Raw genomic sequence first — 121,966 nt, forward strand, 5'->3', positions numbered from 1 at the left:
AGCACCAGCAGCTGCTGTGCCCCCGGGCTGCCCTGGTGCTGTCCCAGGATCAGCCAGGGGAGTGACTTCGCGGCACAATAACTTCCTTTGCTTCCCTGCCATCAGAGCGGGGCTTTTCTTTGCCTCTTGTGCCCATTGAGCTGTCACTGGACACTGTTTAAATGCTATTTATTTTTTATTTAAACTGGGAGCAATGGGAGCAGAGATGGACACCCTCCAGAGGTGGAAAAACACCCACGGCCCCTCAGGGGGATCACTGACACCCTCTGCCTTTGCTCCACAGGAACGCAGACCGTGCCGAGCCCCAGCTCAGGAGTGACAGACTCCAGCCAGCAGACAGAGTAAGCAGCTCCTGCCCTCCCTGGCCGTGCCCAGCAGCTCCCCAAGCCCAAAGGGCTCCCCCCAGAAGGTTTGCTGCACAGACACAGCCCAGCTGGGGAGGGGTGTCCAGCTGCAGACCCCCCGACACCTCAGTAACACGCTTTGTTTTTCATTTCAGCTGGGGAATAGCAGTTTTAAATAAGGTAAGCAAAGCACAGGTAATGACCCGCCTGGACCTCCTAAAGTTAAACTGCTGTGGAAATATTTCCACTTCCCTGGAAAAACCAACCCAATGGACCCCAGCAGGCTCTCCTTCTCCATCCAAATACAGGCTGCTAATTTGCTTTTATTTTAAAATATTTACTTTTTTTCGTAGCAAGTTCATGCCATGCTTATAAACGGAAACAATCCTATTTTTAACCATCTGCCCTTTCCCTTTCAGGAAATGGTGCAGCTCTCCAACTACCTGAAGGTAGGTGCCAAGCAGGGCCCAGCACCCACGGGCACGGCTGGTTTTCATCAAGAATAATATTTTTTAATTAATATTGCTAAATGAAGGGGTGTTAAAACCCCAATTTCAGCATGGCCAAGAAAGGCAAAGAGCCTCAAAGACCTGGAGCCCCCAGGCAGGGCCAGCCCTGGGCTGGGGGGCTCTGGGCTGTGCCCCCAGCTCTGGCCCCACTGAGGGTGTCCCTGTCCCACAGGAGGCCCTGCACCGCGAGCTGCTGCTCAAGCAGAAGATGGTGATTTTACAGGAGCTTCTGTCCACTCTGCTCCAGGCTTCAGAGAAATCCTGGCAGGTACCTGAGAGCTGCAGGACCCCCCGTCACCTCCCCTGGCTCCCCTGCCTCTCTGCTCAGGGAGGGTGGGCCCCACTCAGCAGAAAAGGCCCTTTTTTCCTTCTGTGAGGATGTACAATTAAGATGATCCATTTTATGTAACATAGGGGGGCTTTCTCATAGGATCCTTAAATCAAACAATTCATGCTGTTGTGGCATTAAAAAAACGTGGTTTGAAACTTCTGTTGGGGCAGAGAAGCAAGTGATTGGGTGAGGGGGGACAAAAACTTGTGTTAGACATCCTGTGGTGAGAAACTTCCGCCTTCACTCGCTCCTCCAATATAACGTGAGCAGGAAAAAACACTCAGCCACAGGGGCAGGAAGTGGCCACGAAACCTCAGGTTACAGACAGGTGGGTGCTCCTCGCTGCTCGCTGCCCCTGCTGCAGGAGAGACTCTGCTGCTGCCTCTTGCATGCTGCTGCTCCTCAGCCTAACAATCAGCTTTTCCTCAGCCTAAAAACCGGCTCTTCCTCAGCCTAAAACCCAGCTCTTCCTCAGCCAAAAAAAACAGCTTTTCATCAGCTTAAAAACCTGCTGTTCCTCAGCCTAAAAACCAGCTTTTCATCAGCCTAAAACCCAGCTCTTCCTCAGCCTAAAAACCAGCTTTTCATCAGCCTGACAATCCCCTCGGTGCTGGAGCCAACAGGCAGATGCTGCTGCTGGGAGGGGATTCCGTGAGGCAGGTGGGGCTGGGGGCTTCTCCAGGGGGTGCTGGCAAAGGGAGGGATGGAGGGGTGAAGGGAAGGATGGATGGATGGATGGATGGATGGATGGATGGATGGATGGATGGATGGATGGACGGATGGATGATGGATGGATGATGGATGGATGATGGATGATGGAGGGATGATGGAGGGATGATGGAGGGATGATGGATGGATGGATGGATGGATGGATGGATGGATGGATGGATGGATGGATGATGGATGGATGATGGATGATGGAGGGATGGATGGATGGATGGATGGATGGATGGATGGATGGATGGATGGATGATGGATGGATGATGGATGATGGAGGGATGGATGGATGGATGGATGGATGGATGGATGGATGGATGATGGATGGATGATGGATGGATGGATGGACGGACGGATGGATGATGGATGGATGATGGATGGATGGATGGATGGATGGATGGATGGATGGATGGATGGATGGATGATGGATGGATGGATGATGGATGATGGAGGGATGGATGGATGGACAGATGGATGGAGCCTTCTCCATAAGACTCCATGGAAGGTGAGGGCTGGCTGCCCCTTTCCAGCCTCGGGTGAGTTGCCAGGTGTTTATTGTAGCAGCTTTTTAACCCTTTCTAACAGTCCTGGTTTCAAAGATGAGCTGTTGAATTCCTGTGAATGATGGGGCAGTAACTCTTGTTGTAAAACCCCGCTGGCCTGATTCAGAAATGCTGCCGCATGAAGGATGATGCTCAGCGAGTCTCTCCATCCCAAACCCTTCCATGGTTTCTGCTCCAGAGCACAGGAAGGGCCTGACTGCCTTGTCCATGGCACAGCCACATCTGTGCACAGCTGGAACCTGTGCAGACAGCAGAGGAGGAGAGCTGAGGAAACCCAGGCAGAATATTGCTCATCTAAAATTGCTTTTCAAAATCCCACCTACGTTCTAAGAGCCTCTAGTTCTTTGCACCAACAACAGAACTGGGAAGATTGAGTCTTTGGGACTGTAAATGTGCTTCTGTGCAAATTTAACCAGTGCTGAGACACCGGGGAGTCTGGTTTTGCTTGGCTCTGTCAGCTACTCCTGTAACACCCAGCAGTTTCTTTTCAGAGTCGTGACTTCAGGCAGCAGTGGGCAGAGAGGATATTGGTGTTCTCAGTACTGGTGGTGGGAAACAGCCCACGTGAACTCTTTGCTAGAAATGTTAGGTGAATTTGCATGCAGACTGCTTCCACCAAGCCTGAGCAGCCTGACTAACACCGAGAGGAGCTGATGGCAGTGCGGAGAATGAATCATCACTGTGCCCTCCATCCCCCTGCCCAACTGCAGGTGTTGCAACACAGACCCAACCCATTTTCTGAGGAAAACAGCCACACAGGACCGTTCCAGCAGCTGGAGCTGGAGGCAGGGAGGGAGCACAAGCAGAGAACAGGGGGGACAGGCAGCAGCTGCATTTCTGCCAAAGCCAGCCACAACAACCCCAAATCCCCTCGCTCCTAATTCATCATGTCACTGCCAGCACCTGCACTCAGCAACCAGAGAAACTGCCTCAGGACAGGTTTCCAATCCATAAAAGTCTCACTTCCCCCATATCCCATTTATTCTGAGGCTGGGAAGGTTCACTTGAGCTCTCAGCCCTGAAGAGACTTTGATCTGATTACAGATGAAGGGAGAAAATGAATCAGAACACAACCCAACAAAACATTGGGGGCGCATTGTGCAGTCCATGATTTCACATCTCACTTCAACTGCTTTTCCCCAGGGTCAGCTGAACGAGGACAAACTGAGGTGTAAACTACGGGTGCTGGAAAATCAGCTGCAGGCCTGCAGCCAGGTAATGTCTGATTCACCGACAAACACGGGTGAGGAAAACAAAAACCAAGCCTTGTCACTGGGCCGGGCCTCAGTTTCTACATCGATCTGATGAGATACCGATCCAAAAAGGACTTTAACTCTTTGCTGAAGCAACGCTTCACAGCACATTAGCAGCAGCATTTACACACTCTGGGGTTGCTAAGACTCAGGTTTAGCGAGGTGGGAATCTGACAGATAAGCACTTCAAGGTCTTTCTTTCTTTAAAGAATTACTCAAAGGAGTGTGTGAAGAAGATCCTGATAGAGATGGAGGACCACAAGCAGACCTACGAGCAGAAGGCAAAAGAGGCTCTTCAGAAGATGCTGGAGGAAAAACTCCAAGCAGAGCAGCAGCTGCAGAACTCTCAGGTGAGCAGCATGTCTTACACCTGGCTTGGATTTAATTTAGTCCAACTGTGACAAAGAAAACCCACATGTCAGGGAAAGGTGATGACAGGCTTGCCATTAGCAGCAAAGATAAAAAAATATGATGTTTCAGCTACTCAGCAAAGCCCAAAGCAGCTTTAATGCAACCTGCGCCGACTGCACGAGCTGCACATCACGTTACAGACAGCTCACAGCTGGGGAAATGTACTCGGGTTTGTCAGCTTGAATTGCAGTCCCTTCCCTCTGGGCCACTCCCTGCCCTGCTCACACCAACAGACACCAGGGCACGAGGTCTCCAGGGCTGGTTTTTTTTCTGGAGTCGCTCATTTATATGAAAATAGGTAAAATTTTCCCCGAGAGGCAGCATTGACCCTCAGGATAACTGGTATTTGCAAGAAAGACGAGTGAGCTTTATCCCAAGCACCACCAGGCTCCTCCAGCCTGCTGGCAGCACAGGAGCGGGTTCCAGAGGGAACGCTGCCCTGCTTGGCTCTGTCCATCAGATGGCATCAGCCCCACACGGGTCTCTGTGTGCTGCTGCTCGGGGAGCCAGCGCCGCCCAGCACAGCCCAGCTGGTGTCACCAGGGCAGGCTGGCAGCATCCCCGGGGCCTGGGTCACAGCCAGCCCTGGGCCACACCGACCCCTGGGTCACACCGACCCCTGGGTCACACCCAGCCCCGGGTCCCCGCTCTGCTCTCCAGAGAAGCCTGGCGGAGATGCGAGAGAACCTCTCCCTCTGGAAGGAGCACAACGCCACCCTGAAAGCCGAGCTGAGCAAGGAGACCACAGCACACACCGAGCTCAGGAACAGCTTCCAGGCTTTACAGAGTGAGCTCCAGGTACGTCAGCTCCCGGCAGGAGCAGCTTGCTCTGGGGTTGTGCTGCTGCCAGCCGGGGCCGCCCCTGGATCCCCGGCAGCGCCCAGGGCCGGGCTGGAGCAGCCCGGGCCGATGGAGGGCCGTGCTGGGGCAGGTCGAGGCGAGCTGTGATGCCCTGCCAAGCCGGCCCGCTGTGTGTCTGTCTGTCTGTCTGTCCTGGCGCAGCGAGCGGCCGCGCAGAGCGAGCGGCTGAGCCGGGAGCTGCGGGCGCTGCGGGACGAGCGCGCCGAGCTGCTGCAGACAGCCAGCGCCCTGCGCAGCGACAACGACCGCCAGGCCGGCCACATCCGCCACCTCCAAGGTACCCGGGGCCGGAACGGCGGGCCGTGCCCTCCGCCAACGCGGCGGGGACGAGGAAAGCGCTCCGGGAGCCGCGGGGCTGCAGCAGCGGCACGCCGGGCTCATGCCAGCCTGCCACAAAAGCTGCTGCCCGCCAAAGCCCTCCAAAAGCTGCTCCCGAGTAGATGAAAGAGTTCAGAGAAGTGATTTTGCTAGAGGATAGGATGTAATGGGAGACCTGAAAAGAAATAAAAACCTAAGATAAATAAAAAGTATTAAAATAATAAATAAAAACCTCAGCTTGGCACCCTTGGCAGAGCATCAGGGGCTGCGGGCGAGGGCAGTGCAGAGGAGCTGATGGTGCCCTGAAGCACCGCTTCAGACAAGGCAAGGAAACTCACACACGTCATTTTAAACTCACACACGTCATTTTAAACTCACACACGTCATTTTAAACTCACACATGGCTATTTTAAAACATAATTAGGGAAGAGAAAGCGGGTTGCAGTTCTAATCTCATAACGGGTCTTGCATGAGCAGCTTTAAAATAAACCATAAATGACTTGAGCACGAGGCCTAAGAGAAAAAGCTGCCAAAAAAGAAAGGGCAATAAACAGCTAAAAATCACATCCCTTCAGAGAAGAAAGTCCAGGGCAGCCAACAACATCTGCTCCACTCTGCACACGTGGAGAACGGAAAATACCACCCTTGCATAAAGATACACAGAGATTTACACAAACCTTGGTCTTCTGTCCGTATTTCAGATAAACTGCAAAAAGAACAAGAGCACAAAGTAACACTGGAGGCAACAATCAGCCATTTGCAGAGTAAGTAACACAGAAATGCACAAAGTTAGAGACCTCCTCTAGTGCTGTAGGCAATAATGCTGCTTTTTCTGTTCCCAGACTTGATCCACAACCAGAACAACCAACAGAAGAGCCAGGAGGTGACGGTGCAAAGGACAGGTCAGCAAACTTTGTAACCCCCACGTAGCACTCCCCGGACACAGGAACACTAGCCCTGACTCTAGGAAAAGCCTGCAGTGGTTTACAATGAAAGGTTATTTTAGAGCTACACAGAATGAGTTGTTTTGCTAGCTAACATTAAGACATAAACGTATTTATGATGGCAAACACTTTAAAAAATAAATGGATTTCACTGCAAATTCTACTTCAGTGGCTCCGCCATATTTTTTCCAAACAAAACACATTCCAGTTTATAATTGCACTTACAGCTGTACTTGACAAAAAGAAAGCAATAAAAAAAGGCCCTTTAACTCTCCCTCCCCTCCATTTCTGGCAACCGCTCAGAAATATTGCTCTTGAGATGATGAACTTGTAGCTACAGCAAAGACAGCGATAACAAACTCAGCTCCCGTGTCTTCTGCTTTGTGCATAGCACACAAATATCATCCCTAAAGCCTGCTGAGTAAACAAGAGCTAAAGCCAGCCCAGAGCCTGGAGCTGATTCTCATCAGAAGCCTGACTCTTTTCTAGACCAGGTTTTCACCACACAGACCCCACCTCTCACTCCTGCCAAGGAGAAACAAAACGCTCTGTCAGAGCACCCCGAGGAGGAGGAGGAGGAGGAGGAGGAGGGAGCAGAAAGTCTGAAGGATGAGATGCAGAAAAGGACATCCCAGCTCACAGCAAAGGAGAATGAGGTGAGGAGGTCACTCAGCAGAAACACTACACACCAAAGATCCGGCAGGTAGCCCAGGCTTGGTGGCTCCTGCAAGGATTATCTGCCCCAAGTTTTATCCTGATCCCACTCCTGCCTAAACCCCTGATGAAGCACAAGGGCAGGGCTGCAGGAGCAGAGCTCCCCCCACACAAACCCCCCTGCTCTCACAGACACGACAGCCTCGGCAGCCCCACAGGGAAAAGCCAAAGCCACGCCTTAAGAACCAAGCCCCTGGGCATAAAGGAAGGAGAGGAGGAAAAGAAAATGCTTGCAATAATAACAACAATAAAAATAACAGGAGGGGTCTGCTGGCAGAAGCAATGCCTGTACAACTGGGCTGCAAAAAAAAACCAAAAAACCAAAGCCTTTTGCACACACTTTGCCATCAAACCCGCCTTCTGTCAAACAGCCCCTCAATTCTTACAGCACTGTTCAGCCAGCAAGGATCTATTAAAATGGAATTATAAAAAAGTAATTTATAACTTAGTGTAGGAGAGCCACGCAGGAAGAGAGCTTGTGCTGTGATTGCTGGCAGCAAAGCAGGCAGGTGTGGGAAGGTGGCAGGCCAGGCAGTGCCCCAGCAGCACGCTGGGTACCCATGCAGGTACCCGAGGTACCCAGCAGCACGCTGCAGTCACGCTGAGCTCTGCCCTGTCCCTGCAGGTACCCGAGGTGCCCAGCAGCACGCTGCAGTCACGCTGAGCTCTGCCCTGTCCCTGCAGGTACCCCAGGAGGCCCGGGCAGCGCTGGGCCGTGCCTGGCTGCGGGCGAAGCGCTGCAGCCACTGCAGCAGCCCGGCTGCTCTGGGGGCACGCAGAGCCCAGGGGACCCCTCCTGCTGAGAGCCCCTCGCTGTGCTTGCAGTGCTCGGAGCTGCGCTCGGAGCTGGAGGCGCTGAGCCAGGAGTACCAGTCCTGCCTGACCCGGCTGCGCCAGTGCCGCGACGAGCTCAACCGCTCTCACGGCTGCCAGGCTCAGGTGGGAGCTCCCGCCCCGACCCCAGCGCCGCACACCGGCCTGGGACACGTGCCCTCCTCTGTGCGGGCAGAGGGCACCTTTCGAGGGCTGGCATGGGCAGTGGCATCCCCCAGCACGCTCCTAGTAACACCAGCTTCTCCTGGCAGAGACAGCGCGGTCCCTGGATCCCTCTCCTGGTGGCAGTGGCAGCTGTGGCCATCGCCGCCTTCCTGGCGACTTACAGGCTGTGAAGGAGCCCCTTGATGACTGACTTCACTGCAGGAACTGACCTCTGCTTCACCAAAAGCAACCTGACCTCACCTCGCCTCACCTTCTGCTGTTTTGTATGTGCACACTGGGTTCGTATCCTGAGCTGGTCTCACTCCAGCCAGCTCCATGATCACGGGCACATCACCCCTTCCCTCGGCTGCCGGGGTTACTCTGTTCCTGTTGAAGGCTGCCCTGCCCAGCCCCGAGGGGCAAAGCCCCCATGCCCGCGCTGCTGTGGCTCGCACAGGGCGAGGGGGACAGGGCATCCTGTGCCCTTGGCATCCAGCCTGCCCGGGGTTTATACCCCCGAGGTCTCCTCCTGTATTTATTGCCTCCCTAAATGGGAGGTAGGCAATCCCGGGCCGTCTCTACTCTCCCCTGACAAAGGCACCCAGCTCAGGGGGGCTCCTCAGCACAGTCCCCTCGGGAGTCCTGAGCAATTCTCCCCTCACACCCACTGCTCTGTCCCACTCCTCCAGCCTCTCTTGTGGCCGAGCATCCCCACAGCCACATCTGCTTCCCCTTCGCTGCCAGCACCACAAGAATTCACCAGACACAGGGGTTTAGAGTCCCTTTTGCAGCTGCACCGGGCAGGTTTTACAGCAGCACTTGCCCATCACTCATGTGTAGGCTCAGACACAATGCAGGCCATGACACCAGCTCACATGGAAGTAAATATACCTGAAATATACACATAACATACACGTAGTAAATGCACATGGAGTCTACAATAAACTTCAATTCAAAACACCGTGGTATTCAAATCGTTTATTCATCTTCAGCTGCCCACTGCAAATACACACTGACTTTGCATGGTGCAATGTGCAGGTAGGCAGGACCAAGGCAGCAGAGCCTCTGGGAGCAAACTCGGTTTTTTTTAAAGAAAATGTATTTGGTTTTGCCACCGGCCTGCGGTGACGGTCACAATTCAGCCTTCAGTGCTCAAGGACCACGAGAGATGCAGGGGACAACACACACAGGGAACTGGATCTTCTGCCTTGCTCCCCGATGCAGGGAGGAAGGCTAAACAGTCTGAGTACGCTCGTGTTTTACAAGGCAACCGCTGGAAGAGACACGACCTCGCTGGAAATGCGGAGATCTACAAAATCGCTCTGAGCACTGAAAGCCTCCTTGAGCTCCTGGCGCCAGGCATCCAGCACGTCCCCGAGCTCGGCGCAGAGGCTCTCCGGGACGCTGAAGGAGTAGATCTGGACCACGAGCCCATCCTTGATGCGGGGGCAGGAGGCCCGGGCCGTGAACACCCTCAGCGGGGTGAGCGCCAGGCAGTTCTCGGCGCCCTCGGCGAAGGTGTACACGGCGGGGTAGCCCAGCAGCACCCCGGCCACGGTGCACAGGTTCCAGCCGCTGGGGACGACCTCGCTGGCGGTCACCGGCTCGGCGCCGGCGGCCTCGGCGTCCCGCAGGTGGCCCAGCAGGGCGGCGAGGTGGCGGCGCACGGCCTGGGCCTCGGCCGGGCCGCAGAGCGCCGGGCCCCGCCGCGCCGCCGACACCTCCACGAGCGGCGCGGGGCGGGCGCGGAGCGCGGCCCGGAGGCGGCGGCGGGCCGGGCCCGGCCGCAGCAGCAGCGCCGAGCCGCCCACGGCCAGCACGTGCAGGCGGCCCGCGGCCAGCCCGGCCTCCCGCAGCCGGCCCAGGTAGCGCCGCAGCTCGGCCGGGCCCGCGGGCCCGCAGTCCCACAACAGCGCCGGCTTCAGCCCGGCCGCCACGGCCAGCACCTCCCCGGCCGCCTGCAGCGCTCGGGCCGCGGGCAGCCGCCGCCTCCGGCCGGGCCCCTGCGCCTCCCGGGCCGCCGCCACCAGCAGCGGCACCGGCAGCGCCCCGGGGCCCGGCGCCATCGGCGGAACCCGCCGCGGTTCCGGGGCGGGCCCGAGAGCGGCCCGGCCCCGGCGGAGCCACCTCCTGCTAGGCGGGGCCGCCTCGCCATGGCCGGGGGAAGGGCCGGGAGAAGGGCCGGGGCAGCGCCATGGCCGGGGGAAGGGCCGGGAGAAGGGCCGGGGCAGCGCCATGGCCGGGGGAAGGGCCGGGAGAAGGGCTGGGGCACGCCTGGGCACAAAGCAGGGCACAGGGACAGGGCCCACGGCCTGGGCACAAAGCAGGGCACAGGGACAGGGCCTGCAGGCCTGGGTACAAAGCAGGGCACAGGGACAGGGCCCACGGCCTGGGCACAAACCAGGCCATGCAGGGACAGTGCTGAGCTGTGCTGGGAGCTGCTGGCAGCTCTGTACCATCTCTGAATTGTTGTACAGATCTGAATCAGCCCCAGGAAACTTAGGGAGCTCCAGAGGTCCCTTCCAACCCTATTCTGTTATATATGCATTTACCATGCCGGCGTATAGGCATTCCTATTAAAAAAAAAAACCCACTGAAAGGAGTATCAGCCTTTGAGGTTGCTTCTACAGCCCCGTTAAAGAGAAAAAAAAGAAGACAAGGTGATATTGTCCAGGCAGATTTAATAGAGCACAGATTATTTTGTTTCTCCCCTTCTAATGATCAAGTGTTTATATACATTGTATTATAGCAGAATAAAAAATATTACAGAATTGAAATCTGATGTATACAGAGGGGTTGTTTAAGCAAACAGCTGAAGAGGGTGAAGGAGTTAGAAGCATTCCTGTAATCCCCTCTGTTTTGAGCCATTTCCAAAACAAAAGCACCACAAATTGCTGAAATCCTAGAAGATGACAGGATTTACAGATTTTATTTATGGAGGCTGAGGCAAGGCACAGGTTAAGAAACGCCCCTGTATATGTACAACGCAAGGAGGCCCGGTGGAAGCCGCGGGCCGGTCACTGTGCCGGGAGCGGCTGTGCCATGTGCATGGCCGGGGCCTGCATGGGCCAGCCCTCCTGGTGGTTCTGCAGCAGCCGGTAGAGCTGCTTCAGGTGTGCCACGATGTTGTCCTTGATGTCCGGCGTGGAGATCTGCAGCCGCACGCTGCCGCTGTCGAAGGAGCGCGTGAAGTCCCCAGAGAACATCTCGTAGATCATCCGCGCCACCACGGGGATGACCTGGTGAAAAAGTCCCTTTTTTAGCCTAAAGGCATGTGGAATATCCCTGCTTCTCCGCAGGAGCCCCTGCCCTGGATGCAGAGATGGTTTCCGCAATACCCTGAAACCCACTCACAAACCAATTCTATTCAGCACATGTCACATTTGTGTTTGCTCTCACAAACCACCAGCCTTACTGGCGTTTTCCTGGTGTCAGAAGCCACAGCACGTAAGAACAGGTCTCAGTATCCATGGGAATGGATCCCAAACCAGACAAGGCTGGCACATGTCACCCCAGAGCCCTACCTGCACCACGATCAGCTTCCTCTCCCTGGGTTTTCCATCGGGCCACTCTTCTCCAAAGCAGAAGTAGATCTCGTATGGTGGCTGTTTCTCAATTTGTCCCTTCTGATGGGCAATCAGCTCTAGGAAGAAAAGCAGAGTGCTGCAGGGTTGTCCTCTTTAGGGGAAACACCCATGATATTCCACCTCATTGCATCACCCCCGGTCTCACCAACACAGTCCTGTGCCACCTCTCACACAGTTACAGCTCACCCCTTGCACGTGAAGTGCTTTCTTTAAAAGCAAGGCCCTCTGATGTCTCTCAGAGCATTAAATGAGTGTACAGAGCCCTTCTCGTGCCACACACCCGCTCCAAGCTCTCCTGACATCAGGGGAGCAGTGGCCCTGACCCGCTGTCCAAACCTGATGCATCCAGGCAGAGCCCAGTGCAGATCACCCTTTCCACCAGCGCCATGTGTCCCAAGCTGTTCTCCAGAAGCAGAAGCTACCTACCGCTTAGGAACGTTTCCAGACAGAAGAGCTTGACCTTCTTTTGCCTCTCGATGAGGTTTGGGGTGGTGGAGGAGGGGGCACAGGGCCCAGACCAGTACACCTTGCACTGGCAGAGCCGCACGGCGTAGATGGCGTGGCCGCTGACCTCCAGGATCAGTCCCCTGTCCATAACATCCAGCAGCCGGCTCGTGAAGATCTTCTGCCTTTCGTTGGTGATCTGCTCCGTGCCTGGAAACTTGACTTGCTCCAAACTGATGGGCCCGAAGAGCTCCTCCTGGTCTGGCATAGGACCCAGCTCTCCGTAGAAAAGTCTGCAGCCCTGCGGGTTGCTCACGGTCGTTGTGGGTCCGGTCTCCTTCCCTCGATACTCAAACTTGATTTCTAGGTCTGTCACTGAGAGAGAAACCATCAGCGTGGCTTTTCCTGGAGCACCGGCAGCAGGGACACCACGCGAGCCCTGCTGCCCGCACGGGGATGTTTACACCACACACAGTTCTCCTTAAACTACGCAAGTGCTCCTCACTCGCTCACAAACAGCCACAGGAAAAAGGCAAAACACTATTTTCTGTGGGGTTTAAAGTACAAAAGCAGAAGCAGTGTTACAAGCCCACGCACGTACTTGGCAGGGAGCTGATCCAGAGCTCGGGGCTGCTGAAGAAGTCGTGCTGCAGCGCTGTTGGGGGCATTTCCATATCCAGAGGTTCATTCTTTGGCCACACAGTTTCAGGACTGCAGTTTTCTGCACTGGCTGGAGCCATTGGAGACTCTACAAAAAGGCAACAACTCTTCAATAAATCAAGATTTTATTTCAAGCATGCGGCAATTTACAAAGAAATACCTTCAGTAATACACCAGTCTGTGCCACCAACCATTGATATTGAGAAATGGAAATGTCTCTTGAATTGGGACGTGCTGAGATTGATTCAGTTCTTCCTCCTCTTCATCATCAAGATCATTATCCTTCTCATCCCACGGAGCTGAGCCAGTGGAACCTGCAAACAAGCACATTCTTGTGGGTGGATGATCAGCATGAAACGCTGGAAAAAGATCATGTTAGGTATTAATTTGCGTATTTTTCAAATTTCAGTAAGAAATTATAAATCTGATCCATACAACATGCTAATTTCAGTTTAATATATAATTCTAGAAAGCAAAGGTTAAAGTGTTGATGAAGTAAGACACAGTATTGCCAATATTAGACTGTTTAGCAGGAAAACATACAACTGTGTGCAGCTTTTTTAATTTTAGGACTAAAGGATGGTTCAAAGGCCTTGTAGTTGAAGTGCAGGCTTCACCTGGCAGCTGCTCCTGCTGCACAAGGGCATCTGCAGAGTTAATGCAGAGAGGGAAGGAGCTCCCTTGGACCCACGCCTGCCCAGGAGCCAGCCCAGGAGCCAGCCAGGCCCTCACCTGGATTAATGATTGATCCCTGCGACTGCGGGATGTCGCACACTTCATAAATTTTAATGGGGTTCATGGGCACCTCCTTGGTGCCATCGTACATCAAATTAAACTCCCGGCTCTTGTTAAGTGCACATCGGAGCTGGGCTTTCCACTTTGCGGGGTCTGGCTCATCCACTCCTTCCTGGTACTTTCCCGTTTCCACGGCCCATGCCTGGGGACAAAGTACAGCCAGCTCAGTCCAGCCCTCCCCACAGAGCAGCTTTTATCAGAAAGCAAACCTCCAGACAAATCCACCGTAAAATCCCTCTCTTGCCGAAGTTTTAGTTAGAGCTCTCGTGACAACAAAAAAGGAAGTTCCCACTTTAATAGTTTTTCTATTAAAAGAAAGCAGAGAAAAAAGGTGTAAATCCAAATTCCGAAAGAGTGTTCACAGTTCCGGGTCACAGATTTTGTGGGTCTCAGATTCAACACCAGAAGTCATTTTTGACAGGGAGCCTGAGCAGGAGGAATGGACTCGGTTAAAATGGAGTGGAAGGACAGCCACAGACATCTGGCTGGCCTCTCCCTCTCTCACCCCAAAATCTGATTATTGGTCCAAGATGCCTCCAAGACAAAGGTCAGAAATTCCTCAAAGGAGTGCAGGGAGTTACAGTGAATCCCTTGGGATAAGAATATTAGGGACAGCAGCGATGAGTGCTTATGATGAGCTTGTGGTGGACCTCTTAAGACTTATGTAACAGCATTTCATGGTTTGCTGCCAAGAACAAGCCAGTGACCACATCCCAGCCTGAGCAGATGGAGCCAGCAGCAGTCATCTTCCAGAGACCAAAGATCACACAGCACCCGGCCTTTGGTGGTGGGAAAGGGTTAAAGAACTCAACACCATCCCAGGCAGTGCCAAGCTTGGCATCCAGGTGCACAAAGTGGCTTTTCTGAGGTCAGATAATAAAATGTGCCTGCAGACAGCTCCCGAGATGCCCGTCCAGCTCCCGGGCCAACAATCCAGCCCTTTGTCTCTGCTGCAGAGCTGTGGGGTGCCCGAGCTCCCCCTGCCTCACCTTGAAGATGGTGTTCTCCTCCTCGTGCTGGGGGCTGTGCCGAGTCGCGTGTTTCCAGGGGATCTGGAAGCGCTTGGCCTCGCGGTTCAGCCAGATCAGCCCGGGGTACATGCCACTGTCCACCTGGGCCACCAGCCACGGCTTCAGGCGCACCCTGCGCGGGTGGAGGGCCATGCTCTGCAAGGGGTGACAGCGGAGCCACTGCTAGAGGTTACTTGGGCCTCATTTGCTTCAAAGAAAACGAATTCATTCAACGAGAAAGGGCCCTGTGCTGTATCACTGCTGTTGTTTTTATGGTACTGCACCCTGAGAGCACCAAGTCAGATTCAGCTGGGTGACTCCTCTGCCAGGGACAGTCACACACACCTCCCTGAGGGGCACAGAGCTGTTACAGGGACAGCAGCTCACATTCAGAGTTCCAGGGGACGTTATTTGTGCTCAAGGAGCACACGGAGCGCGAGCCCTGAGCAGAGCTGGGCTGTAAACCCCGAGCAGGAGACAGAGGCACGAACAAGCCACAGCAAGAACAGGCAGCAGAGTTTCCAAAGCCTCCACGTACACCTTGGAGAAGGGGCTGATCTGATCTCTGCTCCTGCAGTCCTGTCAGACTCTCAGCGAGGAGGAGAAAGGCTCACCCCGACTGGGAGGCTTTAGCCCAGCGAGGTGCAGGGGCCCGGCTGAGGCTCAGGGGCTGTTCTGCCACAGCCACAGCCTCTGAAAGTCATTTTATGACTTTTCCATGAATGCCCTGAATGCAGCATAATCACTGGCAAACAGCAGTGACCTGTAATAACCAGGATGTTTATCCAGAAGGACATGAACTGCAGGTCTGCCTGCACTGCTGCTAAAAATCGACTGCTGTTTACTTAATGTTTTTGTTAAGTAGCCCTGCGCTGCTCATACAATTGCAGCCAGCCAACAATATTTTCCTTGTGTAGAACAAAGCCAAACAAACAAAATTAACGTGTGTCCCTCTCTAAGAAGAGGCAACATTCGGTATCTTTAGATTTTGGGAGGGCATTTCTGCACTACACGTGTGCTCAGAAGGTGCATTTCCCATATTCCTTTGTAAATCCTGAAACAGAGGTGAGAAATTACAAATTCCCATTAATGAAGTAGTTACAGGACAAGTAAAACCTTTGCCATAAGCCCTCAATATTGCTGGAGGAGTTGCAAAATGTGTCTGGTAGCAGAGATGGAGAAGATTAAAAAAATCCTATCCAAGAACTAGTCTAGGAACAGGTTTTATTTGTTCAAATACCTGCAGAGCCCATTCAGAGGCGAGCGCTCACACAAAATTAATCCAAACACAACTCAGTTTATCTGTTTATCTTTTCTGCAAAGAAAATGTTCAGCTTCAACTGCAAACCATTTTTAAATAATAGTTTGAAAATGTGTGGGCACATTACCAGACTGTTTCCCAGGAGCTGCAAAGGATCAGGAAGCAATCATCAAAATTATTTTAGTGTTCCTGAAACTCTGCTGTGTTGGTTCTCTATGCTGAAAACACTGTCAGAATTAAATCTTAATCAAACCTTCTTCTTAAAAAGAAGCGTTCTTGCAAAGACACAATGTCCAGGTTAATCCTGGACTTGGAACTGAGACCAAAATCAGGTATTGATTCCTCTTGAAAAGGACAAAAAAATTGACATTTTGAAGAATCCTTAGTGCGGCTGCTTTCCACCATCTCTTTTACACTAAACGTCACGAGCAGTGCATGCTAATAACCTGTGCTGTGCACACACGTTGCAAGACACGGAGGAAATTCCAACCCAGAACAGGAGATGTGTGCCCCTGTCACAGCAGAGCAGTCTGGTGACAAGGTGGGTGCTGGCAGGGATTGTCCCTGGGCCGCAGACAGCGTCTGTCAGCGCTCCCCACCACAATGCTTTATGACCTTTTATCACCAATGACTTGTTGACACAATAGCTGAGAGCAAATCAACTTGAATCCCATTGCTGGGCTCAGACGGTGAGTCAGCCTCTCACAACCTTCAACTTCGATCCGGTGGGTTCCACTAATGCCAGCCTCCTGGGGAATGCCTGTGCCCACCTGGGGAATGCCTGTGCCCACTCGGGGCTCTGCCAGTGGGTTCCACTAATGCCAGCCTCCTGGGGAATGTCTGTGCCCACCTGGGGAATGTCTGTGCCCACTCAGGGCTCTGCCAGTGGGTCCCACTAATGCCAGCCTCCTGGGGAATGTCTGTGCCCACCTGGGGAATGCCTGTGCCCACTCAGGGCTCTGCCAGTGGGTCCCACTAATGCCAGCCAGCAGGGGAATGCCTGTGTCCATCTGGGGAATGCCTGTGCCCACCTGGGGAATGCCTGTGCCCACCCGGGGAATGTCTGTGCCCACTCAGGGCTCTGCCAGGGCAGAGGCTCCTCGGAGCACAAACCCAGGCACTGTCCAGCTCCCTTTATTCCCACTCAATCTGGGTGCTAGGTAGGGATAATTAGCACATCCCTGTGCTGCTAATGCATCCCTGGTTAGTGATGTAATTACTGCCTGTACCCTAATTATTCGTGTTTCTCCTTGGAGACATTCAGCCCAACAAGAGCCACTCAAAGCCAGGAAGGAGCGGACAGCCTACAGCCACTCCCCGGAGGGCTGCAGAGGAGTGACCAAGGTCAGGGACAGCCCCGGTCAGCAGTGGTGACACTCAGGGCCCTGGTGAGGTCCCAGACAGTCCAACAGCACTTGGAGCACCGGGAAAACCATCCTGCAGCCCAATGCAGCTTTGCTGCACAGATGCTTTCACTCCTCACCTGCAGATCCAAATATACTCAGTGTTCCTGCTCCACCTCGTCCATTAAAGCCTCTGAAGATGGAAGGGTCTTCTCGGGGTTCACTGCTGCGAACCCACAGACCTCTCTCCTTGCTCGTTACCTTTGTGTGACTACATTATCCCGGATTTCATGGACCTGTATTCATTTTTTCAGGGAAACCTTCCCACAGAGAAACAGGCTGAATTGCCATCCGGCGCTGAATCACCCCCCTACACCGGGAACCTGGGGCTCCACATTTCAGAGCTCTGTACACCTCCTGCCTCCCACCACCCCTGCTGTCCCCAACACACCTGAACGCGACCAACTCTTCGAATTCCCAGTTTGCACTCCCCAGTCTGCTCACCTCAGCCCCCGCCACGGCCGGGCAGCCCCCGACACTGGAAGGGGCACGAGTTGTTACACAGCGTGTGGGGATTTGGGGTGTACCAGCTGCGATCCGAACACCGCAGCCTTGCCCTAACTTCGGGCCTCGCTTTACACCGACCTGGAAGGCGTAGCCCGGGGCTAGCCCGGCGCTGCCCGCGGCAAGGAGCGGGAAATTGGCATTTTCAGCGGGCTCTGCCCTCCCGGCTGCGCCCCGACCCGCACGGCGCCCCCGCACCGCCGCCCTCGCCCCGGGGCCGGGCGCTGCAGCCTCCAGACCCCGCACGGAGCCCCGCAGAGCCCCGCAGAGCTCCGCAGAGCCCCGCAGAGCCCCGCAGAGCCCCGAGCCCCGCACCGCGCCGCGCCCGCTCCGCCCGGAGCCCCACGCGGGACGGGGCCGCGCCCAGCGGCTCCCGGGCCGGGCGGCTCCCGGGCCGGTACCGTCCGATCCCCGCGCCCCGCACGGCTCACCCCGTCCTTCTGTCCGTCCGTCCGTCTGTCCGTGGGGCTGGGGCGGGTCCGTCCCGCGGGGGCTCGGGGCCGCCCCGCGGGGCCCGCTCGTGGGGCAGCGGCGCTCGGGCAGCGGCGGCCGCGCTCGCCCAGAGCCCGCCCCTCACCTGCCCCGCCTCACCTGGCCCGGCCTACCCCTCACCTGCCCCGCCTCACCTGGCCCGGCCTACCCCTCACCTGCCCCGCCTCACCTGGCCCGGGCCGCCCCTCACCTGCCCCGCCTCACCTGGCCCGGGCCGCCCCTCACCTGCCCCGCCTCACCTGGCCCGGGCCGCCCCTCACCTGCCCCGCCTCACCTGCCCAGGTGCGCTCGGCGCAGCCGCCCCGCTCCGCTCCCGCGGATCCCCCCGAACCCCGCACGGGGACCCGGGGCGAGCGGAGCTTCCCGCACCTCTGCCCTTCCGCCGCGGCCCTTTTCCTGTCAAACGGAGTATTCAGGAACCTTCCGAAGGGGATGTTTTTCCCCCTCCTGGGTAAATGGAGTGTTTAGGAAAAGAAGTTTACTTTTAAGCGGGATATCTTTGCCTTTTAAATGGAATATTTTGGGAAGAAAGCGTTAAGTTCCTGGGCTTTTTCGCAGTTCAAAGTATACTCGGCTGAGTCACAGAATCACGGCTTGATTAAGGCTGGAAAAGACCTCGAAGATCATCGAGTCCAAACATTAACCCAGCACTGCCGGCTCCTCCAGCAAACCGTGTCCCTCGGCACCACATCCGCAGGGTTTTGAACACTTCCAGGGACACTGGCTCCCTGCTTCCCCGGGCAGCCTGTTCCAATGCTTGTCCATCCTTTCAGTGCAGAAATTCTCCCAAATATCCAATCTAAACCTCCCCGAGCACAACAATTTGCTCTTGTCCCACATCCATCCATCCATCCATAAAAATCCATATCCAGGCAAAGATAACAGAGGATGAAGCCAAACCCTAAAGTCAGCTCTGATTAAAGCCACAGGTGCAGTTTTTTTCTCTGAAAAGCATAAAAACGTCCCTCTTCCCTGGCTCCATCCCCGCTCTGGGGTCACCTACCCCTGGGAAGGGGCTCAGCAGCTTCTCCCTGGTCCCTCTGCAGGCTCCTGCCCTCCAGCCTCCCGTCTTATTTAATTTCCTCGTAGGTGGAGAACCGTGACTCAGTGGTGAATCTTGGTTTCAAGGATCATACAATGCTTCGCCTTTCAGTTTCAATGAACCAGAAAAAAAAAATGGGAATTTCCCTTCTCCTTCTCACCATGAACACTGTGGAAAATGCTGAACGCTGGCTTTGGGAAGGCTGACTTACACACACAGCTCAGTCCCCAGCCAAGAGGTTGGAACTGGACCAAATCTGTGAGATATTCACACAGAGACAAAACAATTCACTGGTTTCCTGGGCAAGTTTGCCTTGCTGGCTACCAAGTGCAAGGTAAATATTTCAGGCTGCATTCAGCATGGAATTCCACTCAGAGGAAACATGCAGGAGTTTGTCAGCACATAAGACAATCTTCCTGGCAATAAGCAGATGTGACGTTGCGAGGTCAGCGCTCTCTGTGCTGGGGGAGATGGGTTCTGTTAGTGGTACCTGGCCATTCCTGACATGTAAATCAAGGCACGGCCGCTCCCGGGGTGAAACACCCCTGTTGTTGCTGCTGTGTAAAGCACGCAGTGGTAGGACAATTTTGGGAGCAGCCAGGAAGAGACACAGGCAGATATTGGGCTGAACTCCAGGGCAAGCTCCGAAGGATCTTTGATCTCTCCTCAGACAGGCCAGCACAAAAGCTCCCTGCATTCCTGCTGTCCACGCCTCTGTCCCGCAGGGAAAGGGCAGGATGCTCTGGGCTGGCTGTGCTGGGGGTGGGCTGCTGGCAGCTGTGCAGGGGACAGCAGCAGTGTCCCCTGGGGACAGCAGCACTGCTGGCAGCTGTGCAGGGGACAGCAGCAGTGTCCCCTGGGGACAGCAGCACTGCTGGCAGCTGTGCAGGGGACACCAGTGCTGCTGCCACACTCCTGCTGCCCGGGCTGGCTGGGCAGGGCTGGCAGTGCCTGGGCAGGGTGTTTCCCTTCCCGGGCCCACTGAAGGACACTCAGATGCCCAGGCTGCAGGAGGGGTCCTGGGGCAGGTCAGGCCTGGGGGATTTTAAAAAAGGGAGCAATGTGGCAAAGCAGCTGGGTGAGGACTGCCGAGCCTGGGAGCTCCAGCCTGGGAGAAGGGCCCAGTCCTGCCTGCAGTGTCCCTGCAGCTGGTCCCCTGTGCCTGCCAGCACCCTGCTGCCTCTGCCACAGCCTCTGCTGCCCTGCCAGCACTGACACGGATGCCAAACAAATGAGTCTGCCCAGCCCTCTGCAGGCTTTGGTGGTTTTTTTTTTTCCTCTTGAGTTTCTACCAGCCGTGCTGAGGCGTGTGGCAGCACGCTGGGGGAGGCAGCTGACGGGAAAGAAGCTGCACATCTTTTTCCATGCTCTTGGCTGGGAAACTCCACAGCGCTGGAGCTGCAGAGGTGACAATGCAGGGATAGCTCATGAGGCAGGATGTGCAGTCAGGTGCTACCTGTCTGTAACTGATCATCCAAAGTGTTCACTCTGGCAAACACAGCGTTGATCCTGCTCCTTCAGGCACACAAACAGCACCAGCCTCTGCACTGTGGTGTTTTCTAGAAAATATTATTTTTATTTTTACTTCTCTCTGCCTAGATTTACCTCTGTCTGCATCATTTTTTTAATCAAATGAAGAGATCTTTTGGTTGATAAACTGCACCTTATGGAGTGACATCCTGCTGGCTGAGAGGCAGTGCAGCCTACAGAGCACACAGGGGATGTGCAGGGGAATTTTCATACCAGGAGCTATGGGATTTACTTTATTTCAGTGCCAAATTAAGATCACTATTTTATCAACACGATTGTGTGCCATGATACCTGCAACAGCAGCAGCTGGGCTTTGTACTCCAGGTCTCTTGCAGCCCTTTGTTCCCAGCTGGAGAAGATTGCAGTCATCAAAACAAAAAGGAACCATTTTCTCTCCTGAGAACAGATCACCAAGTTCCCATAAGGCAAAACAAAATTATGCAATGAGTCAAGACAATGTCCTGGGCATGTGGAGTCTTGCTGTGTGCTCTCAGCACTCACATTCCAGCAGGCAGCTCCGTGCAGGAGAGCAGCACAAAATGGTGGAGAGCCTTCACCCCAGCACATCCCAAACTGCCCAGCTGTGCTGCAGGGAGAAGCAGTGAATCCCCCCCGCCCTGTCCTGGCAGCCCCTCTGTGGCCTGGGGCTCTTTGTGAACTCCTGGCCTCACCAGCCAAGATAACCCCAAAAATTATATAAAATCATTTCTAAACACGGCTGTGGCTACCAAACTCTTCTTTCCAGTAGCTCCAGTGAAGAGGAAAACGGGGGATGGATTTACTGTGGCTTTTCTGGTGGGCAGCCCCACAGCTGCTGTGCTGTGGATGAGGCAGCTCCGAGCCGGGGGCTGAAGCTCTCCCAAAGGAAGGGCTGAGTTCATCATTGTGTTGCATTCTTCTAGGCACGTGGATAGACAAGAATATCGTCAGATATAAATGCTTTAACTGAAACAGAGCAGTCTTAAGTTTTCTGGCAACTTCTCTGGCCCTTCCCATCCCTCTCCAGGCTTCTGCTGTGCTGTCTGTCCTCTCTTTGCTCCTCTTCCAAGTGAAAGCAGACTTGCCTGGGTATCCTCGCGTGCAAAGGTGTCAGGTACTCTGCAAACCTCTGACTGTATAAATATATCTATATAAATATATGTAATATATCTATATAAATATATGTACACACACACAGCACCGCTGCCGGGTCGCTTGCAGGAGGAGATTCAGACCAAACCCACTCTGACAGCGCAGCAGGACTCGCTCTGCTCTTCTGCAATATCACGTTCAAACTCCAGCCAGGTTCTTAACCGGTACTTTTCCATGAGAGAGGCTCTTCTTACCTAACCAACACCAAAAGAAGTTCCAAAAAATGAGCAGCTTAAATCCTTCTGGGCCTTGGCATTTAGGATAAGAGAATCTATGGTTTCCTATTAATGCTGCTCCAATCCTCTTAATGAAGATATTGGGCTGGCTTGGGCACATTTATAGCTCAGGTCATTCTTTCCTCTGACACAGATAACGGCTGGGTTCAGAACAATGGCTCTGGTGAGCACAAGAGCTGGTGGCTGCTGAGGAAGAGGAGAGGGCTCTGTGTGTGCTGGGAGGAGGGCTTGAGCCGTGGCTGAGTGGTGCTGGGCAGGAGCGAGCCCAGGGAAGAGCTGCTCTTGGTGTCTGCCACCAAAGCCAGAAATGAGCTGCAGGGAAGGGGCAAGCAGGAGAATTTCCATGGACACCAAGAGGGGAAGGGAATAAGGAGAACATGCTCTAAAAATACAGAAATGAACAATTCCTGCTCTTTTTAGCTTAAAGCTTTAAGATGGAGATGTGCCAATAAGAGGAATGTGTGTATCTGGGTGCCTTCACTAACTGTCTCACAGCAGGCATTCAATTCATGTAATCCATCTGCAGGTTTTCCTGTGGAAGTGTTTGTTTTCTCAGGATTCCCTCTCTGTAGCTGTTGCTTTTCCTGTGGCCCATCTCACTGAAGCACTGGGCAGCCCCCACAGGCAGGGGATACAGGCCAGCCTTGCAAAGATTAATGTTCCTCCCCCTATAATCCCTTTTTTCCCCCTAGAAAACTCCACAGCACAGAGAATGGGGCTGTGTGTTGTGTGCACAGGGAACCTCTGCTCCCAAATTTCTTTGACTGGGAGGTATTAATGTGTAGAAAGACCCTGAGCCCCTGGAGTTTGCTTCTAAATAGGGCACAGCTCAGAACATCTGAAGGTCTCTGGGGCTCATGGGTGGGAATCTCCTAATGATCTTTAGTTATTTTTATCCCTGCCCAGTGCTCAGTGCTGCGGGGCACAGGAGCCACTCCGAGATCTCCTGGGGAGTGCACGGAGCTGCCAGGAGCTGGGCAGGGGAGGAGGAACAGAAGATAAAGCACAAAAAAGGGAAGGTGACATAGCGAGACCCAGCATTAACGTCAGAGGAAGGCACGGGACAGCGAGAAGACAAAGAACAAAGGAGTTTGCCAGCGTTTTTCTTCTTTTCCTTCTGCTTTGAATCCTGCTTTCCAGAGGAAAATGGGGCAGCAGTTCACCAATGCTGAAGGGGAGCAAGGAGAGATTGATGTTGCAGAGCTGCAGGAATGGTATAAGAAATTTGTGGTGGAATGTCCCAGTGGGACCCTCTTCATGCACGAGTTCAAGCGGTTCTTCGGGGTCCAGGACAACCAGGAAGCAGCAGAGTATGTGGAGAACATGTTCAGGGCTTTTGACAAGAACGGGGTAAGTGCTGTCATTATTTCTATATATTTTGTATATAACGGGGGCCCAGCGGGGGCAGGAGAAGGAGCACAGGCTGGCCTGGATTTATCTCCTCAAATCTCCACCTAAATTAAGGTCAGAATGTCCCCTTAAGGGACTAAGGCTGGATTAAAAAGTCGGAACTTAGGCAGTCACACTTTGAGGCCCTCAAATAGCCAAGGCTCCCACATGGCCAAAATATTTCTCCGTTGTGATAGAGGGGAAATTCCAGTGCAGGGAAATCCTCCCCAGGCTTGTTGTGCGTTGGAGGAAGTGTCTGCATCAGGTACGAGCAGGTGGTTTGTAATAAAATACCGATTTCAGCTCTGCTTTCCAAAAGCAGGGGAGTGCTGAGCAGTCCAGACATTCTGGTTTTGATTCCCTTTGCCACATTTGTCACGGGACCCCTGGGGAAAGTGGGCTTTGTGCTGTAGGCACAGCTCCTGCACCCCTGCACTGCTGCACGGGCAGCTCTGGGCTGCCTTGGCTGAGCAGCTCCTGCCAAATGTTCAGTTGTTCTTTTCCTGGAGCTCTGGTCATGTCCAGCTGTGGGGATGTTTGTTCCTGGTATCAGTGCAGGAGAAGGGGACTCGGGCTGTTCGTCTCCGATCAACGCATCTCCCTTCTGCTCCCTTTGAAAACAGGGTCAAAATCTCATTGAATGGCAGCAAAAGTCACTTTGTGGGAAAGGATCTCAAAAGGCCGTGGAAGATGTTGGCAGGTCAGGCTTGTCTCAGAATTCCAAGGTGTGAAAAACCAAATTCCTGCAAAAAATGAAAGGTCCAGGTCCCAAATTCCATTATGAAAGCTGTGGAGGAGCAAGTAGCAGAGCAAACTGGGCATAAATGGTGAAGTCCCATTCCTGACTTACAGGAGTTTTCCTAACAGGACAGAAACTCTGTTTTTAAGGTGCCTGGCTGCACAGGGGTGTGGCTGTGCCTGCTGCGGGTCCTGAGCTGCTGCAAACCTTCCCTGGAGTGCCAAGCAAACCCCTGTCCCCTGCCCTGTCCTCCTGGCAGTTGTAACCCAGCTTTCCTGGGAGCTGGAAAGCACTTTTCCATCCCTTTCTGCCCAGGCAAGTGTCACCCAGCTGCTGCTTCTGTGTTGGCACAGGACAACACCATTGATTTCCTGGAGTATGTCGCTGCCTTGAACCTCGTCTTGCGGGGCAAGCTGGAGCACAAGCTGAGGTGGACGTTCAAGGTGTATGACAAGGATGGCAACGGCTGCATAGACAAACCTGAGCTGCTGGAAATCGTTGAGGTAAGCGGGCATTGCCCAATCCGTCTTTCAGCAATCCCTGCTCTGTGGCAACGCTCTGAGCTGTGTGGGGTTTGTGGTAATCAGGTCCCGAGGATGCTGTGGGGCTGAGCCAGGCACAGCTAGCTGTGCTCCCACCCGAGGTGGGGCTGAGGAGCACTGCTTACCCCCGTGTGGGCAGCTCAGGGAGGGCAGTGCCCCTCGCTGTGGGCAGCAGGGCCCTCTCAGGAGGGTGAGCAGCTGGTCACCTGCAGCAGCAGCTGTGGAAGCAGGGCAGCCTGTCTGCGCCGCCTTCCATCACAGTTTTGAGGTCAGCCAAGAAGTGCCCAGAACTGTGAGGCCACTGCTAATCCTCTCTCTGGGAAGACTTGACACAAAACCCTCCGACCTGAGCGGCGCAGGTAGCCACGGGCAGGTGGTGCCACGGGAGGAGTGGACGAAGCCTGACCCTCTCCCGTGGCTAAGGGGAGCAGAAGCTGGGGTCCAAATAGGAGCTGGGACAGGCTTGTGTGCAGCCTGGGCAGCTTCCCAGGGACAGGGCCGGGTTAGTCCAGCTGTGCCTGCCTTGGCTGTCAGCAGAGGCTCCCACCCGAGGCCTGTGATTCTTCCCATCTGGGAGATCCCCCTGTGCTCTCTGCAGAGGAGCCCTGAGCCTGAGCAGTGCGTGTGAGCGGAGCAGGAGGCCAGCAGCTTCCAGAGCAAATGAGGGGATTCATGTGCAGCCAGTGCAGGCACGAGCTCAGGGGTTCCATTCCAGATCTGAGGCTGCTGAGGGGCAGATCTTCCCAGAAAGGTTAAACCCCCAGACCGACACAGCCACGGGGCCGCAGCAGAGCTCGGTGCTCTCCGTTTCCCAGCCCTTTCCCTCATTTGGGAGCTCCTCTCAGTCCATCTACAGGCTGAAGAAGGTGTGCTGGTCGGACGTGGAGGACAGGACCCCGCTGCTGACCCCGGAGGAGGTGGTGGACAGGATATTTCAGCTGGTGGATGAGAACGGGGACGGTGAGTGATGCACAGGCTGCACTCCTGCCTGGGAGAGCTCCCCGGGCTGGGCTGGCTGCCTTTGCTGGGGCTGGCCAGAGGTCACTCGGTCTGTTGTGTTTCTCACCGTGGACAGCTGGGCTTGGTTCTGCTCTGTTCCACGGAGCCAGAAGTGTCTTGGTGGAGCAGGTGAAATATTTTTTGTTGTTATTTTAGTGTAAAACACGGAGGAGTCACTGCTGGGGCAGCTTTGGTGTCACTCAGATCCCATCCCAGCCCCAGCAGGCAGAGCCAGGTCCCAGTCCCAGCACCAGAGCTGGCTGAAGACACTGCTTCCAGCCAGACTGGGACCTGCAGGACCTGCCTGGGTCCTGGCAGGGCCTGGGGAGCCGCTGCAGCGTGCGGAGCGTCAGGGATGGGCAGGGGGGACCTGCCCCTCTCTGCTGGCTCAGTGCCCCTGGCTCGCCCTTGGGCTGCCTGGCCCGCAGGGGTGGGGATCCCCCAAGATCGTGTCTGATCAGCGTTTATCGGGCACTGGGTGCAGCCCTGCCTGCTCCTGCTCTCTTATCTGCCCGTGCCCTGCTCTCCCCCACAGGGCAGCTGTCCCTGGACGAGTTCATTGACGGCGCCAGGAAGGACAAGTGGGTGATGAAGATGTTGCAAATGGATGTGAACCCCGGGGGATGGATCACTGAGCAGAGGAGAAAGAGTGCTTTGTTCTGACAGGATCCGGGTCTGAGACAGCTCAAACGGCGATGCTGAGTCCCGAGTGTGACCCTCCCTCTAGGCTGGTAACGACTTTCCTTGTTAATTCAATCTCAGCATCCCGATGAGAGCCTGAGTGGTTCAAGGAGTCATCTCTGATGTACACCCCGCGTGCTGAGCACTGCGGGTCCCCAGGCACTATTTCTGGCCCATGAATAAGTCTCGCTGTGTACACAATTCCGCGTTTGCCAGCTCTGCTTTTTGGTTACACCCCAGGAGCAAACTCTGGTGGCTTCCCGAGCAGATCCTGATTAGGGCTTGGGGCTGGGCCGTGGGGACGGAGCCTGGGCGCTGTCCCAGAGCAGGCTGCTGCTGGCATGGCTCTCTCCTGCACTCGCAGCCCCTCGGAGCAGCGCAGGCAGCTGGGGCGTGCTCAGGGGGGCTCCGTGTGTGTCTTGCAGCCTTTCCCGCTGCTCGTGTCAGATTCCTGCAGACCAAATAAAACCACCAGAAATGAGAACTGGCTCTGAGCAGCGGCCAGGACGGCACAGAGCTGAGGGAAGCCACGTCAGGGCTGGGCAGGAGCAGCAGCAGCTCCTTCCTCCCCCTCCTGGGGACCAGAGGCTGCTCCTGCTGCCTGCCCAGAGGCGATGCTGGCTCCCAAGGCTGACATCTCCCAGCCCCGCTCAGAGCACAGAATGGCCCAGGTGTGACTCTGCTCCTTGGAGCCCCTGGTTCTCTGGAATCTGCGCTCTGGAGCAGCTTCTGCTGCCCTGGGAAAGGTGGAAGGGCCCGGGGAGCTCCAGGGTTTTCCCTGCAGGGTTTTCCTCGGCAGTGTCTCTGCAGTGCTGCAGTGTCTGTTTGTGCTGCTCCGTTGGCAGGACCTCAGAATCAGGAATCGTGGATGGTTCGGGTTGGGAGGAACCCTAAAACTCCTCGATTTCCAAGCCCCCTGCCCTGGGCAGGGATGCCACATCAGATTGCTCCGAGCCCTGTCCAAACTGGCCTTGAAAAGTGGAAAAAGTGAGAAAAATTCCAGTGCAGTGGTTTTACACTGCACTTAATTCAGCCCCAGACTACAGATAGAGAATTTACACAAGTTGCAGGCTGGGCTCTGCTCTTCTAACCCGTGTTTCTGCATAGATGGATGTGGGAAAAGAATTTGGGTGAATCAATATTTTGGTTCACCTTCATTGGATTTACTGGTTCATTCGAAAGAAGAAAACCCCCCAGGAAAATAACACGAGCTTGTCTCTGTTCCATTTTAATTTTCCAATGGGATCAGTGGGCCAGGTCATACCAATGAAAAGATTTACAACCCCTTTTTTGTGGCCTTTAATTAGGACTGTAGTAGCTGTCATTAGCTGATTAGTGTGCTGGTTTGTGGTCTTGTCAGTTTACCCGGCGTTTAAATTCCATGGGGAAGTGCTCAGGATTAGGCACAATCAGTGCTAGAGCTCAGAGCCTGCACATTTCCACTTTGAAATAGCCTTGCTGTGAGTTCTCTGTAAATACCGAGCAGTTTGTGGTGTGCTGACTTATCAGAGCTGATTAGACTCGTGCTTGCTGCTGCGCTGGGGCAGCTGGTCAAAGCTCTCTCTGGTCAACAGTTTATCAGCTCAAGATCTGAGAGAAAAATCTCACTTCTGACTTGAGAGCCTGGATGAAAACATTCGCGTTTATTGATTTTCCAGCTTGTGAAAAAATGCTTTCATCGGGGGATACAAATCTCTAAGAATTCCTTACATTTCAGCATCTCCACCAAGGCGGCACACCCTGCTCCTTGCAGGGATCCAGAGAGGCTGTTTAGCTCATAGAATTGCATTTTGCTGCTTCACTGAAATGCTTCTAATTCTCCCGTTCTGCTCACCTGGTCAGCCCGGGCTCTGGGGGGCTGTTGGGGACCCCCAGGCCAGCAGCCCTCCCCTGGTGAGCGCTTGTACAGCTGTTGGTAGCAGTTTTGTAAAACACGACTCGAAGAAAGAAATAAAGAAATATTTATTAAAACCTTTGTTTCGTAATATCTGTTTGTTAATTAGGTGAAGAGCTGTGTAAGCACCTGACTGAAACTGTAGCCTGTGAGTGTGATATATTGAATTTAGGGGAGGAGCAGCAGCTGGGGAAGACAGAGATAAGGCAGAGATGACGATGCTGCTGCAGAGGCAGAGTTGGGAAGGAGCCTCTGGTGCTTGAATTCCCTGTGATGACAGCAAAACCCGCGAGAGTTTAATTTAAAAACCAGCGTTTCTCACTGGAACTGGGAACGGGGGTTTAAAATCAAGCGAGCTGGCTGCTGCAATCCGCTGCCCCCTGTAACCCTGGCAGGGCTGGGGCAGCACAGGCTGCTCCGAGTGCCGGGCCCGGGCAGCTGTGGGGTGGAGGGGCAGGGGCCGTGTTTGTGTCACAGCTGGCAGAGCCCGTGGAAAATTGCTCCTCTTATCAATTGTGTAATCTTTGGTCAAGAAATGGCAAGGTGCTTTGGCCTGTGCTATTTTAAACCCCGGTGATCTCTGCCGGCTCCACCATCGCTCCCAGGGGCTGCCGATGTCAGTGTTTGCATAATCCCCCTGCCAGACTTAGGGCCCCGCTCCAATTGGATTGGCCTGATCGGATTTCTTCTGCTCTAAACGGGGAAGCGGGAGAGCTTGGAAAAGGCCAGTGCCGCCTGATTTTGCGGGCTGCCATCTGCTCCGTGCTGCTGCGCTCGGCCGGGAGCGAAGGCGGAGAGCCGGGCTGGACAGCTGGAGCTGAGGCCGTGCTGGAAGGGAAGAGGGAGCAGGAGCCAAGGAGGCAGCACATCCCGAAACGCCCCGGGAGATGCGTCCCTGGGGAAGGGCTGGGCGGCAGGGATGCGGCTGAGAGGATCCCTGAGCTCCGTGCCCAGCCCTGCCCTGTGCGCGGCTCAGCTTCGGGCAGGGGCGGCTCCCCCGGGGCTGCCCGGGTGTGTGTCCAGCTCATTCCCGAAGCATCTGTGGGCAGGTGCCTTCGAAAATGTCCTGTGCAAAGCCAGAGTGACCTCCTCAGCCCCGCGCCGGTCACTGCAGGCACTGCCTGTGGTTTCTTACAGCGGTTTTCTGGCAGCAACTGTGTTCAGCTGTGCCATGGCAAAATTCCTCTCCTTTCTTTCTTCCCTCTCCTTCTTTTCCTCCCTTTCCTCTTTTATTTTCCTTCCTTTCTTCCCTTCCTGCCTTTGTGCCTGCTATTTCTTCCTTTCCTTGCTGTCCTTCCTTTCCCTTTTTTTTTTTCTTTTTTTTTTCTTTTTTTTTTTTTTTTTTTTAATTTTCTTCCAAGTTAAGCTTAGAAAGTGGCTCAAGTGCATCACCCTTGAGGACCCTGCACCCGAGGATGTTCTGGGGTCCGAGCAGCGCCGGGGCAGGGACAGGGGCCGGGGAGAGTCTGGCCGAGGATGGCTGCGGTGGCCCTTTAGTGGCCTTTCCTCACCTCCGGGATCGTGCACACGGGGCTGGCTTGGGGGGTTCGCTGGGGTTTGGATCCCGGGGCTGTTTTGGGGGGGTTCTCTCGGGTTGGGGTCCCGGGGCTGTTTTGGGGGGGTTCTCTCGGGTTTGGATCCCGGGGCTGTTTTGGGGGGGTTCTCTGGGGTTTGGATCCCGGGGCTGTTTTGGGGGGGTTCTCTCGGGTTTGGATCCCGGGGCTGTTTTGGGGGGGTTCTCTCGGGTTTGGATCCCGGGGCTGTTTTGGGGGGGTTCTCTGGGGTTTGGATCCCGGGGCTGTTTTGGGGGGGTTCTCTCGGGTTTGGATCCCGGGGCTGTTTTGGGGGGGTTCTCTCGGGTTTGGATCCCGGGGCTGTTTTGGGGGGGTTCTCTCGGGTTTGGATCCCGGGGCTGTTTTGGGGGGGTTCTCTCGGGTTGGGGTCCCGGGGCTGTTTTGGGGGGGTTCTCTCGGGTTGGGGTCCCGGGGCTGTTTTGGGGGGGTTCTCTCGGGTTTGGATCCCGGGGCTGTTTTGGGGGGTTCTCTCGGGTTTGGGGTCCCGGCGCGTTCCCGCTGCTCCCGGCGGTGCCGGCAGAGGGCGCTGCGGGACGGGCGGACACGGCGGGAGCGGGGGGGGGGGGGGGGGGGTCCCGAAAACCGGGAACGGGAACGGGAACGGGATGGGAACGGGATCCATGGGATGGGAACGGGAACGGGAACGGGAACGGGAACGGGAACGGGATGGGATGGGATGGGATGGGATGGGATGGGATGGGATGGGATGGGATGGGATGGGATGGGATGGGATGGGATGGGACGGGATGGGATGGGATGGGATGGGATGAGATGGGATGGGATGGGATGGGATGGGATGGGGACAGGGGTGGGACAGGGACAGCCCTTTTAGAACAACTTTGTCTTTATAAAAAGAAATCTGGCCGGTCAAAGCTGCTTCCTGCCGCCCCTCGGGTGCAGAGGGCAGGCCGAGGGGAGCCTGGGCAGGGCTGATGGCATCGGTGCCCAGGGAGGGGCTCACAAAGCCCACGCTGGGCTCAGCTCCCTCCCCGTGCTGGTGCAAGGCCAAAGGGCGCTGAGTTTGTGCGGGTCATCTGTGGGGGAGTTGGTTTTGCTGCAGGAAGGAGAGCTACACTGTGAGTAAACAGCTCAGCCCGCCTCTAAGGAGGGGTTGCAGCTGCTCCCTCTTGCAGGGCTGCGGGTGGACACGCTGGCCATCGAGGGCTCCTGTCCAGGGCGCTGTGGTTTGTGAGCCCGAGAACAACCCCAGAGCAGCTGTTTCTGCACGTGTGTGAGCCACCAAATCCCTCCTGCTGGAAACAGGAGGATTGACTGCAAGAGAGAAGAAGCACGACCTGAAATAATATTGTAAAACATCTTTATTAGCTCACCATAGGCCTGGAAGTACAAAAGCTTCCAGGTAAAACTGGAAAAGACGCACAGGGCAAATGGTCAGGAAGCTGCTGATGAATTGCAGACACCCAGTGCTAAACAACAAAGCTCTCAGCTGGGCAAGAAGTCCTTCCTGGCGTCCTGTGTTGCCTCACCACGCCTGGGAGTGCTCCCCGGGCTGAGGAGCTCCCTGCAGGAGCCGGGGCTGTTGTGGGGCTGGCAGCCCTGCCCGGGCTGTGCTCTCTGCCCGAGGACTGCACAGAGGGGGCCTGGGGCTGATCAGGCACTGCCCCGATCCCACCCAGCTGCTGGGCCTGGCAGGAATCCTCGGGTGCCCCTCTGGGCTGGTCTCACCCTCTGTAGAGAGGGGTGGAAGCCTCCTGGTGCTGGTTTGCAGGTGTCACACCGGCAGGAATGGTCCTGCAGCTCCCTGCCAGCTCACTGCAGTGCTGATTCGGCTTATCTGGGAGCACTTCCCTCCTCCCAGAGGCTTCAGGGAGAAACACTTCCTTACAGTCCAGGGGGTGGTTGAAAAAAGGCACCATTCGATGTTTTAAATGCTTTCAAACAAAGCAAAGCCACTGCATTCACCCCTCCCCTCCTGCTAGCTCCCAAATGTTTTGACTCACATTATCACTACTCACTGCTGGCCAAACGATGAGTGAAGGAAGGAGTGACCAGAGCTGGAATTGCTCGCTCTGGAAATTCAAATGGAAGGAGAAGGTTTAGATCTGCGTTTCCAGGACCCCTCTCCCCGGGGCCAAGTCCTGGGCAGCCCCTGGTTGGACCCCGCTGGGGGGGCGTTGGCCACGGCCTCGGTGGCAGTTTTGGGGTGTTCTCGGTGTGTTCTTGGCCCGCACAGCCTCGCGCTGCCCCTCTGCCCGGGGAGCACTGGCTGTCCCCTCTCTGAGCTCAGTCCAGAGGCCGTGCCAGCTCCGTGCGGGACGAGCCCAGCTCTGCACCCCTCCCTGCAGGGGCCTCTCCTCCCGCTGCCCGGGGCGTCACAGCCCGGTCCCTGCGAGGGGACAGCTCTGCCAGTGGGGAGCGCAGCCCCACAGCCCCTCCGAGTGCCGGTGCCAGTGCCGGGGGAGGCCGAGGGAGGGCCGAGGGAGCTACTGGGCAGCCTGGGCGTCCTGCCCGGCCTCGTGGGGGTTCTTGCCGTCGTTCTGGATCAGCCGCACGATGTGGGTCAGGTCCAGGCTGCGGGTGAGGATGTCCAGCAGCATCTCGTCCTTCTGCACGCCCTCCATGAACTCCTCCAGGGACAGCTCGCCTGCAGGGCACGAAGCTCTGTTAAACCCTGCTGCTCCTGCGCCCCCGGGAATGGCTCAGCCCGTGCATCGTGCCCCAAAGCCCAGCACAGACCCACCCTGGGGCAGAGCCCCCTCGGGCAGCCCGGGGATGGGGGCTCTGCCCCCACGGGGAGCCAGCTCTCCCACCCTGGTGTTCTGGGACTGCTCTGGCAGCCGGGAGCGCAGGCAGGGAAGGCAGAGCAGTGGCAGTGCCCCCGGGAGGGCCTCACCGTCTCCGTTGATGTCGATTTTGTTGAACACCATGTCCGTGAACTCCTCCGCCGTCATCGTCTCGTTGCAGCGGTTGATGGAGCGAATGGCCTGGGGGAGCGAGGGGCACAGGGTTGCTGAGTGCTCTGCAGGTGTGTGTCCATCACAGCAAGTGGCCAACGACCAGACACGAAAGGCCAGGTGCTTTTTCAGGGCTAAAACTTGGTTTGGGGCCGTTGGGCTTTGAAAGGAATAAGTCCTGTCTAAAAGGCTGGAGATTAAAATCACCTGAAAAGGCCATCAATGCTTTACAGGATTTACTGGGCACGCTGGGATAAGCCAGAAGCCATTCACCTCTGAAAACCCTTAGATTAAATTCAAGTGCTTATCTCAGCCCCAGTTTCAGTGCGCAGGGTTAAGCAGCTGCCAGGAGAGGACGAGGGGTGCTGGGTGTCCGGGGTGTGAGGCAGAGGACGGCAGCAGCTTTGGGCAGTGTCTGCTCGCCGACCATGGAATTCACGGGCTGGCAGTCCCTGCTCCAGCCTCGCTGCACCCCGTGCCCATCTGGGGCAGGAGGAAGAGCCGGGCCCACTCACCTTGATGATGTTCAGCAGCTCAGCCCGGTCGATGCAGCCGTTGCCATCCACGTCGTAGAGCTTGAAATACCACCTCAGCTTCTGATCCACCTTCCCCTTCAGCACCAGGCTCAGGGCTGCCACGTACTCCATAAAATCTATGTAGCCATCCTAAAAGCAGAAGGTTGGGAGCTAGGGTGAGATTGAAGGCAGAGTCAGGCAGTAAGGGATTCTCTTGGTCCCGCCGCCCTGGGACCAGGGGCTGGTGGAGCACAGTGGTGAGAGCCAAGGCTCCACCTGAACCTGGGCAGAAACGCTGTAGAAGGATGGAATTATAACATCAGAGAGGCTGGGAAAGGCCTCCAAGATCATCAAGTCCAGCCTTGGACCGTTGGATGGTGGAAGGCAGGGACTGGCTGGGCGGGTCTGCCTTGGGGACTGAGCTGGCCTGGCTCAGAGAATTAACACGCCAGGCATTAATTACCAGCTCAAAGGGAATTCAGAGGTCAGAGAGGTTTATGCAGATGAGCCCTGATAAATTCCCCAGCCTCATCCTGCCTGCACACACCTGCAGCTCCTTTCTCCTGCCAGGGGTCTCATTTCCAGGAGAGGAGCAAATTCAGGAGTGACCCCAGCAGGCTGCTGACGTCTCGGGCTGGGAGGGTGTCTCTGTGTCCCTGTGCCATTTCTGAACCTGCTCCACGTTTGGAGCACAAACACTTTTATCTTTGACTTTCCTGCCAGGTGTTTGCCCACCCCAGCTCGTGCCACGGTTCGAGGTGCCCAGCTGGACCCAGGATGGTGGCAACACTGCAGAGCTGCTGGCCTGAGCTCACAGGCCACCAGACTGCCCCAGACCCTGCCCGTGATGCTCACAGCTTCCAGGAGGTTGGTGAAACGCCTCCTGCCCGCCACAGAGCGTTCCCATGGCCTCTGAAGGGATTCCCCTCGCTGTGGTTTGGGGCACGTCCCTGGAAGTGCTGCTGTGGATGTGGCACTGGGGACACAGTGGGCTGGCAGCGGGGCTCGGGGATCTCAGGGGCCCTTTCCAACCTCAGTGATTCCACGGTTCCCCCTACAGACCTGGGGCAGAGCATAAACCAGGGTTCTGTGGGTGAACAAAGGCACTGCCCCAAGGGCCAGGACCTTCCAGAGATCATCTGCTTTATCCCCCTGCTGCAGGAGCCAGATTAGGGACAAATAACTGCTAAGCCCCTTCCCAGCAGGATTTCCTGTGCATCAATTCCCTTTCCAGGCACGCATTCAAACACGGCAGCGAGCAAGGGAAAGGCCGAGGCACGACCAAACACCTGAAGGATTTAGGGCCTGATTTGCATTTTTGTCAATGGGATTAATGCCACTAAGCCCTTTGGGTTGCCATAAAACAGATTCCTCATCTCACAGGAGGTGCAATTTCAGGCCATTTGCAAGCAGAGGAAGATGCAGTTTCCTGTTGGAAGCACAGCATCCATCTGCTTCCCAAATCCCTGCTCTGGGACTGCATTCCCAAAAATCTGCTCTGGGACTGCATTCCCAAATCTCTGCTCTGGGACTGCATTCCCAAATCCCTGCTCTGGGACTGCATTCCCAAACCCCAGAGCCTCTCCTCAGGGAGCCCAGGCTCCCTATCCCGTGGGATAAAATCCAGCCCAGTGCAATCCGTGCACAGTTTCCCTCAACACAAGCAGCCCCAGCCCGTGCTGGGTCTCTGGCCCTGCATGAATGCAGCCCTTGTCCTCACAGCCACTGTCACAACATCCAGCGTTCAAGGATTGAAGGGCACTCCATTTTAAAGGGATCAGAGAGTGCCAGATAAAACCCCACTGTTTTAGAAGGAAAATATCAGTTCTGGGAGAAGCCTCTGAGTCCTTGCAGAGCCGGCAGTGGGGGAAGAGTTTTTGCTGGCATTTTTCACGTTCCGGAGCCGATTCCACAGTTTGTGAGGCTGTGGTGAGTCGGGCTGCACACAGCCAGAGCAGCTTCTGCCTCCCACCCACCCAGCCCAGCCCAGCAGAGCAGGGCCCAGCCCTGCACGGCCGAGTGGGAAGGACAATATTTACCTTATTAAAGTCAAACGTCTCAAACATTTGCTCAACGTATTTGTTCGCTGCCGGACTCAGGTTTTTCAAGCCAAAAAACTGTTTGAACTCGTAGAGGGTGAGCTGGCCAGAGGGACACTCCGTCATGAACTTCTTGTACCACTGGTGGCACTCGGTGGTGCTCAGCTCCTCCACGGCTTTCCCGTCCATGTTCCCCATCTCCACACCAGCTGCTGCTCCCTTCGCAGCCAAAAACGGAGGGTTTGTGAAATTTAGGGGGAAAAAGAAAAATCTCACAATTCTGCTTGTTGCCTTCAAAGCGCAGAGGTGCCCAGCAGTGCAGGGTCAGGGCATCAGGAAATCCCTGGGGCTGTACAGATTCCAGCAGGGATGGACGCAGCAGACTCCTCTTCCTGGGAAAACCCAAAAGCACAGAACCCCCTTGGGAAGGGAAGGGGACATTTAAGTACCCAGCAAATCCCTCCCCAGCCAATGAGGCTCGGAGGGGTGGTGTGCTCCTGCCAGGCATTAAGAGTTCAGGTTAAAATAGGAAGAGGTAAAATGGGGAAGTCTTGCCGATTACAGGCCCAGCGGGAGATTAGGAGGGTGGAATTTTCTCTGTGATGAGCTAATCTCTTAATCCACTTCATTTATCATTGACAGGGGGGGCTGGTGTCACATGAGCAACAACTTTTGGACCAGAACCAGAGTAAGAAAAATGAGAGAAAACCACTCTGGAAACCTCTGTGCTGTTTCTGCTTCACCTCACTCTGCCAGAGGATTCCAGAGGGGCTCCAGAGCCTGGAATTCAGGGAGGGGGAAGTGCCACTTCAGCTCCTGGAAGAGACGCGCCAGGAGGGTGAATTTGGTGTGAGGAGACAAATATAGAAACATAATGGCTTTGAATGGTAAAGGTTTGAGTCTGCTTTAACTGCAGGCAGCAGGAAGGGGAAGGGCCCTCTCCCCAGCTCCAGGGGTCGCGTGTCCAGTCCTGGTCCTGCTAATTGAGAGTTCTTTCCTCAAAATTGTCCCACACTCTGCTCACCCCAGCAGTGTGTCCTGGCTGCTGCACGACAAACTCAGCTCACCCCGGTGGAGTTAAATGCAGCTTCAGTTTTCACTTATGATGGATTACCATGCAAAATTCTGCACGTAAATACAACCAAAGCCAACGTTGCTTTCACTTTGACACACAGCACTCTGAGAGTCCTCGGGAATAAAATCTCCTCAGAAAGCACCGTGGGCCAGATGCTGGGCTGGAGGTGAAAGGAGCGAGTGCAGGCTGTCCCACAGGGTTCATCCACCACACACAGCTCACATCTGACAACTGCAGTTATCTAACAGGCAACAGAGACCAGCGTTGCTTCTGCACCCTAGTACATGAGGAATAGCTCTGCTAAAAAAAGCAGCGTTACACAATCATAAAACACTCATGGAAAAGGAATTAAGCCGAGGAACACTAATTGGATGTGCTAATTCTGCGCTCGCCACCGGGGCCCTGTTGAGCAAGGTGAGCCCGCGGCGATGCCCGGAGCCCAGCCCGGCCAGGTGAGCTGGGCTGGGTGGGCACTCTGCAGTGCCCTGTGCTGTGACACCCGTGTGGCAGCACAGGACAGGACAGGACCAGCCGGGCAGGCTTTCAGAGCAAAATCCACTCTGCATATTTCCCTGGGGAGCAGCGGCAGAGCCTCCCCACCCTCCCGGCGGTGGCACCGGCGGATGGCACACGGGTCACAGCGTGCTGTCTCAGGGCTTTATTGCCGGGCCTGGGCCGCTCCCAGCTACGGCTTGGGGCCGTGGAAGGATCTCCACTTGCGGGTGTCCGAGCTGGGCAGGTCCAGGCGCCGCCGGCCGTGCGCGGTGCCCGGCTGGAAGCGGAACCCGCAGAAGGGTTTCTGCGCCGTGCAGAACGGCGCCAGCGAGTTGGGCCACCCGGGCCGGTAGAACACGAACTGGAAGGAGCTGAGGGCACGGCCCCCGGTGTGGACAACAACCGGCACGAAGCCAGAGCCCAGGGGAGCAGCGGGAGGCGGCCGGCTCCTCGCCCTGGGGGCTGGCTGGGTGATCTCCGGCTCTGCTTTGGCCTCCTCCATTCCCTTGGCTCTCCTGGGCTTTGCCAGGGGCTTCTGGTGGTTTAGCCACCTGTGGAGCAGAAAAATCCAGAAAAGATTTTTGAGAAGAAAAAGAAAGAAAAGAGCAGAAAAAGATCCAGAGAAAGGCGTGGCAATTGCCCCCAGCCCTCACCATCCCCAGCGGGAGAGCCTGGGCAGCTCCTGCAGGGGCAGCTGGGGCAGTGTGAGTGCTGGGGAGCCCGGGGCTTGCACATCCTTAGCCAAAAATCTGAGCTGGTGCTGCTTAAAGAGAAAGGGACTTTAAACTCAAATGGTGCCCTGGAAATAAGGAAGTGACTTTAAACCAGTGCTGAGGGAATAGGAATGATGGGACACAAAGGACTTGCTTCTCTCTGGACTCTCAGTCACAACAGCGATAAATCCAGCAGCACTCGCTCCTGGGGAAGCTGTCACCAGCCACAGCGTGGCAAACCTGCCTGGAAAAGGGTTCAGCACAACCTGACCCAGGAGGACGCAGCAGTGATGGCAGAAGCTGACCCTGTCCCTCGGGGCAGCAGCTCAGCAGCTCCGGGTGCCTCTGCAGGGGCCCCCGGGCTCCCTGAGCCTCCTCGTGCTCTGGGCACTGCTCTCAGCCCCTCTCCAGGTGGGTTCAAGCCCAGAGGTGTGAGGGGCGCCTGCCCAGGCGGGGCACAGGGAGCAGGGAAGAGCCCCGAGCAGCCCTTTGCAGAGGAGGGTGGGCGTGAGCCCCGGGACACAGGGCGGGGGCGGTGACCCAGGGCTGCTGAGAGCTGGGCCCGGCTGCAGGGGTGTTCCTGCTGCTGTTACCTAAGCATGACTCAGTTATCTTGTTTTCAGTGACGACACCTCTGTGCCAATGGAAACTGGCTCTTCCCCCGGAATTAGCCACCCTGCTCCTGCCTGTCCTAAATGAATGCGTTGCTGTTTGCTTATTTTTAACCTCTTAAAGAGGTTTCCTGCTTTCCGTGACGCGCGTGGTGCTATTTCTGTCCCCGGCTCCTAAATCTATTAAGAAGGGGAATGCCTGCAAATTGTTTAGAAATCTCCTTAGAGCCTCTGAGGGGAATCTCCAGGTCCCTGCAGGTTCACCACCTCTTTTGTCACTCATCTCTCCAGGGCAGATGCCAGGTGCCTGGGAGGCTGGACCTCAGCTCACAGCAGTTATTCCAGGAGCTGCTGCTGGAAACCTCCGTCCATTTTCCCCAGGGGATAAAACAATGAAAGGCAGATTTTATACCACCGCAGCCATTTCGGTGTGGGTTGTGCGCCCCTGTTCAGGGCTTGGATTGTTCAGGGGCCGCTGTTTTCACACGGGTGCTGCCAGCGCCTGCCCGTTTGCTCTTTGGAAGGGACAGGCACGCACACGGCTGTGCTGATGCCCGTGCACCCACCAGCAGGAGCCCTGCAGTCGCGTGTTTGGGGCGTGGAGGGGAGGCTGCAGCTGCCTTGGCAGCCCGGTTGCTGGCTCATGCAGCTGCCTGCAGGCTGAGCACGGCTGGCTGGGCGCTGCAGCCCCGCAGCCCCTCCAGTGCTGAGCCCAGGCTCTGCTCCTGCCCCGGGCCCGGCTGCCCCCCGGCTCCTGCCCCTCCTCGGGGCCCCTGGAGCTCTGCAGGACGCTCCTCCCGGGAGGAGGATGGATGCACCTGCTCGTGTGACCCCTGTCCGGCAGGGGAAGCACCGGCTTAAGGTGCTGGTGCTATTGATGGCTCCGTGCCTGGGTGAAGAGTGCCACTAATCCTATCGCACCCGTTCCTACGTAGAGAGATCCCAAATCCCTCCCAAACTGCCTGGTGTCCAGCAGAGCAATCCCCCAGGTGGGTCCCAGGGGGAGGTTGGCTCAGTAATTGGGGGAGCAGGAAGGGTTCAGAGGTGCTCCCTGGGCAGGAGCTCCCTGGGCAGCTGGCAGAGCCTGGCTGGCAGTCTTGCCCATCCCAGAGCCATCCCAGAGCCATCCCTGAGCCATCCCGAGCCATCCAGAACCATCCAGAGCCATTCCAGAGCCATCCCGAGCCATCCAGAACCATCCAGAGCCATTCCAGAGCCATCCCGAGCCATCCAGAACCATCCAGAGCCATCCAGAGCCATCCAGAGCCATCCCAGAGCCATCCCAGAGCCATCCCTAAGCCATCCCGAGCCATCCCAGAGCACCAGGGTGCTTTGCTCTGAGCTCTCAGCACCTCTGATGGCAGCAGCAGGATTTGCACGGCAGGGATGGGATGAAGCCTGCACTGACATCACCGAGACCTTGCCAGCCTGGTCACCCTCAGACAAGGACCTGCAGCCCACAGGGAGGGGACATGGTGGGACAGTGTCCCTGCTGCCCAGCTGTGAGCCTGGGGCGCCCACCTGGGAGGTTTTCTCAGGAGGGAGGCCCTGGAGGGTGGCACTGCCTGGGGCGCAGGCAGGAGCCAGCACTGCAGCGTGGCCAGGGCCGGCTGGCAGGGCTCTGGGGCCATTGTGACCACGGGGCCATTGTGACACGGGGTGTCACCGGGCTGCTGGGTGTCACAGGGCTGCAGAGGAGTGCAGGGGCTCGGCCATGCGACAGGATTTACAGGCCTGGGAGCTGCCAGTGCAGCTGGGGCAGGGCCGGGCTCTGCGGGACGCTGCTGGCACTGCCAGCCCAGCTGCAGCCTGGCACCAGCTGCCCCTCTGTGCCCAGGAGCTGTGTGCCGTTCTGCAGGCACACCTGGGGGTTTCTCCTCCCATCCCTTCCTCCTCCAGGTCCAGCCCTGGCCGCACAAACCCCCCTGAGAGCTGCGAGTGCGGCAGGAGCCATCCCCATCCGCGGGGGCAGCTCCTCTCCCTGATGGGGAAGCAGATTGTTCTGGGGTGTTTACCCGAGCTGGGATCAAAGGCAGCCCCACACTGCGGCGTGTTACATCACAGCAGCGCTCACACGGCTCCTTCTATGCCATAAAATCTGCTGGAGATCTTCCAAGTGCTTTCCTGAGCTTCGTGCCCGGCCCAGCCCACCAGTCCCTTTTGCTGCGTGGCCTCAGCCATGCAGGGGTGACAGCTGTCCCTCCTTTAACGCAGCCCAGGCACCCAGCCCGGCCGCTGTGCCGTGCCTCTGGAGTTTGCGCTTCACAGGAGCCCCGTTGGAGTCTCCCTGCTGCGAGGGGATTTTGTGGGACACCTTTGTGTACAGCCCGGGCTCTCTCATTCCTCCATCTCCCCCAGCCCGCTGCAGCCCGTCCCTGCCGGGTGCCGGGGCGGCCGTCTGTCCGTCAGTCTGTCCGTGTGTCAGCCTGCAGCGGCGTTTCCGTTTAAGATAACTGTCGGGGCAGTGGCGCTGATTGCAGGGCACGGAGCCGCCCCAGCCGGGGAGAGGCACCCGAGCCACGGAGCCGCAGCCCCGCTGAAATCCCCCGAAAACCCCTAAAGTGTCAGAGCTCCCCCACCACAGCCGAGGAATCGAATTTTAACATTTTAATTCTCCTTTTCCTTCCCCATTTCCCATTCGTAATTCATTTTAAGTGCTGCCTCATACCCATGCCACGATTAGACTCCCCTTCTGCAGCATCCTAACAGCGCTCATTTCTCATTCTTCACAGGGGACTTAATGTGTTGCTTTGATTTGCTCTTTAAAGCAAAAAAGAAGATGCTTTTCACAAGAAAAGCATCATTTTAAAGCGATTGAGTGAGATTTATCACTGAAAAAAAGAAATCTGTATTGTTTTGACTCTCAAAACTTGGTAGAGATAGAAAGAGGTGTAAGATCTTAACCTGAAGTTGGAAGCTGTGTTTCAGAGTTAATGTTTTGACAACTATTTTGGGTTTAAAGTTCTCCAGAATTCCCTGTGTTTATTGGCAGCCGATGTTACTCATTAACTCTCAGTTTTTACTTGCAGAGCACCAAAAATCGCTCCCAGTGCTAGAAATTTGCTTTTATACCCGAAACTAGAAATGGTTTGGGGTCAGTCCCATGGCCTTCGGGGCTGTGCATCAAAAGCACCCCGAGGCTCGGAGCAGCCCGGGTGCCCCGGGTGCTTCTGCCCTTGCCGGGGAAGCCGGGGCTCGGTGAAGGGACGGAGAAACACGGGAGGAAGAGGAAGGGCAGAGCCCTGGGGGTTCGGGCTGCGGGAACGGCGGCAGCCCAGTCAGGGAGGTTGGAACTGGAGAAGAGGGAAAGGCTCCTCACCCACTGGGTGCCCGGGCACTACTCCGGGAACTGGAGAAGAGGGAAAGGCTCCTCACCCACTGGGTGCCCGGGCACCGCTCCGGGCTCTCGGAGCTCAGGGAGCGCTCGGACAGAGGGGTGTTCCCGGGTTCGGGTGTCCCAGGCTTTCGGGGTGTCCCGGGGGTTCGGATGTCCCGGGCTTTCGGGTGTCCCGGAGTTTCGGGGTGTCCCGGGGTTCGGGTGTCCCGGGGTTTCGGGGTGTCCCGGGGGATCGGGTGTCCCGGGGGTTTCGGGTGTCCCGGGGGTTCGGGTGTCCCGGGATTTCGGGGTGTCCCGGGGTTTCGGGGTGTCCCGCAGCCGCACGGGTCGGTCCCCGCCGGTCACAGCGGCTCTCGGAGCCGGGGTTCCCGTGGCCGCGGTGCTCCCGGAGCCGGGGTTCCCGTGGCCGCGGTGCTCCCGGAGCCGGGGTTCCCGTGGCCGCGGTGTTCCCGGAGCGGGGTTCCCGTGGCCGCGGTGCTCCCGGAGCCGGGTTCCCGTGGAGCGGGGCACCTGGCGGAGGGCGGGCCCGGGGGTGGGGCCGTGCCCGCCCTCCGCACGGAGCCGCTCGGGCCCGTCCCCGCCGCTGCCGCGGGATGCCCGGCGCGGCTCGGTCCGGCTCGGCTCGGCTCAGCTCGGCCAGGCCAGCATGAAGAAGCACCAGCCGCACTCGGTGCAGGGCACCTTCAGCCGCCTCTTCGGCAAGCGCCACTCCAGCCCCAGCGCCGCGTCCCTGTTCGCCACCAACCCGCCCTGGATCTTCACGCAGGAGGTGACCTCGGACAGCGCGGGTGGCACCGGTCAGTGTCCCCCGCGCCGCGCTCGGCCGGGCGCTCCCGGGGCAGAGGGGCGAGCTGGGCTCGGGGCCGCGGGGAGGCTCCGGGAGCGCTCGGGGCACCGGGATGGGCAGCGCGGGGTCCGGGGGCTGCCGCTCCCGGCGGGGTAAACTCGGCTGAAAGAGGCCGGGGAGTGGATGAAAATGGGTTTTATTGCTTCCCGTCGCGCTTTCCCACGCCATGTTTGATCCGCGCCTTGCCGGGTCGGGGTTATTTACTCATAAACCTGTTTCTCGCAGGGCTGTGAGCGAGGACGGAGCTGAGGGTTGCATATTCCTCGGGATTTATTTGTGTTTCTTTGTGGTTTTAATTGCAATACGGTGCCCTGGAGGCTCATGTAGGAGGGAGCCAAATTAATAGTAATGGAGCCAGGTAGATAGAAGATAGCAGTTTGTGGATGGAGTTTGGTGGCTGTAAGAGCCCAACAAACTCTTCCAAGATTAAAAAAAGTGGAAGTGCTGCCTGCTGAGCTGTGCAGGATGAAGTATTGTCTGTGAAAGCAACTGCGAGGTGGTTACACCCCAAAGGCCAAGCTGCTGAAACCAAGATAAAATGAAAATGTGACAGGGAGTTTCGTGCAACTCTGCAACCCAGGAGGAAAATTGCTGATTTCTAACTGTCGTAAATCTGAGGAGGATTCAAGCTTCTCTCTGATGTGGTTTGGATTAGAAAAAAGAAAAGGAGTTGCTGTGTCTGCTTATTAGGAGCCTGATTTCCGTGGCTGTGGTTCTGCAGTGCCAGTAGAAGAGCTTTCTGCTCAGGTGTGGGTCAGGCTGCAGAGGAAGAGCCGGGAATCCCGAAACCTGAGCCCAGGGAGCAGCTGGTGAATCGCTCCTTAGCATCCTGCTGGCGTTTCTGCCCGGAACTGGGCTCCGTCAGGGTGCAGTGGCAGTGTGGCAGTGGGACACCGAGGGGCAGCATCCCAGGGGGGACAGCAGCCCGGATCTTGGGGACAGCATCCCAGGGGGGACAGCATCCCGGATCTTGGGGACAGCATCCCAGGGGGGCCAGCAGCCCGGGTCTTGGGGCCAGCAGCCCAAGGGAACAGCATCCCAGGGGGGCCAGCAGCCCAGATATTGGGGCTAGCAACCCAAGGGGGCCAGCAGCCCAGGGGCCAGCTGTGCTGTAGCCAGACCCACGCACAGCACGTCCTGCCCCAGCCCTGGCCCCGTTTCTGGGCCGTTTCCTGCAGGGCTCCGTGCCTGGAGGAGTCCCCTGCTCCTGCTGATCCCCACCTTGGTTTCTCACACAAAGTAAACACGAGTTAGGCAATGTGCAATGGGTGTAGGTTTGCATGTCCCTGACTCAGAGATTCCTGAATATAGTGACTGATGCCTCCTCCTGCTGCGGGGAGCTGTGGGTGCCCCGGCTCAAACCTGCTGCACCTCCTCCAGGTGATGCAACGCCCGGGGAGGAAGAAGTTCCATTACATGAGTGGCAAATTGTTTATTTAATTTCCCATGGCTGAGCAAACAGAAATGTCTCCAGGACAGGCTGAATGTCAAAAAGTGGCCGAAGCAAGGCCAGAGCTTTGAGCCAGCTGCTTCCCACAGCTTCCAAGGGTGCATTTCCTGATGCCTCCTTCCAGGAAAGGAGGCTGGCAGAGCTCAGGTCTTGCTGGTGATGGGCTCCCAGCAGGCAAGTCCTGTTTATCTAGCAAAGAAAACACAACTACAAGCGCTTCATTTTCCTTTAATTAAAGCGTTCAGGGTAGCGATGCTTAGTAATCTAGGATCAAAGTCCTTGTGATCTTTAATCCAGTTTCTCACTGGGTTTACCTAGTGACTGTTAAATATAAAACTCATCGTTTCAAGTCTCAGAACTACTCTGCTGCTGCTCAGGCTGTCTGAGTCCAAACTCTCCTGTTGCCTTGGCCTTAATTCCTGCTCCTTACTCACTGAATGCGGGGTCACCCACAAAATTAATCATCACAGAATCACAGAGTGCTTTGGGTGGAAAGGGACCTTAAAACTCATCTCGTTCCACTCCCTGTCGTGGGCAGGGACACCTTCCACTAGGTCAGGCTGCTCCAAGCCCCATCCACCCTGGCCTTGAACACTTCCAGGCAATTTGCTGGCACCTCTGTCCTCCCTGGGATCCAGCAGCTCCTCCTGAGTGCTTGTGGGCCCCTCCCAGGCAGGAGGTGGTAAAGGCTTGTAGGACCAGGCTGGCTGAAGCACAGCTGGTTGGTGATTTGAAAGCTGCAGCAAAAGTCCTTTGTGTAAAGAATCACTCGTACTGGGAGAGGTTTGGTGTGAGGGAGGGCAGCTGTGGCTGCCTGGAGGGGCAGTGCTAGCAGGGCAGATGCTCCTGGGGGTGTCCCAGGGTAACCTGGGGCTGCTGAGTGGGAGAAGGGAGAAGCTGACGTGCTTCTGGGCTCTGTGGTGTGTTTGAAGGGCGTGTGGAATTCATCTGCCTCCAGTCCCTCAGCAGAGGCTGTGCTGCCTCATGCCCAGCCCCTGGTGTGGTCGGGTTCTCCATTCCAGGTGTTCATGCAAGTGCTTTCCTCCTGTGGGATGCACCCTGAGCCATTTGCCCTCCTCTTTTTCCTAGGCTTGGTGTAAAGCTGTTTCCCTGGGAGCTTCCTCCTGATTTCTGCTTTCCTCACTGTCACAGTCTGTCGTTGGGGACACTCCTGCAGCTTTCCCTTCATTCAGAGCCATTTTGTTGCTTCCCCCTCCTTCCTGAAACCCTCGGTTTTTCTTTAATGTCGGTCTCCCTGGCTACGAGTTATTTGTGTATCTCCTTCCAGCCAAGGTGGGGTTTACGTGCTTCAGTATTTCTGCTTGTTAATTCATGCTGCTAATCAGACACAAAGAACGTAATTAAATTAATTTTATGAGCTTTATTCACTGTCAGAAATAAACCAGCCCAAGAGGTGTGGTTCGAGGTGAAAGCACAAGGCTGGGAACCAGGAATTCCTGACGGCTTCTCCTGCTTGTCCCAGCAGGGCCCGGTGACTTCCTGCCCCGCTGTCCCCCGTCCAGGGCACCACTGCGAGGGCAGGCACCCAAAGCAGGCTGCAGGGCTGTGAAGCTCCTGGAATTCCCTCCGGCTGGGACGTCAGTGCTGTGCCCGCAGAGAGGGCAGGAGCTGTCCCTGCTCCTGGTCAGCTCTGCTGCTGCCTCCCGCTCAACCCCGGCTGCTCAGAGCAGCCAGGATTGCCTCCTGTTCCTTCCGAGCTGCTCCAGTTCCTCCTGCAGAGCTCAGGGAAGGCTCTCTGTGCCCTGCAGGTGTGTGACAGGGCTGTGGGTGCCTGTCCTGCACACGGGGGACCTTCCTCTCCTGTCTTCCTCTCACCTCCAGGACACCCAGGTCTTCCTCAGGGTCTGATGGGCTCTGCCCACCCCTGGGGCTGCTGCGGCAAATTCTGCACAGCTCTCTTTGAACTGCCAGGGTGTCTGTGCTGTTTTCAGCAGCGCCCAAGCTCAGTGCTGCCGCTAACAGCGTGCTCTCCCCCCAGGTGACGTGATCGAGGTCTACTACGGTGACAATCGCTTCGGGACAGTGACGGACTCCGGCACAGCCACGCTCAAACCCCGCCCGAGGGTCCGCCCGCTGCTGACCTTCCTGCCCCTGGTGAGTGCCCAGAACCAGAGCTGGGCTGCCCTGGGTGCCCAGAACCAGAGCTGGGCTGCCCTGGGTGCCCCAGAACCAGAGCTGGGCTGCCCTGGGTGCCCCAGAACCAGAGCTGGGCTGCAGTGGGTGCCCAGAACCAGAGCTGGGCTGCCCTGGGTGCCCCAGAACCAGAGCTGGGCTGCCCTGGGTGCCCTGAACCAGAGCTGGGCTGGCACGGGTGCCCCAGAACCAGAGCTGGGCTGCCCTGGGTGCCCCAGAACCAGAGCTGGGCTGCCCTGGGTGCCCAGAACCAGAGCTGGGCTGCCCTGGGTGCCCAGAACCAGAGCTGGGCTGCCCTGGGTGCCCCAGAACCAGAGCTGGGCTGCCCTGGGTGCCCCAGAACCAGAGCTGGGCTGCAGTGGGTGCCCAGAACCAGAGCTGGGCTGCCCTGGGTGCCCAGAACCAGAGCTGGGCTGCAGTGGGTGCCCAGAACCAGAGCTGCTGCTCTCAGCCCTGGGCCGAGGGGGAGCAGAAGTGAAAGCAGAACCCCTCTGTAATGAGGCTGGCTGTGAGGGATTGGTGGTGATCAGAGCTCAGGCTGCTCTGGGGCACAGAGGAGGCACTGGGGGAGAGGCGTGAGCACTGCCAGGCTGCTTTTTCAATTACAGAGTAATTGCTGAGCACGGGGATGGTGGAGCAGGCTCGCAGCGCAGTGTGTCTGCCTGCTGCTGGCAGGATGTGTCCCGGAGCAGGCGAGTTGCTGGAGCAGCAGTGCTGCAGCAGAGGATGAGCTGATGCTGTGGCTGTGCCGGGGTGAATCCTTTCAATCTCTGTATGAAAAACCATTCCCTGCAGAACCACCAGTGCTGCAGCAGCAGGGCCACAACAGCCAGAGCACAGGGCTGGGGGTGGCTGTAGGTCCAGGAGCCAGGCTGGCTTGGGGCTGGCTCTGAGGAACCCCATGCAGCACTTCCCAGAGCTCTCACCCCCCAAGGAGCACAGAGGGGCTCAGCGTCCACACGCTCCCAGGGCCTGGGTTGGAGGGGACCTTAGAGCTCATCTTGTTCCACCCCTTGCACTAGAGCAGGTGCTCCGAGAGCTCTGGAGGGTCAGTAGCTAAACTGAAGTGATAGCCCAGGGCAGTGAAGACACGGAAATGCTTCAGTCCCTGGGTCCTGACAAGGAGCAGATCTCTGTGAGTGGCAGTGGCAGAGGGGTCAACAGCAGCAATGCCCTGGGACAATCCTCAGGGCTGTCACCCAGCCCCTGCTGCTGCTGCTGCCCGCTCAGGCACAGTGGCCCTGGGGCTCTTCTTCCATTCTGAGGGTCCCTCACAAGCCCAGCTTCCCCTCCCAGTAATAGCTCCAGCTGAAGGAATTAGTAGGAAAAGGCAGAGTTTTGGAGGACCGGCGTGTGTTGGGTGTTCGCACGCTTTTGGTGAGGTTTGATCATGATTTGATCTGGCACAGGCTCTTCTGCTGCCTCGCACATACCTGCCCCAGGTACACACCTGCGCGGGGCTGTTCTGCAGCTCCTGCCTTAACCCTTTCCCCCCACCCACCGAGCAGCTCCCAGTGAGTCAGGAGGATGCTCACGCCCTGCCCCGCAGCTCCTGAGCCTCTGCACCTGGCAGCTCTTCCCACACGGAGCAGCTTCCTTCCCCCAGCCTGGCTGTCCCGCAGGAGCCCCAGCAGGGGCTGCAGGAGAGGGCTCCCCCCGCTCCCCCAGCACTGCAGGCATCCCAGGGGATGGATTCCTGCAGCAAACTCACTCAAAAACAGGAGTTTGGGGGCAGCTCCTCACATTCAGAGAAATTCTTGGCCTCCCTGAGACCCCAGGGTGCTCAGCAGTTGTATTTTGGGTGGCTTTTGCAAGGGGCAGCCTCAAACCTTGGTCATTGGATGGGGGGGCTCCTGAGAGCTGGGGACCACGGGCACAGGCAGGCTCCCCTCCCTGGGGACGTCCGACTCTGTTCCAGGGATGAAAAGTGATTCCTGGTGGTTGCAGTGAAAGCTTCCCCCCACGGGATCCTCAGCAGGCACCAATCTGAGTCAGGTACCACAAACTGGAAATGCAGGTTCCTGGCACAGCACCCAGAGCCTGCCCTGAATCAGCTGGAGGTTTTCTGGGCTGGCCACACCCCGAGCAAACACCGGGAACAATCTTCCCGACCATCTCTGCAGACTGGCAGCGTGCTGGGGATGCTTTCCATTTTAGAAGCCGGCTCATGACGGGGATGGGTGGCTTTTGAGAGATGCTGAGCACTGGCAGCTGCCACAGAAGGTTTGGGTGAGGAACAGGCTTGCCCAGTTCCAAATGACACATCCAAAATTACTGCTCCTCTGTGAAGGGGAGGCTGTGTCCTCCAGCTCTGCGGGGCTCTCTCCTGCCTGCCAGTCCCTTTGTGCTCCTCCAGACGGGTGATGCAGAGCTCAGACAGCTTTGTTTGCCTGCAAACAGCAGCTCCCCAAACCTGCAGCACTGGATTTCCATTGCAAATGGGAACTGCCGGGTTTGTTCTTCGTGATTTTGGTGTCTCGTTGCTCTGGACAATTCAACTGTCAGCTCTTGAAGCGCCTCTCTTGGCCTTTGTCTTCCCTCTGGCTCTCAGGTAGAGTTCAGATCTGCCTTTGCAGCCCTTGGCTTCTCCACCACACGGAGTTGTCTGGTGCTCTCTGCAATCCCAGGGGTGGAATTCCCTCACTCCGGGGTCACCTGTCACTGGCTCAGTCCCTTGTGCTTATAGGGGATCTTCGCTCATCTGCAGGGTGATGGACGTAGCAAGTGAAATATGTGCATTTCCCATTATTTTGGCCAAAGCTGGGGCGTTCCAGGCCTCCTCCGCAGGAGCCCAGGTGCTGCTGTAGAATCAGCTGTGCCCCAGCAGCTCCCGAGCTCGCAGGCAGGGCAGTGTGTGGCTGTGATGGGCTGTCTGAGCCTGGATGGAGCTGGATGGACAAATCCAACCGACCTTCGGTCCGGGAGACTTTGGAATCCCGTAGCAATCTGATGTAAAAGCGGCGATAACGGCAGAGAAAGGCAAAGGGCAGGGGCTCAATCATTATCCAGGCTTTTGTGTGCAGGAAATGGCTCGGGGAGAGGCGCAGGCTGATGGCAGGATAACATTTCCTTTGTCAAGGGCTGTTAGCGGCGCAAACAGCTGCCTGGGGTGAGCGGGACGCAGCGGGGTGGATGTGGGGGCTGGCAATGGGACCGTGTGTCCCTGAGACCGCCTGTGTCTCTCGTCGGACGCTCCCTCGGAGCATCCCCCGGTGTGAGACCCCCCGGCCGCGCTGCTCACCCCGGCTGTGCCCTGCACAGAGGCGTGCCCAGGTATGCCCAGGTGTGTCCCGGAGCCAGCCCAGCCCCTCGGAGCCACCCCGGCCGTGAGTCAGGGCCAGGAGAGGCTTTCTGCTGCTGGCAGAGCCCCCAGGCTCCAGGTGAGTCAGCTGCCCCAGTGGCTCACGCTGGGTGCCCTCGCTGCAGGCGTGCTCCCGGGTGTGCAGGCTGCCAAACTGCCGGTCCTGTACCAGCCACAGGCACTGCCGAGCTCAGGGCATCAGCCCGGAGGGAGCAACTGCGAGCAAAACACAAACCACGCAAGGAGCAGCTTTCCCCAGAGTGCTCAGATATGCTGGTGCCAGTTTCCCAAAAGCTGGAGGTGTGTCTGTGTGCAGGTGACTGTGGCAGTGCTTGCTGCAGAGAAATGCCCACCAAAGTGCCCACCAAAGCGCCCGGTGCACTGGTACATCGACGGTGAGGGGCTGGTGCTGCTGCTGGGCAGCCCCGAGGGGGATGTGGAATAGCTGAATTCCCCGAGGGGGATGTGGAATAGCTGAATTCCCCGAGGGGGATGTGGAATAGCTCTCCAGCCCTTGCTCCTGACCACAGGGGAGTCCTGTCCATGGCCTGTGCAGCCTTGATGACTTCGCTCATCCCCTCAAACCCTGTCAACAGCAGCTCCCACAGGGACCTCCACATCACTGACCCTGCCCTGGATCCCGTCAGGGCTTGTGTGGACAAATTACCAGCTGCTTGTCAGCCCTTTGCTCTGATCCCCGGCTGTAAGACTGACAGCTCTGTTTTCTCAACTCTTGCAGAACGCCCAAGAGTCCCATGGGGTGGCTGTGCCAACGCCGTCGGTGCCAGAAGACTTTGTGGAGAAGGCAGCTCTTGGTAAGGGGTGTTCTCTGTGGAGTCCTGGCCAGCGCAGAGTGCTCCCCGAGCCCTCGGGGCAGGAAGTGCATGTGCACCCAGCTCTGGAGCAGACAGTCTGCTCATATATTTCCATGCTAAAATAGAGTCTGCTATTAATTATTTTTTTGAAGTCATTGAAAATAATTAATTCCTAAGGGGTGAGGCAGAGTGGCTGTTAAGTTGGGGAAGTTTTAGACAAGCCTGGCGAGGGGCTGGCTCGCCGGGCAGGCCAGTGGCACAGGCCAGGCTGGCTCAGCAGTGGTGGAGAGGCGCTCACACGCTGTGCTCTGCTGTCCTGCAGGCTCTGGCTCCCAGCTCAATGGCAACCATCGGATGTACAGCTCGGTGGGGGACCTGCGCCCGCCGGCCCTCCATGGGGATGACCTGGATGAAGACATCCCCCCGCCGCCATCGGTACCCCCACCACCCCCTCCAGCGCCCGTGTCGCCCCCCCTGGCCTCGCCGGTCCCTCCACCCCCCGAAACGCTGCCGCCGCCGCCGCCGCTGCCCCCCGAGATGGTGCCACCGCCTCCCGCCGTGGCGGCGCCGCCGCCTCCCGCCTCTGCCCTGTCCTCCCCCAGCACTCCGGCTCCTCCAGACTTCATCCCGCCAGCGCCGCCGGGCGCCCGGGACCCCGCGCCCCTCGGGCCCGGCATGTCCAAGTGGAAATCCGAGACGGTGCTGAACACGAGGCAGGCGGATGCCGAGGGGCCGCTCTGCGCTGCCGAGGCCGGGGCGCCCGCGGCCCCCAGCCCCAAGGAGAGCCTGCAGCCCAAGCCTGAGCCCCACCTCACCTTCCCCAGGTCGTTCAAGGTGCCGCCGCCCGCCCCGGCGCGCTCCTCGTCCATCCCGGTGCAGGAGGGCCAGCCCGGGCGGCAGGAGCCCGTCCCCAGGCAGCCTCACGCCCGGCCGCCCCTGCCCCCCTGCTTCACCATCAGAGCCGCCGGCAAGGCGCGGCCGGGAGAGGCCGAGCAGAGGAGCTCCGGGCTCAGACAGGGCCTTGGGAAGCCGGCTGTGCCCCCTCCACTGAGCCCCAAGCCGGGCCCGGGGCTCAGCCAAGGGGCGAATCCCGCCGGCCGCCGGTCCCCTCTGCCGGGCTCCAAGGGGGAGAAGATTCCCCAGCTGAAAACAGCCGGGAGAGACTCCCCTCCAAAATCTGAACCCCTCACTGCCAACGACCTGGATCTCCCTCCTCCCGACTACCCGACCTGCGAGGATGACTGGAAGGATGCCAACAACCTGAACAAGCTGCGGGACGAGCTCTCGGCCCTGCTGCGCTCCCCGCGCCGGGAGGAGAGGCCGCTGGAGAAGCCGGGCGCTCCCCAGCCCGTGGACAGCGGTCCCGGCCGCGCTGGCAGCCGTGAGCCAGGGCTCAGCGAGCCCCAGCTCGCCAGGAAGGACACGGGGTTATGCAAGGGAGGGGAGAGCGAGAGGAAAGAGGCGCCCAGCAGCCCCCCCAGCACCAGTGGGGGCTCTCCCAGCACTGCGGTCACCGCCCCAGACAGCAACCCTGACACACAGCCCCGCAGCGTGATGACGATCAGGAACGAGCTGGAGGCTGTGCTGTCCCTGAAGAAAGAGGGGAAACCTGCCCCAGGGCTCAGCAGCCAGAAGCAGGGTGTGGAGAATGGCATCAGCACCCCACAGGTGAGGAAGAGCCCCCCTGACGTGAGGAAGAGCCCCCCTGGCACGAGTGACTCAGTGGTGCCAAAGCCGGTCCCCAGCCCACTCCCAGCCCCGGCGGCTGCTGTGGAGAAGGATGAGACAGACCACGAGGACCATCCTGCTCCTGCTGCTGACAAGGTCACAGAGGACGAGAGCCCCGCTCCTGGGTCCCTCAACAGCAGCGTGAGTTCCCCAGACCCACCCCAGGGACCGGCAGAGGAGCCCCCAGCTCCCAGCCCCTCCTCAGCCTCTGTGTCCCCAGCACCGAGCCCGGCACCCCAGCCCAGCTCGGCCGTCTTCCAGTACAAAGTGCACCGGGCTGGGGCCAGCTCAGCCGAGCCGCCCCCTGCCCCGGGCTCAGCTGAGCCCCCCTGCCCCGGGAGCTCGGGCAGGAGCCCCCCGGCCATCTCGGGCGCGGGGCAGGAGGAGGTGCTGATCCACCCGGTGACGGGGGAGCGCGTGGAGCGGGGCTCGCCCATGGCCCTGCTGCTGGCAGCCCGGCAGCGTGCCCAGCGGGGCCGCCAGGCCGGGGACGGGGCGGCCGCGCCGAGGGCGAAGCCAGCCCTGAGACTCAGCAGTGCCTCGTCGGACACCACCTCCACCAGCTTCTTCCGCCACGAGTCCAAGCCCTGCTCCTTCACCGTGGTGCCTCGGCCGTCCGCGGCCAGTCCAGCGGGGCCGGGCTGGAGCAAGCCCCCCTCCTTCTCCAGCTCCTCGGAGCAGGGCCGGGACGTGCGGGCGGCGGGCGAGGCGCAGCCCCCCGGGCCCCGGCGAGCCGCGGCCTCCAGCCTGCTGCGGGGCCTGCTGGACTCGGGGCAGCCGAGCCAGCCCGGCCCGGCCCGGCCCGGAGCGCCCGGGGGGGAGGAGAACGGGGACGCGGCGCTGGACTTCGGCATTATCCCCCCGCCCCCCGAATTCAGCAACGAGGCGGACGAGGGTCCCCTCCCGAGTCGGGAGGAGAACCGCAAGTGCCCCAGCGTCCCCGACAGCAGCCGGGGCTCCGGAGAGCCGCGCTATTTCAGGTGGGCTGGCTACAGCCGCAGCTACGCGGGCAGCCAGGAGCCAGCGGCTCCGCCGCCCTTGGAGAAGAGCTGGAGGAACGGCGACTTCACCCCGCAGTACCCGGATTACAGCAGCTCCACGAGCTTCCCCAGCCACGGCCCCAACCCACGCCCGCTGATCAAGAAGCGCCTGTACATGCCGGAGCCCGACAGCTCCTACCCCCGGGCGGCCGCAGCCCCCCGCGCCTCGGGCACCCTCTCCTCCACCCTCTCCTCCTACGGCCCCGGGGGGTTCAGCTCCACGCCCGGGGAGGGGTCTCGCCGCCCGGGCCCCGGCCTCAGGAACGGCCCCTCGAGCGCCCAGGGCAGGCGGGCGTCCACGGACGCTGCTGGGAAAGCCACGGCCTACGGCGGCGCCGGGGCTGAGGCCAAGTACAAGGGGCAGAACGGGGACTTCTCGCCCGCCAGCGTGCTGACAGCCAGCAGGTACGTGCCCCCTGAGCCCACCCTGCCTGTCCTCGGTGTCCCTTGGCCCCAGAGCAGCACTGGGGCTCCAGAGAAGCCGCTGCCCCTTGGCTCCTGCTGCTGCCCGAGGGCAGTGACCGTTCCTGGCTCCTCCCTGCTGCCAGCTGTGACCCCCGTGCCCACGTCCCTCCTCCCTGGTGCCAGCTGTGACCCCCGTGCCCACGTCCCTCCTCCCTGGTGCCAGCTGTGACCCCCGTGCCCACGTCCCTCCTCCCTGGTGCCAGCTGTGACCCCCGTGCCCACGTCCCCCCCACCTCACTGAGGGGAGACACGAAGCAGTGCAAGGCATCCCTCCGCTGCTGACTGAATGCCAAGGTTTGCCTGGCCTTGCTGTGGGTGACTGCCCCTCTGTTCTCCCCGCAGGCCTGCCCACGGCTCCTCGCACTACGGGGGACCCTCCAACACCTTCACGGTGCGGCCCGGCACCCGCCAGCCCATCTCCTACGCCTACCAGAGCCACCGGTAGGCCAGACCTCGGGGCTGCCCCGCCGGCAGCCGCCTGGGAAGGGGCGAGAAGGTGCCTGGGCCGGTCCTTTCCTTCTCCACGGGCACCAGGGACGGTCCCAGCCCAGCCTGAAAATGCACTTGCTTGAAACTGCTGCCGGAGAAGGTGGGGAACGAGCCCGCGACTGGACTTTTCTCAAAAGACTGCCATGGAGAGTAGTTACTGCGGAGGAGGGCAGGCCACTGCCTGGTTACGTGAGCAAATGTGGTTTCCCTTTTTCCCGTTTTCCCTCCTGGGTTATTTCCAGAATTGCAGCCTGACAGGCTGTCTAGGAAAGCCAAAGAGCATCCTCAGCTCTCTTTGAAGAGCATCACCACTGGAAGGGTTGATTTCAGTTTGTTTTTCAATTGGTTTCGCTCCAGCATGTTTGGGAGCAGGGAGAAACCAACTGACAGATGTGCACAATGGAGGCAAAGCATGCGTAGCTAAATGTCAGGGATCGAAGTAAGAATGTGAGGCCAGTGGGATAGGAGGAGAGTTTAGGATGCCTTGATCCTGACCTTTCTGTCCTTAAGACTTTGGAGCAAATGAATTCTGCCTTAAACCCAGCTCTGAGCAGCCAGTGCCTGTCCTGCCGAGCTGGGCGCTGACCCCTTCTCCAGGAGCAGCTTTGGGAGCAGGGGCCCTGCTTTGCTGTGCCTTTGGTCACTGTAAATGTTTCTGTTGGTAATTATTCCTCGTGGAAGGAGGCTGTGAGGCCTGGCTGGAAGGCTGTAAAGCACTTTGGAGATGCAGGACAGGGAGCACTCCTTTTCCTTGGGCTGGTGGGTGCCAGCGACTGGCTGTGGTGCTGTGCTGCTGGTGCTCTCCCCGAGGGCTCTCTGGCCACCTCACACCCCGTTGTGCCCCCCAAAGTGTCCTGATTAGCCGTTCCACTGAGACTTGGCTCCCCCGTGTCCCATCTGGGGACCGGGAAGCTCCGTGGCAGTGTGACTGCGCTGGGGGTGTCTGCAGGGACACCCGACGGGAGCTGCCTGCTGCTGCTTCCCTCGGTGCTTTTCCAGGTGCTGCAGGTGCAGCCCTGCCCCTGCTTCCCCCGGTGCCCCCGAGCAGCTGCTGCTGCCTGGGCAGGGCTGGGGGCTGTGGGGAGCCTTAAGGAGGGGTCCAGCTTCCAGCGGGCTCTCAGCACAGCTGACCTGAGTTGTGAATAGCCAGCTTCCTGAAACTAGAACCAGAGACTCTTCCTCCTAGGTGAACCTGCTGAAAATCACTGTAAGATAACTGTAAAAACTTGTAGAGAATTTTTTCTTGTCACTGATAAACTGAAAGCACTTTGAGACATGAGTCTGTTTTTGTGGAAAGCACTTTCTATTTTCAATGCTATAAATACCACTGGTTCCACTCCAGCTTACCCTGCCTGGCACACACCTGGATGTGGCCTGCAAGCAGATCTTGCTTTACAATTCAGCTCAAAATCAGGGATAAATTTTCCTTCACAGTGGAATTCTCAAAAGTTATCTTGATATTCGAGTCACGTCATTGGCTTTCTGTGTTTTGTGTTATTTCCAGCTTTACCTAATAATTGAACAGCCCTTTCAGATATTGCAGCAGCTTTAAAGTACTTCACTTTAAAGAACTTCACTTTGCTGTGAATAAAATGGAAATGCAAATACAATAATCAGTCTAATAGCTAATTCAAAGGGCATTTTATGCCAGCAAGTCACAGTGCCTTAGAAGATTTCCATTGCTCACCCCAGCCAATATTAAAATAATAGGCTTTTAATATCTGGGTGTTGGTTTTAAAAAAATATTTATGGAGAAAAGTGACTATGGAGTAACTATAAGGACATTTAAGTGTGCCAAGTGTCATACCACCTGCCCCAAAACATGGAATTTTCTCAGTGCAAGGAGCATCTTGAGCATTCTTGTTCATCTGTAGAAGTAAATCCTCCTTGAGGGGCTTCAGGGTCATGATTTGGTATTGGATGAAGTTTCACCAGTTTAACTTGAAAGCAAACAAAGAAGTCTCTTTGATAATGTTGCAACTTAATGGTTTTTTCTTCCTGATACTTTTTTTTTTTCCAAAATAATAAGCTATATTTGCAAATGAGCTCTCAGAAACAATTTTAAGGCTGGGTGGGCAATTTCAGCTTTTGATAGTGACTTTGCCCAGAAGTGGGGAGGGCAGGGGGGTATGTGTGCCATGTTCCACCTCAAGAATTCTTCCAAATTGCAATTTCCCCAACACAAGGGTTTTGGGTTTTTTTTCTTTTTAGAGAAAAATGTGACACTCCAATGTTGGTACCTGCTTCAAATGTCACATTTCCTGCTTCACCCAGACACACAAGTCACATGTAGGTGACACATGGTCTTAGCCACCACGGCGTGTCTCATTTCTAGCAGACATAATTGCTTCCATTTAGTATTAGAAGTGTGATAACAGAAGTCAGCTTTATAAAATAGCCACTCTTGACTCAAGAACACCATTCAGGGACTGCACAGGGGACTGAGCTGTCACTGAATCAGGCTGGACTCTGCCCCCACTTGTAGGACTGGTTGGCATGCAGGTTTTCAGCAGTGGGACTCTTCTATTCTTCACTTTGGACTATCCCTGCTTCTTTTGAATGCATTCAGCAAATTCTGGTATTTCAGGAACAACTCGCCATTGATTCTGGGGCCGTTGTGACAAAGGGAGCTCTGTCAGAGCTGCTGGCAGCCCAAGCACCTGGGGCCAGAGTGAGATCTCTCAGGAGCGAGGCTGCAGGGGTGGGGACAGGCCCCTCTTGCTGGGGCAGGAGCTCTGTCAGCTGCTGGATAAACTGTCCCTGCACGCCTGGTCCTGCTCCTCCCAGCTCTTCCACTACAGAAATTTAGCAACAGAGTAAGAAACAAAGCTTAGGGGTGTTAATGGAGCAAAGCACCTGCCTCAGCCCAGCGCTGAGAGCAATCCTGAAGCCCGAGTGTGGAATTATTCTCACTTCACCCTCTCTGATGCAGTGTGGTGATTCAAGTCGTGATACAACTGAAATTATCCCCTGCAGCTGCCTCTTCCTCACAAGTTCCTGCTAGGGGAGTGAAACAGAGCTTTAGCTGTAAAGTATTGAACAAAGTCTCTTATTTATGAGTGCCATTGAACACCAACCTTCTTGCATTAAATATTTCTGATGTTTTATTACATGTGTGGTCTGACTTTTTTAGTGCTGCTTGCATGGTCTGTCTGCTGGAGGATTGGGAAGTTTGCACGTCCCTGAAAGGATGGGAGAAGGTAGCTCAGCCAGGGTTTGAATTTCAGCTTCCCCAGGCCTTGGTCCAGTTTCTCTGAGGGGCTGACCCAAGGCCTGTGGCCATTTCAGCGTTTTCAGAAGCCCAGGCAGGGCAGGAAGGGGCAGCTGAGCCCCAGGAGCTCTGTCACTCACGCCCAGCGGGCTGGGCAGGCCGGCAGAGCAGCAGCTCCTGTAAATAGTGCTTGGGCTGGAGCTGTTCAGCAGGGAGAAACTCTCCCACCTGCTGCAAGTCCCAACTGGAACACTGTGCCCAAAACTGCAAGCACGGTGTGAGCAATGCAGGCAGCAGCATAAAAGGCTGGTCTGCAGCGTGGCTGCTCCTCTGCACTCACAATAAACTGATTTGCATCCTCATCTCCTTCAGCCAGCTCTGGCCACAGAAGCAGGCTCTGTGTGAGGGAGGGAAGGGGTGCCATGCGTGCCTCGGAGCTTCCCTGGAGCCACAGTGGCTGTCCCCAAGTGGCGTGTGGTGCAGGGACAGCTGAGCAAGCCACAAACCCCGCAGCATCCCTGCACTCCTCAGCAGGGAGCTGCAGAGCCAGGCGGGACTGACTGGGACTGCTGCTGTCCCTGTGCCTTCAGTGCAGCCTTGCCAGCACCGGTGCAGCAGCTCTGAGCCGGGCTGCGCCTCAGCAGGGGCTCCTGAGCTGCTCCTCTGCTTCTCTGAGGAGAGGGAAAAACCCCGAGTGCAAGTGCGAGACACCCCGAAAGCAGATCTCCTTCAGGCCGTGCTGCCTCGCCCTTGTCAAGGGCAGCTGCTGCCATCCTGTGGCACCACAAACACCTGCCAGATGCCGAAGCACCGAGGCTTGTTTGGTTTTTAATTGTGAAGAAGAGTTAATGTATCACCAATGACCTGCTCTCCCTACAGGCTTCAGCACCCACCCTGAGTCTTTTGCCACGGACTGCTGTGTTCTGCTCAGGTGTGGCAATGTGAGGAACCTGGGGTTTAATGCCTGACATTTGAACTTTTTATTTTTAGCTGTGCATGTTGGAACCCCAAGTTCAGAGTTCTGGCGAGAAAAACGTCCTGAACAGCAGCAGGAGCCAGAGCCTGCCTTGCAGCAGTGCTGAGGAACTGCAGGACCCTGGCATTGAACAGGAAGACGGTGAACATTTATTTAAGAACAGTTTTAATATCAGGGACTGCAATCACAACTTGAACTGTGTGGATGATCTCAGCTGGCTCTTCAGTGCTACAGAAGTGGCCCAGTGAAAGCTAAACCCAGTTACAAATGAAAACCATCTTCCAAGACAACTCGTTCAGAACCAGCACAAGACCTGTTCCAGTATAGCATCACGGGTCCCCGAGAGGGGACTATGTGGTTCAAGGGGTATTTCTGAGGAGATGTGTCAGTTTTTATCATCATTTACCGTTTCTTGTCATACACTGCTCTAGAACAAGAAGCTGTTGTGAACACCTGTATGACACGGGAATTTAAAAAGCAGCAAGTGAGGTTTACAAAGAGTATGAGAGGAGTACAGAGCCTGGGAAAGCTTAGTCTGCCTAAAAATTAACTGTGGGCTTTGCACACCTAAACCTATGTGTATGCAGAGATAAAAACTGGAAGCAGTGTACACTGAAGTGCTGCCGTCATGCTAAAGAACCAGGGGTAACATCATTTCAGTGGTAGTTTTGCTTCATCAGCCAGGACTTGCCTTATTCTGTCCAGGAAATAGCAGGCCAGACCAAGCCATACCTAGAGCAGAGCAATGCATGCAGAGCAGTGACGTTCTCCAGGTAAACAGCTGAGCTAGAAAGGTGTGTGGTATTTGACAAAAACACCTCTCTGGGTGCTGTGCAGCCTGGCCTGGGGGTCGGGCAGTGTCCTGTCCCCTCAGTGCCAGCACAGGAGGTCACTTGTCACGAGTGCATGGATCTGGGCTATCACTAAGCAGAGGCTGGCACAGGAGCAAGCAAATGACAGCTGAAGTCCTCAGTCCAGTTTTTCCCCCACATAAACCTTCTGTTCACAGGTCTTATCCTTGAGTTGCCTTCGGCACAGAGGAGATGAACCGTGGTGCCAAAGAGCACAGCACCTGCTCCCTCCTGCTGCCAGCCCTGCCAGTGCCCCCTGGCTCGCCAGGATTCCAGCACCATCCCAGAGGGGCTGAGCTGCAGGGCTCCAGCTGGGATCCTCTCTTGACATGCTGACACCAAACACTGGAATGTTTTCCTACATACTACACCGGGGCACAAGCAGTGCTCAGCAGAGGCTCCACACTGCTACTGAATCCTCTCCACCAACCACGTGCTGCTTTAAGGACAACCCTGGAACCCTTCTAGCCCCTGGATCCCAACAAGTCTTTTCATTCCACCTGATTTACAGAGCAAAGAACTTTGCTCAGGGTGAGGCTCTCACATCTACCCAGCAAGGCGTGTTGCTAGCCTCCCCCAGAAGCTTTATGAATTCCATGGGTAGTCTGGAGAACTGAGGAAAGAATCAAGTCTTTTTGACTTTATTTCTTTTTTCATTACACCTAATTCCCTGTCTCTCCAAGTCTCCTCTGTGCCTGAAGTCAATTTTTTTCTCAGTAAAACCAAAGTCTTTTATTACAGGAGCTGCTCCCGAGGAGAGGGTAAAGCTTGGTTTGTAACTAACTTACACCTAATTCAAAATTACTACAGGAACCTTCTCAGCCACAAGCTTGGAGGCAGACAACAGACCCCACTCCAGCTCACACACCTGCGACTTCAGCAGAATCAAAGTGATGCCAGCAAGGAACTTGGACCACGAGTTTATAAAACTATTCTTTTACACAGTTGATTCCAGAAGCTTCACCAGCTGGTAGGGGGACAGTGTGATGTAAAACCTGATGATCCCATCCAACTGTAGTGAGCAAGGCATCGTCTGAAGGAGACCAGGACAAGCCTTTTACAAAGTCTCGATGAGAATGGTTTCTGAACCTGGAAAACACCAACACTCCATCAGCCATCATCAGAGAGGACGTGGGCTTGTGCAATCCCTAACTGCTGGGCTGTCAGGATGATGCTCCTCTGTTTAGGAGCATTTGCCCCTCCTGTGGCTGCCCCAGCCCTGGAAGTGTCCAAGGCCAAGCTGGACGGGGCTTGGAGCACCCTGGGACACTGGAAGGTGTCCTGCCTGTGGCAGAGGGTGGGATGAATGATCTTTAAGGTCCCTTCCACCCCAAACCATCCTGTGTATTAATAATTAACTCGAGAAGACAACAGCAGTGAGTATTCTGTCTGTACTTACACCTCTGAGAGGTCTGAGTCAAGAACAGCAACTGAACAGTCTTCACTGATGGAAGCCAGTAAGGGTGAACTAGAGGGAGATGAGAGCACAGTTAGAACAAGCAAATACTACAATTTTTAGGGATTAACTTGTGATTCACCCTGTGAACAGCAGGATTCTTAGTGATCCAGACCCAGGTTCAGCAAATGAACTCACAAAAATCTTACAGAAATGTTCCCATCAGCATGTGGCAGGGTGCCAGTACACTGAGTGGGAATACCCAATTAGAGTCTGAAAACAAGTGCTCCTTCTTTAATCAGAGGTGAACTGTAATTAGAAAAGTCCCCACAGTGTGTGGGTCAGTAATTCTGGAGCTGCAGGATTCTTATGGACAGTCACACGTCAGAAGTGAGACGTTGCTTGGATTACTCTGCTCTCCACTACAGTCTCCTTGATGAGAAGACCAAGACTGGCACTCTCACAGGTTTTACTCAAGAATAACTAAGGCTTTTGAGGGAGGCAGTGCCACGCTGTGTGCCAGAGTCACCCAGTACCTGTGTGCAGAGAAAGCAAAGCCTGTGATGCCTCGGGTGTGCACGGCAGCGCTGAGGGCAGAGTCAGGATTCTTTGTGTCCACCAGTGCAACTGTTCCACTTTCATCACCTGGGAGAGAGGGGCACTGAGTTACAGAAAACCTGTCCCGTGCTCGCAGCCACCTGGGTTTGCCTGGCGGGAGCGCAGATTCTTACCCAAGACAAAGATGTCACTTTTCTGTGGATGCCACATGACTGAGGTAGGGAGGTAATTACAGGCACTGCAAACTGCGAGGGAACAAACCGGGCTGAGAGTGGAAGGAGGCAGCAAAGACATTCCTCATCTACCCCCTTAGCACTGCCACTGCAGCAAGACAAGTGCTTTAAGCTTATTGTACTTCTGTGACAGTGTCAGAACTCCTCAGGTTTTAACAGGCACATCACTACATCCAGAGTTATAAGTCAGCCATAAAATAATTTATTTCTTCCAACACACTCATGCAGAAGCAGCGACTGCACACAGAGACATACCAATTCGGGTAGCTGGTTTGGGGCATCTGGTGTCCCAGAGTAAAGTTCTGTTGTCCTAGAAATCCAAAAGGAATGAGAAGAGTTTTACAATTTCCTCGTGGCATAAATTCAGTTCACTGCTGACTCACAGGCAAAATGACCCTGTGTTTTCCTCTGGGTTAGAGTGATGCTGACACCAAGTGCAGCCTTCAGTCATCCCCAGGACAGACCTAGGAGCTCCCAAAATTTGGTACAAACCTGCAGGAATCAGTTTGGCAAACTGATCATAAATTTATCAGACTGGAACATTGCAATAACACAGGGAGGCAGGTTGCAACACAAGATGTGGATTCTGAGTGCATTAAACTGTAAATACCTAAAGTTAAACCTTTAACTTTAAAGGGGGTAGATTTAGAAAACAGAGTGAGCTTTACCTCAGCACAGGACAGGAACACAGTGTCCTTACCAGGACAGGAAGCCACACATGTCACTGCATCGGAGTGAGCTACCAAAAGCACAAAAGGATAAAGAGCCTCAAAGATTGCACCCAACTTCCCCACACGTTCCCAAGGCCCTCCAGAGGCACAGCAGTTGAACAGTTATGCCCAGACACGGGATAACTTCTGCTCAGCAGCAGCCAACTGCCTCCTACCAAAGCGATGAGCCGCCCAATCCAAGCATGGCCACAGTCCTTGGACAGCCCTGAGCTCGAGGGAGCCCGACAAGGGCCCGGGGGAAAGGCTCAAAGTCGAGGGGAGTATGAAAAGGAGAGAGGGGTGCGTGGCCCTCACCTCTGTAGGAGTGCAGCACCGTTTGCTCCGGGATGTCCCAGACCTTCACGCTGTGGACGAGAGCGAGCGGTGAGCGCCCAGCACAGCCCGGGCACAGGGCTGCCAGGCTGGGCACACTCACCAGCAATCCCTGCCCCCGCTGACAGCCTGGCTGCTGCCGGCCAGCACCGACACCGAGGTCACGATGTCATCGTGCTCGTATTTACAGAACTTGTTCACGATGAGGCTCTCGTCCTCCTCCAGCTCCCACAGCTCCACTGCACCTGGGGACGCAGGGGGACAGCCAGCTCAGTAACAGCCACCTCAGTGACAGGACACTGACCTGAGTGAGTGACAGGGACAGCCACCTCAGTGACAGGAACAGCCACCTCAGTGACAGGGACAGCCACCTCAGTGACAGGGACAGCCACCTCAGTGACTGACAGGGACACCCACCTGAGTGACAGGGACACCCACCTGAGTGGCAGGGACACCCAGCTCTGTGACTGACAGGGACTGACCCTGAGTGAGTGACAGGGACACCCACCTGAGTGGCCGGGACACCCACCTGAGTGGCAGGGACAGCCACCTGAGTGACAGGACACTGACCTGAGTGACAGGGACACCCACCTCAGTGAGTGACAGGGACACCCACCTGAGTGGCAGGGACACCCACCTGAGTGACAAGGACACCCACCTGAGTGACAGGGACACCCAGCTCTGAGCGGGGAGGGGCCGCACACCTCGGGGGGGGCCTGGGGGCACACCCAGCCCAGCAGAGGGGACCCCCAGGGAAGGATGGAGGCATCGCCACCGCTTACCGGAGTCGGAGGCCACCAGGATGCCCCTGTCGGCCAGCCAGCACAGGTCGGCCACCCCCGCCTCGGTCTGCACGCCGGCGGTGCAGAAGCCCTCGCTGGGGGCGCGCCGGGGCTCGGCGAACACCCACAGCGAGCCGGTCCAGCAGCGCCCGTTCAGCCCGGAGGCGCCCAGCAGCAGGGCCCCGTCTGCGGGAGAGACACGAGGGGAGGCGCGGGGAGGGGCGCGGCCCCGGGAGCGGCCCCGGGAGCGGCCCCGGGAGCGGAGCCCGCCGCGCCCCCCGCGCCGCCGCCGCCCCGCTACCTGCGCGGTAGTGCGCGCGCTCCAGGTGCCGCTCCATGCAGGCGGGCGCGTTGGGCGGGATGTTCCACTCGGCGGCGGCCTCGGCCGCGGGCTCCCCGTCCGGCGAGGCGGCGGGGCCCGCGCCGTCGGGCGGGGCGGGCGGCGGGGCCGCCGGGGGCTGGGGCCGGGGCAGCGGCGGCGGCTCCTCCATGGCGGCGGCGGCGGGGCCGGCGGCGCCCCCACGTGTCTCCCGCCGCCGCCTCCTCTCGCGAGAGCGCCCGCCCCGCGCCCGCCCCCGCCGCGCTCTCGCGAGAGCCGCGCCGCCATCTCAGCGCCCGGCGGCGGCGGTCACCGACCGGGACGAGCTCGGCGCCGCCGCTCCTCACGGCCCCGCCGCTCCTCACGGCCCCGCCATGCTGTCCCGCCTCGTCCTGCGCGCCGGTGAGCCCGGGCACTGCCGCCGCTCGGGGGGAGCGGGTGTGGGGCGGGGGGTGCCGGCCGAGCTCTGCCCTGACGCGCTCTCTGCCCTCTTGTCCCCTCAGCCCCCGCCGCGCTGAGGGCGCTGCCGCCGCCCGTGGCCGTGGGGTGAGTACCGGGGAGCGCCTCGGACACCGGCCGGGATTTGGGCTTAAACGGCCTTATTCTGGGGGTTTGTCTCGCGTTTTTCTCGTTGATGTTGCGGGAGCACGGAGCAGGGACGGTGAAGGAACTTGTGGAGGTTATCTAGTCCCACCCCCTTCCTGAGGGGAGGTGTGTCCAGCAAGTGGCACCTTCCTCGAATCACGGGCCGGTTTGGGACGGGAAGGACCTCCAAGCTCATCCAGTTCCACCGCCGGTGGGGACAGGGACACCTTCCGCTGGAGCAGGGCCAGCCTGGCCTTGGACACTGCCAGGGATGGGGCACCCTGTGCCCGGGACTCACCAGTTACTGCTTAACTGAATTGGGAATGTGCTTCAGCCTCATCTAAGGGTGGTTTGGGGGACTGTTTCTTTCTGGTTTTTAAGTAAGACTCATAATTGAGATGTTCTCCTTGTTCACAGGGTGCTGCACACCACAAGACCACTGCACACAACTCAGCAGAGTTTGGCTCCTGTGCCACCTCTGCCTGAGAAGGGAGGAGAAGTTCGCCATGGTTTGATCCCTGAGGAGTTCTTCCAGTTTCTCTACCCTAAAACAGGAGTGACAGGTTAATATAGGCTTTTACCATTTTTAGCTATGTTCATGTGGTTCTGTTCACCAGTTCTGGCTGCTGAAAAGGTGAAATATTACTGAAAATGAGTATTTTGCATGTGCAGGTTGCAAAGAGCAAGCCACTGCAGGACTCCTGGCTCTAAAGTTAGACACCTAATGGTTGAAAGAATTCCGTGAGCTTGGTTCTATAGAAAGATTTAGTTGCCTGTTGGCCCTTAAAAAACTTAAATCCTGCATGTTTCTGAATGAGCAGAAGCAGCAGGTCACATGTCAGGTGCAAGCTGCTTCCACTTGTGGTGGGGTTCCTTGTGGCACCTTTCCCAGGTGGAATTGTGGCTCTGCTTTTTGTCCTGGTAAAACAGAACACTTCTTCCTGACCTTGTGAGCCTTTAAAGCAGCTCCATCTCAGGCATTTGAGTTTGTTGATGCTTGTTGTGCTTCGTGCAAGTAGTGCTGCTTTATTTCTCCTGCAGGGCCCTACATGCTGGGCACTGGCCTCCTGCTGTACCTCCTTTCCAAGGAGATCTACGTGGTTAACCACGAGACGGCAGCGGCTGCCTGCATACTGACAGTCATCGTTTATGCCATCAAGAAGTTTGGGCCTGACGTGGCAGCCTTTGCTGACAAACTCAACGAGGTAACGAGGGAGCTGCAGTTTGACTGTGCAGCTGTCCGTAAGGAAGGGTTTTGTTAGAGTGCAGACGGCTTCCCACTGCCACAGGGCAGGCTGGATGGGATGCTGGGAACGAGGAATTGTTCCTGGCAGGTTGGGTAGCCCTGGCACAGCTGGGGCTGCCCCTGGATCCCTGGCAGTGCCAAGGCCAGGCTGGACAGGGCTGGGAGCACCTGGGACAGTGGCAGTGTGGGACAGGGGTGGGATGGGACGGGATCTGAGTTCCTTCCAGCCCAAACCAGTCTGGGATTGCACGGCTGCTTGTGAGCCCTCCTCTGCTGGCATAACCTGAGCCCCGGCCCGGGGCAGCTCTCACAGACATTTCTCACAGCTCAGTGCAGCATGGCAGCGTTAACTGCAGATCACTTGTTTCCTTGCCTCTGACCCTGAAGCGTGGAGTCCTTTCTTTCCTCCAGGAGAAGATGGCCACAGCTTTGGCCATGAAGAACGATGCCATCCAGACGCTGCAGACGGCCATCGAGGAGGAGAAGAAGGAGCAGTGGAGGGCGGAGGGCCGCAGTTACCTCTTCGACGCCAAGAGGGTGAGCACTGCTGCTCTGCTGCTGCTGCTGCTGCTCAGGGCCAGGACACCCTGCCCTGCTGGGCTCCTGGCACTCCTGCCACACGCCGTGGTCTGCTGCCAGGCTTGAGCCTCCTGTGTGCTGCTCTGTTGCAGAACAACATTGCAATGCTGCTGGAAACCAACTACCGGGAGCGCCTGCTGACGGTGTACAACGAGGTGAAGAAGAGGCTGGACTACCAGGTGGCCATGCAGAACCTGAAGCGGCAGAAGGAGCAGGACCACATGATCCAGTGGGTGGAGAAGAGCGTTATTCAGAGCATCACACCTCAGCAGGTACTTGCTGGGTTTTACCTGCTTTACGTTTTATCCTGCACAGAGATTTGCTGTCAGGGATCCTGGCTCACGAGGTGATGGGTAACCTTGGCCAGGGGTGGGACTGGATGAGCTTTGAGGTCCCTTCCTACCCAAACCTTCTGGGATTTCACAAATCTGTGCTTTACTGGATGTGAATCTCTTGACTTCATGAGCTATAATTGCATCTCTCTTAATCAGTAACTTACAGGTCTAAAGAGGTTTATGTAAAATTCACTTAAATGTCTCTTTTGTTGTTGAAATGTCTCCTGAAGGCTGTTTCCTGTCTCTTGCAGCAGAAGGAGAGCATTGCCAAGTGCATCCTGGACCTGAAGGCGCTGTCCAAGAGTGCCCACGCAGCTGTGTGAGCAGTCTGAGCCCCCTGACGTGTCCCAATACCTCCTCCTGGAAACTGTATGACTCTAAAATATCATTAAACAGACAAAAAAACTCCTCTGCTGTCTTTCACTAGCAACAGTCCCTGCCTGTCTGTGTCTGCAGTCACTGGATGGTCACACCAAGCACTACAGCTGGTGTGTGGCGGGGGATGAGTTGAAACCTCAGTGTGTGAGATCCTCTTGGATTCCCTCTTTGGTCAGGAACACTTCCAAGAGCTCCAGAGAAAAATCCTCTGCTGAAGCTGTTCCCAGTGTTAGAGTTCTGGGTGTACCTACCCCGGTACCTGCAGTACTCGTGTTGTAAACTCAGGATGATCTGTGCTCCCGTTCACCTGCCCCGGGCTGGGGGACTCTGGGTCAAGGCTCTTGTTCTCTAAAGGAGCTGGAAACTCCCTTTCACCATAAAGCCTCGTGAAGTGTTGAAAGAGTTTGGGTTCTGGGAAAAGAGATGGGGCAGGAAATGTGTCAAAAGCTCCCGGAGGCCTTCCCTCAGCTGGCAGTGCCAGTGCCCAGGCTGCAATGGGACATGGGCACGTTTGTTCCGAGCAGTTTTTCTGGGCTTCCATCACTCTGTTCGTTTTCTTTCTCTGGGAAACTTTTCCCTGAAGGAATTTGTTAAGACTCAAAAATCCCAGCAAAGCACACACACAAATCAACTCCTGTGTGTGCTGAGATGTGATTTGTGCAGTCCATAACCCGAGAGGGCAGACTGGGGGTGCCTGCAATCCCATTTCCCAGTGGGGTTAAGAAACATGGTTTTCTTACACTTCCAGTACATCCTTAAACTGGTGTTCAGAGGCACGAAGCTTACCTCAAGCCAACCTAAGCTGAAGCTGCCTTGCTTTTTTTAGACTAACAGTTCCAGAGAATGCAGGTGTCTTTCATGGTTTCCTGTTTTTTGTCAATTTAAATAAAAAAGTGAAGTTGCTTAACTTCCACAATTGTGTAAGCCCACGTCTGATTGACATCTGAGCTTTTAGCTGGTGTGACAGATTGTTCTCACAAAGCAAGTGTTAAACTGGTGTGCTGACCCTTGGGGAGTTTTCCAGCAGCACTTCCATGGTGGGAGGTAAGATGGAGCTGCACCATTTCTTGTTTATTTTATTTTTGCACACACAGCCTGTGAGGTTTGCTGTGGGAATCTGGGAGCTTGCTCGGTTTGACTCCTCTGGAATGTGGCAACAATGGGATGCAGTAGGAAAAGTGGCAGCAGCAGGGAACAGGGTGTTTATGTTCACGTTGTAATATTTTCAGGTTGTTCACAATCCACAGTTTGCAAAGCATGTGCTGAGAAATGCCAGTGCAGGGATTTTGTTGTGGAATATCTTTTACAATCCCTATCTCTAAGATTCCATACACAAACTGGAGAAGAAAGTTACTGTTCCTGTTCTCGTGGGAAAAGTGAGTTTAACTTCAAAACATCAAGGGAGGAGCTTTCCAAAGCTGCTTCTGATTATGAAAATGTTCATAGGGTTTTAGCTGCTGCAAAAATAATCCTGGAGGTGCTTTTCAGTTCTTGAATCGCCTCCATTTTCTGGGTGGAGAAGGCGCTGTGCCCATCAGGGAGCAGTGAACTCGAGTGTTCAGGAACAAGAAACTGGGAAGGGGTTGGTGCTGAGGAACTGCCAGGTTTGAGTGGCTTTGTGCCACTTTTACAAGATTTCCAAGAAACGGGTAAAGCCTCGATCAAGTCTTTTGAGTTCGAAGAGGATAACGAGTTTGTTTTGCTTATGTGTATATGTACATAAATATAACTCTTTCCTTTTCTTTCAGCTTCTCTTCCTGTCAGTTAATGCTCTGAGAGAATGGGAGGCTTTTCCTCAAAACCAGCTCCAGGTATTTTACGTTGTAAGGATTAATTTCCTTAGCTGCAGTGTTGCTGACTGAGGTGATTCCTGCCCAGGGGCTGCTCTGGGGAGGCTCAGCACCGGGGGAAGAACTGCATGGCTGCCAGAGGCTGCCTGGCACCGTCACCATCTGAGCAGCAGAACTTTCCTGTCTGGTGCTTCCACTTTCAGACACACTGCCCAGACACAGCCCCCCATGTGCTTCTAGTTGCTTGTAGAACTGCTGGAGAAATTTGCACGTTCTAAAACAAGCTTGTGATATTTTTTTTCTATTGCAGTTGCACCAGAGCCCATTTGCCCTACTACCACTGTCCCGACCACTGTCCACACCCCTACCGATGGTTTCAGAGCTGCAGAAGACAGATGCTGGATGAATAAGTAAATGCTGCACCTTTATTTCCTGATTTCAAACCCAGAGTTCCCTGAGACTGCAGCCTCCTTCTGCAAGGGAAGGCTTCTGTATCACATATTTACATCCTGGGGGGTTTTAGCTTGGTTAGAATTGCCTGCTCTGCGCACTGGATGGGTGGTTCCTAGGCATGCTCAGTGCAGATTCACACGTTAGTCTCATGGGGCTGGGGAGAAATGTTACACTCCACAAAGTTTGGTGAATTTGAGCGCTACTGAAGCTTCAATCCCGCTGCTGGAACTGGGGATTCTGACGGGATTTCTTGTGTATCAACAGCCATGAAATACTGTACATGTCACTGGCCTTCATCTCTGGCATCCTCCTGACTGTCCTGGTTTTTGCAATCATCTTCCTCTTCAGGAAAAGTGAGTGACACAGTCGAGGGTGTAACAGCAGACTGGTGGTGGCTGCAGAAGTTAGAAAGTGGCTCAAATAATGTCTGCCTTGAATAATGGTGTGTCGGTGAGCAGCTCACCCCTGGCAGTAACTCCTCGTGAATCATCCCAGTGGTGGTTTCAGGAAAGAATTAACTTTGCCCCTGATGAGCTCTGGGGGTTTTTGTTGGTTGTGGGCTTTTGTCATCCTGTTCCCGGCTGCACTGAACTCATCCTGGCCACTCCAACAGGGGGACAGGGAGTGGGCAGCCCAAAGTGCCTCGGTGCTGTGCAGGTGTGTGCCAGAGGTTACACATCACCTGTCTGCCACCCCTCCGCAGCCTCCCTTGCATTGCTGTCTGCAAACGCCTGAGACTGGGATCCCTTTCCTTCCTAGATGCTAGAAGATCCCACAAAAATTTACAAGAGGAAACTTTCTCCCAGATGGCAGCTGGGGAATCTCTTAGGAACACCCAGGTAAATGTCACAACTGTCATTTCTAATGCTTTATGCAGATATTTCACATGCTTGACAGTGTGGTAAATATTAATTTGGGGTGGGAGGGAGAAAAGCCACCTTTGAGACTCAGCTGTTACTCAGCAGCTCTTTTGACAGCTTCAGGGGTTCTGGGGCTTAACCACCGATGAGGCAGGTCAGGAGAAATCTTTGTGAAGGGGAAGCATTTCTGCAGTTTTCCTCTGTGATGTGAATTCTTTGGAAGCCCCTAAAGGAGCCTTTGCCCTGAGCCAGCCTGGCCCGTGGGATGAAGCAGCGTTTACCAATTTCCCCATGCAGGGACAGGCTGTTAATGCTGTGTGCTGCTGGGGACAAGTTACAAGAGGGCAGTTCCTGCTGACCTGCAGTGCTTGTGCACTCTAATGCCTGTGGCTTCTCTCACATCCCCAGAATGAAGTGACCTACAGCACTCTGGTCTTCCAGCGGGGCAGGACACCTCTGCCTGTGTGATGAGGAAGTTCCAAATGAAATCACAACGATCCCACCTTCTGGACACCAAAAGCCATGAGGGTGTGACACCAAGGGAGTGCTCTGGGAATGCCCCGTGCCCTCTGTAGCACAGCTCTTTTTGTAGCTATGGCAGGAAATTGTCTACTGTTCAAACTGGCTGCCAACAGCTGTGGGCAAATGGAGAGTTTCTGTACAGGATTTCCTCATCTGTAGAAATCTCCCTGCCCTTGTAAAGTTTCCGTTTGTGAGACCTACCAGGGAGAAGCGAGAAATGAAAATGTTTCTCTGCATCTATCCATATCTGTGCCCTTGTGTTTCCCTTTTCTGACACCAAATCTAACATTTTCTGGTTTGTTTTTTTTTTATTGCCAAGTGCTCTGCTTAGTTATTTTCTGTTATTGAAGCGATGACCATGAAATGTTTGGATGCAAATCTCTGCTTCCTGGTTGAGTCCCATAAAGAAATGCACCATCACTGTGTGACAACCAAACTCTCTGGGAACGTTCATTCGCGTGTTATTACCCACAGCGTTCTAAGCACAGTGTGAAACCGTTCCCTGAGCGTGAGCAGGGCTGGCTTTCCGGGGCTGGCAGTGTCACAGCAGCCCGGGGGCTCGCAGGAGCAGGGCTGGAGGTGCCACCTGATGGCAGCAGCAGGCCGGGCTGGGGCTGCCTGGGTGGCTGCGGCTCCTCCCAGCAGCTGCCGAGCCCCGGGGACCGCTGCGAAGTGTCGCCAGGCCTCTGATGCTCTGAAATTTGGTGTGCTGGGTTTGGCCACAGACTGTCACAGGGTCAGCAGAACAACTCGTGCTCTTTGCTCTGCTGTGCTCTGCTCTCACCTCAGTCCTGGCAGCTCCTTCAAACTCGATTTAATAGAGAAAACAGGGGGAGCATCTCCCTCCCTCACAGGAAGGTGAGCTCTGTGCTGGGGTCCCTCGGCTGCACTACCTTTCTGCTTTTCCTAGACCACTTGTGTTATTTGAAGATGGAGAAAGAAAGAGCCTGGCCTTTAACAACCTCTTTTCAGTTTGACCCGTGCTCCCTAAGCATGGGCTGTGTCAGCTGTGGTGTAGCAATCACTGCAGCTTCTGTGCCATCCCAGGCAGGACATTGACTGAAACTGGGTAGGTTTTTTTGTCGTGGGAGGACTCAGCAGGCAGAATTTGTGTAAAATCCATCTACTATTTATTATTACTCATGGAAACGTGACAGCTGAAGCACAAGCTGATCAGCCTGCAGTTCAGTCTGAATGGACAGACAGGAATGGTCAGTGAGCTTGTGAGCTGCTGGATTATAACAGCAAGGAGTACAACCTGGTTTCCAATCAACTCAACCAATCCTCGTGTTAAAAAAAACCCAAAACCCCCAACCAGACAGTTTCCATCTTCTGTGTTAAAAATTATATCACATAAAGGCAAATATTCACACGGGGCTTTAGAGCAGCCTCAGTCCCACGGGCTGCTGCAGTGCCCAAGAGTCTCTTGGCAAGGCCAGGTGCTTTATCAGTGCCATGGAACTCACTGGCTGCTTCAGCCTCTCTTTATGACTGCGGGTCTTCTCTTTGTAAGAGCTGGGTCTGGATTTTTGCACAGGATGTAGGTCCTTAAAATTAAAAGGTATGTGGTTTTGAACTTCTTTATCTTGTAGGCATAGACGATGGGGTTCATGGCAGAGTTGGCGTGGGATAGGAGGATTGCCAAGTAAATCAAATACTGGGGGATCTCAGACTCGGGGTGGAAATAGAAAACGCAGTTTATGATGCACAGAGGCAGCCAGGAGATTGCAAACAGGACGAGAACAAGTGCAAGAGACTTGGCTGTCTTGAACTCCTGGCCATAGAAAGCCCCAGCCCCCCTCACGCCGGAGCCTTGGCTGAGCTTCGTGCGGATGATGTGGAAGATCTCGGCATACAGAGCACACATGATGAGCAGGGGCAGGAGGGTCCACAGGAAGAAGAAGAAATACACCATGAAATCCATCCTCATCACGGAGCTGAACCGGCAGGAGCTGGAGCTCCTGGGGCCTGCCTTGTTCCAGCCAAACATGGGGACGAGCCCTCCCAGCAGGGACAGGGACCAGCACAGCCCCAGGGCCCACCAAACTCTCCTCTCTGTAGTGATTCTTTTATATCTGCAGGGGAAGAAATCCCAGGTTGTGTTAAAGAGAAGTGTTTTAAGGTAGTTACAGATGAACTCCCCTGTTCTGGTACTGCAGGATCCCAAATTTTATCTTGAGACAAGCCCCACCTCTTCATTTGAAACAGTTACTTTGCAGCATCAGTAAGAACTGTGCTTCGGTTCCCTTGTTTAAAATTGGATGTTTAACCTATTTTATTTCTTGTTTCACTATGATCTTAGTTCTCCTCTTGCCAGGATATTGCTTTGCTGCTGTTGGAAGTCCTATCTTATTTCTTGGCTTCCTTGGGCGTACCTTCCTCTTTTTATTCAATTTGTGCCATTTTAGGGCAAAAATTAATTATTCAGCTTCATAGGTCCTTTCCCATTATAAAACATGATTTCTTGGATACTTGAGGTTATGCTTTGCTTTTCTAGCTTGTGTACTTTTCATTTAAATGTAAACAGTGAGTGACTTCAGTTAACTGTTAATAAGTTTGTTACTAGTTTTGTATTTTCAGCAAATACTAAAAGGAATTTTATTTAAAAGATAAGCCTCAGAAACCTAAAAAAAAAACCAACCCTATAACACAGCATCCTGTGCAATTAAGGAAAGTGCTGAAAATGTAACAGTCTGCCCACAGCTGCATCCTGTGACTGCACTCTGATCGGGGTAACCAAGCTGAGCTGCTTATCCAGCTCATGAACAACTGGTTCACGGGCACCCCCAGCTCTCTGGAAAGCTCATCCCGGGTGGGCTTTGAGGCACGAGCAATTAAAGTAATTAAAGGTTGGAAAGGAGGCCAGAGGAGGCAGGGCAGAGGCTGGGCAGAGGAGCCCGAGGCGGGGCAGCCTCACCTGGTGCGCAGCTTGACTCGCAGGTACCTGTCGATGGCGATGGCCAGCAGGGACAGGATGGAGGCGTTGCTGAACACCAGCATCAGGCAGCACATGAAGAGGCAGCTGTAGGCGGGCATGGCCATGCCCAGGCTCACCACGACGGCCACGGGCATCACCAGCAGCCCCATGGCGGCGTCGGCCAGCGCCAGGGAGGCGATGAAGTAGAGCGTGGTGTTCTGGCGGGCCGCGTTCAGCCTCACCGCCCAGATCACCAGGACGTTGCCCAGCGTGGCACACAGGGCCAGCAGGCACTCGGTGCCGATGTAAATCCCGTCCAGGCTGCTCAGGGCCAGGCTGCTGTTCAGCATCCTGAGCTCTGCAGCCGCTCCCTCCTGGCAGGAAGCCTGGGAGAATCGCCGGCCGCGCGTGGGACCCCCGGCGCCGGGCTCGCCTGGTCCGGGGTTCTCCAGCATCCACACCTTGTGCTATTCCATCACCTCAGCACTCGGGCAGCAAATCGGAAATCTGCCGGTACCTCAGCACCCAGGAGCCCTTCCCCTCTCTGCAGACCCCTCCTGGAGCTCACTGCACCCCCTCAGCAGCCTCCAGCCAGCCAAGTGCCTTGGGAAGCTGTTTGCAAGGGAGAACCGTCCTTCCACAGTCCTTCTGAGCAGCTTCTAAAGAAATAGTTAGTTCTACAGGTTCCTCTTTCAAGCCGCTCTAGAGGTGCAGAAACGTCAACAGCTGTTAGCTGCACAGTGACCACTTATCAGTGCAGTGAATCTTTCTGTCACTGTCACGCTGAGGCAGCTCAGCGGGCTGGGGAAGGGGCTGCGTTTGAAAACCAAAGGGTGAAGGGAAGGACAGGGACAGGTCACTCTGCTGCTACCAGCATGTGCAAAACAGACTTGACCTGGGAAAAATTAATTCCCAATCAAACCAGAGCAAGATAACGAGAAAGAAAAGCCAGTTGCAAAGGCAGAGGGAGGGTGCGGAGCAGGGGCTCCACCCTGTGATGCCTCCCTGACCCCGGAGCCGGAGGATGGATCAGCCCCTGCGCTCCAGCAGCACAGATTGAGCAGCTCTGGCTCTGCCCGTCCCTTTTCCTCCGCAGGCAGGTGCTCTCCCGTGGGGACACGGTGTCCGAGGGCGATGCCACCGAGCCCAGCTGGGGCCAAATCGGGGGTGGGGGTTCCACCCAGTCCCCCCTGTTCCCACCAGGTTCCTGCCGGGGCAGGCACAAGGTGCTCTGATACTCCTCAGGTGCTTCCTCACCAGGCAGCATCTGTTTCCTGTCCCAAACATGACAGAGCCAGGGCTGCTGTGACTCCTCTGTCACCAGAGGAGGATGAGCCTGTGCCTCCTGCTGTCCCTGCCCCGCATGAGCAGGGCTTTCCCTCTGCCCTGGGGGGCCGCATCCCTTCCTCGGGCCCTGCATCCCCACTCCGGGGCCCTTCCCCGCTGGCCTCCCCCAGCCCAGGCTCAGGAAGCACAGGGCTGGAGGTTTTGCGGCTGCCAAAGCCATTGAGCATCCCCGCACGGAGGAGCAGCTCGGTGTGGCCCAGCCCAGGGGGAGCGGGGCTGGGGCAGCGCTCGGAGGCTGTGGTGCAGCTCAGGACTCCAAGGTGTGTTCTTATTTTCGGGCTGAGGCGGCTCCGGGAGCAGCCCGTGCCGGGCAGGTGGGGATCGGAGCCGGGCGAGTCCCGGGGGTGTCGCAGCGAGATGGGGTTAAAGCTTTCGGAGCCCGCTCCCCAGCACTTGATGGTTTTGCCATTTAAAGGCTGAACTCGTTTCTTGGATGGTTCCAGCGAAAGGCTTCCAGCAGTTCCCGCGGGATCCTCCTACATCCTGGTGAGATAAGGATCAGGAAGGGAAGGTCTCTGCAATCTCAGCTGCGGCTTTGAGCACAGATTCCCTTTTCGCTCTGGGGGTGGAGGGGAGGAGAACAAATTTGCTAGAAAAAAATTATGTCTAAGTGACACACAGAGAAAAAAAATATCCCGCAACAATGATCTTATGCTGTGAGTCAACAACAGCCACGTCTGCCTTTGTTCTGGCTGTGGAGCTGGCAGGGAGGACAGGGCAGCCTCCTCCAAGGTGAGCTCCCCGGGACGCCCTGCCTGCCCCGGGGGGCTCGGGGGGTCCCCGCTGCCACAGTGCCAGCCTGTCCCAGCCGCAGCCACCCTCCTCGCCTTGGGGCAGCTGTGCCCTTCTCTCCTTGCATCCCAGCAGCTGCTGCTCCTGTGCCAGGAGGTGTGGAGGAGTTTTTCCTGGATTTCAAAATGTAATGTTTACCTTACAGGAACAAACCCCGAGCAAGTCCTAAACCCAGGGGTGGAGAGCTCTGTCCTGGCTCTTCCCTGCCTGGGGAGGAAGTGGAAGCCAGGCAGGGAGAGGATGTGAGTGTGGAGCAGAACCACAGCTGGAGGGACTGTGGGCTGCTGGGTGAGAGGCTGCAGCCTGGTGTGGGGAACAGCGTCCTCTCCCTGTGCCTCAGTTTCCCATCCATGGTAAAAGGAGGGTTAATCTGGTCCGCACAGAGCTGGGAAGGGCTGGGCAGGAGCAGAACCCTTTTGGTTTCCATCTGAAACTCCCCATTTGGGATTTTTTCCCCTGCCCCTCCAATGGGGGCACAGTGATGTTGGAAAACCACTGCGGGTTTTCCTCACAGATGCGAAAGCCTGAAGAAGCCCCTCCTCAGGCACACAGAGCTGTGCGAAAGGCAGAGTTCACTGTCCTTAGAGTGCAGGGCTGGTTCCAAAGATGACTTCAACCGCTGTCAAGAGCAAATCCTCACAGGAGAATCAGATCTGGAAAGCTCTTCCTCTCCACATCCCTTCCCTGAGCCCGAGCCGTGCTGGGCTCGCGTTCCCCCGTTCGCTTTGGCTTTGAAAGCCCCGGGGCCGGGAGCGAGCTGCGTTCCCTGCTCCTGCCGGGCCCGGGAGCGAGCTGCGTTCCCTGCTCCTGCCGGGCCCGGGAGCGAGCTGCGTTCCCTGCTCCTGCCGGGCCCGGGAGCGAGCTGCGTTCCCTGCTCCTGCCGGGGCCGGGAGCGAGCTGCGTTCCCTGCTCCTGCCGGGCCCGGGAGCGAGCTGCGTTCCCTGCTCCTGCCGGGCCGTGCGGGAGGAGCTGGGGCTGCCAAACCAGCACGGCCCAGTGCCTTTACTGGGCACACGGGTGGGATTCCAGCCCTGGAGCTCAGGTGCAAACAGGGCAGGGGCGCGGGGACAGGTCCTCGGATCGATGACATTTTGGTGTGTTTTTAAAATTACCTGCGCCGTCACCGGAGGTTTTTTGAGCTTTCTTTGGGTGCGGCTGTGGAGTGGGGGCAGAGCAGCTGGCACAGGCGCCCGTTTGATGCCAGCGGCACTCCTGCCCACGGCAGCCACCCCTGGCAGCCCGGGTTACCCAGCTCCTCCTGCCCCAGCGCCCGGGGCTGCCCCGGCCTGGACGAGTCCCACGGCTGCCCTGGCTCCCTGGGGACACGCAGCTGCCTGGAATGTTGTGTTCCCAGAGCTGGGGAAAGCGACGCAGAGCCATCCCCAGCCCTCCGCAGAGCGTGTTGGGGAGGGAATCACCTGGCTTTGTGTTCCACAGCTGTGCCAGCCCCGCCAGGCCCTGGCAGTGACAGCAGAGCCGGGATCCCACTGCAGACTCCTCTGCGCAGCACTGAACTCTCCATCCTCGCTCCTCATTAGAGGCTGGTTTAAAATTCCATGAAAATGGCATACAATAAATCCTGGGGAGATGAAAGGGAGCTTTGAGCTGGCAGGAGGCTCTTCAGAGAGGCTCTATTTGCACAAATTGTCTGGCTGACAGGAGAGAAACTGTTTTGACATTTTATAAACTCTTCCACTGATAATTTTGCATCTCGGTACAGCAAGGCTGGGGGAGGCAGGACGGGGTGAAACAACAAAGCCACGGCCCTGAGCTCCCTGCCCAGCTCTTCGTTTTGAGCACCAGCAAATTGTTCAACTGCAAAGCACTGCAAAAGCAGCCCTTCTCTGGAAAGAAAGGGAGGAAAGGGCATCATCTCACAACGAGCATCCTCAGGAGGGGACAACTCAGCTGGTACACAGAGCCACACTGCTGCTGCCCTGCCTGTCCCAGGGCTTGAGAACACGGGCTGTAAAACCCTCATAGCAGCCTCTCCAAATCAGTTTGTCTCCAAAAAGGGTTGAGTGGACGCTGCCAGAAATCAGCTCTATCACTTTCAGTAAATATATGTGCTTGGTAAAGGGTCACTGAGTCACTCTGAATTTTGAGTGTTTAGTGGCACCTCTAATGTCCCAGATTAAATTCATATTACCAAGGTATTTCCTAAGACTTTGGGCCATCCTGTGCAGGGCCAGGAGTTGGATTGATGATGCTTGTGGGTCCCTCCCAGCTCAGGATATTCTATGATTCTATGAATATCTTGTTGTAATTTATTTATGAATCATGACTCACTCTCTGACTGGCATTCACGGACTAATTCATCATTGTCAGCACGACTGGGGGGCAGAGCTTACATTTCCTCTGGATATCTTTTAAGTGCTTTTTTCCTGCCTTTATTTCCCTAATCAAGCCAAGATCTTATTTATAGTGCTGCCGTTTCTGTCTGGGTAAGCCCGGAGTGGCCCCAATGGCTTAACAGGATTTCTTTAGCGCAGCTTTGCCGGTGTAATGGACGGAGGGATTTGGTGCTGTGGCTGCACTAATCCTCCCGGAGCTGGGAGCAGAGCCTTTCCCTGAGGAGCAGCAATTCCAAACGCACAAATGAAAGCCCACAAGCCCTTGGGCCGGGAAGGAGCTGCGGCTCCAAACCGGAGAGGAGAGGGGTCCCAGTGCCCACGCTGATCCCACACAGGCTCCCACAGCCTGCTGGCCCTGGCCCGGGCTCTGCGGGGAGTTCAGGGGGTGCTGAAGGGCCGTGGGGCAGAGCAGGAGGGAGGGAGGCTCGGGTCCCAGCCACGCCAAGGGTGACACGGCGCCGGGGCAGCCGCACACGCAGGGGCTGGCCAGGAAGGAAAGCCTGTGGGCCCTTCTTTGATCACAGATGGACTGAAAACAAACCATTTTCCAGGGAAGTGGTCCCGAGGGCTGCCTGGGGTGTCCCCGGGAGCTCAGCTCCACCAACAGGAAGATGAGCTGCAGGCAGCCAGGCTCTGGGGGCCAGCACGGGCCAGGTTTGCCAGGGAAGCTCTTTAGGAAGGAAGCATTGTTTATACCTTTTTATTTTTAATGTATGTGTATTTGGAGCCAACCTTTTCCATGATGGAAGGCAGAAATCAAGGCCTCTTTTGTTCTACAATTAACTCAGAGATGTTTTTTGGTTCCTTAGTGAAAAAAATGAATTTATTTTTCCTTACAACAAAACACACACACGGAGCTCTCGTTGCCGTAGAAAACTGTTCTGTTGATGACACCTATTGCCAGGATTGCTGCCCTGATTTGGGGGGAAATAAAGTATTCTGAAATACTTGCTGCAAGTTTTGGAGCCTCGCCGTGATGGAGCTTGTCCCTGAGACCGGTCTGAAGGAATCCCAGCCCTGCAGTGGGAGGGGATTAAAGAGCGCGTTCCCAGGTAGATACCAACCCCACAGCCGCGTTCCTGTGCCAGGGGATGCAGCTCTGCCCTTGTGCAGCCCGGGAGGGCAGCTGCGGCTGGCACAGCCCCTGCGGGCTCCGCTGGAGAGGCGGCATGGCAAACGGCAGGGGCGGCAGATAAAGTGTTCTTGTTTCCATCTGCTCCGCTCCTCGCCGCTTCCACTCCCCTCCGAACACGTGCGGGATGAAACTGCTGAGCTGGGCTTTGCTGCTTTGGCAGCCGGGCAAGGAAAGCTCCGCTCGCCCGGGTTTCCATGCGGGGCTGGGGCAGGGAGAGCCCGGGAGCCGCGATCGGAGGGCAGCGCTGCCGGGGCAGGGGGCACCGGAGCCGGGCCGGCCGGAGCCCGGAGCCCCAGGGCTGCGAGCAGAGGCCCTCAGGAGGCTCCGAGCAGCCCCTGGCCCTCGGCCAGCCCGGCCTGAGGCTGCAGGCACAGGGCACCGGGAGGGCAGGGGGCCCGGGCCGGGCTGCCCCTCACCCTGCCCGGGGCTGGAGCACGGAGCAGAGAGCGTGGGCAGAGAGCTGCTGGGGTGGGGACGTGCCCAAGGAGCTGCTGGGGTGGGGAGGTGCCCAAGGAGCTGCTGGGCTGCCCGAGAGCTGCTGGGCTGCCCGAATTGCTGCTGGGGTGCCCCAAGAACTGCTGGGGTCCCCGAATGGCTGCTGGGGTGCTCGAATGGCTGCTGAGGTGCCCCAAGAGCTGCTGGGCTGCCCGAATGGCTGCTGGGGTGCCCCAAGAGCTGCTGGGGTCCCCGAATGGCTGCTGGGGTGCTCGAATGGCTGCTGAGGTGCCCCAAGAGCTGCTGGGGTCCCCGAATGGCTGCTGGGGTGCTCGAATGGCTGCTGAGGTGCCCCAAGAGCTGCTGGGGTGCCCGAATGGCTGCTGGGGTCCCCGAATGGCTGCTGGGGTGCCCGAGGAGCCGCTGGGCAGGGACGTGCCCGGCAGCAGCAGCGCTCGGCGGTGACAGGAGCAGCCTTCGGGAGAAGCCGTCAGTCTGGAATGCAGCTCCTCACCACAACACACAGCCCGGGCAGTAAAACAAGCGATTAAACGCTCTGATACCTCTGCGGTTTCTGTAACTCTGGAAAGACGAGTGGGGATTTCTGTCATTAAGGTAACCCTAGGAGCCGGCCCCCATCAGCCCAGGAGCTCAGCTCCATCCCGCTTTATCAAGCCGCGCAGCAGCTCCTGGGACACTTTTTGTCTGTTTAGGGCGAAAGGGAGATCTGGCAGATAACTGCCCTCATCGCTGGCATGCTCGTTCCCTGGGAAAACAGCCCCGGAGCCCCATCGCAGCCCTCCCACCGTGCAGGGCTGGGGCTGCTGGTGGGCTCACCGCACGGGCAGCACCAGCCGTGCCAGCGGGCACCCACGGCTGGGGCTTGTCCCCACCCTGCTCCGGTCACTGCCGGCCTGGGAGCCCTGCTGCCGGGGGTTCAGGCTTTTCCCATCCCTGCTGAGGCACCGTGAGCCCGCGAGGCGCAGCGCTCCCCGTCCCGCAGAGCCATCTGCTCGTTTCTCACATCAGATGCAGCCGCGGTGTCGCCGCTCGCTTCCAGGGCTGCGAGACGAGCTCTCTGCAAATGCATCTGCCGCTATTGATGCAAACACTCTCTTCTCAAAGGGCAGCACGGGGGAGCGCTGGGAAGCAAGGCACACCAGGATGCAGGATGCCCCCGGGATCTCCGCCGGGCCGCAGCCCCGCGCTGCTGGCGAGGCACGGGCAGCGCAGCCCAGCTCGTGGGGAGCTTCCACCCCCACCAGCTCTGGTGCCCCGGGGAGATCCAGGTGTGCCGCCCAGGTGTGCCAGGGTGACCTGCCCGGCCCCGGCGAGGCAGCGGCACCGCTGCCCCCTGCCCAGGGGTAACGGGGCAGGGTGGGGGACACGCAGGACATCCAGCCTTTCCCAGGCAGCTTCCAGTCAAAGCTTCTGAGTCACAGCAGGAGTGGAAGTGACTCATGATCCGCTGAGGAGGACAGCTGACTGCAGAGCGGGGCTCGGGCTGTGACACTCAGCTGCTGCCCGGAGGGAGCCGGGGTGACAGGGCTGGAGGGGAAGCTCAGCACTGGCTCTGGGCAGACACAGGTGCCTCGTGCTCCCTCCCATTCAGCATTTGCTCTACTAGATTCAGCTTCCCCAAGGAAAATACCTGCTCTTCCCGAGAAAGGGGCTCCAAGCCAGGGTTATTCACTTGTGCTCAGGAAGCAATCAGAAAACAAAGAGTGCTGTCAAAAGTCTAAGTGTTACTGCAATCACAATTCCAGTGCAGCAGCTACTAAAGGGAGCTGAGGAGCTGCCTCTCCTGCCACAGCTGGTTTTGGACAAGCTCCCACTAACCCCTGGAAGCAGGAGCAATGAAGGTGCTGGGGGTCTCCGAGGCTGGGGCATGAGTAAGTCCTCTTAGGACAGCAGAGCAGCACTAATTGTAAGCACACATCTCTTCTCCAGGTAGAGGTGAGTTCATTATTCCCTCACGGATGCCTTTATGAACCCTGTCCTGCAGCCCCGTGCCTGCTGTGCTGCTGGCCTGGGGCTGGGCTGAGGGCACGAGCAGGGGCTGACCCCTGGGCACGGGCACTGACCCTGGGTGGAACAGTCATTAACTGGGACAGGTAATGAAGAACCTCCACGGGTCTTACAGGGCTTCCAGAAGCTCACAGACAAACACCTGGATGGCTGCTTTTACCTGCTAATCAAAAATTGCCCCTTGGCTACAATACAGTCATAGTGTGACTACTTTAAAGAAAACAAGTGTTGAAACCCCATGAAAGGAAACATGGAAGGAGAACTTGCTCAGTTAGACATTCTCTCATTTCAATATATATACGACATTTAATTTCAAGGCAATGTTTGTCTCGCGGTGTGGGTTCCACAAACCTCCATCAAAGGATGTCTCTGACTTCCTCTTGCAGTTACATTTAACTTTCATTTCATCTTTGTTTTTTTCTTTCCGTTCCCCCAAATTCCCTGGACCCCAGTGCCCGGATTTTACAGCATAGAAGAGGAAAAAGGCAGCTGCAGCTGCCCTAGAGATGGGTGAAAGCTGCTGGCAGTGGAGGAGGTTTGGTACCCAGGGATGGAGGAGGCAGCAGGGGTGAGCAGCGCCTGGCTCCACAGGGCTGCACCGGAAGAAGTTGGGCAATAGAAACTGTGTGGTTGCAGCTGCCTTTGAGCAGCGAGCAGCGTCTGTCAGCTGAAAGAACAACACTTGTTACCGCTCATTCGAGCTCTGCTGTCCCAGTTTTTCCTGCTTGGGCCTCTGGTGGCTGTGGCTGCCCAGGGCTGCAGTGCACGGGAAAGCCAGACCAGGCTTTCCCTCTGGGAGCCTGCTGGAGCTTTGGCAGAGCCTCCTCGGGACCCCTCCCCAGACCCACAGCTCCCGGCTCGCCTGCCCAGTTCCCTGGGAGCTGCCCCCAGGCGGGCAGTGGGCTTGGAACGAACCCGCCGCGGGAGCAGGGATGGGGTTTCCAGGGAATCTGCTCCTGTCTGCTCTGGGAACAGGCTCAGGGCGTGGAGATCTCTGCCCTCAGAGCTCGGGGTGCTGGGCTGTGTTAAATGTCCCTTTCTGCTCGGGTCCCTGGCAAGGACAGCGTGGGAGGTGAGGTGTGAGCTCGGTGACCCTCGGCCAGGGCAGCTGCTGGCAGCCATGTGGGTGCTCACTGTTAATTACACCATTAAGTCATTATTCATAATGATACACTGCAATCTCATCTGTAAAGAAAATATTATGCTTGCGCTTCAAAGGCTGGTGTTGATGTCTTTGCAAGGAGCGCTTTTCTCTTGATTCTTCCCTGACTGAATTTAAAGAATGGTTTTTGCAAGTTTAGAGAGCAGCAGCTCCTTCCTTGGGCAGCCTCAGCTCAGACACAGGGACAGGACCAGGATGGAGCCAGCACCTTCAGCTCTGGCAGCCAGAGCAAAAGGATGATGTGTTATTAGCCTGCATGGTGTCAAACCCACTTTCATTCACTTCCAGCCCTCTGATTCTATCAGCCAGGAATCCAAGGTCATTATGCAATCACAAATTGTTTCTGAATTTCATTAAATCAGCAAATGGGCCTTAGCTACATATTTACATCAGCTGAACTTGTGATAATTTATCCAATTGGGCAATTATTGTTTTGGAATAAAAGAAGTCCTGAGGGATTCTGCTTCATATTAATTTGCCTGCAGAAGACTCAGTGCAAGCTCTGCAACTCAGCTGCAAAAGCAGGTGAAAAATTTGCAATCCTGTTGCAGGTTCTGGGATAAATAAGTGTTTCCCTTTCAGTCTTTTACTGCTCCCATATAGCAGGAAAAGGGGAGTGAAATCCTGGTGTAATTTAATATGAATGGATTTAGAGTGCAGAGTGTGGGAAAGGAGTTATTGTGGCAACTCCTGCTTTGTAGAAATGGATGGGCTGTGATAAATGACACCATTTTCCAATAAAACTGCGGTGTGAAGGGTCACTGGGTTCCTTGGGCCGTGTCCAGGACATTCCAGGCTGTGTCCTGGATGTGACAGGATGCAGAGGATCCATCCTCCTTGCCTCATAACCTTGCTGCTGCTGAGCTGGCGTGGAGTGGAAAGCCCTGGTTTGGGGCTGCCAGCGGGTTCCTCCCTGCAGGCAGGTGCCAGTGCTGCCAGCCACCCTGGGGACGGCCCTGCAGTGATGGGGTTTGTTGGAACGGGGAAAGGCACCGCGACAGACACGGGATGGAACAGCCTGCTGACAGACTGGATTTGCTGACGAGCAGCCCACTGCTGGGTGGGAGATAAGGACAGCAGACAGGAGTGAAAGAGCTCTGGGAGAGGCTGCCTCTGTGTGCCTGAAGGAGAGCAGGGCTGGGGCTGGGAGAAACAGAGATCCAGCTTTATTCCCCACTGGAGTCACCAGGAAAAGCCTCTGATTTCAGCTGAACTTGGACCTGCTTCTCCTCTTCCAATCATTTCATAACCACGTTCACATTCATCCAGATCTAATTTCATGTACTTGCGAAGCCTGACTCAGCAATAAATGTTATCAGCTTCCACTCAAACCTGCAGAAAATGGGGGAAGAAGTCAACCTTCCCAGAACACACATCAAATAGGAGCTCTGTCCTGCTGAGTCAGGCCCTCAGTGTGCCTGGACCCTTATTGTTTTGAAACTTGGAAGATGGTCCACAAGCCATGAAACAGATAAGTCTGTGATTCTTGGACACAACAAAACTCCTCGGTCGGTGCTCAGTGGGAAAAGCTGCAAGTGTGTTGATATTTGGGGCAAAGCTTGTTAAAGCTTTAATTTCAAAGGAAATTTGGGGCAAAGCCTTGCAGAATGCTCAAACACTTCCACGTACACTGAGCCTGTTACAGGAATTGCATCCCTTGCAGTTTCTGCCCATGGGAATATGTTTTTACACGGCTTTTAAACCAGAAGTTACTGCTGATATTTTGTTTTCCAGACACAGCCTCATGTTTTCAAACACTGCGCTAGTAACTTCCTAAGCTCACAGATTTCCTGATAACCTTTGTACTCTGAAGAAACAAGTTGCTCAACCGCGAGTGCTGAGCATCCTTGAAGGCAGGTGCTTTTGCCACCCCGACTGTCCCACTGTGCCCGAGCCTCTCGGTGCTGAGGCTGCCGAGTCCTGCAGAGCCCAGGTGTGGAAATCCTCTGCTGGCACCGCCCTGCCTCCAGGGACTCCCCCCAGGCAGGGATTCACCTGCTCACGGTGGTCCCCAGGGATGGAGACACCTCTTCAGCCACAAAACCAGGGGTTTACAGATCGCTATCAGCAGCCACAAATTGTACCTGGAAGGAAGATTCTGCGCTGGGTATTTATTTCTGCTGCACACTCAGAGCTGTGAGAGGGAGAACTGGAGCAGGTTCAGTTACAGAGGGCGAGTGGGGACTCTGAGCTCTCTGTGTCTCCTGGCTGCTCACTTGCTGGGAATTTTGGATAAGTCACTTAATCTTTGTTTTCTGTACAGCCAGACAAGTAATATTGGGCATTTTTGCTGGAGTTCTGGACGAAAGGCAGCACGACTGCTAAAATATTGTTGCTGTAGCCTCAGACCTCAGTGACTCTGCTCGTGTCCCTGAAGTTTTGCAAGTGAGGATGGAGGAGTGTGGGGAGGCCCGTGGGTGTGCTGCTGCCTCTGGCACCGTCCCCTGCAGCCTCCCAGGAGCATCCCCAGGGACAGCGGCTGCAGTCCTGGTGCTGTCTCTGGTTATGTAAGGAGGTGACAGTCCTTGGGAACACGAGAATTCCCTCTGCATCTCATGGAGAGCCGGGCATCGCAACCGTGGAAGGGACTACAGCTCCTCCTGGGGTGTTTGTACATTCCTATCAGAAAAAAAAACCCCTGAAATTTATTGACTGTTGACATTAGCTTTTCTGGAGTGTGCAGTTTAGAGCTGAATTGTAGTTGGAGTTGGGGCTGATGAAGTGATCTCCCAGATCAGTGACTGTGCTGGGCTCCTGACCTATCCTCCCTGTGTGGCTGCTGTCACTTACAATCCTCAGTGACACAAACACCGTCAGGACATTCATGTGCCATCTCCTCTCCCTGAGTTTTGTCTGTTTCTTGTCAATTGCACGTGTACTTCACCTCAGTGTTACAGTTCTTTCTTTTAACGCTTTTCTAAACAAATAAACAAAACCCCACACGCTTTGAAGTGTTGTGTTTCAAGAGAAGCTTTTTAAGGGGTGGAGGTGATGTGGCGCTGGCCCTGAGCCCTGCGGTGCGGGTAGTGCTTGGTGACTCTGGGTGACTCTGGTCCTGTCCCGTGTGAGGGTGCAGCATCATTTCCCGTGGAAACACCCTCAGCCCAGTCACCCTGCGTGCTGCTCGCCCTTCCCACGGGGAAATTCCCCATGCCCACCCTGCCCTCCCCAGCCCAGCCTGAGGCCGTGCCCTCTCCTCCTGTCCCGGTTCGCTGGGATGAGACCCCAAATCCCCCCGGCTGTCCCCTCCCGGCAGGGAGCTGTGCAGATCCGCAGGGTCCCCCCGGAGCCTCCTGTTCTCCAGGCTGAGCCCCTTCCCGGCCGCTCCAGCCCGTTCCAGCTCCGCTCCCTTCCCGGACACGCTCGGGGCCCGCGGGACAGGCCCAGCCCGGGCCCGCTGGGCGCCCGTTCCCGGCCCGGAGCCGGCCCCGCACCTGCCCCGGCCTCCCGGAACTTTTGCCGGGCCCGTCCGTCCCCGCCCGCGCCGCTGGCTCCTCCCCGGGCCGCGGCCGCGGAGGGCGGAGCGGAGCGGCGCCGCCGCCGCGCAGAGCAGCGCAGCGCAGCGGCACCGAGCCCCGAGCGCCGAGCGCCGAGCCCGGCCCGCGGCGGGCGCGGAGCGGCGGCGGGAGGCGGCCCGGGGGCGGCGGTGAGCGGGGAAGGCGGCGGGGGCCGGGCCCGGGCCGGGGGAGCGGCGGGGGGAGCGGCGGCCCCGGGTGTCCCGGCGGGGCCTGGCGAGGCCGCGCGGGCGGAGCGGGGCCGGGGCCAGCGGGGCCGGGCGGTGTCAGCGGGGCCGCGCCGGGCGCTCCCTGCCCGCGGCCCGGCCGGAGCGCGGGGGAGGCGGCTCGGCCCCGGCCCGGCCCCGTCCCGCCCCGCCGGTCCCGTCCCGGCCCGCCGGACATCCATCTTGTGCGGCGCCGGGCGGGCTCCGGCCGGGCCCGGCGGGCAGCGGCGGTGTCGCGGCGCTGCTGCGGGCAGGTGCGTGCCGGGACCGCGCTGCCGCTCCCCGCCGCGGGCAGCGGCGCACGGGCTTGAGCGGGGCCGAGGAGCGCCGCAGGGGAAGGGACGGCGAGGGACGCGGCTCGGCAGGACGAGGGACAGGCTGCCGAGCCGCTCCGCTTCGCCGGCCCCGATGGGCGGCAGGAGGTTTGGGCAGGTGGGACAAGCCAAGGGGGAGCCCCCCGTGAGCCACGTGGAGCAACGGGCTGGCCCATCCTCACCCTCCGGTCCGTCCTCGTCCTCCGTTCCATCCTCACCCTCCCAGCCCATCCCCATCCTCTGTTCCATCCTCACCCTCCCAGCCCATCCTCATCCTCCGCTCCCAAGGACTGGTTGTCTCAGACCACCTCAGCTCTGAAAAGGGTTCTTGCACTTCCTTCAGTCGCTTCAAAGAGAAACTGTTGTCTGCGTCGGGAAACTTTGGCGTTTAGATGCTCCTCGTTAGCTGGTGTCTTCGCTCGCGGTGTTTGAGGTCCAGAACGGGTGGGTTTGGTGCAGGGGTTCCTGCGAAGCCTCCTCAGTGGGAGGGTTGGGGTTTGGACGCAGCGAGCCAGTTCTGTCTGACACAGAGCTGGAATTGGGTCTTGCTTTGCACACAGCTTGGAGAGAGCTGCAAACAGGAAGGGCAAACCATGAAAACTCTGCGCTTTTTCCTTTCAGTAGCTTAACAGGGGAGATAATATTTCTTAAAATAGTTGTTTGACTTGAAGACGCCTGTCTGCCTTCGGAGTATTGCATGGGCACTCTGTAATTTCTGTTGCTGTTGTGATTCTCTCTGAGTAGTTGTGTTGCTCCACGCAAAGAGACACCAGGTTATTTGAAGAGTTGAGGAAAGCGTCTGTTCGGTTGACAGTGCCTGTCTGCTGTGAAACGTTTCAGTGTTGTGATTTGTGTCATTGCTTTTTTCATGCTGAAGTGGTGTGCCAGTAATTCTCCCTGGTGCGGCGGATCCTCGGGTTTTAATGCGGGAATTTGTGAGACTTCCAGGAAGTGATGGATGGAGCTTGGAGAAACAGAAAATGGTGCGTTAGCAGAGCTCTGTGCCTTTAATGAGAAGTTATCCAAAACCAGGCAAGTTAAAGGGAAGTTCCAGATGGAGCACTCTTGCTTTTGTGGTCTCTGCAACTTTCAGAATTCACAAAAGCCACGTATTTCACAAGTATGAAATGCTGTCTGATTATTCTGACATCATTATCACGTTGCTATAGTGACTTCATTGCGCTGGGAATGCCATGTTCACATCCAGTTGCCATGGAAAAAATCAGTGTCATAAATAAAAACATTTAATGTTCTGTTCATCCCCGTGGCAGGAAAAAAGGCATCGATTTATTGACGTGAGAGAAGACTGGCAGCATATTCCAGCAGAAGTTCTTAGTGCCAAGCTACAAACTGGGAAATTGTCACTTGCCGTTCTCGGCAGATTGTCCCTTGCCTCCCCGTGTTGTGGCAGGTAGCAGAAGTTGTGAAGCGCTGGGTTTGGAAGGGAGGGTGACAGGGCGTCTGTCGTTCTTCAAGGTGGAGCCGGCAGGAAGTGCTGCGCCTGCACCGCTTCTAAAAATAATCTGTTTTCATGCGCGGCGCGGGCGCTCCCGCTGCTCAGTCACCCTCCGGAGCAGCTCCTCCCGAGCTGCAGCCTGTGCGTGGGGATGCCCAGCAGCTGCAGGGCCGGGGAGCCTCGGTGCCAGCCGGGCACGGCGTGTCCCGGCCGGGCTGGCACCCCGGGGCTCACGGAGCCGCGCACCGGCTGCCGTCACGTGTGCTGGCTCTGGCGTGGCTGCTCTCAGGGTAAGTAGCTTTGCTGGAGGTTTGAGAGGATCTCCTGCCAACCGGGCTGAATTACTCGCGCAGCATAAGTCCGGTGGCAGGTTAATGCTTTTGTTTGGAGGCTCGTGTTTACACGGAGCGTGGGGCAGTTTATATTTGGAGCCATGGGCTGCAAGCGCGCAGACCTGGGTTATTAGTGATACGTTTCGTGGCTGCTCAGCCGGTCTGAGGACTGCTCTTAAAAAAACTGAAAAGTAATTAAATGGCAGGAGGGTAACGTGGATGTACTTGAACATTAAAGTTCTAATTGTATATTGAATCACCGTCCTGGGCATAAACAACTCCAAGCACTTGTTTGTACTTTATATTGCAGTGCTTTTTCTTGTACCCTGCACGTGCACGGCGCGCTCGGTGGCACTTTGAACTCGTGCTCAGTGTTTAGAGAACAGATTGCTTCTGTGCAGCTCTGCAGACTTTAAAAAATTGTCTTCAAGAGGAATCCTAATGCTCTGACAACAGGAACCTGTTATCTGTTTTCCTAGGGAAAACAAAGTGTATCTTTTGAACGTACATAAGTTCAAACCTTTAGGCTTTATATTTGAAGTGTTTTTTTATGTGTAGCTGTTTGAAGTTCAGATTTATCCTTGATCCAGTGTTACTTTCAGCCTTGCCAAAATCAGCTTAGCTGGCTCTGGCTGTGGATCCTGATCAAAACTTTTGGGTTTTAGGGTAATATGGGAGACTTATTATTTTATCACTTTCTTTTAATTTCTGATGAGCCACAATCAGTCACTTCTTGTAACTCTGTGTATTTAATTCTGCAGAAGCAGATTCAAGAGAGACACGAGTTTTAAAACTTGGTCAAGTCCTAGGGTGGTGTTTGGATTTTTTGGCCTTGATTTTGGGGGTGGTTGGGTTATTTTTGAGATGAGGTAGTGAGGATGGTGGTTAAAGTGTAGCCTCAGTTCATTTCATGTTGAGCGCTGAAGTAGTTACTGATTTTCTGTTTTATTTAGTAGTTAATTGGAAATTAAACAGCATTTTATAGAAAGCATCTTCTTAAAAGGGTGCTTCTAAACCCCAGGGTCAGGTTTTCCTGTCGGCATTTGTGTTTGCTCTTCAGGAAAGTTGCTGCTGCTGGAAACATGACACCTAATGGCAGAGATAAGTAAGGTTGTCCCAAAATCTTCGGAAAGAGCTGTTCATCTTGCTGAGCTCTCTTTCTTGGTCCAGCCTGTCTCAGACGTTAGAACTTGTGTGAGATGTGAACAGTCCCTCTCCATCCCTCCCCTGGGCTCCCTGCGGGTCCTGGCAGGTAGAATCAGGCTCGGGACATTTCAGTGGGAGTGGTGGGATGGAGCTGTAGTGAGTTACTCACCCCCTGGGAGGTGAGGAAGGCAAGGCAGAGGCTGAATCCTCTGCTTCCCATCGTGGAACCTTTCTTGTTGAGCACTCAGGAACTCTTGGAAGCGAGGACCCCGTGGGAATCCAGCCGATGCACTTCAGTGTCTGCAGCACAAACATCGGGGTGAAAAACCAGCTGTGCTGGCTGAGCGAGGACCTGTTGAGCTGTGGCACCAGAGGAGAAAGGATGACAGTAGGTGTGAAGAAGATGCACGTGAGTTGTGCCAGTAGCACTGCTGGTGGAGGCAGGGAGTTTGGGGGAGAAAGGGAGCTGCAGTTCCTGGCATGTCTGCCCCAGGGCAGTGTCCTTCAGCCTCGTGCTGCAGCAGGGGTGGTGTGGTGACCCTGCTGGGCTGTGACCTGTGCCTCATTCTGGCTGCCAGAGTAGCACCAGACAGGTGACATTTGGTCTCAGAGGTACCAGGTTGTCATTTGCAAGGACCAGCCTGCATTCATCAGGGTTACGTGGAGCTGCCTCTCGGTTGCAGCAGATTGAGGGTCTCTGCTGGTTGTTTTTCAGCTGCCTGTGTGCTGCTGCCTGTTGACATCCTCTGTGAGCTGGTTTGACATGTCTGACTGAAACCCTTCAGAGCTAAATGGCTCATTATGAGAAGCTTCCTGTTATTTCCTGTGATAGCATAATTTTGTTAATTAATGCCTGTTTTCTGAGCTCCCCTCTGAAGCAAAGGGGACCCAGTGGCAGCAGAGCATCAGTCAGGACACACCTGGGCCTGCTCAGCTCTTGGTACCTGGTTCTTACACCGAAGCTCTCTGTGCTGCACCTCTGATGCCATTGCAAATCCTGCACTAATGAAGGTTGTGCAGAGAAATCCATTTACCAACATTCCAGCGAGGAGGCTGTGGGAAGAAGGGCGGTGCTCGAGGAGGAGGCACTGGTTACATTCCTGATCAGAAATGCTGTGTTTGAGCCTAAATTGCATTCAAGTGCTGTGGGAAGATCCTCATGGAGGTGCGTGGGAGAAAATGGGACACCAGAGCCCATCCCTCCTTGGATCCCCAGTCACTTTGGGTCTGTGAGTTCTGTGTGGCAGGCAGCACCCCTGGGTGAAGGTGAGCTCAGAGCTGCCTGTCTCTGTGCCTCCTGTGGCAGCAGGGCCCAGGGCAGGGCTGGGGCTCTTTCTCAGCTGCTGGAGCAGGTCGGGTGGCCACATAAAGACGGTGTTTTGATGTTTTGATGTGTGCTCTGCTCCCTGCTGCCAGTGCTCCAGCAGGTATTGGGAGTTGGGAAATACCTGCTATACCTGAACAGGCACTTCCTCTGCAGCTGCAGAGGCTTCACCTGAACCCGGGACAGGCACCCTTTGGGTTTTGTTTGCTTGAGAAGTCCAGATGCTGACAAAAGCAGACTTGACATGCTTTGGAAACTGCTGGTTGCTTTCTTTTGGTGAACAGAATCATCAGTCTGAGGGGGAATCTGGCCCTGCATTGGGCTTTTTTACCAGGGAAGAAACAGGCAACAGGACAAAGAGCCAAAAAGGAATCTCCAGGGCTGCTCACAGCCCGTGGTGCAGGTGGTTGACTTGGCTCCTTCACCTATTTGACTTTGTTTAACTTAAAATGTGGGGAGCCAGGCAGTGGCAGTGCTGTTGAGCAGGTGGCCCGAGGCGTTGTGGATTGTTATTTATTGTGAATATTGATAAGATGGAAAACACTTCAATCCATCTGGGGCACTGAAGCAAGAGGTCGGGATGTGCCCACAGCAGTGGCCGTGTTGGGGCTGAAACAAATCTTTATTCATGGCTTCAGTGAGGCAGAGTGCCCTGAGAAGTGTGCTCAATGTAGCAAGCAGGGTGAGCATTTCTGTGGTAGGTGATGGCTGCTGTGTCAGAACGCTGCTTTTTGGGAATGTTCTGCACCTGGCAGCGTGTCGGCCGATGGGCTGCGTTGCATAACTGCTGCTTGCTGGAGCACTGCAGGGAAGCAGGCACTTGCATCTCCCTTGTCAATGGCTGCAGATTCAAGGCTGGCTGGAATGTTTGGGGTTGGTTTTTTTTTTTTTTTAAGTCGAAATATTTGTTGGACTCGATGATGTTGTGTTCTGCAGTGTTCTAATACTGCAAAAATGCGAACTGGTCATGTTGAAGTGCGGGTGTTTTGGTGAGCTGGGGGCAGTGCAGGCTGCTCCTGGTGGGTCTGAGCGTGGCTGGCTGCAGCTGGGGCTGCCCCTGCCCTGCCGGGGGCTGCTGCAGCCTGTGTCCGAGGGAGGGATCTCTGCAAGCAGGCATTTCCCACATTTCTAGCTGGAAATAGACCCTTGATCTGGAAAGCGGCGAGGACGTGGGAGGAGTGCTTCAGCTGGATGTATTGGTTGCAGGGCCTTTTATCTTGTATTTTTATGCAATATTCTTTTCTCTCATGCAAATAATCTTGGAGTTGTAGGGAGGGGCAGCTGAGAAGAGGAAAACTTTCATTACAGACAGCTGACATGCAGAATAATGTCTTTTTATATGCCACTCACCACGTGATAGTTAAAAGTAACTCATAGTTCACTGGGTAAGGCTATTTCTGGTGCAATTCTCCTTTTTTTGGTGTAACAGTCTCATTCCAGCACATCTTGCTTTACCCTGAGATTTGATGTGTTTGCTAGTCCTGTGCTCAGTAACAGTTACTGAGTATCAGGCCTGAAGAACAGAAAACTTGCTGGATTTATGAAGTAAATATGGGTGAAGATAAAATAAATTTAGCCAACTGTTGCTTTCTGCTCTAGATCGTAACACTAATTGTAGCTGAAGATAACATTAGGATTAAAGATACAGACTGAAGTGGTTCCAGACAGCCTTTCTCATGAAATATTTATGCAGTTAGGGCTTTTAACTCATCACTCCTGAAGTTGTGGAGGTTACTGTATTGTTGTGGCTTTGCCTTGTTTTGTGAATACACTGCATTGCCGTATTGATCACTGGAATGCAGTCAGGGCTTTTTCAGGAATCCCATTTGAAATGATCAAACAGATGTTGCAGTGCTCCAGGGCACTTTCCTCGGTGGTGTGATTCTGAGAAAGTGGGTCTTGTCCTTTTTCCTGTACTTCCAGCACTTTGCAGCCTCTGTTAAAGGAACTGTTTGCCCAAAGCCTTGTCACAAACACAATGTCCAAATCCACTGAGCACCAGACGTGAGCTGGGTGCTGGGTGGCTGAGCAGGCTCAGGAGGATGAAGCTGTGTCTGCAGAGCTGGGTGCTGTAACTTCCCGTGTCCTTTTCATGCCAGCTTCACATCCTCTGCATCTCTGTGCCTGGAGATGAAGTCGATTTAGTTACTTTAAAACCAGAGGTGGTAGTGGTGTGCTGAGGGCATGGCTCGGGCCGGTGCTCTGTTTGCAGATTGACTCCAGAAGACACAGGAGAGGAAGTTTTAACTTTGGTGCAAGCTGTCCTCAGCACGGGGAGGGCACAGAACTTGTGGAGATGGCACTTTACCCTCAGAGGAAGTGTGCTGTGCTCCCAGGGCCTGCAGAGTGCAGAGCCTCCTGTCCCCGGGCCACGTGTTTGACAAATGCACACACTGATGTGGGAGAGACGATTTTCCCCTTTTGCCTTCTGTCTTGTCGTTTCAAAGGCACATCCCAAGAATAAGAGTCTTTGGCTGCTGTGTGAGTGGTGCTGGTGAGGAGGAGGGATGGAGTGGCTGGGGCAGTGCTGCTGGGGTGGGATGAGTCCTCCCTTCCCTGGGAGTCACAGCCAGCCCCTCTGCTGCCAGCAGCACCCCAGCCCCGGCCCTGTTGCTGTGTAAAGGCAGCTGTATAATTGACTGTTTTGGTTGTAATCAAGCTTGACCTATAAATACTGAAATGGCTCCTATAAAACTGGTTAAACTGTCAGAGCTGTTTCCTTTAATGTCACCTTTTATTCACCATAAAGGAAATTCCAGGATGAATTGTCAAAGGAGTTTTTCCCTCTTAAGCAGGTTCAGGAGGATTAAAAAACTCCAGAGAAGCCCTGGTGCAGAGGCCAGCTCTGGCAGTGGTTTGGTTAAAAGCCCACTGGCCTCGAAGCTCTTGCTCTGGCACTGAAGTGTTAATAACTGTTTGAATATTCCTTCAGTTGAAACCTTCACACAGAAGAAAGTTTCATTTTTGCTGTAGAAGAAAATTCAGTTTCCACCCCCACTCTGCCCCAAGGTTCCAGGAAGCAGCATTAAGGGGCTGAGCTAAATACTGGAGGATTAAGCACCACGTTAAATAACTTAATTTCTTTACAAAACGTAATGCAACTGTTACTTTCCCCTCTGTTTGAAGGTAATTCTGTGCACTCAGTGCTATTCAGGTTGCTATCAAGCCTTAAGATCTGCCGTGAAGAGCACTCAGGAGGTGCAGTCCTGCTTGGCATCGCTGTGAGCTGTGTTTGAGTCCTCCTGACACGGATACCCATTGCTGCAGGGGGTTTATTTAAACTGATAAACAAATGTAGTATTAATAAGTGGCCATATGGTCAGTGGGGCTTTTCATTCTGGAAATTGTTGTTAAAAGAGGCGTTTAATGAGCGGCAGTTGCGTGGGAATGGGGGGGGTTGGTTGCTTGTGGCAAGTGAAAATCTCTGGGCTGCACATGCAGAGCTGACCTTTAGAACGGGCTGCACGGTCAGACGCAGTGTACAAACACACAGATTACTGCAGCTGTGCCAGGGGGATTTAAAGAATCTCAGTGTTTCCTGGGATTCGTGAGTTAGCCCGCTCTCCTGAAGAGCTGGGATCTGCCCCATGTGTAGAGGCCTGGTGTTAGTTTCAGGATTTATCACTGGTGGGTGTAAATCACACAGTGGTGGAATGGTTTGGGTTGGAAGGAGCTTAAAGCACATCCAGTGCCGTGGGCAGGGACACCTTCCCCTATCCCCAAGCCTGGCCTTGGACCCTTCCAGCATCCAGGGGCAGCCACAGCTTCGCCTCACCACCCTTTGAGTAGAGACTTCCTTCCCAATAGCTGATCTTCACCTACCCAATGTCACTTTGCAATGCATGGGCAGAGCAGTTTGAACCTCTCCAACTTTACGGAGAGGTTTCAAAGAGCCCTTGGTGGCCTGGAAGCTTCGTCTCTGCATTGTATTTTCTGTGCTGGAGACCAAGTAAGCTCAAACTTTATGGCCAGTGTTTCGTCACTGCTACTGCAGAAATGAAATAATTAAAGTGCAAGCTGAACTTTCAGTGGCAATCTATCTACCTCATGTCACTTATTTACTCTTAATTATATAAACCAGGAAGAATAGTGGCGAATGTTGCCAAGCTACTATCAGCACAACAAATTCTTCCTTCCAAGTAGAATGGAGTTGGTCTTTTGCTGCCATTGAGCCTCCTCAGGTCTGTCTGGAATTTAATCTGTTTCATAAAAGGTCAGGATATTTTTCCCACTAAAGGAAATGGAGAGGAATGAAAAACTTTATAGGGCTTAAAAATCAGTGGCGAGTCGTGGATGTGATAGGCAGCGAAAGGAGGAAGTGCCCTGAACGGCTGCTGTGCCCAATGGCGATGCCCTTTAATGTTTACGTGTTTGCCTGATGAGGAAGGGGGGAAGGAAGTGGTTTTTTCATTTTTTCTTCCAAAAAAAGCTGTGGAGAACTCCTCTGAATGGTGGAAGGCGCTCTGCTGAACTCCAGTGGGGCTGCACGGGAAAGGAGAAATGGCGAACGCGGCCGTGGTGCTGCTCGGGAGGAGCTGTGACCTCACAGTCCCTGCTATCAAAGTGTTCCAGTTTGATAGCAGCACTGAACGGGCTGAATTACCAGTACGGGTAATTGAGCAAGGTGTGTTTTGCCTGCTGTGCCCGGCGAGGTGGCCGTGTCCCTCTCGTTGGCGCTCGTTCGCAGAGTGCCGCAGTCCGGCCGAGGGGAGCTGCCAGCTCCAGCCCCTGACGCAGGGCTTTGTTCTAATTTGGGGATGCAGAGTGTGTTGGTCTTTGAGTTGTGCTGCTGGCTTCCTTTCCCCTGCCTTTGTCTGGCTGGCACATGGCCCTAGCAACTTTCTGCAAGTGCAGACCAATAGGACAAAAAATAAATTAGCCGTTTCAGCACGGCAGGCTTTAGCTGCCCAGAGCCCTCGTTCCTTGCCTGGAGAGCTTCTACAGCAGAGCAATTTCCAATGAATAATTAGGCAGCCACTTCCACAGGAGTTAACATTACGTTATTTGAAATTGCAGGTTCAGTGTGAAGCTGATTGCACAAAAGATTACAGGCTGAGGAGGATCAATCCCAGAGTGTTTGTGCACAAAATGACTATTTCCAATGGCAGAATTATTGCTGTTTTCCAAGGAGTTTGTGTCTCTGCCGTGGTTGTGTGGGCTGCAATGTGCTGGGAGCTCCAGCTCAGCCCTGCAGTCGGAAGGGCTCTGAGGCTGGAGGACTTTACTCTTTGCCCAGGCCTTTATGGCCCTGGCTCAGGAGCCTTCCCATGCTCCAGGAGGATGTGGAGAGGTGCAGAAAGTGGTGGTTGGGATGTGGCTCTGAGGAGCACACGCCTGGGCTGCGAGTTTTTGGGAATGGATGCAAGATTTGAAGGCTGCTCTCTTGCCTTTTCTGATGGAACTCTTCAGGTAGCACCTCTGGCCAGTGTTCTCCTGTGTTCTCACACACCTGTTTGCTTATTTGGCTTGTCACCGGCTTTATTTTCTGTGTGTGCTTCTTGCTGTGTCTTTTTGGGGTTATTTGTTACCTGAAAAACGAAAGGGAAATACATTTCCACTTGGATTACTGGTGATCTGGACAAGGGACAGCCTGTATGTTGCAGCATCAGGAATGCACCTCGCTGGGGTCATGACTCATCCTACAGCAGGCTTGTGCACAGCTAATTACACATTTGTTGCCTTGATTGGTATTTGATTTGATGCTGAAAGCAGTCTGTGGAAATGGTAATGATTTTGGTGTTAAAATTGCAAAACTGAGGCTGAGAATCCTGGCACAAATTATAAAATGTTACGTCTTATGTAATGTTAGTACCTAAAACACACTTAATTTGGTGTCAGAGACGGCTGTGATAATGAGTAAGAAAATAAATGCGGAGCCTGTGAACGGAAGTTTGTCAAACTGTGCTTTTGAAGTCACATTGGAGTCCTGCTTTCTGCTTAGTCTGGTCTTTTAGTCTTTTGTTTTTCTCTTCCCTCTCATTTTTCTGGTGTTGGCGGCCTCAGGAAAGGTGGAGGAGATTTCCCCTGTGCCCTAAAGCTGGGGAGTTTGACTGCCTTGGAGAAGGGGCTCCTTTTGTGAACAAGTGAGTCCATGGCAGTGGTTTTTATTAATTAAACACACTCCTTGCTAGCTAGCAGGGTAATCTCTGGCAGTGTTTGCCTTGCTGCTGTTCAGGGGCAGTGTCTGCTAAGGAGTGTGGGATTTCCAGCCAGGCCCCCTTTCCTTTGGGGTGCTCATCCCTGTCCCAGCCAATCCCCCTTTCCTTTGGGGTGCTCATCCCTGTCCCAGCCAGGCCCCCTTCCCTTTGGGGTGCTCATCCCTGCTCCAGCCAGGCCCCCTTTCCTTTGGGGTGCTCATCCCTGCTCCAGCCAATCCCCCTTTCCTTTGGGGTGCTCATCCCTGCTCCAGCCAATCCCCCTTCCCTTTGGGGTGCTCATCCCTGCTCCCTGCACGGCTCTGGAGCCATTGCATCATCGAGGACAGCTTTGGTGAGCGTTAGGGAAGTATTTCATGTGCTCTAGACTTGGTTGAGTGATTTAGTAGCTCTGAACACGGTGTAGAACAAATCAGGGAGCAGGTGCTGAGTGGAGCTGTCCTTGGGCAGAGCCAGGATCCAGCTGGGCTGGTCCAAGCCAAGGGGAGATCCTTGGCCTGGTGTTTCCAGCCTTTGCTGCTGCATCATTCTCTCTGTTTGTTTGGGTTCTTTTTTTTTCCTGTGGAGGGAATCTGTCAGTTCAAGTGTGGTTTTGATCGCTGTAAATCTTCCCCTCGCAGAAGTGCTGGGTTTGGGTTTGTTTTGCCAACATGGCTCTGAGTAATGGAGGGATTTTGGTAGAGTGTTGAGCAATGTTTAGTTGACACTTTTAAAAAAAGAAAATCCAGCCCTTTCCATGGCCTAGTTTATAGTAACTGAAAAAAGCTGGCACGGAGAACATTTACAAGTTGAAAATGAAACAGGTTTGTTTATAGTAGCCACGATTCAGTATTTAACTGCCAGGATAAAAATAACCAGGACGCGTGGCTGCAGCATCCCGAGAATCTGCCTCTCGTTTGGGAAACGGGAAGGGCATGGCCACAGGGGTGGCACAGCCAGCCTTGAGCAGAGGTGCTGGAGCTCATCTGTGCTTCTCCCCAAATGTGCACAGTGCTGACCCCACTTTTCCCTTGGAAACGTTCAATATTCCGATTTCCTGTGCTGAAAGCCAGAGATGGGAGGTGTGAGTGATGAGCAAGCAAGGAGTTATTCTCTTTTTTCTTCCTTAAAGCCAGGTGAGTGGCCCTTGCTCCCTGCCTCTCTCTCTCCGCCAGGGAATCTCCCTCTATCCCAGTGCGTCTTGCTGGGGAAGAGCAGAGAGCAGAGCCCCTCAGTGCTGTGGCTGTAGAAGCTGCACCTCGAGGTGCCATCCCACATTGTCTCTAGGAACTGGTGCTGTGGTTTCCGTGCTGCTCCCTCCTGTGCCTCGCTTCTTTCTGTTCCTTTTCTGTCACCCTCATCTCAACCCGGGCTGTGCTTTTTGGGTGCAGGGGCAGCCGGTGCTGCTGAGCCATCGTCTGTGAGCAGTGCTGGAGCTGGCACTGGCTGCACTTCACGGAAAATCCCACCACGGCTGGGGGTGGAAGGGACCTCAGAGCCCCTCCAGTGCCCCCTGCCATGGCAGGGACACTTCCACTGTCCCCAGGCTGCTCCAGCCTGGCCTTGGGCTCTGCAGGGATCCAGGGGCAGCCCCAGCTGCTCTGGGCACCTGTGCCAGGGCTGCCCACCCTCCCAGGGAAGGATTTCTTCCCAGTATCCCATCTAACCCTGCGCTCCAGACTCACTTTCTCTTGTACTTGGAAAAATATTTGACAAGGATTATGAGAGCTTCCGTTATCTGTTTTGAGGCAATTTTGATTTCTGTGACTCCCAGGTGACTCCAGGGCTGCTAAAAAGGAATATTTTCAGAAAAGCAGTATAGTAGGTTTTCATTTAAACTTCTATGATTCCAGAGGAACAATTGATTCTTTCTTTTAACCCCTTGGAAAGAAAGGATGAAGTGCTGAACCTGTGAAAGACAGGACTGTCCCTGTCAGAGCAGCAGGTGCAGCCAATGCTGTGATCACTGTCTGCAGTCTCAGCCCTGCTGCCCCGTGCTGCTGAACACAGGATTGGGGTGCTGCAAATGTTGCAGCTTCTCAAACTCTTGGACGAGGAGCCAGCAGGTTCCTGGGATGTGCTGCTGGGAGTCCAGGACTGTCACGGAATCCCAGAATGGTTTGGGTTGGAAGGGACCTTAAAGCTCATCTCATTCCAGCCCCTGCCACAAACCTGCTGGGTTCCCTAAAATAATTGCACTGTGTAGGTGCTGCAGAGCTTGATACAACCTCAAGCATGGTTAGTTTGAGTTTGTCTTTTGGAAGTGAAGTCTTCCTTGGGGTGTTCCAGGGAGGAGAAGTCCACAGGACCAGGGTGGCTTGGCTTAAGCTCTACAGAGATGCTTCACAATTGCTGACACTTGAAAAACTATTAACCTTTTTTTTTAATTCTTCTTTTTCTCAGTTCCTTGTGGGGAGCCTGGAAGAACCTTCAGTAGAGCTGCTAACACTGATGAGAGATCTTTTATGCCAAGGTAAGAGTTTTTTAGTGTTCTCACCATATTTTAAATGACATTTCTGTGAACGTTGGAGTGGGTAATTGATAAGCGAAGTTCTTGCGCTCGCTCTTTCCGTGCTGTGTTTGCTTATTGTGGTTCATGCTTCTCTCTCCCCACTGCCCAAATTATAAACTTCTTGCTGAGCTGCTGAAACTTCAGAAACAGAAACAGCTCGTTTTTGCATCAGGTTTCTGTCCTGGGGGGCCTCAGCCCTGTCCCCAGCGCCTGCCTCAGCTCTGCCCCGCTCCTTCCGCCGCTTGGGAAATACCCTCGAGTTCTGCTTCTTCCTGCCTGCTGCAGCCTGGCTGCAGGAGGGGAGGATGCCTGCTGCACTTTGGAGAGGGCACGAGGGCTTGGCTGCACAGAGGTGCAGCTGAGTGGGAGCCACGCTTCAGGCTGGGGCTGCAGCTGGGTTTGCATCCCCCCGTGCTCCTCGGCAGGGATGCTCTGCCTCTGGGTACTGACACAAACATCCTGCAGCTTTTCCACCTCTCTGTGTGCTCCCAGGGCAGAGCCCTTCCCTTTTCTGCCAGGGAGGAGCTGAGCAGCTGGGGCTGCTGCTGTGAGTGGGGGAATGTCCATTTCTGTCTCTTCCTGGGCAGTGTTGGTGACAGCGGCAGCAGCAGGGATGTTCCTGCTAGAGAATACAGAGCACAGGTGGATTCTGGTGCATCAGGTGTCTGATGGTGCAGAAGCAGAGCTTTTTGGTGATGACAGATGCAGAACCCTCTGATTTATCACCCTGCAGGGGATGCAGGTGGTTTGGAGAGTGATGGAGGGGCAGAGGGGGCTGCAGCTCGGGGCAGTGCTGGGGTGCTCTGTGTCCCTGCTTGTCCTGCTGGAGCTCAGGGGCTGTGCCTGCCCAGAGGGAACCAGGAGCAAGGACACACGCTCAGCTTTTGCTTTGTTTTTGCACTGCAGCATTCTGTTCTAATGAGACCAGTTTCACAACATTTACAGTTAATTTTTCTACACTCTTTAGTGATCACACTCTTCCCTTGACTCTAAAGGAACACTTAACACCCACAGTTCAATTCCACTTGGAAATGGAGCCGTTGCTGCCCAGCATGTGACTCTGCCTCAGAGAGCTCTGGATGGAAATGAATGCTGCTGTGTCTGACTGTATTTAGGTGGGCTTCAGCAGTTGCCAAATGAAAAGTTGGCTGGGATGCAGCATGGTAATTTCTTGAGCACTCTATTCATGTTGTATAAACAGATAACATTAACATACTTGTGAAAGAGCTACAAGATAATTAAGGCATGTGGGGTTTACAGTAATAAGGCTCGTGCCTTTCAGGATCTTGGTTTCCTGTTGCACCTGAAAAAAAATCAGCAAATACTGTAGAGAAGAAATGAGAACTTAGTCTTGTACTGCTCCCAGCTTAAACTTCCCCACAAGTATTTTCTACTATAAATAAGAAGTGAAATAGTTCACAGCTAAATTTAACCCTTAGCTTGATTGCTTTCTGGGTTTTCTTTGGTGGAACTGACTGTGGGACTGTAGGGAAATGAAGACAAACTGGATCAATAAGTTGCATTCTTGCTTTATAAAAAATGCATCAGCTTTTAATTTCTAGGGATTATCAAGGGGAAAAGAATTGTTAATTGGAATTCCCCTCTGCTTCCCATTCAAAATCATGATTTTAGAAAGAAAGGAAGTGAATGTCACTTCTCAGGGAAATGGTCAGGCAGAAGAGCTCACGGTTCCCAGAACTGAGCCAGGGCTGTTGTCAATGTCCTGGAGCACACAGACATTGCCTGCTCTGCCTTTAGGCAGTTTCTGGAAAACCCCTTTCGGTTTGACTTGATTTCACAATTTGCAGTTAGGCAACTGCAGCTCACATGGGCTTCAAGAGCTGGACAGAAACCTCCTCCAGGTGCTTAAAATGAGGGGCTGCAGTGATTGCTCGAGCCTCCCTCCCTGCCCGAGGCTTGCAGGAGGGAAGGGCAGCTTGGCTGTGACTGCAGAGCCCCAGCACAGGCAAGTCCTTTATTTCTGTTATTCTGGCTCAAAGTGAGTTAAAAGTTGCGTTAAGCTGATCACAGAAATCCGTGTCTCTCTCCAGCCGCAGGTGGGATTTCTGAGTTTTTGTTTAAACCTGTACTTGGGTGACGTTCAGCCCGTGGAACGGGGGGCATGTTTGGGGAGGGTCCCCAGCTTCTGTTGGTCCCAGTTCAGCTCGGACTGGTGATGGGTGAGCAGCAGCACAGGGGGCTCCTCTCGACTGTTTTCCATCTTCCCCCGGGAGTGCCAGCAGAGAACCTGCCCCAGTTCGATGACCACAGGAGCTGGAGACACAGACTGTCAGGGAGTTGTCCACATGGCACAGTGAGGGTACACCCCTGCTCCCACAGGATGCCTTTCTCTACCAAACTCCTCGGAAGGGGTTTTTCTCTTCCAAGGCTGAAGCTGGGGAGCCCCTCGACCCTGCGGCAGGGTTAGCTGGAGGTGCCTGCGAGCGCGGGGGCTGCGGGCTGCCAGCCCGCGGTGCAGCCTTACTTGGGAAGGAAGCCCTGCGGAAGGGGGCTTGGTGCTGAGCTCATTGTTAGCTGCAGGGACAGCCCGGCCCGGCCGCTCTGTAAACACGCTCCGACTGTTTATCGCTGCCTTTGTCATTTGCCTTATTTGTCGGGGAATCTCGAGGAGCAGCAGAAGTTTGCTGCTGCTGCGCAGTGACTTGAGGGAGTTGCAAGATTTCCATAAAAAGGCAGAGTCTGCGCTGGGCGAGCAGAGAGCTCTGCCTTGGCAGCCGTGTGCTGGGCCTGACCTTTTCCAGAGAGAGAACACTGACCTAAATCCCTCCCTGCTGGGGTGGAGGGGAGAAGGAAACCTCTTGACTTGTTTCTTTCTGATCTAATTTTCTCATCCCGCGCTCTGGTTTGTGCTGTGAGATGCTGAGGAAGCAGAGGACGGGCAGTGGCAGCTCGTGGTGCCTGGCACAGCCTCTGTGTTTGTCCCTTGATGTGTCCATCCTCTTCCTCTCCGAGCACTGGACCCAGCTTTGGCCATTTCCTCTAACCTGGGGCTCTTGGCCTTCTCAGCCTGGGTGTTGAGGTGGAAACTGAAACCCAGAGCTGGCAGTGAAGGCTGTCAGAATCCTGCTCGCTCTCAGGAGGGTTGGGTGCAGGGGTGCTGCTGCTTTCAGGCCAGCTCCCAGCCCTGCTTTAATGCTGCCTCTTGTGCTGCTTTCAGGCCAGCTCCCAGCCCTGCTTTAATGCTGCCTCTTGTGCTGCCTTGCAGGTCGTCGCTCTCTGGACACACCACACCATGCGTGAGTACAAGCTGGTGGTCCTTGGCTCAGGAGGTGTGGGCAAGTCTGCTCTGGTGAGTCTGGGGAGCAGCTCCGAGCCCCGTCCCAGCCCTGCGGCTGCCTGCCTCACTGCAGAGCAGCTCACTGCTGCTTTGGGGACTCTGGGGGACTTTGGTATGTGCCAGGACTGCCACGAAGCCACTGTGACAGTGCTGGGGGGTGTGTCGTGGTTTAGGAGAGGTGATTAATTGCTGGTAATTAGCGTGTCGTGTCTGCTTCCTGCATGGGTGAGTATCTGTGGGTACTGCAGGCCCAAGAGCAGTGGCACAGCAGGAGAAGCAGTCTCAGACCTGGGGTTCAGCCCTGCACACCTCGAAGGCTGTGGGGTTTCCATCCCCTGTGAGCAGCTCAGAACATCGGCCCTGAGATCATCCTCAGCCCCTGCAGAGAGGGAGGAGCAGGCTGGTGGCACTTTGCACTCCTGGAGTGCTTGTCTGGCTCCAAGGAGAGCTTCACGCAGCAGAGCTGATAGTAGAGCACTGTGAGAGGGACTTGTGTCACCATTTATCACTCAGCAGTCAAGCAGCTCTCTCCAGCAGAGAGGCAAAGAACTGGTCAAGTGTGAGTTATCTACAACAAGGAGCTGCAGTGTTCCTTGTCACAGGCACGATAATGGCTGAGCAGCCTTTCCTGTCCTGCCTCATTGTTTATTCTGCTGGTACAAGCAGGTGATAATCCTGGTAAATCGCCTGCACAATCCCATGAACAGGAGGGCAGATTATGCATTTGTGTATCAGAACTGATGCACTCTTCCAGCAATCCCATCCTGATCACTACGAGGTGTTTACAAGGTGTGATTTTGTTACAAGCTCTGTTCTTCCACACCAGTGTAAGCAATCTGTATTACTTTTTCCACCAGCACTTCCCTAATTGTCTTAATTTTCTTGTGTGACACTGAAAGACTCGCTAGGTGAAACGGGCCACTTAGTAGTATGCTGCAAATAAAAATTACTCAGCATCTGACATACCTGAATTTCCTTCTCTGTGATGTGAAGTGTGAGTCAGCACCATCCCTGACCTTCTGAACAGCTGAAATGCAAATACTCGAATAGTCTGGGAAACAAAAGTTAGATTCTTTTTGACAGGCTGGGTGCTAAGTCAGTATTTGGTAATTCATGTGCAGCAGTGATCCATGGTGTTGGTAGCAGCACGCAGTAATTGCCAGTTAGCAGCCAGGAGTGGATGATGTTTAGCTCTCACAGAGTCTGGGTGCTTATTTACAAGCATTAGCAAGGAGAGGTTACAAGGTGGGGTTTCAGATAATATGGGCCTCAGTTTAAATTTCATTCTTCCGAGTGCATAAACTGACCTGTGGTACAAAGAGCCTGGTGTTGGTGTCCAGCTCAGTCTGCCCTGGCTGCAGATGACAATGTGGGGCTGTTCCACTTGACCCTCCTTGTTTGAACTCCTCTGTGCAGCCCACTGCTGATGTGCCTCTAGTGATGGAGCAGCAGAAAACCTTCACAGTTACAAAGCCACGGTTGTTTGGCAACTTCTGTTTCCTGTACAGCAGTTTTATCCCATTTCTGAGGCTCAAACTCTTCTGGAGTGACACAATTGGCAAGGGTGCCCAGTGGTGCAGAGCCTTGCAGAGAGCTGGAAACTGAAGCTGGGCTGCCCAACCCAAACAAGGGGAAACTTCTGAAGGTCTTGGATCTACACAGAGCCCAAAACCACCCCCAGTTTGCAGCTTCTCCCTTGGCCTTTCTTTTCACCTATAAGAGATAAAGTCCCCCCGAGATCAAGAGTGTCACGTGTCAGTCAGATTGTCACACTCAGGGCTGCTTCCCAGCTGTGGCAGTGCCTGTGTGTGAGCCCTGGCACAGAGCTGCCTTCTCTGGCCCCTCTGGGGAGCAGCTGTGCCAGCCTGCCCCAGCTGAAACCCCCAGGAGCCATCCCAAAGCACAGCCTGCAGCTCTGCCTGCTGGGTGCTGCTGGTCCAGCACTGTGATCCACCTCCGTGGGGTCTGACTGGGAGGGTTTTGCTGGGACAGCTGCTCAGTGGGACAAGAAAACACTGCAGAAGCAGAGATTAATTCATTCGAGTGTCAAATGCATTTATTTAGTGATACAGAACGATTTTGAAATGAAGTAGTTGTGCCTTCTCAGGCTTTCCTCACAAATTCGCAGAATTTTGTATAAAACTCGTGAAAGGTTCAGTTGGCCAAAGATATTTGGTGTGTTTGATTTCCAAGAGACAGAATGAAGCGCTGGGATCTCAGCTCTCAGTTTCAAAGCGAGCACCACCTTGTTGCACAGACACCAGCAACTCTGCAGGCACTGCTGTGCTGTTCGACTGCAGGTTCTGGTGGGTGAAAGGGAAAGGAGCTTTGCCTGCCAGGGGAGGAGGAATCTCTGTGCTGGCAGGGCAGGGCAGGGCTGGGCCAGGGGGGCTGCGAGGGAAGGAGAGCTGCCCTGTGCATGAGGGAGGGCTCCTCCTGCAGTGCCCTGTGCAGGCTCTGCGGGCTGCACTGCTGCTCTGCACGCCTGGGGCTGCAGCCCAGAGCTGACCTGCCCTGCAATGAGCATTTTCCACACTGCACACGCTGCCCGTGCTTCTGCTGAAGTCTCAAGGCCTCCATATTTGGTGGTTTTAATCCTCCTGAATCACAGGCAGTGGACTAAAGGCATCTTTGAGGGTGTCCCCTATTCTGAGACAGGCAAGCAAACAGCTGACGTGCAAAAAAGTTTTGAGACCATGCTTGAATAACATGATTTTAACAGAAAACCCACACATTTTATTTTCAAATTGAAATTTTATGTCTTTTTCCCTGGTCCTCACTATTGACTGTTGAAAGCAGGTTTACTGTTGTTATTTTTCCTGAGGTGCTCCTTGGTGAATGTTTCTGGTCGTGTTCAGCTCACTTAGGGTTTGTTTCTTCCCTTCCTCCCCAGACTGTACAGTTCGTTCAGGGAATTTTTGTTGAAAAATATGACCCGACAATAGAAGATTCATACAGAAAGGTAAAGCACCATCGTTTCTATTTCTCTCAAGTCTCCCAGGGAATAGGGAGCTCCTGGGGCTGGCTGGGTGCAGGGCTGGAGCTGCTGAGCTGAGGTCCTTGCAGGGTCCCTGAGCTGTTACATAATCCCGGGCACAGAGCTGCTTTCTTCCCTGGATGGGTGTCAAGTGAGCCATTGTTTCACGGATTAGCAGAAATGTCAGCAGCATTAAAGGCACCAAAACATACACTAAAAACTTGTGACATTTGTGCCTGTGATAATTAAATTAAATTGTGGTGTGAGTTCTGCTGTTAAATTTACTTGACTTTCCTGGAATTACCCTCCTTAGATCCAAGGTATTTCTCAGAGAGTGGAAGATTTGCAAAGTCTCACTCTGAGGATCCTGAAATATTTTGCATTTTCTTCTGTTCCTTATTCCCTTCTCTCTGGACAGCAAAGAAAAACTCAAGTTTTAAGGCGCTCTGATTTGTAAGAGTGGATTTAGTCGAGATATTTCCAATCTCACTTAAGTTGAGATGTTTACAGTGAGCTGCTCCTTTGAGCCCTGCTAATGAAGGGAGTCGTGGAGCATGTGGGCTGACCCAGGGCCTGGCTTGGGGCATGGGTGATCCTCTGAGAGCAGTGCTGTTCAGCCCTGGGCAGGGCAGGTGCTGCTTGCTGGGAGCCTTTTGGCAGAGCTGCAGCAGGAGCTGGGCTTCCTCTTGCCTGCCCCACTGCAGACAATTCCACCTGAGCTTTTGTTCCCTTTCTCCCCAGCAAGTGGAAGTGGACTGTCAGCAGTGTATGCTGGAGATCCTGGACACAGCAGGGACAGTAAGTGGCATTTCTTTATCTAATTGCTGTTCCCTCCTCAGGAGCAGTGATCCTGCCCGAGCAGAGGCAGCAAATCAGCTGCAGTAATCTAAATGAAGGATTTTGTTAAAAAACCTCAGCAGTGAGGTGAGTGCCAGTGGCCTGGTGAGCTCTGTGCCAGTGCTGGGACACAGAGCTGCTGTGCCATCCCCCTGTCAGCGTTCTGCTCTGGCAGGGTTTTAAACGTGACCTGTGCAAGCGGCCAGCGTTCAGGGACACAGCCTGCAGGCAGAGCCAGGCCAGGGGCTGTGTGGGGAGCAGCTCCTCAGCACCCCTGGCCCTGGCACCTCCCTGGCACTGCCCTGCTGCCGGGGAGGCTCCTGCTGTCCCTCCCATGTCACCTGCAGCTGGCACAGCCCTGGCCCCGACAAACAAGCCCTGGGGGCTGGCAGCACGTCCCAGGCACCTGGGGCTCCCTGGAAGCTGTACTGTTGGGAAAGCCCTGGAGATGCTCAGCAGCAGGAGCAGGAATTGTTGCTTTGTGGGGCTGGTGACAGTCCTGGCCCTGCTGGGGCAGAGGCAGCTCTGAGCTGGCATTGTCCAGCCTGCTCTGGGTTTCAGTCTGTCTGGTTTTATTGCTGCTCTTCATCTTTTCCCTGGTTTTCCAAGAAGCCCTTGGGGGGAAAAAAAAGGGAAAAAAAAAAAAGCGCCAAACCAAAGGGCAAGAGAGTGTTAATGCTTTATTCAATTTCCATGCTTCAGTGGGTTTCTGTGAGGGGTAAATATGTAAATCCATCTGCGTGGCTGCGTTCTTGTCTCAGTACAACAGAAGTATTCCTTTGGAGCTGTTCATTAGCTGCATTCTCCTGCTAATTACTTTTACCAACGTCTGCTTGCAGGAGCAGTTCACAGCCATGAGGGACCTGTACATGAAGAACGGGCAGGGGTTTGCACTAGTATATTCTATAACAGCACAGTCCACGTTCAACGACCTCCAGGACCTGCGGGAACAGATCCTGCGGGTCAAGGACACGGAAGATGTGAGTAGAGCACGTTTGGGTTCATTCCTGCCAACGCTTCAGCAGCTTTGCTCTCAACACCACGACAGCCTGTGGGTTTGCATACAAAGCTTCTTTCACAGGATCTCCTTGGGCAGGAGTTTGTCGTTTCCAGGGGTGTTGTTTGAGGCACAGCACCTGCTGAGGGGCATCACAAAACAGATTTGCCCTTGTCCTGGAAGCCACAGCCTTTTGAAATGCTGGCAGTTGATGGAAAGCAACATTTTCCTAACTTTTTCTCCTTTAAACTCCCTTCCAGGATTTGCATTTTCTGCTTTCTCTGTGCCTCATTTCCCTCCCTTAGGGGAGTCACGGCAGGGGTGTTCTCAGTAGCTCTGCAGCTCTCTGGCACTGGAGGCTGGCAGGGCTCGTGCCAGGAGTGTGATGGGGAGTGCAGGCTCAGAGCTGTGGCAAAGTGTGACACCCAGGGAGGTCACACAGTGGCATGAACGAAGCCATTAGGGGCCTGACAGAGCCTTGGGTTGCTGTTTTGGGTGTTTAGGGCCCTTTCTAAGGTCAGGACAGATCAGCTGTGGGGAGTTGGGGCTGTGACAGAAGATGGGCCAGCTCAGGTGAGGGTGGCTGTGTCCCCTGGACCGTGGCCCAGGGCTGTTCCCTGGCTGCAGTGGCCCTGGGCCCTCCTTGCTGGAACAAGCTGAGCTTTTATTTGTGCAGAACTGCTTTTCCTTGGGGCAGGGGTTACTGGGGTAAGCCCCTGCTGCAGGACCCTGAGCTGGGCTGTGCTCACAGGGGAGTTCGTGCCCTGAGCTGGCAGGGTCACCCCCAGCAGACACTGCTGCTTTCCTTTGGGCTTCAGGAGCTGGCTGCGTGGTTCAAATGCATTTCTTTGCTTTCTGTGTCACCTGCTGAACCCAAGCCTGAGAACCTTTTCAACATTTAACCCGTGTTCTGCTGAGGTGGGAAGCGTGCTCCTTTGTCTCTCACAGCAGCACGTGTCTAAAGTCCCAGTACATCAATCATTGCACTGTCTGTGCCTGGAAGAGTTTAAATTCCAGTCTCCTGCACCTAACAGTAAATGATCAAAGGTAGTTGCTCGCCAAACTCCAATTTTGGATAAACTGTTAATACCTTCTGCAATAATCTTACACAGTTTCATGTCTTTCAAAGCTGCACTGCTGACTCATCTCAGTATCACTTTTTGCCCCGTTATTTCTCATCTTCATACATTTTCATGTTTCAGTATGAGAAGTTTTCTCTTAACTGTCTAGAAAACTCTGAAGAACAGGATATTTACAACTCTGTCTAAGCTGATGGAGCCTGTAGATCTGGTTTCAAATGAGCTTTTTTTGCATTTGCTTCATCTGTACTGTGACTTCAGGTTCCTGATGTAATGAGGAAAATTTATGTCTCAGAAATAGAAATACGATCCTTCTCTAATGGGTATGGCTGGGAGTTTTAAAGAGAAAAATTAATCTTGAGTGTAGTTGTGTGAGGAAGAGACCACAAATATTAACACTGAAGCAGAATAACAACACACAGTGTGTTGTAAATTGCCAAATGAATCAGGTGGTGATTTATTTTCCAGCTGGACAGGGCTCGCTTTCTGCTCAAAGAATGACATGTTTGAGGAAATGGAGGGGGTGCACACCCTGCTCAGCTGCTCTTTAGGGCTTTTCTGCTTCCCCTCAGTGTGAGGAAGCAGGAAATGGGGCTGGGCTGGTGCTGCCCTGCTCTCAGCCATGCCAGCCCAGGGCTGCAGCTGTGCCAGCAGGTCCAGAGCCCCAGGCCAGGCTCTGTGGGGGACCAGAGCTGGGGCAGCCCCTGGGGCAGCTCCTGCCAGTGGCACTTGGGCTGCTAGGGAGATTTTTGGGGTTTTTGTTCCCTTGCTGAAGGTGTTGCAGAATCCCAGAGAGGTGTGGGTTGGAAGGGTGCTCAGAGCTGATCCGTGGGCAGGGACAGCTCCCAGCACCCCAGGGAGCTCCAAGCCCCGTCCAGGCTGGCCTGGGACACTCCTTCTGTACCTGTTTGGGACACCGTGGAGGGCCACAGCCGTGCCGGGCACTGGAGAGGGGCAGAGCCCCTTCAGCACTGTCTGCTGATTTTTATTGGGTCCATAGTTCACCCTGCACTTCCCACCTTGGCCTTTCCCACTCTGCCTTTCCCACCTGCCTTTCCCCTCCTCAGAGAGCCAGAGCAGCTCTCTGAACACGCCCTTGCTGATGGATCTCTGCTGCTGCTGCTCTCCAGGTTCCCATGATTCTGGTTGGCAATAAATGTGACCTGGAGGAAGAACGAGTCGTGGGCAAAGAGCAGGGGCAGAACTTAGCACGACAGTGGTGTAACTGTGCCTTTCTAGAATCATCTGCAAAGTCGAAAATCAACGTAAACGAGGTAAGCACCTGCTGTTCTGTGTCTCCCAGCCCTGAGCCAGGTGTGTCTGAGCCAGGGCTCGGGATGAGCTGGTTCCCAGCCTAGGCAAGGGCTGCAGTGTGTCTCTGCCTGCCCGAGGATGTGCTCCCTGTTCCCTGCAGAGGCAGGGTGACTTCCCAGGTCGGTGTTTTTCAGCCTCTCCCAGGGGCCGTGCACAGCAGAGGGCCCTGGGCTGGATGCCTTTTGGCCGAGATAAACTTTATCTGGAGGGAATGTTCTGTGTGATGACTGCTGCCGTGCCTGCCGTGGCTGATGCCCCGTTCTGCCCCTTGCCTTGTGTGGGGCTGGCTCAGAGGCGTTTGCATTTCTGGCTGCAGATGCCTCACCGCAGCCCCTGCAAGCCCCCAGCTTGCTAAAACCACGCCCAAGCCCAGACCTGAGCAGTTCCCCGAGTTTAACTGAGACCCCTCTGCTCTGGGGGCTCCTCCTGCTGCCTGGGGCCGTGGGCTGTGCTGGGCGAGCTCTGCTCCACGTCAGGCACGAGTTTTCATTCTGTGCTGGGAGTTATCTGCCGGTGCCAGAGGCCAAGTTTCCAGGCTCAGAGGCTGAGGTGACCCCGTGCAGCAGAGCTGGGCTGTGCCAGCAGATCAGTGGCACCGTTCAGGGGGTGGCAGCAGGATCCTGGCAGCCAGCAGGGTGGGCTGGGGGAGAGGAGCCCCAGCCCCGCGGGTGCAGCTCCTGGGGCTGGGATGAGCCTGGCTGAGGGCTCAGGAGCCGGCAGAGCTGAGCCAGGCTGCTGCCAGCAGGGATTTGTTTGTGTGTCTGGGCTGGTGCTGAGGCAGGGAGCAGCTCAGTCCTCAGCAGATGCCAGGGAGTGTGGCAGAGCCCGGGCTGTGTGCCTTCCCACACTTGGGGGTGCACGCTGACCTCACCCTGCAGCAGGGGGGTCTGGGGTGGGGGCACAGCCTGGTGTGCCAGCCCTCATCCCCCCCGTGGGAACCCTGCCTGTCCTGCCAGGTCTGCAGCCTCCAGGGAGGGCACAGCAGAGGCAGGAATGTGCTTATCTGGAGGATGAGTTTCTGGGTTCCTTCTGATCCTCATGTCCTGGTTTCCTGCCAGCTGATATTTCCTCGTTGTGAAAAGCACAAAAGCTGAGGAAATCAAAGAGAGAAGCTGTGAAGGGAGCAGCTCAGTGCACTGGAAGTCTGTCCTGCTGCCTGCTGGGCTGGGGAGGCATTTAATTCTTTTGGGTTTATTCCTGCTTTCTCACTGCTTTTGGAGTTTCTAAATTTGTTAAAATCTGGGTGAAGAGTGATAAATTCCTACATGCATTTGCTGAATGTGAATCAAGCCTTTCAGATAATAAGCTTTTAATCCAGAGTGAATCAGGTGACCTTCTGGTGACCTCTGAGATGCTCTTGCAGCACGCTGGCTCTTTTTAGGGATGCTGGCACTCCTGAAACCTTGTTGCAGATGGCTGTACTCACAGTCAGTACTAGCACCTAAACAATCTCATTTATGGGAAAGGAAAATCTCACGTTTCAGTTGTTACAGTGTGTTATAAACTGTTTCTTTGTCTTCTGAATTCCTTTGGAATCAACAAGAATTTGTGAGCTGTCAGCCACTCCAGGAAAGGGAAAAAATAAACAAGGACAAGGGTGGAGCCCTCTGAAGGTTGAAATATTTCTCCTCGGTGCTGTGACCCAGCTCCAGGCATTTTTGCAAAGCTCATTTTGCTATAAATGGGTTGAGTCTTGCTGGGAAAGCAGCTCCCAGCAGCAGCACTCACAGAGGCTCTGCGCCCTGAGGGGGTCCCTGGTGGAAAGGGGAGCTCAGGGCAGTCCTGCAGGGACAGCCGGGGGACAGGGCTGTCCCCTCCCCTCCCTGGGCTGCTGGGGCAGGCTCTGCACTCAGTGATCCTTGAGGATGCTGTGCCTGTCTGAAAAAACCCTCTGTTAATCCCGATTTTCTCCCACTTTTCCAAAGCAAGGGACCTGTTGCCATTTCACTGCCCTGCTCTTCTGAAGGCTCTGGTGGTGATAAACTGAGCTTCCAGCTCCTTGTGTTCTGCACCCTGATGGCAGCTTTGGGTTTCTTCTTCCACAAGCAGCTGAGAAACATTCAATAAATTCAAGCGGTTTAATTGAATTTACACAACTGCAGCCACCAGGAAAGAGCTGTCAGCTCCCCAGCCTGCCTCAGTTCTGACAGCTTGTGTTTCATCACTTGGATTCTTCAGCTTGTGTTTCTCATTTGCAGATCTTTTATGACCTGGTCAGACAGATAAATAGAAAAACACCAGTGGAAAAGAAGAAGCCTAAAAAGAAATCATGTCTGCTGCTCTAGACTCCCAGCACGCAGCAGCTCTGAGCCAGGTGAGAGGGGCCTGAATCCCACCTGGGCCAGGTGAGCAGAGCAGCTGCAGACAGAGCCCCTTCCCCCTGCTGCTGCTCCTGGAGTGGGGCTGAGCAGGGGCGTTCTTCTGGGAGCTGCCTGTGGCATGCTGTGACCCCAGCTCTGAGCCACCAGGGCTCACCTGTGCTTCCTTTGCATCCTCTGGTCAATGCTGGTCATCCTCTGGTCAATGCTGGTCATCCTCTGGTCAATATTGGTCATCCTCTGGTCAATATTGGTCATCCTCTGGTCAATGTCACTGCTGGGACCTCTGGGGACAATCACAAATTGCTTTGGGTGGGACGCAGGGATCAGTGGCACACAAATAAAAGGCTGCCCACCAAAAAAACCCAACCCTAGCAAAACAAACACAAAAATCCCAAAACAAACCCAACCAAGAAGCACACCAGGACTGGACAGAGCTATAAATAATCTTCCTGTGTGTCTTGGCAGGGAGCTCTGTGCTCGCAGCTGCTCTGTCTTGCTCCTGGAAGGAAACAGCAGCTCCAGGTTTGGCGCAGAAGCGTCCCCATCTGGGGCAGAGAGGGGCACTGGTGCTGGCCCAGCTCTGGCAGCTGCCTGTGTCACCTCAGCGGGTTGCTGGGGGCAGCAGAGCCCGTGCTGAGCTGCGTGCTCAGGCCCAGCTGCCCTGCCCTGCCCTGCCCTGCCCCGGCCTGGCGCTGCTGCTATCGGGCACTGGCAGCAGGGTGGCAGTTGGCTGGCGCTGCTCTGGCCCTGATAAAACACAGCATTTGGGGAGTTCCACTGCCCATCTGCTGCTCCCTGCGCCCAGAAACAGCCCTGGGTTCCGGGAAAAGGAGCTCTTGTGCTGCCCGTGGGCAGCAGGCTTTGGGTCACTGGTGTCACCAGCAGAGTAAGAAATGTCCCCGTCATCTTTGTTTGTATTTTCTTTTGCCTTCCCCAGATTGCAGGAATGAAGAACTGTTGCCTAAATGGAAAGTGCCAGCATTCCCAACTTCAGAACCTTATGGAAACGAGTAACATATCGGAAGAAGCTTCTCCTGTTTTTTATATCCTGCGGGAAGAATTTAGATCTTAAAAATGGTTTGCACACAGTCCCTGGAAAAAGCAGTTGCTCTGTGTATATCTCTTGGAAATTTAAGCCAATATTCCTCCTCCTTTGCAATAGCAATTAACAGATGTGAAAATAAATATAATTGACTCTAGCATATGATTATCCCAAGGAGCATGGATGCATTTCAAATGTTAGAGATTGCTACTATAATTAAAATTCATATTGACCATTTTATCATAATTTCTCCCCATCGAGCACTAAAAATGTTCCACTGTTATATTTTATATCTATAACTATAGATATATATTATCCGAAATTTCCCTTTGAACTCACTGCAACAAATAACTTTTTGAGTCATTGACTTCATTTTATATTTAAAAGTTACGGAATACCATTATTTTCATTCTGCCATTGTATTCTAATTAAAAACGTTTATGCATAATGCTTTGGAAAAATGGGTCTTTTATAGGAAAAAAACTGGGATAACTGATTTCTATGGCTTTAAAAGCAAAAATATATAATATACTAAACCAACTCTAATATTGCTTCTTGTGTTTTACTGTCACAGATTAAATTACAGCTTTTATGAATGATTAAATTTTAGTACATTTTCATTTTTGTTTCTGTGTTTTTGTTACCGTTTCCAGCCTCTGGGTTTGCTCCGTGTTCTGTGAGTTCCTCTCCCTCGCTGGTGGCGCGGGGCTCTGCTGCGGTGCCCCCAGCCGTGCTGGGTGTAAGGTGCCCTCCCGCAGGCCAGCAGGCAGCTCTGTGTTCCCCTGCCTTCCACCGGTGCTGCTGTGCAGCGTTTCCTCTGTGGTGCCTCTGCTGGGCACAGCTCGGGTCTCACTCCAGCTCTGTCTGCCCTGCAGGATGATCCTGTCCTTGCTTTCTGACCCGGCTTTGCCTGGTGGTGCTGCTCAGCCCAAAGGGTTTCTGTTTCATTTTGGGTTTGTTCCTCGTATCCTTTAATCCCTGTTGTTTCTAGGGTCAGGGATCTGAAGCGGGCCCTGGGTGCTGCATCCTGCTGTGTGTGCAGCTCAGAGCCCCGAGGGAGCCCAGGGCTGGGGGCTCCTGCCTCCCTGGGAGCGGGGAGAGTGCAGAGAGCCCAGCACAGGCCCGTGCTGCTGCTCCCGATGGGAATGGGGGGCCAGGTGTTCCTGCCCCGCCCCGCAGGTCAGCGGGAGCCGGGGGGAGCAGTTTCTGTGAACAGGATCTCTAAAACTCTGTTCTGATGCAGCTGTGGATGACAGAGAGCCCAGGTCCTAAACGGAGCCCAGACGAGACTGGACGCGAACATCTGGATGCTGTGCCCACATCTGCCTCCTGACAAGCCCCAGGACCAGCAGGGTCACTCCAGCTGCTTGTCCCCAAGCCGCCTCTGCAGCTCCTTTTGCAGGAGGAGCAGAAGCACCGTGCTGGCAGGTTGGGTGACTTTCTGCAATGTAAAAATATTTTAGCAATAAAGTAATTGCGATGAACGCGGTGATCGCTGGACGTCTCTGGTGTAACCTGGGTGCAGAGTGAGCGGTGCTCAGTGAGGATGAGGATGAGGATGAGGATGAGGATGAGGATGAGGATGGGGAGGGGCGGAGGCGCTCCCGAGCCCAGGCTGCCGCTAGATGGGAGTGTGGGAGAGGCGCAGGGCTGGGGAGGCTCCGCTGCCGTCGCTCTGGTTCGGGATCTTTGCAGCCTTCCCGCCCCTCTCCTCTCCCCTCTGCCTCTCACAAAGCGCTCGTTTTCTCACGGGATTGAAAAAACCAAAACGTTCTTCTCGAATGGATTTTAGCACAGTAGCTCCAGTTCTGCCCCGCAGAGCCGGGCCAGACAGAGATGTCCTGGAGCACTTGGGTCTCACTGGGTTAAAAACGAGTTCACTGCAGACTGTCCTAAAGGAAGGGAAAAGAAAAACCTCCCAAAGGCCCAGGCTTCTGCCTGGGACCAGCACCCAGCCGAGCACAGAAACATTTGCTGAGAGCAAAGGGGCACATTTAAAACGTCCCTGGAGCCCCTGGAGCCATCGAGCCCCGCTGTGAGCTGTGCACGAACTCCCCCAAAGGCAGCCCTGGCTCCTCTGCAGATGTGCTGCTCTCACTGCCAGCCTGGCTCTGTCCTCAGTGGTTTCTGCAGGTCACTGGAGCAGGTTTTCCCCTCTGTGATCCCACACGTCCTGCCCCACCGGGAAGTGTTAATTGCAGGTTGTGATGCTGACCCAGCAAGTGACAGGGGGCCCTTCCCGGGCTGCTCAAAGCCGGGTTTGTTCTGCTGCCTCTGAGCTGCACTGCTGCCGTTGCAGTGGCTGACCCTGCAGCCACCAGAGAAACGGGAAAATTCATGTGAAATTCACCATTAACCTTTGCAAAATCACCAAAACCAAGGAATGTTTTCTTTATTTTGCCAGGACCAGGCACTGAGGAAAGAAATTGGATTTTCAGAGGCCCAGGTGCCACTTGGTGAATAACCAGCATGTGCTGGCTCTCCTGGCCGGGGCTGGGCATCCTTGCCCCCTCCTGCCTGGGGCTGGCCTCTGGCACTGGCTTCCCTGCAGCAGCTGGTCAGTGCTCTGGCTTTCAGCCACAGCTCTGTCTTTCCTCCTGTAAGGAAACTCCCCAAATTTGGAGCCAAGCCCTGTGCAGGAGGAGGGAGAGGAGCAGGAGTGGGGGGCTCTGGGCTCAGTAGCCCCCAGCCAGGGCTAATTGCCAATGCTGCAGCCTGCCAGCAGCCCTGGCACAGCTCTGCCCCTGTGGCTGCTCCTGGCTGGGCTGAGCTCTCCTGATCCCAGGGAAACGGGATAGAAACTGTTTGTACTGCCCTGGGACTGAAACCAGCCTTTTGTCCTCCCTTTGCAGGAACCTGCACACAAGGGAACTCGGCTCGTTCCTGCTGTGGTGAGACCCCATCAGCCACGTTCTCCTGGACCCTCTGTCCCCCATCAGCCACGTTCTCCTGGACCCTCTGTCCCCCATCAGCCTCGTTCTCCTGGACCCTCTGTCCCCCATCAGCCACGTTCTGGACCCTCTGTCCCCCATCTCCAGCGGATGCTCTTCAGAGCAGCAGCACCAGAGGAGGCTGAAATCATTTGCCAGAGATTTTGGACAAGTGGGAGCAGAGCTGGAAGTGCAGCCCGGTGCTGAGGCGGAGCTGCCCGCCCTGGCTCGGCCCTGCCAGCCCTGGGGACCCGGGGACGGCTGGGACGAGCAGCCCTGGCCGAGGTCAAACATCCCCGGCATTTCCCTGATGCCCCAGCCCCGGGTTTGATCGGGCTGGCACGGAGGCAGCTCGGGGCACAAGGAGCCCTTGTGAGCAGGCAGGCAGGGAGGATGCTCCGAGTGCCCAGCCCGGGCCAGCTGCTGCCACCGCCCAGAGCCACCAACAAAGCCCAGATTCAGCGGGAGCGGCTCCCGGGCTGGGGACACTGGAGCTTTGTGGGGCCCTGGACCGGGACCGCCCGGCTCGGTCCCTGCCGGCGGCTCCCAGCTCTGATTTCCACGGAGTTTTCCAGCCAAGAAACCCGAGAGGCTCCTGGCTGTCCCCCAGAGCCGCCCCGAGGAGAGCGGCAGCCCCCAGCCCCGGCTCTGCCCCGTGGAGGGGATCCCTGAGCCTGCCTTTCCCCTGCAGGTGTTCTACACGGCAATCCAGCTCCTCGCAAGCCCTTTGGGTGAGTGGTGGGGAGCTGAGTGAAAGGGAGCAGCGCTGCAGCCCTGCTGCCCCTTCCTTCCAGGCTGCTCCAAATCCTTGGGCGAATTGACTCCAGCTCCCTTGCCCCTTGGCTCTGCTGCCCGTGGTCACAGCGGGGCTGTGACATTCTGGGGGCTGCAGACATCCAGCATCCCACACCCAGTTCTCTTTCAGCTTTGGAAATAACAAGTGTCAAGCTGCTGTGTCAGTTCGGCTCAAGTTCACGGGAGAAATCATTCGATTTGAAGCAGTTTACGTTATTAAATATGACTGCGCAGGACCCCCTGCAGGATAATCCTGTATGACAAATGATGTTTGAAATGAGGGAGACCTGACACCGGCTCCGGCCCCAGACTAATCTGCAGGAGCAGGGGAAGCACAGCGGAGCAAGGGCAGGGCTGGATGTGGCAGAGCTGCAGCTGCAGCCCCTCGGGAGCCACCCCAACCACAGCAGGAGAGGAGCATCCACAGCAGGAGCCACCCCAACCACAGCAGGAGAGGAGCATCCACAGCAGGAGCCACCCCAACCACAGCAGGAGAGGAGCATCCACAGCAGGAATGGAGCATCCACAGCAGGAGAGGAGCATCCACAGCAGGAGAGGAGCATCCACAGCAGGAGAGGAGCATCCACAGCAGGAATGGAGCATCCACAGCAGGAGAGGAGCATCCACAGCAGGAGTGGAGCATCCAGCCCCGGGAGAGCTGCGAAGCCTCCAAAGCACATGGCACCTGGGCACATGGGGCAGAGTGGCCTTGGCAGCGCTGGGGGACGGCTGGCCCTGGTCTCAGAGGGCTGTTCCAGCCTCAGCGATCCTGTGATGAACCAAACCAGCAATTCCACACCTGAGGGCTTCTGCCCTGTCCTGTGCACCTGGGTCAGCTCTCCCTCGATGTCACCAGGGCACAGCTGTGGCTCTGGCGTGCTGGAGCGGCTGGCACAGCCGGAGGCAGTTCCCCAGCAGCCTGGGCAGGAACAGGACCTGGGTTTGCTGCCTGCCGAGCTCAGGGTGTTCCCTCAGCCTGCCGAGGCTGACTAGCAGCCAACAGGCAGCTTTTGGCCCTTTCCTTCTGAAACAATCAGCGTTTAGGGCTCGACTGAGAAGGATTTGGTGTGAGATAAGCTTCCCAGAGCGGGGCTGAAGTAATAATTGAGTAAGTGTGAGGTGGTGAATGAGGCACGGTGAGTCAGAGTCAAAACTGCTCTCGGGCAGGAGGAAAAGGCTCCTGGGTGTCTCCCCTGCTGCCCCTGGTGAGAGTGAGCCCCTCGAGCTGCCAGCAGCAGATTTTGGGGGTCAAGGCCAGGGACGGAGCTCTCTGGGGGCTGTGCCAGGGTGAAGAGCTGCCCAGGTCCTGCTGCTGCGGGTGCTTGGCTCAGGGCTGGGCTCCTGCAGCTCCTCGGGTTGGGATTCTGCCCCTCCTGTGCCAGGGCTGGAGCTGCCAGGGCAGAGCAGGGAGGGAGGGACAACACCCAGCGTGTGCAGCTGGCCCGGGACCATCCCCTGCCAGACATGGATTTATTTGCCACTGTCTGCCGTGGGTTTAGGTTCCTGACAGACCTGGGGCTGTGCTGTTGCCATCTCGTGTCCCCTCTGCTGGATTCCCCTCTTCCTTTAATTATTTACCAGTTTGTTTGGTTCTGCTCCCAGCAGAGGCAGCTCCACGGGAAGGAGAAGAAAGCGAGTGTTTATTTTTAGAAAGTGCCAAAAGAGTTCAACCCAAGGCAAATAGAATTACTTCAGGTTGAGCACAGCCTTCGGAGAGGCTGCAGAGAAATCATTTCCAAACGGAAAATGCCCCAAACCCAGCACCACGAGGCACTGGGGGATGGGAGCTGGGGGCTGTTCGAGCAGCACATCCCACCCCAGAGCGAGGGGTGGAACGGGGGTCTGGAGGGTCCCCTCCGACACCACCATCGATTCCCTGGATTCTCTGGACCCCCGTCCCACCCCTGCCCTGGCTGGGGAGCCCAGCGGGTGCTGCTGCTCCTGGCAAGGCTCTCCCAGCCCGTCCCCATCCTCTGGGGTGTTCTTCTGCTCCCCAGGTGCTGCTCCTGGCCCAGCTTTGGGGCATTCAGTGCCCCCGGGGTTGGCGGAGCCCTCGAGGCTGGGCAGGGCTGCTCAAAGCTTTCACTGTAACCAAGCTGAACAAGAGACCGAGTCAAACCTCGGCTGCTCTGGCTCTGCCTCAGCGAGCACAAAGAGGAGAAAGGGCCCGAACCAGACAATTAAAACAAGCAATAAAACTGCACGGAGAGATCCGTGGAATGATTTTTTTCCTTGACACGCTGGCCCCCAACAAGTGCCACATGTCCTGTGTATAAATAGCAGCTGCCCAGACTTGCTTAATCATCCCATTGTTGCTTGATAATATTAATTAAACATTCCTCCGGGATTGTTCGCATCCTAATTAAGCAGGGCAACTTACAAAAGGCAGCGAAGGAACCAAACAAGTGCGTGCTGGGGTTGCAATTTGGCTGAACCGCGTGCAGCCGTGTTTAAAAACCCCGTGAAAATCCGGGACTGTGGTTAAAAGCGTTTTCGAGAGCCCCGGGCCCGTTTGATCAGCGATGCTGGGGACCGGGAGCCGCTCCGGGATGCTGCTGAGGAAGCCCGGGGGCTCCGGAGGGATCAGCACCCCCGGCAGTGCCGCAGGAGCCGGCAGGACCCGCGGCCGTCCAGGGGACAATAAACCCGCAGCTGCTCCGCGGCAGGAGGGACACCGGGGGCTGCTGGCCGCCCGCCCTGGGAGCCCCAAAATCCCCCGCACGCACTCGGGGACCGGCCGGGGACACGCTGCGGGTGACACCGCGGGTGGAATATCCGACTGCGGGTGACAATATCTGACTGCGGGTGACAATATCGTATGGTGGGGGACAATACTGAATCAAGGGTGACAATATCGTATTGTGGGTGACAATATCATACTTTGGGGGACAATATTGTATAGCAGGTGACAATATTGTATCATGAGTGACAATATTGTACTGTGGGTGACGACAATATCCTATCACGGGTGACAATATTGAACCATGGCTGACAATATCCTATCAAGGGTGACAATATCATATTGCAGGTGACAATACTGTACCACGGGTGACAATATCCTATCAAGGGTCACCCCAGCTGCCCGGGGAGCCCTTCCCAAGGGACAGGTCCCCATGTCCCCGCTGGCCTGGGGGCCGGGGCTCCTTTCCCCTCCCTCCTCTCGTGGAGCCAGGGAGGCTCGAGCACATTGTTCCCGGCTCAGCCCCGTGCACCCTGCAGGGATGTGCTGAGAATTACTTCCCAAATTATGTGAGTAATTAAAATCAATGAGAGGGTATCCTGTTAAATAACGTAATTAGATGAGCACCGCCAGCGAGATGAGTGCAATGGTGGTTTTGTTCTCCTGCCTGGAGACAGCTTTTAACTCTTTCCCTCTTGGCTCCCCTGGGCCATGCTGGCTGCAGCCAGCGCCGAGGTTTTACCAGGAAAACGCCTCCAGCTGCTTCCCTCAGAGCTTCTTCCAGACCAGGGCTGTCCCTCCCCACAGTTCCCATCCCTGGGTTACGAGGGGGACACTGGCAATGCCCCACACCTGAAGGCTGCAAGCACCTGAACCTCTGTGAGCACGGAACTGCCTTTGGGTCCCTGTTAATCGAGACTGGCAGGGGAGAACAGGGCCCTCCTGCCCCTGAGCTGGGCACACAGGCCCCACAAACGGAAATGGGGATTGTCTGAGGGGCATGAGGAACCTGGGACAGCTCCCATTGCAGCTCCCAGTGCCCAGGCCAGGTCCCGGGACAAACAGCGCCTTTCCTCTGGCACAGGGGCTGCAGGGGCTGCCCCGATTCCAGAGGAAACGGGATGGCTGAGGAACCCGAGTGCTGAGAGTCGCTCTGGTTCCACTTCTGCTTCTTGCAGGGCAGGAGGAGCCTCAGCCCATCGAGATACTCGTGGAGAGCTCTCTCCTCCAGCATGGAGTGCTGAGAGCTCCTGGGGGCTCTGGGAAGGGTAGAGGCATCTGGCCAGATGGCTCTCGTTGCAGGGCTGGAATCTAAATAATTAATTTATAGTATCGTGTTCGGGACCTTGCCGTGTCCCAGAGGAAAGGCTGCAAAGCCCTTCACCTGGTGGTTATTTTTTCCAGCTGCGATGCACACAGAGACGAGGGGCTCGGCGTCCTGCCGCGCCTTCAGCTCCTCTGTGACTCTCCAGGGCTGCCAAGATGTGTCACATCGAATTGTGCCATGAAATCGCATCACGGCAAAGGACCTGAACCGCTGCTGGGGACAATCCCCTGGGGTGGGCACACCCCTGGAGGGGCCGCAGGGGTGGCAGGCTGTTCTGGGGGGATTTCAACACGCAGAGAGCTCTGATGGAGCCCGGCTGGGGCGGCTCCTGCAGGCTGCAGGGAGCAAGGCGCAGGTTTGGCTGTCTGAGGTGCCTTATCCCGGCCATCTCCCAGTGATTTACAGCTGCCATAAAAGCCCTGCTGAAGGAGGACTTTTGCTCGACTTTCCTGGCAATGCAGCTTATCTCCAGAGAATTTCCCAATACTCTGTAGCTGCAAATAGAATGTTTCTCCCATTCCTCCTAGGAATAAGTAAGAATTCCTCGTAGGAATATCTCTGTTATTTGCCTCTTTCAGGCGTAAATTCCGTGCAAAGCTCTGACCATGCTGCTAAGAGCATCACACCAGCCACACCTTTGGAAGCCAGGTAAGCAGCACACAGAAAGCTCCCCTCTGGAATCATGTCGAATGCAGAGGGCCCAGTCTCTCCTGTTCCCAAGCAGAGCTCCATTCAGGGCACAGGAAGCTCAGCACAAAGCTGGCCCTGAATGGTTTCCACACCATTAGCATGAGCACATGCAGATCAGGCAGCTGCAGCATAAACGCCTGGCTGGCTGCCCCGGGCTGCCTTGGTCTGGAGCAGAAAGGGCCCGGAGGAGGGGGGAGCTCTGAGCAGGTACCTCGGGAGAGCTGCACTGAGCCTCCCCAGAACGGCGTGGCTTGGAAGGCACCTTAAACGTGCCCTAATGCCACCCCCTGCCCTGGGCAGGGACACCTTCCGCTGCCCCAAGCCCTGCCCAGCCTGGCCTCGGGCACTGCCCGGGACCCACAGCTGCTCTGGGCACCTGTGCCAGGGCCTCGCCTCCCTCACAGGGAGGAATTTCTTCCCGACATCCCATCTAACACTGCTCTCGTCCAGTTCAAAGGCGCTGGGCCTGTCCTGCCACTCCACGAACGGCGAGCAGAACGCTCCCGGGGGCAGCCAGCCCTGCTCCCCTTCCCTCCTGCCCCGCAGCAGCCTGAGGAGCCCCATCTCATTGTCAGAAGAATAAGCTGTGAAATGGTTTTGAAAATCAA

The 121,966-nt window shown here is 55.5% G+C and overlaps 12 protein-coding genes across 16 annotated transcripts in view; 6 read left to right on the forward strand and 6 right to left on the reverse strand.

The window, feature by feature from the left end:
- Positions 1–8,901, forward strand: part of TRAF3IP3 (TRAF3 interacting protein 3) — an 87,230-nt gene extending 78,329 nt beyond the window's left edge. Inside the window, exons 6-18 of the mRNA XM_038162313.1 lie at positions 187–341; positions 500–524; positions 764–793; positions 1,026–1,121; positions 3,608–3,679; positions 3,927–4,067; positions 4,789–4,926; positions 5,131–5,266; positions 6,009–6,071; positions 6,150–6,209; positions 6,741–6,907; positions 7,791–7,904; positions 8,051–8,901. Of these exons, the coding sequence (XP_038018241.1) occupies positions 187–341; positions 500–524; positions 764–793; positions 1,026–1,121; positions 3,608–3,679; positions 3,927–4,067; positions 4,789–4,926; positions 5,131–5,266; positions 6,009–6,071; positions 6,150–6,209; positions 6,741–6,907; positions 7,791–7,904; positions 8,051–8,134 (1,281 nt within the window). The 3' untranslated portion in view covers positions 8,135–8,901. The remainder of the gene's footprint in view (positions 1–186; positions 342–499; positions 525–763; positions 794–1,025; positions 1,122–3,607; positions 3,680–3,926; positions 4,068–4,788; positions 4,927–5,130; positions 5,267–6,008; positions 6,072–6,149; positions 6,210–6,740; positions 6,908–7,790; positions 7,905–8,050) is intronic.
- A 5-nt stretch (positions 8,902–8,906) lies between these two features.
- Positions 8,907–10,037, reverse strand: C26H1orf74 (chromosome 26 C1orf74 homolog). The gene has a single exon (XM_038162719.1). The coding sequence runs from the start codon at positions 10,007–10,009 to the stop codon at positions 9,203–9,205; it is 807 nt and encodes a 268-aa protein (XP_038018647.1). The 5' UTR covers positions 10,010–10,037; the 3' UTR covers positions 8,907–9,202.
- A 570-nt stretch (positions 10,038–10,607) lies between these two features.
- IRF6 (interferon regulatory factor 6) lies at positions 10,608–18,709 on the reverse strand. 2 transcript variants are annotated; one of them, XM_038162549.1, is made up of 8 exons: positions 18,039–18,206; positions 14,419–14,595; positions 13,367–13,571; positions 12,826–12,948; positions 12,576–12,722; positions 11,957–12,349; positions 11,468–11,586; positions 10,608–11,182 (listed from the first exon to the last, which is right to left on the reverse strand). In XM_038162549.1, the coding sequence occupies exons 2-8, from the start codon at positions 14,590–14,592 to the stop codon at positions 10,961–10,963; spliced, it is 1,383 nt and encodes a 460-aa protein (XP_038018477.1). In that variant the 5' UTR covers positions 14,593–14,595; positions 18,039–18,206; the 3' UTR covers positions 10,608–10,960. The 2 variants fall into 2 exon arrangements, with proteins under 2 accessions (XP_038018477.1, XP_038018479.1); XM_038162551.1 differs by lacking the exon at positions 18,039–18,206 and adding an exon at positions 18,374–18,709 and having other exon boundaries at positions 10,955–11,182.
- Positions 18,710–22,940: 4,231 nt separating this feature from the next.
- GUCA1B (guanylate cyclase activator 1B) lies at positions 22,941–28,359 on the forward strand. Its single transcript, XM_038162553.1, has 4 exons — positions 22,941–23,388; positions 24,520–24,669; positions 25,554–25,668; positions 26,243–28,359. The coding sequence occupies exons 1-4, from the start codon at positions 23,185–23,187 to the stop codon at positions 26,368–26,370; spliced, it is 597 nt and encodes a 198-aa protein (XP_038018481.1). The 5' UTR covers positions 22,941–23,184; the 3' UTR covers positions 26,371–28,359.
- Positions 28,360–31,157: 2,798 nt separating this feature from the next.
- GUCA1A (guanylate cyclase activator 1A) lies at positions 31,158–35,788 on the reverse strand. The gene is made up of 4 exons (XM_038162552.1): positions 35,326–35,788; positions 33,287–33,436; positions 32,711–32,801; positions 31,158–32,461 (listed from the first exon to the last, which is right to left on the reverse strand). Exons 1-4 carry the CDS (start codon positions 35,521–35,523, stop codon positions 32,301–32,303), a joined length of 600 nt encoding a protein of 199 aa, XP_038018480.1. The 5' UTR covers positions 35,524–35,788; the 3' UTR covers positions 31,158–32,300.
- A 1,297-nt stretch (positions 35,789–37,085) lies between these two features.
- GUCA1ANB (GUCA1A neighbor) lies at positions 37,086–39,850 on the reverse strand. Its single transcript, XM_038162314.1, has 2 exons — positions 39,741–39,850; positions 37,086–37,446 (listed from the first exon to the last, which is right to left on the reverse strand). Exons 1-2 carry the CDS (start codon positions 39,848–39,850, stop codon positions 37,086–37,088), a joined length of 471 nt encoding a protein of 156 aa, XP_038018242.1.
- Positions 39,851–41,286: 1,436 nt separating this feature from the next.
- On the forward strand, positions 41,287–56,952 carry C26H6orf132 (chromosome 26 C6orf132 homolog). The gene is made up of 5 exons (XM_038162721.1): positions 41,287–42,353; positions 45,853–45,968; positions 50,048–50,123; positions 50,446–53,296; positions 53,699–56,952. The coding sequence occupies exons 1-5, from the start codon at positions 42,203–42,205 to the stop codon at positions 53,799–53,801; spliced, it is 3,297 nt and encodes a 1,098-aa protein (XP_038018649.1). The 5' UTR covers positions 41,287–42,202; the 3' UTR covers positions 53,802–56,952.
- Positions 56,953–58,180: 1,228 nt separating this feature from the next.
- On the reverse strand, positions 58,181–63,405 carry WDR77 (WD repeat domain 77). The gene is made up of 10 exons (XM_038162510.1): positions 63,197–63,405; positions 62,896–63,081; positions 62,217–62,358; positions 62,096–62,145; positions 61,739–61,809; positions 61,326–61,380; positions 61,011–61,082; positions 60,816–60,924; positions 60,283–60,351; positions 58,181–59,972 (listed from the first exon to the last, which is right to left on the reverse strand). Exons 1-10 carry the CDS (start codon positions 63,384–63,386, stop codon positions 59,813–59,815), a joined length of 1,104 nt encoding a protein of 367 aa, XP_038018438.1. The 5' UTR covers positions 63,387–63,405; the 3' UTR covers positions 58,181–59,812.
- Positions 63,384–66,364, forward strand: ATP5PB (ATP synthase peripheral stalk-membrane subunit b). Its single transcript, XM_038162511.1, has 7 exons — positions 63,384–63,616; positions 63,718–63,760; positions 64,217–64,362; positions 64,841–65,004; positions 65,457–65,582; positions 65,717–65,896; positions 66,211–66,364. The coding sequence occupies exons 1-7, from the start codon at positions 63,385–63,387 to the stop codon at positions 66,280–66,282; spliced, it is 963 nt and encodes a 320-aa protein (XP_038018439.1). The 5' UTR covers position 63,384; the 3' UTR covers positions 66,283–66,364.
- Positions 66,365–66,507: 143 nt separating this feature from the next.
- Positions 66,508–70,202, forward strand: C26H1orf162 (chromosome 26 C1orf162 homolog). Of its 2 annotated transcripts, none has more exons than XM_038162513.1 (6): positions 66,508–67,986; positions 68,086–68,148; positions 68,438–68,537; positions 68,845–68,933; positions 69,340–69,419; positions 69,849–70,202. In XM_038162513.1, the coding sequence occupies exons 2-6, from the start codon at positions 68,118–68,120 to the stop codon at positions 69,906–69,908; spliced, it is 360 nt and encodes a 119-aa protein (XP_038018441.1). In that variant the 5' UTR covers positions 66,508–67,986; positions 68,086–68,117; the 3' UTR covers positions 69,909–70,202. The 2 variants fall into 2 exon arrangements, with proteins under 2 accessions (XP_038018441.1, XP_038018440.1); XM_038162512.1 differs by having other exon boundaries at positions 66,508–67,381.
- Positions 70,203–71,307: 1,105 nt separating this feature from the next.
- ADORA3 (adenosine A3 receptor) lies at positions 71,308–74,582 on the reverse strand. Its single transcript, XM_038162514.1, has 2 exons — positions 72,880–74,582; positions 71,308–72,037 (listed from the first exon to the last, which is right to left on the reverse strand). Exons 1-2 carry the CDS (start codon positions 73,332–73,334, stop codon positions 71,437–71,439), a joined length of 1,056 nt encoding a protein of 351 aa, XP_038018442.1. The 5' UTR covers positions 73,335–74,582; the 3' UTR covers positions 71,308–71,436.
- Positions 74,583–85,657: 11,075 nt separating this feature from the next.
- RAP1A (RAP1A, member of RAS oncogene family) lies at positions 85,658–113,556 on the forward strand. Of its 3 annotated transcripts, none has more exons than XM_038162364.1 (9): positions 85,658–85,778; positions 98,963–99,032; positions 102,298–102,381; positions 105,263–105,331; positions 106,088–106,144; positions 107,023–107,163; positions 109,390–109,533; positions 111,772–111,887; positions 112,832–113,556. In XM_038162364.1, exons 3-8 carry the CDS (start codon positions 102,325–102,327, stop codon positions 111,856–111,858), a joined length of 555 nt encoding a protein of 184 aa, XP_038018292.1. In that variant the 5' UTR covers positions 85,658–85,778; positions 98,963–99,032; positions 102,298–102,324; the 3' UTR covers positions 111,859–111,887; positions 112,832–113,556. The 3 variants fall into 3 exon arrangements, with proteins under 3 accessions (XP_038018292.1, XP_038018293.1, XP_038018294.1); XM_038162365.1 differs by lacking the exon at positions 85,658–85,778 and adding an exon at positions 86,086–86,107; XM_038162366.1 differs by lacking the exons at positions 85,658–85,778; positions 98,963–99,032 and adding an exon at positions 101,871–102,018.
- The last annotated feature ends 8,410 nt before the right edge of the window (positions 113,557–121,966 follow it).

This window comes from Motacilla alba, chromosome 26, assembly GCF_015832195.1.
Source record: "Motacilla alba alba isolate MOTALB_02 chromosome 26, Motacilla_alba_V1.0_pri, whole genome shotgun sequence".
Lineage (NCBI taxonomy): Eukaryota > Metazoa > Chordata > Aves > Passeriformes > Motacillidae > Motacilla > Motacilla alba.

Excerpts from the sequence above, each read along its gene's own strand:
- C26H1orf74 (XM_038162719.1), bottom strand. The coding sequence starts at position 10,009 with ATGGCGCCGGGCCCCGGGGCGCTGCCGGTGCCGCTGCTGGTGGCGGCG.
- IRF6 (XM_038162549.1), bottom strand. The coding sequence starts at position 14,592 with ATGGCCCTCCACCCGCGCAGGGTGCGCCTGAAGCCGTGGCTGGTGGCC. Across the intron at positions 13,572-14,418 it reads AGGAGAACACCATCTTCAAG|GCATGGGCCGTGGAAACGGG; the intron begins GTGAGGCAGGGG and ends CTTTGTCCCCAG. Across the intron at positions 12,949-13,366 it reads GGGATCAATCATTAATCCAG|GTTCCACTGGCTCAGCTCCG; the intron begins GTGAGGGCCTGG and ends GCTTGTTTGCAG.
- GUCA1B (XM_038162553.1), top strand. The coding sequence starts at position 23,185 with ATGGGGCAGCAGTTCACCAATGCTGAAGGGGAGCAAGGAGAGATTGAT. Across the intron at positions 23,389-24,519 it reads GGGCTTTTGACAAGAACGGG|GACAACACCATTGATTTCCT; the intron begins GTAAGTGCTGTC and ends GTGTTGGCACAG. Across the intron at positions 25,669-26,242 it reads GGTGGATGAGAACGGGGACG|GGCAGCTGTCCCTGGACGAG; the intron begins GTGAGTGATGCA and ends TCTCCCCCACAG.
- GUCA1A (XM_038162552.1), bottom strand. The coding sequence starts at position 35,523 with ATGGGGAACATGGACGGGAAAGCCGTGGAGGAGCTGAGCACCACCGAG. Across the intron at positions 33,437-35,325 it reads AGACGTTTGACTTTAATAAG|GATGGCTACATAGATTTTAT; the intron begins GTAAATATTGTC and ends TTCTGCTTTTAG. Across the intron at positions 32,802-33,286 it reads AGCTGCTGAACATCATCAAG|GCCATTCGCTCCATCAACCG; the intron begins GTGAGTGGGCCC and ends TCGCTCCCCCAG.
- GUCA1ANB (XM_038162314.1), bottom strand. The coding sequence starts at position 39,850 with ATGGCCCCAGAGCCCTGCCAGCCGGCCCTGGCCACGCTGCAGTGCTGG. Across the intron at positions 37,447-39,740 it reads CTCCTGAGAAAACCTCCCAG|GTGGCTAAACCACCAGAAGC; the intron begins GTGGGCGCCCCA and ends TCTGCTCCACAG.
- C26H6orf132 (XM_038162721.1), top strand. The coding sequence starts at position 42,203 with ATGAAGAAGCACCAGCCGCACTCGGTGCAGGGCACCTTCAGCCGCCTC. Across the intron at positions 42,354-45,852 it reads GGACAGCGCGGGTGGCACCG|GTGACGTGATCGAGGTCTAC; the intron begins GTCAGTGTCCCC and ends CTCTCCCCCCAG. Across the intron at positions 50,124-50,445 it reads TGTGGAGAAGGCAGCTCTTG|GCTCTGGCTCCCAGCTCAAT; the intron begins GTAAGGGGTGTT and ends GCTGTCCTGCAG.
- ATP5PB (XM_038162511.1), top strand. The coding sequence starts at position 63,385 with ATGGCGGCGGCGGCGGGGCCGGCGGCGCCCCCACGTGTCTCCCGCCGC. Across the intron at positions 64,363-64,840 it reads CCCTAAAACAGGAGTGACAG|GGCCCTACATGCTGGGCACT; the intron begins GTTAATATAGGC and ends TTTCTCCTGCAG. Across the intron at positions 65,897-66,210 it reads AGAGCATCACACCTCAGCAG|CAGAAGGAGAGCATTGCCAA; the intron begins GTACTTGCTGGG and ends TGTCTCTTGCAG.
- WDR77 (XM_038162510.1), bottom strand. The coding sequence starts at position 63,386 with ATGGAGGAGCCGCCGCCGCTGCCCCGGCCCCAGCCCCCGGCGGCCCCG. Across the intron at positions 63,082-63,196 it reads GCGCGCGCACTACCGCGCAG|ACGGGGCCCTGCTGCTGGGC; the intron begins GTAGCGGGGCGG and ends TCTCTCCCGCAG. Across the intron at positions 60,925-61,010 it reads AAGTGACATCTTTGTCTTGG|GTGATGAAAGTGGAACAGTT; the intron begins GTAAGAATCTGC and ends CCTCTCTCCCAG.
- C26H1orf162 (XM_038162513.1), top strand. The coding sequence starts at position 68,118 with ATGGGAGGCTTTTCCTCAAAACCAGCTCCAG. Across the intron at positions 68,538-68,844 it reads GACAGATGCTGGATGAATAA|CCATGAAATACTGTACATGT; the intron begins GTAAATGCTGCA and ends GTGTATCAACAG. Across the intron at positions 68,934-69,339 it reads CATCTTCCTCTTCAGGAAAA|ATGCTAGAAGATCCCACAAA; the intron begins GTGAGTGACACA and ends TTTCCTTCCTAG.
- ADORA3 (XM_038162514.1), bottom strand. The coding sequence starts at position 73,334 with ATGCTGGAGAACCCCGGACCAGGCGAGCCCGGCGCCGGGGGTCCCACG. Across the intron at positions 72,038-72,879 it reads CGAGTCAAGCTGCGCACCAG|ATATAAAAGAATCACTACAG; the intron begins GTGAGGCTGCCC and ends CTTCCCCTGCAG.
- RAP1A (XM_038162364.1), top strand. The coding sequence starts at position 102,325 with ATGCGTGAGTACAAGCTGGTGGTCCTTGGCTCAGGAGGTGTGGGCAAG. Across the intron at positions 105,332-106,087 it reads TAGAAGATTCATACAGAAAG|CAAGTGGAAGTGGACTGTCA; the intron begins GTAAAGCACCAT and ends CTTTCTCCCCAG. Across the intron at positions 107,164-109,389 it reads GGGTCAAGGACACGGAAGAT|GTTCCCATGATTCTGGTTGG; the intron begins GTGAGTAGAGCA and ends GCTGCTCTCCAG.